Source organism: Salvelinus namaycush, chromosome 34 (genome assembly GCF_016432855.1).
Source record: "Salvelinus namaycush isolate Seneca chromosome 34, SaNama_1.0, whole genome shotgun sequence".
NCBI lineage: Eukaryota > Metazoa > Chordata > Actinopteri > Salmoniformes > Salmonidae > Salvelinus > Salvelinus namaycush.
The window spans coordinates 11,703,791-11,847,969 of NC_052340.1; the positions used below are offsets into that span (position 1 = coordinate 11,703,791).

The 144,179-nt window shown below is 45.0% G+C and overlaps 5 protein-coding genes across 5 annotated transcripts; 2 read left to right on the plus strand and 3 right to left on the minus strand.

Moving 5' to 3' along the window:
* Positions 1 to 1,419: 1,419 nt before the first annotated feature.
* zgc:162193 (TRPM8 channel-associated factor homolog) lies at positions 1,420 to 6,842 on the plus strand. The gene is made up of 7 exons (XM_038973445.1): positions 1,420 to 2,075; positions 2,344 to 3,335; positions 3,555 to 3,649; positions 3,804 to 4,017; positions 4,881 to 5,117; positions 5,576 to 5,913; positions 6,098 to 6,842. Exons 1-7 carry the CDS (start codon positions 1,444 to 1,446, stop codon positions 6,338 to 6,340), a joined length of 2,751 nt encoding a protein of 916 aa, XP_038829373.1. The 5' UTR covers positions 1,420 to 1,443; the 3' UTR covers positions 6,341 to 6,842.
* On the minus strand, positions 6,829 to 8,587 carry si:dkey-243k1.3 (endonuclease domain-containing 1 protein-like). The gene is made up of 3 exons (XM_038973446.1): positions 8,158 to 8,587; positions 7,753 to 7,909; positions 6,829 to 7,400 (listed from the first exon to the last, which is right to left on the minus strand). Exons 1-3 carry the CDS (start codon positions 8,452 to 8,454, stop codon positions 6,997 to 6,999), a joined length of 858 nt encoding a protein of 285 aa, XP_038829374.1. The 5' UTR covers positions 8,455 to 8,587; the 3' UTR covers positions 6,829 to 6,996.
* Positions 8,588 to 15,623: 7,036 nt separating this feature from the next.
* dpf1 (D4, zinc and double PHD fingers family 1) lies at positions 15,624 to 62,033 on the minus strand. The gene is made up of 12 exons (XM_038974270.1): positions 61,921 to 62,033; positions 48,330 to 48,359; positions 47,556 to 47,716; positions 46,582 to 46,689; positions 46,087 to 46,214; positions 42,725 to 42,820; positions 41,320 to 41,398; positions 40,740 to 40,871; positions 18,162 to 18,281; positions 17,788 to 17,900; positions 16,216 to 16,297; positions 15,624 to 15,694 (listed from the first exon to the last, which is right to left on the minus strand). Exons 1-12 carry the CDS (start codon positions 62,031 to 62,033, stop codon positions 15,624 to 15,626), a joined length of 1,233 nt encoding a protein of 410 aa, XP_038830198.1.
* A 6,596-nt stretch (positions 62,034 to 68,629) lies between these two features.
* Positions 68,630 to 93,760, plus strand: LOC120028315 (zinc finger FYVE domain-containing protein 1-like). Its single transcript, XM_038973520.1, has 11 exons — positions 68,630 to 68,822; positions 86,737 to 87,241; positions 87,622 to 87,842; positions 88,070 to 88,176; positions 88,758 to 88,866; positions 89,129 to 89,226; positions 89,532 to 89,649; positions 90,005 to 90,175; positions 90,494 to 90,683; positions 91,157 to 91,255; positions 91,511 to 93,760. Exons 1-11 carry the CDS (start codon positions 68,706 to 68,708, stop codon positions 91,741 to 91,743), a joined length of 1,968 nt encoding a protein of 655 aa, XP_038829448.1. The 5' UTR covers positions 68,630 to 68,705; the 3' UTR covers positions 91,744 to 93,760.
* Positions 93,761 to 108,667: 14,907 nt separating this feature from the next.
* Positions 108,668 to 130,967, minus strand: LOC120028316 (numb-like protein). The gene is made up of 8 exons (XM_038973521.1): positions 130,832 to 130,967; positions 122,262 to 122,336; positions 118,118 to 118,192; positions 116,070 to 116,210; positions 115,425 to 115,632; positions 114,396 to 114,659; positions 112,367 to 112,546; positions 108,668 to 111,919 (listed from the first exon to the last, which is right to left on the minus strand). Exons 1-8 carry the CDS (start codon positions 130,955 to 130,957, stop codon positions 111,030 to 111,032), a joined length of 1,959 nt encoding a protein of 652 aa, XP_038829449.1. The 5' UTR covers positions 130,958 to 130,967; the 3' UTR covers positions 108,668 to 111,029.
* Positions 130,968 to 144,179: the final 13,212 nt, after the last annotated feature.

Sequence of the window (144,179 nt, forward strand, 5' to 3'; positions counted from 1 at the left end):
GTTTGGAGGAATACAAGATATTATATTCGGAAATCTCAATTAGTGAAAGACTTAAGATCGTGGAGGTTTACAGGCTATTGATTTTTAGTCATTAGTGGGTACTTTTAGAATGAAATGGTTGAATTTATGTCTGTCTAATCCTATTTCTATGTGGTATCATATCCCTAACAGTCAGTTTAATAAACTTGGTGGACTTGAATTCCTAATGTATGTGATTTGTTAGGCAACACTGGGGAGTTTCTGGCGTTTGATGAGTTCATTGGTAAATTTCAGGTTAATACTACTCAGAGAGAATATATTTAAGGTTTGCAAAGTAATTCCACTTCCTTTACTTGGACTTATTAAGAACACTTTGTTATATTATGAGGTTGTTCTCTCTTTTCTAAGTTTACAAATGAATCACTTGAACCTTTTGGATAAAATATTCAACAATAAGTGGATACGATTGGGAGTTAATTAAGTAATTTTTGGTGATTACAATTCAATATATTGCTATGGAAGTGACCAACCCATGCTATGGTTAAAAACGACTACCTTTACCTTAATTTTCCAGTTATCCCAAAAGGTAAAGAAACCAAAACATTTTTTTCTTACATATTAATGATTTCTTGCACAAAATATTACATTTTGACAAAATGCCTTGTGTTTTTTGTTCCTCTGATTCAGAATCTATAGAGCATTTATTTGTTTCATGCAGCCATTCTAGTAAACTATGGATTGAAATTCATTAATGTTTGTGTATATAATCTCCAGAATTCCCTAAATTTACCTTTGATGATGTTAAATGGCATTATGCTTATTTCTGTAATTCCGATCATAACTATTTTTTTAAACATTATTGTTGTTATTCTTGCAATAAATAAAACAAATAAAAAATAAGCATTAGGCAACCCTTCTGGTATCTGAAGGACTCCACCCATGTGAGTACACTGTTAGCTATTCATACAGACTCACTGTTGACAGATGCCTCCCTTTCCCCTGCCCTGCCTTGTCTGCTCAGGTCACAGTTGCCAGTCATTGGCCACACACACACCCCTCCCTTCTCCTTTTGCTTGGTTTGCTGATATGATGATCTCTTTCTTCCCTTCATTCAGACTGTTCCAAGTATGCTAAGTGGAATGTAACACAGCTTGCTGCTCTGCTTGCTCTGAACTCCATTTTCCTCTTGATTCTGATCGTCGGCGGTTGGTTTTCCTTTGTATCTAGGTAGGTTTTACAGATGCCTTCTTTTGTTCTGAATTATTTATGATACTTTTGTTGTAGAGATTACCGCAACGTAAAATTCAGAAACTTGTTTTTGTCATAGCAACAGTTTAAAGAGTTAAATGCATGTACATGGACTTGTCAGCCTCCAGTACTTATACTGTTTAATACATATCTGTCTTTTAAAATCATTTTCTTTTTTTTCACCACCTACAGGATCGTCAGCCTACTGACTAAGCCATGACCCAAACCAGCATGTCCCGTGAGGAGGCCTACACTGCCCTGATGAGGGGGGTCAAGGAGCTGGACCTCAGCGGGCCAAACATACCCAGCAACTTAGTACTGATCGGGGACCAAGCCTTCCCGCTGGCCATGAACGCCTGTGGCCAGGTCCTGATGGCTGCCTCATTCTACGGCCGAGGCCGGGTGGTGGTGCTGGGCCACGAGGGCTACCTCACCGCCTTTCCTACCCTAGTGGAGAATGCCCTAACCTGGCTGACAGGCTCCTCCTGTGACAGCACTACCGTGGGCGTCCACCAGAGCTGTAAGGCCGTAGCCGACAACCTCAGCCACTCCAGCCTCCAACCCAAGGTGGGGGGCTTCTGCGAGGGCCTGGGAGTGTATGTCACAGATGCGTACTGCGTGGGCCCAGAGGTGAAGGAACTGGTGGGGTTCCTGAAGGTGGGGGGCGGGCTGCTGATTGCTGGTCAGGCGTGTAGCTGGGCGGAGGAACACCCCAAACAGAACACCCTGCTGGGTTTCCCTGGGAACAAGGTTTCCAGTGTGGCTGGCATCTACTTCTCGGAGCACCTTGGGGAGCTGGGTACTCTCCCTGTGCCTCCACAGATCCCTTCCAACTGGCTGGCTGTGGCGTAAGTATTGGGCAGTTCATAGAGAGAAGAGAAGGTGGCATATTACTATAGAGATACTGTAGTAAAACGGAAATGTGTACATGGTGGTATTTTGTGCCTCATCACCTCCTAGAACCAGGTGTGAAGAAAACAAAGAAGGGTTTTTATTTAACTCCAGAAATCACCTGGTTAAATAAATGTAATTTAAAAAAAAAAAAAATAGCTATTTTTATGTGTCTAAGTTATGTTGTCAAATCATACCTACACTTTCACTCTCTTCTTTCCCTAGGATAGGCAAGGACTTCAAGGATGACCTGGAGTTCCTGCTGGAGGGCGTGACTGAGTTTGATATCCAGGGCGGGGCTATTTGCTCAGAGGTGCTGGTACACGGCCCTCTCGCATTCCCCATCGGCACCACAAAGGACTGCAGGTCATTTCTGGCCGGGGCATACTACGGACAGGGCCGAGTCATCGTGATCACCCACGAGGGATATTTGGGCCGAGAGCAGATGTCCCCCTTCATGCTCAATGCCGTGCGCTGGTTAGACGAGGGCCGTAACGGCTTGGTAGGCGTCCTGCCCCAGCTCGGCGCCGCCCACACCCTGCTGAGCAAGTCTGGCCTGCGCTGTGAGAAGAGCGGCTTCAGGAAGGAGCTTAGCGTCTACGTCTGCACCTCCTACAGCGACGCCCAGGCCGATGAAATCCAGGACTTTGTGGCCGAGGGCGGGGGTCTGCTGATCGGGGGTCACGCCTGGTACTGGGCCCAGACAAATCCAGGCCACAACACCATGACAGGGTACGCAGGCAACCACATCCTCAACAAGATGGGCCTCAGCATGATGGGGAACACTCTGGACGCAGGCTGCTACAAGGCCCCAGTCCCGGGTCAGACCTGCTCTGAGGGCTTCCACTTCCGCCACCTGCTGCGCCGCTTTGCCGGCCACGTGACCCAGGGCGAGACGCTGACGGAGAATGAGGAGGCGGGTCTGAAGAAGCTTGGCAGCGACTGTGCCAATTACCTGCACATGCGGGCGCACGACTGTGCCTCGTACACCTCGGTGCTGGCCATGCTCACTGACGTGCTGAAGGAGACGGGCATCCCCCAGGTGTGCCACAGCTGCCCGGTGATAAGCGCCAAGGACCACCTGCTGCTCAATGTTGGCGCGCAGGTGTACAAGGTGTGCCAGGACCCAGATGCCCTACTGCCTTACCTGATCAAGGACCAGCCAATGATGCCCGCCTTGTCCAATGCCAGGGTTAGGATCAACTGTAATACAGCAGGTCAGTTAGCTCTCATTTGCACTCTAAAATAGTGGATCATGGTTAAGGAGATGGTTAAGTCTTGGGAAGCAATGGGTGCAAGAAAATACCTTTCGCCATAGCTACTCTGCTTATGTGCAAGTTCATTGGTTAGTTTGGGTATACATGTTTCTAACCATACACTCACTATTATTCTATACAGTTGTGTTTGAATATAACCACTGCTGAACATTGTCTTAGGAGGAGAGGAGTGGCTCAGCACTGGTCTGTTCCTTTCCCCTGGGATGAGGACGTACATGGCCATGCCACCACAAATCGTCAACCAGGGCTGGAAGGTATCCATTACTGCTTTTTGTTATGTCTTATCATTCTAAAGTCTATTGAATCAAATAATGTTTTATTTGTTTTGAGATCAAGCCCTTTACATGTTGATGCAAAAGCACTTTGTGGATTGATTGATTGACTGACTGATGCCCCTGTTACCATCAGGTCCAGATAGGCTGTCAGACTGACAACATTGGGAATTCGAACGAGCTGAGGCGAGCGCCAGTGGTTCATGAGCGCTTCCCCATAGACTCAGAGATGATGCAGGTGTGGAACCTGTGGGGCGGTCTCCTCTATCTCATCGCCCCTCCTAAGACCCAGGTGGAGGGGTTGGAGGTCATTATTCAGGGGGCTGTGCCGGCCCCCTACTACAAGACTGGTAAGTGGGTGGGTGGGAGAGGGAGGGAGGTGGGGCTCGATGATGCATTTTACACTTTGGTCTTATAATGCATCCAAGTGATGTATTACAAGGGTGTTACAACTATGAGTTGTTATAACTCATGACGGCTTATAGCAAGTGTTATAATGCGCCAAGTGTGCCATTATTATATGTGCGTGCCTCATAGAAAGTGTTACAGAGAGGGTATTTCAATGAGACTAACCTGGATAAATACCAGGTGAATAAAAGATAACACAAAGTACATACACCATAAAAGAACAAAGTACATTACTCCATCCAGCCCCCTCATTTACTCATTTACAATGTCTGTCTGGGACCCTTTTGACTTCATCCAGGCAAAATATATATTTTCACCTGTTTTTTTATTCATTTCCCAGAGTTGTATTCATGTATTCTGATCTGCTATTCATGTATTCCTAATACAATACTGTTGCCATTTTGAATGTACGATGATGACGGCTGATTAAAGAGGAAATGACAGAGCCTTTGTTCTGTGTGAAACATCTGTAGAATACAGAGATACACTAAGCTTAGAACAGCGATGCTCTCAGATACTGTGTAATTGCAGCTGTGTTACTAAAACTGAACTCCCTGCTGTTATGAGAATTGATTTTCAATGTGCTACTCATCATTGTGGTAGGAAATCACACTGTACCAAATGTTTGTCTGGTAATATTCATCTTGAAGGCTATTTAATGTATGTTGCTCACCAATGCTAGGCCGATTGATTTCATGATTGATTATGAAGATGTACACAGCCTAGTCATAACACCTTGTGAAAATAATAAATTCAGTGAAATGATCCAGGATTTTCCTCCAACCCTTGCCTCTTTCCTCTCTAGGCATGACCACACCTGCAGACTGGGCAGTTCTGCGGAACGCCCCTTCCCCCTGGGCAGAGATGGAGTTTGAGAACATCATCCTGACCGTCCACTCTGACGTGGTCCGAGGTCTGGATCGGCCTGACCTGGTGGCAGCTCTCTGGGATGACATCATGAGGGGGGTAGCTGACCTTGCCTCCGTCCCCGCCAAGTTCCCCCGCAAGGAGCGCTTTGTGGCCGACGTCCAGATTTCCCATGGTCAGCGTCTGTCCCTTTTATTTCTTAGCATGGACAAACTGTCTTGACTGGAATTGACTATGGTAGGGGACTAGGGATCGTGTAATTGCTGGATATGAACAGGAAAAAGAGAAATTATCTGAAAAGACATTGACCCAAATATTTCAAAAATGTATTTTGAGTCAGGTAGGACAGTCCCTAAATAGTTTCTAAGGGAGCAAGAGTGACCTACACTCTTAGAAAAAGAGCTTCTATCTAGAACCAAAAAGGGTTCTTCGGCTGTCCTCATAGGAGAAGACTTTTGGTTCCAGGTAGAACCATTTTTGCTTCAATATAGAACCCTAAAGGGTTCTACCTATCGGGACAGCCGTAGAACCCTTTTGGAACCATTTTTTAAAGAGTGTATTGGAGTGGACTGCACAACCTCTGCCCTGCAAGTATCCAGACATTGAGCTGACCCTCTCCCCCCCCACCCACAGGCTTCATGCATGCAGGCTACCCTATCATGATACAATCCTCCTCCGCCCCAGACCTGTTGAACCCTGTGGCAGCCCGCAGCTCGGGCCTGTGGGGAGTAATCCACGAGCTGGGCCACAACCAGCAGAGAAGAGTCTGGGAGTTCCCCTCACACACCACTGAGTGCACGTGTAACCTGTGGTCCGTGTACGTGCACGAGGAGGTGTTGGGGGTGAAACGGGATCAGGCCCACCCCAACATGGCGCTGGCCAACCGACAGAGCCGTGCCGAGGGGTACGCTAAAGGGGGCAGGAATCTGGCCAGCTGGGACATGTGGGTGGCACTGGAGACCTACATGCAGGTGACAGGAGATTCTAGTGATGTATACTGTGTAGTACGCCCTGCTGCAGAGTATGTTGTGTACAAACCCTACAGTTAGTGCTTGTGAAAGACCGATAGGAAAATATAGATGCTTAAAAAAAGTTACTTTATCTCGGGTTGAGTTTGTGTAAGCAGTTTCTCTTTGTCGTCCTCCTTCCCACCAGCTCCAGGACCAGTTTGGCTGGGACGCCTTCAAGAAGGTGTTTGCTGCCTACCACACCATGCAGAACGTGCCCAATGACAACCAGGGAAAGATGAACCTGTATGCTGAGACCTTCTCCCTGGCGGTCGAGAGGAACCTGGCTCCCTTCTTCAAGGCCTGGGGCTGGCCCATTGAGCCCGCTACAGAGGAAAAGCTCTCTAACATGCCAGTGTGGAGCGACCACCCTATGACCCAGTATGGCTGAACTATAGAGGAGGTCACCCCCTTATATTGGGGGTCACAGGTCAGGGATTGCTGGTGAAGGGTAGGTATCGTTTGGTGACGGGTGAAGGTGAAGGAGTGGTGACTAGGAGTGTGTTGGCCTGGTGTAGAAATGCTACTGCACGAATCATGGTTGCGTTTGTTGTGCAAAGAAATAAATAATTGTAACGGTTTTTGAAGTCGTCACAAAGGCCTGGCTGAGGAGATTGGGGGTCTATTGTTGACTATAAATGCAGTTGTATATTCTAGTGCACTTCAGACGAGTCCTTGCAAGTGCCTTATTTATAATAAGTTGGATGTTTTACAAGGTCTTTCATTCCAAATGTAGTTATGTGCACAGTAAGGCACCTTATTCTGAAGTCTCATGTGTTTTTGATACTGTATACAAAGCTAAAGAAATGTACCTCTTGTTATATAGTTTATATTATTCTTGCTTATTCCTAGAAAGCACATATAAAGAATAATAAAATATGTATCTCTCCAAACATAGTTCTTTATTTATCCACTGTAGTTCATGATGTCATTTTCACAGTAGGAAGCACTTGACTTGGCTGAAAGACTGGTGCTGATGTGTGAACTGAAGTTTTAGCTCACATTGCCACTGTCAAATAATGATTAGAAACCCATGATTGGGAGAAACTACTCTTCGGGCACTGCCTGGCAGTTGTTGTGAAACAGCTCCCCTACTGGTGCGTTGGAGTACTGCTGCAGGAAACCGTTCAGCTCCAGCAGTGAGCGCTGGTCCACTCGGTTCTGCTCGGTGTTGAGGGCGGTGGCGCCACCGCTACGGACCGGCTCACCGTTGTTGTCCACACAGCAGTAGGCGTTCCAGATGTACTCGGGGATATTGACGCGTCGGACGTTGTCCTTGACAATCCAGTTGTCTGTGGAGGGGATGGCGCCCACCAGCACGTAGGCCTGGGCGCACTGGGCCTTGAACAGGTCAGTGAGCTGGGACTCGTGGCGGGCCCAGGCGTTCTGGTTGAGCTTGGGGTTCTGGGGCACCACATTGGTCAGGGTGAAGGTGGCGTTACGACTGGGGACTTGGGGAGGAAAGGAAGGGGGGTGACCGTGTGAGATTAAGAAGGAGAGAGAAAGAGTTGGGATATACTCTAGGTTTAATAATTTGTCATGAGATTAATTAGTAAGTGTTACAAATTAGCAATGGCATGTTGAGGCCCACTTGGAGTCAACTTTGAGGCAACATTGTGTGTTTGCTAGTTTGTGTATATAAACTTGCGTTTACCTTGTACTTAACTTTCAGCTCAATAGTCGACCATCACAGTAGTCCACACTGAACTAAGAAACAATTCTAAGAATCCTAAGAACATTGGAATTTAAATGTTGTTGCATGAAATCTGTCCAAAGCAGAGCCGGTATTGTGGAGTAGACTACCTGCATGGTGTCCATTGGGGTTGAGATGGCCGCGGTCGAGGCCAGAGTGGGTGTAGTCCTCGTTGAGCGCCTGTCTCTCGCCCAGGTAAACCCCAGGGTGATCTTTCCCCAGCCAGTACCCATCCTTCATCTCTGCACCCCACGTAAGGTTCACAAGCTGGGAAGGAAAGTAAACTGCTGTTACAACCCCAAGCTTCAGATCAATTCAAACCTAAAATATCATTGATCTTTCTCAACTTTTTAGGCATCTAATAAAAAATGTTCCCCAATTTATTTTGGCAACAATCTGCCGTTTTTGAATTTGGGTCACCAACATAGAGTTATTGATGTGAGTTGTTGAGGAGACCGGCCTATGGCATGTCTGTTTCTAGCCACAGACACATCTGCCCTGTTCTCATGACCCACCTGTGGCTCCACAAACCAGCGCTTCTCCCTGCCTCCTCCGTTACTGGGCTGGAAGCGGTAGGCTGAATACACAGCAATGCGGTGGTTGTTGTCGTACAGTGTGGCAAAGTGGTACCTGTTGTAGAAGCGCTGGCACAGGCGGGCAGCGCCGGGGGTGGCAGCGCCCCAGCCCGGTACCTTCCCCTGGTAGAAATACTCAACACACTCCGGGATGTCCTCGAAGTTGGCCACCACGTCCCCCTCAACGAGGGACAGGGCTCCAGCCAGGAGAACACACAGGGCTACCGGGACCGACATTATTGGATGGGACGTTCCTACTTCCTAGCTGATTGCTTTCTCCTCGTGTTCTCTGGTCACGACTAGCTGTGTCTGTCCACTCACCTGTCCAGCACTAAGCTGTGCCTCTGAAGCAGAGCCCAATGGTTGAACCTGTATAGCCCGTTTAACCAGCACTGCCCCTTTTTAACCTGCTTTTCCACTTGTTACACTCTCATTTCCTCTATCTCTGCTCGCTTGACACTTGAAGGTTACAGCGACTGGATAGATCCAAATGTACATGGTTCTCTCAGGTGGTGTGTATGTGACATAGACCAGCTGTTATGCGTTTGCTGTGTGTACTCTGTTTATCTGCAACTTTTGTAATGCTGTATTTTCGCTGTATTTCATTGGTGGTGAGGAGAATGTTGATGTGAGGAGAACTTGACTTGCTCTGTCAGGTCGTCTCTCTCTCCAGAGTGAGATACAGGAGATATAGTTGGTTTGATATAATGATTGTCCGATCTTCAATAGGAAGCCCAGTACTCAGCACTTGGGCACTGAGATTTGTGTATACTGTTTTGTGATTGGAAGGTGTATACAGTACAGTACAGTACAGTGTGTGTTCATGTTAGTCATAAGTATGATGTCCGTGTGGTGTCATGCCTCCTGTACAGGAAGCAGCTGTCTTAATTAACACAAGCAGTCTGCCCTAGGAACAATAATAATCAATTCCTATAGCAACAAATCTAATTGTATTCATGACATGCGCCGATTACAACTGGTGTTGACTACAGTGAAATGCTTGCTTACGAACCTTTCCCAACAATGCAGATTTTTATATATTTTTTTTTTAAACTAACACAAGGAATAAAATCAAATACACAAGAATGGAGCTATATACAGGAAGTACCAGATCAATGTGCAGAGGACACAGGTATTTGATATAAATAAGTACATGAAGGCAGGGTTAAGTGACTAGGCATTCAGGATAGATAATAATAAGAATTAAATGAAGAGCAAGCTAGCAGCAGCAAATGAGTGTAAAAGTGTGTGTGTGAGAGAATGTGTCAGGGTTTTAGGTGTGCATATGGTGTGTATATAAAGTCTATTGAGTGTGTAGGGCCAGTGCAAGACAGTCAGTGCAGATAGTTTGGGTACCATTAATTTACTATTTAGCTGAGAAATGAAAATCAGAAATTAGATCGCAACGTACAGTACCGGTCAAACTTCTAAATGACAAATACATTTCTCCTTCTGGTCTCAATCTTACGGTAGAGCTTTGATGAAGTAGTCAAAGTCAATGGCTAAGTCTTGGTTGTGTAACGCTAGTCTCATATGTTGGTTTCCCAGGCAAGGGTCAACCTGGCTAGATTCCTGGTCTGGTCCCACCCACTTGGGTTCGCCCACGAACCCTAAGAGGCACGAGGGGAAAATACTGCAGATCAGATTAAAGAGATCAAAACCAGGGAGTTAACCAGGCATGGTTTTTCCACAACCTTATGAGGACACTTAAATCATTTGAATATAACCTTGTTAATTCAGATTTACGGTATACAGTACAGTCTAAGATTTCTCATGTATAGTAAGTACTTTGCTTTGGCCGTGCCATCACATCTTTCATGTAAATCATTCACACCATGTTGCATTCAAAGCGGTAACTGGCTGTCATATATTTTGTCTGGTTGCCCCATTCACACAGACACAGTACAGTACATTGTAATGGGGGTTGGTGCTGCTCTTAAAGTCTGCCACTAGATGTCAGGTTTGTATCAGATGTTTGGGGTGTAACGGGATGCCTGGCTATATGTCCCATGGTCATCATGGTACAACATTCCAGAATGCAGGCAGTACCAGTACCAATTTCTACCCACATATTTATCCACTAGGCATTGTTGTATTATTGAAATGTGCTACGTCTCAAAAGTGTAGATTTATTGTCTGGAGGATTCGGTTTTCCAGGAAAGCAAGCGCACGGAACACACGGGCTGATGTTTGCCAGGCATTCATTTGCCGCTATAAAGCATGAGTGACAAGTGAACGCGATTAAAGCTTAATAATGACAACTGTTTCTAACGACCCAGTCGTTAATTTGTCAAGACTGCCTTTCTGGATGTGGATAGGCTTTTCGTGACTCACAGGCCCACGTGCCGACATTGACATTGATCCTGGTCACTCAATTGATTGTCCCATTCCTTTTTAATTGCCTGTTGTCACTAATCACAAGGATTATGGGTAAATAATGCGTATGGATCAGACAGGTTATTACTTTAGTAGTTGTCTGTGTGGACGCCAATGCTTTGTTCAGAAGTACTGCTATCCTAGTAAGTTGCAAGCCATTGTTATGTATACTGTATCGTAAAATGTGTGTATAATTGTGTAGGACAGTACTGGCCACTGACTGTACCTTTTTTTTAACATTTTAGTCATTTAGCAGACGCTCTTATCCAGAGCAACTTACAATAGTGAGTGCATACATTTGAATACTTTTTTCATACTGGTCCCCCGTGGGAATCGAACCCACAACCCTGGGGCTGCAAGTGCCATGCTCTACCAACTGAGCTGCTTGAGTGTTCCAAATATTGAGCCCTTTCCACGAATTCCCATCTATCTACCTGTCTGCTGGGTTACTGCTGGACCTACAGTGGGCCATAGCTGGACTGAGTAAATCATTCAGAGCACTGTCTAAGTTCCTAATGTCCCAATGACTTGGAGACAAAAGGTGAGATGGCATTCCAGACTATTCTTTAAGCCGTATCAGCCTTTGACCAGACAGACAGAATAAAATAAGTAGCCTACATATTAAGCACCCCCATTGCACCACCTTCATTTCCCTCTTCTTTCCTAACGTCAATTCATTTAAGATGTATTCATACATTTCCAATATATTTATGGATGAGTCCCCCCTCCCTCCCTCCCCACACCCCATTACTGTAATCCATCACTGTTCCATCATCCACCATGCAAACAGCCCCAGAGTTACCATGGCAACCACCCTGGGCCCAGCTATGCGCAGCTCTTCTCTGATTGGCTGGCACAGAGGCAGTCTGAGCCTGTCTGGTAGATGTGGTAATTGGCTGGGAGTCTCAACCCCCCCCCACCCCCTTTCACATACAGATACACACAAAACATGCATACAGTACTATAAACACACACACACACACACACAAAAGCTTCACAGACATCCTTAGAGATGGAAGAGGGAGACAAGGGGTCAGAATAACGTGAGTAGGAAGAGAGGGGAATAGGCTAGTAGTAGTCTGTTTGTTGGATGGGTGGGGAGTTGGAGGGATTTACAGAATTTGGGATAAGGTGGAAGTGGGAATTTTGCCAAGGAACGGATGGAAGAATCAGTATCCAAGAATATATGTATTTTTTATCTACACATTTTCCCCAAGGAAAAGAGTGTGCACTAGTGATGATTCTGGCATCTGGAAGGTGAAGAATGGAATTCAGGATTTGTTTCACTTGCCAGGTCTCCAGGACTACAGTATGATAGATGCCTATTCTCCAATATATCACATACAAACATTGTAGCTCAAAGAGAACTTGTTTACTTTCAAGCTGTAAGAGGTTCAAGTAATGCAATCATACTTTGGTAGATCATTATATTTTGGGGAGAAAAGTGCCCACGTGGGTTTATGGATCCAAGCTCCAAACCATCTATTGTAAATAACATATTTATGACACTTAACACATAATGGGATGAATTTTCAGCTTCTCACATTTTCCTCAGAAATACACAAACATTGCTGAATTGGTGGGTGTTCAGAGGCTCCACACAGACGCACACCACAGCAGACGGTTTCAGGAGTTACAACTTTTATTTATGATTGTTTGTAAATGAAAAAAGAAGTCAGGAGAGAAAATTTTGGAAAAATTGGGTGCCTCGAGAAAGACAAGATGAATTTACAGTGAATGAATGACAGCTATGCAGTTGCAGTCAATATTTCAAAGCGTTCCCAGGTAGGTAGGAGAAAACAACCCACATGTCCAGGAAGATTTGATCTCCATCAGGGTAAATACTAACAAATTCATTTTATCCAGTGTTTCTTTTTTTCCAACAGACAGTTACAAGAAAGGAAAATGTGCACACACTCACACAGGAATTTCTTATTTGGGTAATAAAAAGTGCAAGCAAGATCACAGCACGATAATTTACAAGAGGGCCAAAATCTGCTTGCTTCGTTTGAGGACTGGCCAATAATCTTAAAGGTCATATCTGAGCTAGAGTCACCCCTCTTTCTGCAACTGCATCCTCTCAGAGAGTACAATCAAAGTAGTCTGACTCCACCACATCCTCATAAGTGCCAGGAATAAATTCAGAAGTAAAGGCTTATTATCAGTAAACACTTTGAAATCAGTTCACCTCACCCACACAGAATCACATGTCATCCCCTGGCTATTACCTCAGTACCGGCTCTGAACACAACTCTGATTGGATATTGGTGGGAAACTTAAATAAAAGGATGAAACAGTAATGTTGTGAAGGTTTTCACATTGTCTTTTGAGGAGTCTGTCCATTAAAAGGACAATCTATCATGACACATTCTACTGACAGTCAGTAGAATGACATTCTGTCACTCTGGCCGATCCTAGATCTGTGTGCTGTCTTGCCAACTCTAAGGGTCATTGTCATGCGACAGCACAAACAGATCTGGGATCAGGCTACTGTCATTCGGGGCCAACTACAGTAACAAGGACTGAGGCCTCAGCAGTACCCATTCTAACACAGTACACTAGTGTTAACTGTAGTCTTGGATGTATCGGCATGCAGCTTGTGTCATGGAGAGGAAGTTTGAAAAATAATAACCGTCGACTGACTGTTTGTTTGTTTTTCTATGACCTCATTATTAGATTAAAGAGACACTTGTGCATCCCAAATGGGACCCTATTCCCTATGTGGTGCACTATTTTTCCACCAGAGCCCTATGGCCACTGTTCAAAGTAGTGCACTACAAAGAGGAAAGGGTGTAATTTGGAACAGACCCACAGACAGACAGCGCCTTTAAGTCTGCCTGTGTCTCTCCCCCTCTCTCTCTCTCTCTCACACACACATAGACACACACACGTACACACACATGCCAAACAAACACACTGTGCAAAATGTTTGAAGTACAAAAACACCAACAAAAACAAATAAGAGAACAATTCTGAGAGAGAAGAGGTAAAAACATCCCTAGTTATTCGAGAAAAATAAATAAAGTAGATATCAAAATATGAAATTGAGATGATTTCTGGTATCACATGGCTAAAATGATGGTACATACATTTTGGGTAGCGAAGGTAGTAACCTTTTCCCCAACATGGCTGTGTGTGTTGGATCATACCATAGTAGAATATAAACACATACATTTGAAGAGTAGAGACATTCCAACTATGGAGGCAAATATGATAACCACTTTTAAGTGCATTAAAATAGACAGAAATTGTATTTTTGAGTTCATATTTCGATGTGCACTGAGAGACGGTGAATTATGAAATTGCAATTAGTCTTTTTGATAGACGGAGAGAGTGACAATCTATGTACAGCAAAATGCCTCCCAACTTAAAGCTCTAGGAAGAGGAATCATTGGACCAATCAAAGTTTCAGCGTGATGCAATAGTCCAGTCAGATAGGCCACTGGGGGAGGGGACTTTGGGTTGAAAAAAATACTTGTCTCAGTGCAAGCTCACAAACACATGCTGGCGTCCCAGTTAGTAGAAGTCCTCTGCTTTTAGCTTACTCTTTGAAAGCACATTATATTACAAGGTCCTAGCACGCAAAGCAGTCTTGCAGATAGTAAAGCGCTCATTCTACTAGTTTTGATGACTTTTCACAAAAATGAGTTATCCTTCGAGAAAAAACAAGGGCTCGGAAGAGAGAAACTGCGCAAGCTGGCTTGAATTCGTTTGGTCCAACGGAAAACATAATTCAGTAAGTCATGGTGGTGTTTCTAGGAATCAGAATCATCAGAAGCCCCTCCCCTTCCTGCTCCCCGACACTGCCATAGGTCCTGCCTAGCACCTGGTTGGCTACGGTTGGCTCTCACTTCCACACAGTTTTAGGAGGGCACATTTACCCTCACTCACACACACACACATACAGATGGACACACACACACACACACACACTCAACTTTACCCAAATGGGTCACAAACACATTATTGCGAATTAAGTGTGCTTTCTTCAATACATTTTATCCTTAAAATATCTTTAAAAACTATAATGTTAACACCATGCAAATAAAGTAAAAAAAAAAAATGAAGTTTGGGCCCTGTATTTTTGACAAGGCCAGACATTAAAATCTGCATTGTCCACACTTAAAACATACCTACATTCTTGCTACACACACAGCCAAAATACACCAAGCTCCACCAAAGTCATAGCAGTCTCATGTTGGCTTTTTCAGTTTTTTTTTTTTAAGGAAATGAAGGTAACAAGAAGTTCATAGTTGGGGAAAACGTTTGCTCTAATTCATTCTTTTTTTGGACACACAATTTGATCTAAGTGGCTGATGGCAGAGTGACAACCTCTTCACTCCCTCTCCTCTGTAAATGTCATCAAGCCACAATAGCTCTGGGCGATGGTATCAATCCCAGAGTACTTCACCATCAAAGGCTTTGAGTGGAGGCGCCATGTGGGAGGAAGGGGGCGGGGCTGCAGCTGCTTTAAACCTAACGAGGTGTCTAGGCGTCACTACGGCCTGCCTCTCCCTCTCCGTGTGTACTCCACTGCCAGGGCCACGGCCAAGCTATGGGAGTATAGGGCCACAGTGGCAGCTGATGCTCGTTAGGGCTCCTCTAAGGACCCTTCACAGGGGAGAAAGTGCCCTTGTGGGCTGCTGATAAACGGATCTTCGGAGACAGATGGTGAAGGGCCAGTTAGACTATTGATGATCAGATGCTCTCCCTGATGCTGCTGGGGTAGAAGGTGGTACGTCCTGGGCCAGAGGTGGAGGGGACTCCAGCGGCAGGTGGCTGGGACTCAGCAGGGACAGACTGGGGGAGACCTGGATGGAGCATGGTGCACCCTGGGAAGTAGGTGCTTCCATTGATGTTAAAACAGCTGGGGCGGGGAGACCTGACGACAGGAGAGATGGACGTCTGTTGTCGTTCATAGAGGAGGAAAAACTGCAGTGGGTTGGGGGGGGTCTTCTCACATTGTAGTTGGTCCGGTTGCCATGTTTGGAAGGGGGGGGCCATACGTGGGTGCGGGTGGGCTGTGTAGATTAGGTCAGGGTGATGTAGGCCGAGGCCTTCTCTTTAAGCTGCCGCAGACACAGATGGCAACTCCAGCTCCCTGGAAGATCAACAGTTCACAAGTTCACTGGTTACTTGAAAGCCCAAGGATTAATCCTAGCAGAATAAATGAACACTGTAAATTGAACACTGGCTGACTGTTGTGAGTGCAACACCACGTACTGTGGTCAAACAGCGTGGGAGATTTGCAATCTCTTTGCCATGTCAAGTGGACATGCTGATGACACAAGCATTCAGCACATGCACTTTCCCCTTATAATTCACCAACTGTATAAGTGACATTATGAACCCAGCCATTGCATGGTCATCAATTACCGACAATAGGTATACATTTTTACATTACATTTTAGTCATTTAGCTGACGCTCTTATCCAGAGCGACTTACAGTAGAGTACATACATTTTATTACATTTTACATACTGAGACGAGGATATCCCTACCGGCCAAACCCTCCCTAACCCGGACGACGCTATGCCAATTGTGCGTCGCCCCACGGACTATACAGTATTCTATAGGACTACGCTAGGCCTATATCCTCCACATATCCTGTAGTGTACCTACCCTCTGGGGGCTCCGCCATAGGGGGGCTCAGGCAGTACATATGGTAGCCTCTGTCACAATCATCACAGAATAGTAACTGATCCTGGAACAAGGAAACACACAAACACAAATAATGTTATGACATTATCAATCAAATATAGGAGCAAATATGTATCTGTAATGTTTAACCAGATTAACACACTACACCTACCACACATAGGCCCAGATTTGCTGCGCGTTTGCACCCATTTTTTTTCAGTGTGGTATTAACCTTTACTTTACCCTTTTGATCTGTCCCCAATATTGAATTCCCTGTTGTAAAAACAGGTGGCATTGGGTGTTACTCATACTGGAGGAGGAGAGTACAGGCGAGCGTGTGTTGGCGTAAATGGAGAGTGGGATATACACTAAACAAAAATGTAAAGTGTTGGTCCCATGTTTCATGAGCTGAAATAAAAGATTCCAGAAATGTTCCATACGCACAACAAGCTTATTTCTCTCAAATTCTGTGCACAAACTTGTTTACATCCCTGTTAGTGAGCATTTCTCCTTTGCCAAGATAATCCATCCACCTGACAGGTGTGGCATATCAAGAAGTTGATTAAACAGCATGATCACTACACAGGTGCACCTTGTGCTGGGGACAATAAAAAAGCCACTCTAAAATGTGCCGTTTTGTCACAACACAATGCCACAGCAATTGGTATGTTGAATGCAGGAATGTCGACCAGAGCTGTTGCCGGAGAATAACATTTTAATTTCTACCATAAGCCGCCTCCAACGTCGTTTTTTTGGGCAGTATGTCCAACCGGCCTCACATCCGCGGACCACGTGTATGGCGTCGTGTTGGTGAGCGGTTTGCTGATGTCAACGTTGTGAACAGAGTGCCCCATGGCGGCAGTGGGGTTATGGTATGGGCAGGCATAAGCTACAAACAGAATTGCATTTTATGGATGGCAATTTGAATGCACAGAGTTACCATGACAAGATCCTGAGGGCCATTATCGTGCCACTCATCCGCCGCCATCACCTCATGTTTCAGCATGATAATGCACAGCACCATGTCGCAAGGATCTGCACACAATTCCTGGAAAATGTCCCAGTTCTTCCATGGCCTGCATACTCACCAGACTTGTCACCCAACAAGCATGTTTGGGATGCTCTGGATCGTTGTGTACGACAGCGTGTTCCAGTTCCCGCCAACATCCAGCAACTTCACACAGCCAGTGAAGAGGAGTGGGACAACATTCCACAGGCCACAATCAACAGCCTGATCAACTCTATGCGAAGGAGAAGTGTCGCGCTGCATGAGACAAATGGTGATTTTCTGATCCACCTCCTTACCTTTTTTTACGGTGTCTGTGACCAACAGATGCATATCTGTATTCCCAGTCATGTGAAATCCATAGATTAGGGCCAAATGAATTCATTTCAATTGACTGATTTTCTTATATGAACTGTAACTCGGTAAAGGTTTGGAAATTGTTGCATGTTGAGTTTATATTTTTGTTCAGTATAGATGTTTTGGGAGTATGAAGGGGTGTGTTTGCGCGTGTGTGTGTGTGTGTGTGTGCGCATGCGTGTGGCGCTCACGTCATTCTCGGAGGTGCCACACAAGCTGCAGGACTTGCACTCGATACACTGCCAGCGGTAGGTCCGTACTGCTGCCGTCATGTTGACTGTGAACTGCAGGCAGGACGGGTGACCTGGGGACAGAGAACAACACACACACACAGACACACACACACACACACACACACACACACACACACACACACACACACACACACACACACACACACACACACACACACACACACACACACACACACACACACTTCATGTTACTCCTTATCATCATGTTAGGCTTGTTTCCATAACTCTAAAACATAATAACGGCTGTGTAATAATTACACATTTAAAACCAACTAAAACTGGAGTCCATAGGAGTGTCTGTCTGTCCGTACCTGAGCGTCCACAGTCGGCACAGGAGATGAGGTCCTCGGGACAGCCGGTCTTCTTGGAGCCGCCCAGGCAGAAGTCACAGTAGCCGTTAGGGATGACCGACCCGTCTGCAGCTTTCTTAGCTGAAATCACACAGGTGGACTGGTTACATACGATAGAGCTATTTCCATAACAAACACTCTTTTACAGAAAAGCTGCATATTACTCTTATTTTTATGCTCTATTTTGATCCAGCATTTGTATGAAGCTCCATTGAGCACAGACCTAGAGCACTGAGTCTATGGCTGTGGTCTGTGGTTACTGATGACCTGGGTTACTGAAGCTGGTGTAGAGCTGAGGACTCAACAGGCTTAGAACTAGACTGATGTAGGAGGAACATCGCTGGTTTGGAGAGGGAAAGAGGAAGATAGAGAGAGAGAGAAAGCAATAACGAGGGAAAGAGGCAGAGACAGGAAACATTGAGTGAGATGGCGAATATGAGACTTCCAGCCAGCAGAGCATCCCAGCTGGATAAGACTCTCCCTCCTCCATATGTTGGTTTTGGTAAAGCAAGCAGCAGGCCCGCTGAAGCCTGGGACTTGCCAGCTCGTGCTCAGCCAGGGAAGGGAGGAGGAAGATGGGGAGGGAAATCCATTGGGAGGCCCAGGGGTCTGTTTAATATTGTCAAAGGAGTGGTGGGGGGGCTGGTACAGACCTGCTGTGCATCAAGCGGCAGGTGCGCGGTGGGAAGCCATTTTAGAATAACCATTAAAGGAGAAGAAAGTCTCCCTGCATGCATCCTCTCGGTCTCACTGACTGCAGTCGATTGCATAATACCTTTAATAGATCTGATCACATAACCAGGACAGTCTATTTGTATATGTCCTTTTTTCCTGTATTAAGATGTAATGCAATGGACAGGAACATCACAATGACTCACCAGTGGCGCACATAAGACAGATGAAGACAAACCGACATACAGTATACTAGACAACACACACAGGAATTCATCTCGAATACATAAACCCACATGCACACACAGCAGTGTTCATGGTGGAGTAATCAGTGGCTGTGTGGTGTGTGATTTGGAGAGCCAGGGCCCTCATTAATCCAGCCCAGGGTGGATGGTGGCTGGGGGAGGGGTGGAGGGGAGATTGAGTTTTCTACTCCAGAGGGCTGGTCTATAATCCCTAGAGAAAAAAATAAAAAACTCTGATCAGGATGAGGGGGGGTAGCAGAAAAGAAGAGAGGAGCTGTCCATGGTACCAGCGCAGCAGCCAGCCAGGCAGCTCTGTACTGGATTGTATAATGATGAGCAGTAATGTACAGTGGAGTGGTACATTACGTACTATCAGGGGACTGTGGCAAACATACCACTATCCCCACGTTCATCTACAACACTTGCCACTTGGGCATAGAGGTATGTATGGACTACATACAATATGTACATATTTTATGCATGTAGGTTAATTAATTAAATATGTAACTTTGAGTAAAAAAAAAAAAAAAAAGCCTTTGGCTCTCTATGTCTTTTATTTCAACAGACTACCGCTGACTCTGCTTTACCACAGTCACTGATGGGCAAAACTGTATATACACACACAGTTACATAAAAATATATGCCAAACTGCACATACTACAAACAGTGCTGCACTCGGGCTCTGCAGACCGTGAGGCTGTTAGGACCCTTGAGAGTGAATCAGCAAGCCCTGACACATCTGTGAGTGAGCAGGCTGCCCGCTGGCCTGCCTGCTCAGAAAGGAAAGCCCATCGATGATTAAATGCCTGTGGCCATGCTTAAAGTCTGAGACGCTAACCTGAGGTAGTACATCCTTGAGACGGACAGAGAAAGAGAGCGAGGGATTGAAAAAGAGAGCGAGAGAGGGGAGGGAGACGGAGAAAGCGAGGGTGGGAGGGAGAGGCAAGACAGCGAAGCGAGAGGAAGAGCGAGACAGAGACATACAGACCAAACCAGACAGAGAGACAGAGACATACAGACCAAACCAGACAGAGAGACAGAGACATACAGACCAAACCAGACAGAGAGACAGACAGGCAGACAGACAAAGAACATGTGCGAGAGCGGTAGCACGTTCCTGAGGTTGTCAAGGGTGATACACACCTCCCTCCCTTCATCTCAACTCCAGCTCCACCTTTCCTGTAACACCCCTCCAATTACTGGGAGAATACAGGCAGAACAGCACACTTCACAGCTTTTAAGTGTGTCTCGGAACCCACTGGGAATTAGGGGAGAGAGATGAATCCTCAAACACCCCCCTCATATCTCTCCCCTCCCTTCCGTTCCCTTCTCTCACTTTCTCTCCCCCTATCTCTCTCCCCTCTCTTCGCCTACCTATCTCTCTCTCTAAGTATAAGTTTCTCTACCTCTCTCTATCCCCCCTGCCTCTCTCTCTATCCCCTCTCTCTTCCTCTTTTCCAATCTCTCACTCTCCCGATCTCTCTCCAACCCTCTCTCTCTCTCCGCGCTCTCCTTTTTCTCTCCAACTCACTCTCCCTTTCTCACTCCCTCATTCTCAATACAGGCTGCTCCTATAGTTTTCACAATCTCATTCTAGCACAATCTCTAGCCTAAGAGCCATACCGCACTGGCTGGTCGATAAAGTGGCCACAGCCTTATCGAATTAGCACTTCCGCAGGAATACCCACAAGCACCTGTTGCCTGCTCTCACTTTCTCTGTTTCTCACTCTCCTCCCCACTTTCATTCCTTCTTTTGCTCTCTCACCCATGTCTATTCACTCTGTTTTCTGAACATACAATGAACATAACCCTATTCACACAGGTCCAAACACACAGCACAATGAACATAACCCTATTCACACAGGTCCAAACACACAGCACAATGAACATAACCCTATTCACACAGGTCCAAACACACAGCACAATGAACATAACCCTATTCACACAGGTCCAAACACACAGCACAATGAACATAACCCTATTCACACAGGTCCAAACATACAGCACAATGAGCTGAAACTCATACACAGGGCCAACTATTAGATAGCTTAGCTTAGTTAGTGTGGTTTTGCACCTGACAATAAAACAGGGTTTTACTTAAGCAATCCTACTAGTCTAGGGTTAACCAGTGATGATGCTGGGACACAGATCAGCTCCTAGTCTCACCTACACACTGCCTTCCCCACAACACAAAACACATTCCAGCATGGCAGGGGAGCAAATAGAACAGAAGAGGAGAGAGGAGGAGGAGGAGAGGAAGAGGGGACAGGAATAGGAAGAGGGGAGAGGAAGATGAGGAGGATGGAGGAAAAGGAGGAGGAAGAGGGGAGAGAGGAAGATGAGGGGGAAGAGAGAGGAAGATGAGAGAGGAAGATGAGGAGGAAGAGGAGAGAGAAAGATGACGAGGAAGAGGAGAGAGGAAGAGGAGAGAGGAAGATGAAGAGGAGGAGGAAGAGGAAGATGATGAGGAAGATGAGAGGAAGATGAGGAGGAAGAGGAGAGAGGAAGGGCAGAACACGAAGAGGAGAGGGAAGTGAAGACGTGGGCTGCTGCTGTGTCAAAGCATCAGGTTGAAAACACACACTGCACTCCTGTCGCCAGGCTGCTTAATGAGGGGAGCACCACACCAGGACACACATACATACAGATACACACTAATATAATGTATACATACACTCACATTCATACACAATACACGCACAAGCACACACCGAGACAAACGCACGCACAAACACACAAGATTTATAGCCAGCATGTCTTTGCATAATAACTTTTAAAGGCTTGTTCCACTCCCAACCCCCACCCTCTCTCTTTAACGTGACGAATGAGAGTCCCTCTGCCCCCAATCCATCCTTCAGTATCAGCTCTCATCCAATGCATACACACACTAGGGCTGTGACGGTCATGGAATTTTGGATGACAGTTATAGTGTTTTTGTTTTCCATACATTTTCATTTTCCATACTGTTTTTGAATGGGCGTCAAGCTTATATCATCAAATTCATGAAAACGGGGTCATTTAAGATATGTACAATTATATTTGCATTCATCGATTAAGGTTTTCGAATATGAAAAAAATAAATAATAATGTAATCAAAAACCTTCATGAAAGACATCAGGTTAATTAATACACGAGTATGAATATAATTGTACATATACACTACCGTTCAAAAGTTTGTGGTCATGTTGGGGGACCAGTTGAGTATCTGGAGCATCAGCATTTGTGGGTTCGATTACAGGCTCAAAATGGCCAGAAACAAATAACTTTCTTCTGAAACTCGTCAGTCTATTCTTGTTCTGAGAAATGAAGGCTATTCCATGCGGGGAATTGCCAAGAAACTGAAGATCTCGTACAACGCTGTGTACTACTCCCTTCACAGAACAGTGCAAACTGGCTCTAACCAGAACAGAAAGAGGAGTGGGAGGCCCCGGTGCACAACTGAGCAAGAGGACAAGTACATTAGAGTGTCTAGTTTGAGAAACAGACGCCTCACAAGTCCTCAACTGGTAGCTGCATTAAATAGTACCCTCAAAACACCAGTCTCAACGTCCACAGTGAAGAGGCGACTCTGGGATGCTGGCCTTCTAGGCAGAATTGCAAAGAAAAAGCCATATCTTAGACTGGCCAATAAAAAGAAAAGATTAAGATGGGCAAAAGAACACAGACATTGGACAGAGGAACTCTGCCTAGAAGGCCAGCATCCCGGCGTCGCCTCTTCACTGTAGACGTTGAGACTGGTGTTTTGCGGGTACTATTTAATTTGCGCTATTCTGTGAAGGGAGTAATAAACAGCGTTGTACAAGATCTTCAGTTTCTTGGCAATTTCTCGCATGGAATAGCCTTCATTTTTCAGAACAAGAATAGACTGACGAGTTCTAGAAGAAAGTTATTTGTTTCGGGCCATTTTGAGCCTGTAATCGAACCCACAAATGCTGATGCTCCAGATACTCAACTAGTCTAAAGAAGGCCAGTTTTATTGCTTCTTTAAATCAGGACAACAGTGTTCAGCTGTGCTAACATAATTGCAAAAGGGTTTTCTAATGATCAATTAGCCTTTTAAAATGATCAACTTGGATTAGCTAACACAACGTGTCGTTGAAACACAGGAGTGATGGTTGCTGATAATGGACCTCTGTAACGCCTATGTAGATATTCCATAAAAAATCTGCCGTTTCCAGCTACAATAGTCTTTTACAACATTAACAATGTCTACACTGTATTTCTGATCAATTTGATGTTATTTTAATGGACAAAATATGTGCTTTTCTTTCAAAAACAAGGACATTTCTAAGTGACCCCAAACTTTTGAACGGTAGTGTACCTTAAATGGCTACGTTTTCATAAATTTGATGATATAAGCTTGAGCTGGGAGGGCGTTGCCTAGGCAACCCGAAGACTTGTTTGATACAACACCTCGCTTATTTCAGCAAGGAGCAACAAAGTTTCATCACGTTGTAGTCCATGTTACAGCAGAAATGTTGTAGTCCATGTTACAGCAGAAATGTTGTAGTCCATGTTACAGCAGAAATGTTGTAGTCCATGTTACAGCAGAAATGTTGTAGTCCATGTTACAGCAGAAATGTTGTAGTCCATGTTACAGCAGAAATGTTGTAGTCCATGTTACAGCAGAAATGCCCGGCCGTCCAGTCTTCAGTAAGCAGTTAAAAAAAAAGAAGTGATGATTATGATGGTTCCTTTATTTTCATGATGATCTTCATCCATAACTGTGGCGCTAACACACACACACACACACACACACACACACACACACACACACACACACACACACACACACACACACACACACACACACACACACACACACACACAGCACGAACACACAGAGAGACAATGGATCCAGTATTATGCAGGGAGAGAGACCGAGTCAGTCAGACGAAAAGTGTCAGTCACAGATGAGATATCTCATGAGGAACGTTTCCTCTTTCTCATCCTGTCTGTGCTTCTCTCTTTCACAGAGGAAATTAGACTTTTTTTTGTTGCTGCAATCATCTATTGTCACACAAATACCTACACCATCTGTCTCCACCTCCTTCTTCCATTCTCTATCTCTTCCTCGCTATTAAACACACATGCACGCGCACACAAACACACCAGCAAGACGCGATGCAATAACATGCTCGTTTCTCTTCCCTGTCCAGTCAGTAGGTTGCGTAAGTCCCAGTGCATTGTGGGTCTGAAACAGAATGACATTGTAAAGCGAGAGGACGGTGGAGATTTTGGTGCATAATAAAACTTGATCTTTGGCTGCACTGTAATCACACTGACCTGCACATGCTCTGGGGTGACATGTAGCCTAGTGGTTAGAGCGTTGGACTAGTAACTGAAAGGTTGCAAGATCGAATCCCTGAGATGACAAGGTAAAAATCTGTCGTTCTGCCCCTGCCATCATTGTAAATAAGAACTTGTTCTTAAAACTGACTTGCCAAGTTAAATAAAGGTTAACAATTTTAAAAATAAATCAATGGCAGCATAAGAGGCTCCCTCTGTCTGTAGCAAATACACAAACAGTACATACAACTGTATTTATTTATATATATATATACATATATATATATATATATACAGTACCAGTCAAAGGTTTGGACACACCTTCTCATTCAAGGGTTTTTCTTTATTTGACCTATTTTCTGCATGTGTGGTTCCCACCGTGAAGCATGGAGGAGGTGGTGTGATTTTATGGGGGTGCTTTGCTGGTGACACTATCAGTGATTTATTTAGAATTGAAGGCACACTTAACCAGCATGGCTACCACAGCATTCTACAGTGATACACCATCCCATCTGGTTTGCGCTTAGTGGGATTATCATTTGTTTTTCAACACACCTCCAGGCTGTGTAAGGGCTGTTTGACCAAGAAAGAGAGTGATAGAGTGCTGCATCAGATGACCTGGCCTCCACAAACCCCCGACCTCAACCCAATTGAGATGGTTTGGGATGAGTTGGACCACAGAGTGAAAGAAAAGCAGCCAACAAGTGCTCAGCATATGTGGGAACTCCTTCAAGACTGTTGGAAAAGCATGCCAGGTGAAGCTGGTTGAGAGAATGCCAAGAGTGTGCAAAGCTATCATCACGGCAAAGGGTGGCTACTTTGAAGAATCTCAAATATAAAATATATTTTGATTTGTTAAACACTTTTTTTGGTCATAGTTTTGATGTCTTCACTATTGTTCAACAATGTAAAATCCTGTTTAAAAAGCCCCTAAACTCAGACTCTTAGCCGCAGTTAGGTCCCATTGTCTGACCCGCCCAATCAATACTGAGGAAACGCTGGAATTTAGACAGCAACATAGATATACAGTACAGTACATATAAGATATCCTAGTAAGATATAGGGTGTTTGTGTGTGTGTATGTGTGTGTGTGTGTGTGTCTAGGCTCCGACAGACAGACATGTTTTCATGAGCAGGATGGGGGGGGTTATACTAAGATGGCCAAATGACTGAGGATCCAATCCTAACCCAGCAAGTCTCTCCTCTGTTAATACAGAATACCAAATGAAGCAGTGCAATATCAGCCTGCCTTCTCCCTGTCTGGGGTAATATATATGATAAATCATAAAGAGAATTCTTTACTCTCACTCTCCTTCTTTCACTCTCTCTCTCGCTTTCTTCTTTCTGTTGCATTTAATGAACTCCTCTGCCCCCTCCGTTTCAACCCCTCCAAAGCCAAATTTCACTCCCTCCCCTCTTCCCCTCCCTACTCAATGTACATAACAACATACTCTTTAGGAGGGAACCCAGCCTGTCACTATAGCAACCAGATTGCTAGGCAACAGCCGTTTTCCCTTCCTGCTTTGTTGCAGTAGAGGAGGCAGTGCAGTGGCGGGGCGGCAGGCAGCGTGAGCTGGTCTGGCTATGTAGGAAGCTACTGTACCGGCACTGGCACCAGCATGTGGAAAGTTCAGGAAGAAACCAGACCAGAATTACAGCTAAAGGTGATGGTCGAGGTTGAAGAATTAACTTGGTAAAGCCCAGAATGGTTTTCACTCTAATAAGAGACATTCCTTACCAAGGTGGGGCAATCTGGTAGGCAAAGTCCCAGCCCCGTTTACAGCAAGCAAAGGACTGAGCAACTGGGACTGACTATGCTGATCATGTAGTGTGTTCAGGTGGTGTGTTTTGTATGTTCCGGGTCTGTGTTGTCTTGACAGTACTGCCACGCCCCCACCACCCATGTCCTCTCTCGCTCTGAACCCAGCCTGTATCACTACTCAGTCTCCTCTATAGGCTACTCTGTTCTGTACCTGTCTGCTACAGTACGGACACAATGACTAGCCAGGACAAACTCATTTTTCAGTATTTCACTAATAGCATCAAAATCAATAAATCATAGCAAGTTTTTGGGGTCATTCAGTAGTTTTTACCTGATTCAGTTGATTCATGTCAAAAAATAATGTTAAAAGTACAATTATAGATTCCTCAAACATATGTTGAAAATTATACTGTTGCTGCTTCCTGTTTTTTATACAGTTGAAGTCGGAAGTTTACATACACTTAGGTAGGAGTCATTAAAACTTGTTTTTCAACCACTCCACACATTTCTTGTTGACAAACTATAGTTTTGGCAAGTCGGTTAGGACATCGACTTTGTGCATAACACAAGTCATTTTTCCAACAATTGTTTACAGACAGATTATTTCACTTATAATTCACTGTATCACAATTCCGGTGGGTCAGAAGTTTACATACACTAAGTTGACTGTGCCTTTAAACAGCTTGGAAAATGCCAGAAAAATATGTCATGGCTTTAGAAGCTTCTGAAACGCTAATTGACATCATTTGAGTCAATTGGAGGTGTACCTGTGGATGTATTTCAAGGCCTACCTTCAAACTCAGTGCCTCTTTGCTTGACATCATGGGAAAATCAAAAGAAATCAGCCAAGACCTCAGAAAAAAATTGTAGGCCTCCACAAGTCTGGTTCATCCTTGGGAGCAATTTCCAAATGCCTGGAGGTACCACGTTCATCTGTACAAACAATAGTACGCAAGTATAAACACCATGGGACCAGCCGTCATACCGCTCAGGAAGGAGACGCGTTCTGTCTCCTAGAGATGAAAGTACTTTCGTGCAAAAAGTGCAAATCAATCCCAGAACAACAGCAAATGTAATTAAAAAAAAATATTTTACCTTTATTTAACTAGGCAAGTCAGTTAAGAAAAAATTCCTATTTTCAATTATGGCCTAGGAACAGTGGGTTAACTGCCTTGTTAAGGGGCAGAAAGACAGATCTTTACCTTGTCAGCTCGGGGATTCGATCTAGCAACCTTTCGGTTTCTAGCCCAACGCTCTAACCACTAGGCTACCTGCCGGCTGCCTGCCACCCACATTGTGAAGATGCTGGAGAAAACAGGTACAAAAGTATCTATATCCACAGTAAAACGAGTCCTATATCGACATAACCTGAAAGGCCGCTCAGCAAGGAAGAAGCCACTGCTCCAAAACCGCCTTAAAAAAGCCAGACTACGGTTTGCATCTGCACAAGGGGACAAAGATCGTACTTTTTGGAAAAATGTCCTCTGGTCTGACGAAACAAAAATAGAACAGTTTGGCCATAATGACCATCGTTATGTTTGGAGGAAAAGGGGGAGGCTTGCAAGCCGAAGAACACCATCCCAACCGTGAAGCACAGGGGTGGCAGCATCATGTTGTGGGGGTGCTTTGCTGCAGGAGGGACTGGTGAACTTCACAAAATAGATGGCATCATATGTGGAAGGAATATCATGTGGATATATTGAAGCAACATCTCAAGACATCAGTCAGGAAGTTAAAGCTTGGTCGCAAATGGGTCTTCCAAATGGACAATGACCCCACCATACTTCCAAAGTTGTGGCAAAATGGCTTAAGGACAACAAAGTCACAGTATTGGAGTGGCCATCACAAAGCCTGACCTCAATCCTATAGAAAATTTGTGGGCAGAACTGAAATGCGTGTGTGAGCAAGGAAGCCTGCAAACCTGACTCAGTTACACCATCTCTGTCAGGAGGAATGGGCCAAAATTCACCCAACTGGGAAGCTGGTGAAAGGCTACCCGAAACATTTGACCCAAGTTAAACAATTTAAAGGCAATGCTACCAAATACTAATTAAGTGTATGTAAACTTCTGACCCACTGGGAATGTGATGAAAGAAATAAAAGATGAAATAAATCATTCTCTCTACTATTATTCTGACATTTCACATTCTTAAAATAAAGTGGTGATCTTAACTGACCTAAGACAGGGAATTTTTACTAGGATTAAATGTCAGGAATTGTGAAAAACTCAGTTCAAATGTATTTGGCTCAGGTTTATGTAAACTTCCGACTTCAACTGTATATAGCCGAGTGTCAAAACACCGGTTTTAAAAGTCAAAATAAATTCATAATCAATATGCTGAAAAAAGTTGTGATATGTTGAAGACTAATACATACAATTACTCCCCCCCCCCCCATACACACACACACACACACACACACACGTGTTCAGATAACTTGTATATTGCTAAATTAGTACCTTAACTTCATCAAATTTACCAAGCGGCCATTCCAGACTAAAATTGATTAGCTTGTTCTACTGTAATCAATAGCGTGCGCAGATGAATCACTCATGTCAATATTGTATGGAAATCAATGGTACTGGGACAATTCACTGCCACTACATGTGCCATTTGTGCTCTGTGTATACTAGATATACCTGTCGATGGATGAGAACCTGGTTTTATCAACTCACTTCCTTGTGGGACAATGTTTACAGTAGCTGGACAATAAGCAGAAGGAAATACAACACTTTTTTGACTGGATAATTTCACTGAATCACCTCTCCATGAAAAACTCAGTTCAAATGTATTTGGCTCTAAATAGATACAGGGCTCTTTGAGTGATAGCTTGAATGTCAAATCCACGTATTTGTTTGTGGCCGGCGGATTTTATAAAGAGAGCGCCCCCATTTTCCCTTGCCATTTGAGTTTGAATTTCACAACTGCGTTTTAAATAATGTGACGGACAGGTGCGTGTGAGTAAATCAATGGTACCAAATATACACTGATCAAAAACATAAAACGCAACATGCAACAATTTCAATGATTTTACTGAGTTATAGTTCATATGAGGAAATCAGTCAATTGGAATAAATAAATTAGGCCCTAATCTATGGATTTCACATGACTGGGCAGGAGTGCAGCCATGGGTGGGCCTGGGAGGGCATAGGCTCACCCACTTGGGAGCCAGGCCCAGCCAATCAAAATTAGTTTTTCCCTACAAAAGGGCTTTATTACAGACAGAAATACTCTTCAGTTTTATCAGCTGTTCAGGTGGCTGGTCTCAGATGATCCCGCAGGTGAAGAAGCCAGATATGGAGGTCCTGGGCTGGCGTGGTTACACATGGTCTGCGGTTGTCAGGCCGGTTGGATGTACTGCCAAATGTTCTAAAACGACATTGAATGCGGCTTATGGTAGAGAAATGAACGTTCAATTATCTGGCAACAGCTCTGGTGGACATTCCTGCAGTCAGCATGCGACATCTGTGGCATTGTGTTGTGTGACAAAACTGCACATTTTAGTGGCCTTCTATTGTCCCCAGCACAAGATGCACCTGGGTAATGATCATGCTGTTGAATCAGCTTCTTGATATGCCACACCTGTCAGGTGGATGGATTATCTTGGTAAAGGAGAAATGTTTACTAACAGGGATGTTAACAGATTTGTGCACAAAATTTGAGAGAAATAAGCTTTTTGTGCGTACGGGATCTTATTATTTCAGCTCATGAAACATGGGACCAACACTTTACATGTTGTGTTTATATTTTCGTTCAGTGTATTAATCTGTTTAAAGAAATTGATTTAGTTTTATCTTGATGACTATAAACTGTTATATTAACATCAACAATTTGAGGTAAAAATCACTCAATTGTAAATGCGAGTTTGTGTAAGGTAGTAACACAAACTGTCCACATTAGCGCATTATAAAGTCATTTCATATGGCAAAATAATTCAACTTGTCCATTTTGGATGATAGTATATGTTGCCCACTCACAAAATATTGCAACAATTACATACAATTGAACTGGGCACTCTAGACTGGAGCTTCTATAGTGTCTGTGCAGCTGCCTGAACGTTCGCCGTCCCTACAATGACACAGTGACACAGGCCCTCCACTGTCACTGTCACCAGACTCTCATTAAAAAGACCACTCGCGCTCTCTCTTACTGCAGGACTTTCATCAGATGTGAATACGCTGGAACAGAACCAACCACCAGACTCCATAGATCTCATTCCACATATAGTAGTCTACCCCACAGACAGACAGACAGAGAGAGCGAGAAAAAGAGAAAGAGAAAAGAGACGCCATTTTAGGTTTGATACATAATTAATTTTGTCCTTATAGCTGATCACAAGGATTCCTTCTCACAGTGGCGGCGCAAGGCGAGTGAAGCCATTTTGTGAGCGAGGTGAAACTGGGAAAGAATTTTAAATAAATAAATATATAAAAAGAAAAACAGGAACAAAAGGACGCTGACCTTCAAAGGGCTCAATTACATGTTACACCCCTCCATCCCTCCATCCCCCCTCCTGCTCTCACTCCTCCGACCGTCTGTCCGTCCAGATAAACCAGACTCGGAATCTCAATTCTGTTTTGGCGAGAGGACTTAACGAGAACTGGCTTGACTCTTTCTGCTCACAAAACCAATTTTCAGGTGCACACCAGAGGGCCGACCTCTAAAGTAAACACCCCACCCTCCTCCCCTTCCTCTCCCCCTCCTCAATCCCCCGTCACATCAATGCCCAAAACCAGCCCCCAGCCCCCACCCCCCCTGCCTCTGTCACTTTATGAAGAAAAAAAAAAAATCGAGAGGCAGCCATGAATTTTTATGCTGCAGTTCATTTGAACAATCGGCTTCAAATCCTGCAATGGAAATAAATATAGGAAAAAATGAAGGAAAAAAACAAGCAATGGATAAATCATAAGACAAAAGCAGAGAGAAAGAAATGGAGAGAGAGCGAGAGTCAGAGAGAAGAGGGAAAGGAAAGGAAAGAAAGCATGGTAAACTATGAGAGAGAGGAGAGGGAAAGAGAGAATCTCATCTCCTTGTGGAATAATCTGTCATTCATCAAACTGATGGGAAACGGAGAGAGGGAAAGAATGATGGGAGGTAAAATAACTAAATTTAAAAGAAGAAAGAGACTTTGAATTTCAGCAAATCTTCTACTCCATTCGGGTTTCTGCATTTTGAAAGTTCTGCATTTCAAAATATGTCTTGAAAACTTGATGGCGGACATGCAAAACATTCTGGGACTATATCAACAATGGACTAATGAAACAAATACTAAAAGATAGTTTTTTGGGTGGAGTTTTCCTTTAACTTTGCCTGGACCAGGCTTACAGACTCTAGTCTAGCCATCTTTTAGGGAGAATATTACATGAATAATGTATGGACCTGTTCCATTATAACCATTCATATTAATATGATTATATATGGTGTAATATAAAGGAGGGGGTGCATCTGCAACTTGACACTTAGCATATTGGGAAAACCATAAGATAGAAACACCCACACAAACAATAGGCTTCTATTTTCATTTCACAAGAGGATTGAGTTTTGTGCATGTATTGGTGTGTGTGTGTGTGTGTGTGTGTGTGTGTGTGTGTAGCAGGAGGAGAAGAGAGGATAATAAACCTCTCAAATGCAACCAATGTCTTCTCTTTCACCCTGCAGAGTCCTAAAACTGCAGCACACACACGACACAACACAGAACACACAAGCATCAGTACCCGGACCCAGTGACGGACAATCCACTAAGACAGGCCAATCTAAACCAGCACTCAGCCAATTAACTCCAGGAGGTAAATGGCTATTTTTCTACAAGGACATTGATGTGGGGACGACTACAGCTGTGTTTCTGTCTGCGTCCCAAATGACACCCTATTCCCTACAAAGTGCCATTTGGGATGCAACCTTGCTCAGTGTAAATGACCAGCCTCGGACATGGAACGGGCCGGGGTAGAGAGGGGAACTGTAACACATGGCATAGACAGAGAGAGAGCACACTGTAACACATGGCATAGTGCAGCAGTCAGCCTCAGGGTAGAGCGTGGACCACGCTGTAACACATGGCATAGTGCAGCAGTCAGCCTCAGGGTAGAGCGTAGACCACGCTGTAACACATGGCATAGTGCAGCAGTCAGCCTCAGGGTAGAGCGTGAACCACGCTGTAACACATGGCATAGTGCAGCAGTCAGCCTCAGGGTAGAGCGTGGAGGACGCTGTAACACATGGCATAGTGCAGCAGTCAGCCTCAGGGTAGAGCGTGAACCACGCTGTAACACATGGCATAGTGCAGCAGTCAGCCTCAGGGTAGAGCGTGAACCACGCTGTAACACATGGCATAGTGCAGCAGTCAGCCTCAGGGTAGAGCGTGGAGGACGCTGTAACACATGGCATAGTGCAGCAGCCAGCCTCAGGGTAGAGCGTGGACCACGCTGTAACACATGGCATAGTGCAGCAGTCAGCCTCAGGGTAGAGCGTGGACCACGCTGTAACACATGGCATAGTGCAGCAGTCAGCCTCAGGGTAGAGCGTGGAGGACGCTGTAACACATGGCATAGTGCAGCAGTCAGCCTCAGGGTAGAGCGTAGACCACACTGTAACACATGACATAGTGCAGCAGTCAGCCTCAGGTTAGAGCGTAGAGCACGCTGTAACACATGGCATAGTGCAGCAGTCAGCCTCAGGGTAGAGCGTGGAGCACGCTATAACACATGGCATAGTGCAGCAGCCAGCCTCAGGGTAGAGCGTGGAGCACGCTATAACACATGGCATAGTGCAGCAGCCAGCCTCAGGGTAGAGCGTAGACCACACTGTAACACATGGCATAGTGCAGCAGTCAGCCTCAGGGTAGAGCGTAGAGCACGCTATAACACATGGCATAGTGCAGCAGTCAGGCTCAGGGTAGAGCGTGGACCACGCTGTAACACATGGCATAGTGCAGCAGTCAGCCTCAGGGTAGAGCGTAGACCACGCTGTAACACATGACATAGTGCAGCAGCCAGCCTCAGGGTAGAGCGTGGACCACGCTGTAACACATGACATAGTGCAGCAGTCAGCCTCAGGGTAGAGCGTAGAGCACGCTATAACACATGGCATAGTGCAGCAGCCAGCCTCAGGGTAGAGCGTAGAGCACGCTATAACACATGGCATAGTGCAGCAGCCAGCCTCAGGGTAGAGCGTGGACCACGCTGTAACACATGACATAGTGCAGCAGTCAGCCTCAGGGTAGAGCACGCTGTAACACATGACATAGTGCAGCAGCCAACCTCAGGGTAGAGCATAGAGCACACTGTAACACATGGCATAGTGCAGCAGTCAGCCTCAGGGTAGAGCGTGAACCACGCTGTAACACATGGCATAGTGCAGCAGTCAGCCTCAGGGTAGAGCGTGGACCACGCTGTAACACATGACATAGTGCAGCAGCCAGCCTCAGGGTAGAGCGTGGAGGACGCTGTAACACATGACATAGTGCAGCAGTCAGCCTCAGGGTAGAGCGTGGACCACGCTGTAACACATGGCTTAGTGCAGCAGTCAGCCTCAGGGTAGAGCGTGGACCACGCTGTAACACATGGCTTAGTGCAGCAGTCAGCCTCAGGGTAGAGCATAGAGCACGCTGTAACACATGGCATAGTGCAGCAGTCAGCCTCAGGGTAGAGCGTGGACCACGCTGTAACACATGGCTTAGTGCAGCAGTCAGCCTCAGGGTAGAGCGTAGAGCGCGCTGTAACACATGGCATAGTGCAGCAGTCAGCCTCAGGGTAGAGCGTAGAGCACGCTGTAACACATGGCATAGTGCAGCAGTCAGCCTCAGGGTAGAGCGTGGACCACGCTGTAACACATGGCTTAGTGCAGCAGTCAGCCTCAGGGTAGAGCGTGGACCACGCTGTAACACATGGCTTAGTGCAGCAGTCAGCCTCAGGGTAGAGCGTAGAGCACGCTGTAACACATGGCATAGTGCAGCAGTCAGCCTCAGGGTAGAGCGTAGAGCACGCTGTAACACATGGCATAGTGCAGCAGTCAGCCTCAGGGTAGAGCGTAGACCACACTGTAACACATGACATAGTGCAGCAGTCAGCCTCAGGGTAGAGCGTAGAGCACGCTGTAACACATGGCATAGTGCAGCAGTCAGCCTCAGGGTAGAGCGTGGACCACGCTGTAACACATGGCATAGTGCAGCAGTCAGCCTCAGGGTAGAGCGTGGAGGACGCTGTAACACATGGCATAGTGCAGCAGTCAGCCTCAGGGTAGAGCGTGGACCACACTGTAACACATGGCATAGTGCAGCAGTCAGCCTCAGGGTAGAGCGTGGACCACACTGTAACACATGGCATAGTGCAGCAGTCAGCCTCAGGGTAGAGCGTAGACCACACTGTAACACATGACATAGTGCAGCAGTCAGCCTCAGGGTAGAGCGTGGACCACGCTGTAACACATGGCTTAGTGCAGCAGTCAGCCTCAGGGTAAAGCGTAGAGCACGCTGTAACACATGGCATAGTGCAGCAGTCAGCCTCAGGGTAGAGCGTGGACCACGCTGTAACACATGGCATAGTGCAGCAGCCAGCCTCAGGGTAGAGCGTGGACCACGCTGTAACACATGGCATAGTGCAGCAGTCAGCCTCAGGGTAGAGCGTAGAGGACGCTGTAACACATGGCATAGTGCAGCAGTCAGCCTCAGGGCAGAGCGTAGAGGACGCTGTAACACATGGCATAGTGCAGCAGTCAGCCTCAGGGTAGAGCGTAGACCACACTGTAACACATGGCATAGTGCAGCAGTCAGCCTCAGGGTAGAGCGTGGACCACGCTGTAACACATGGCATAGTGCAGCAGTCAGCCTCAGGGTAGAGCACGCTGTAACACATGGCATAGTGCATCAGCCAGCCTCAGGGTAGAGCGTAGACCACGCTGTAACACATGGCTTAGTGCAGCAGTCAGCCTCAGGGTAGAGCGTGGAGCACGCTGTAACACATGGCATAGTGCAGCAGTCAGCCTCAGGGTAGAGCGTAGACCACGCTGTAACACATGGCTTAGTGCAGCAGTCAGCCTCAGGGTAGAGCGTGGACCACGCTGTAACACATGGCATAGTGCAGCAGTCAGCCTCAGGGTAGAGCGTGGACCACGCTGTAACACATGGCATAGTGCAGCAGTCAGCCTCAGGGTAGAGCGTGGACCACGCTGTAACACATGGCATAGTGCAGCAGTCAGCCTCAGGGTAGAGCGTGGAGCACACTGTAACACATGGCATAGTGCAGCAGCCAGCCTCAGGGTAGAGCGTGGAGCACGCTATAACACATGGCATAGTGCAGCAGTCAGCCTCAGGGTAGAGCGTGGAGGACGCTATAACACATGGCATAGTGCAGCAGTCAGCCTCAAGGTAGAGCGTGGACCACGCTGTAACACATGGCTTAGTGCAGCAGTCAGCCTCAGGGTAGAGCGTAGACCACGCTATAACACATGGCATAGTGCAGCAGTCAGCCTCAGGGTAGAGCGTGGACCACGCTATAACACATGGCATAGTGCAGCAGTCAGCCTCAAGGTAGAGCGTAGAGCACGCTGTAACACATGGCATAGTGCAGCAGTCAGCCTCAGGGTAGAGCGTGGAGGACGCTGTAACACATGGCATAGTGCAGCAGTCAGCCTCAGGGTAGAGCGTAGAGCACGCTATAACACATGGCATAGTACAGCAGTCAGCCTCAGGGTAGAGCGTGGACCACGCTGTAACACATGGCTTAGTGCAGCAGTCAGCCTCAGGGTAGAGCGTAGAGCACGCTGTAACACATGGCATAGTGCAGCAGTCAGCCTCAGGGTAGAGCGTAGAGCACGCTGTAACACATGGCATAGTGCAGCAGTCAGCCTCAGGGTAGAGCGTAGACCACACTGTAACACATGACATAGTGCAGCAGTCAGCCTCAGGGTAGAGCGTGGACCACGCTGTAACACATGGCATAGTGCAGCAGTCAGCCTCAGGGTAGAGCGTAGAGCACGCTGTAACACATGGCATAGTGCAGCAGTCAGCCTCAGGGTAGAGCGTAGACCACACTGTAACACATGACATAGTGCAGCAGTCAGCCTCAGGGTAGAGCGTGGACCACGCTGTAACACATGGCATAGTGCAGCAGTCAGCCTCAGGGTAGAGCGTGGAGGACGCTGTAACACATGGCATAGTGCAGCAGTCAGCCTCAGGGTAGAGCGTGGACCACGCTGTAACACATGGCATAGTGCAGCAGTCAGCCTCAGGGTAGAGCGTAGAGCACGCTATAACACATGGCATAGTGCAGCAGTCAGCCTCAGGGTAGAGCGTGGACCACGCTGTAACACATGGCATAGTGCAGCAGCCAGCCTCAGGGTAGAGCGTGGACCACGCTGTAACACATGGCATAGTGCAGCAGTCAGCCTCAGGGTAGAGCGTGGAGCACACTGTAACACATGGCATAGTGCAGCAGCCAGCCTCAGGGTAGAGCGTGGAGCACGCTGTAACACATGGCATAGTGCAGCAGTCAGCCTCAGGGTAGAGCGTGGACCACGCTATAACACATGGCATAGTGCAGCAGTCAGCCTCAGGGTAGAGCGTGGAGGACGCTATAACACATGGCATAGTGCAGCAGTCAGCCTCAAGGTAGAGCGTGGACCACGCTGTAACACATGGCTTAGTGCAGCAGTCAGCCTCAGGGTAGAGCGTAGACTACGCTGTAACACATGGCATAGTGCAGCAGTCAGCCTCAGGGTAGAGCGTAGAGCACGCTGTAACACATGGCATAGTGCAGCAGTCAGCCTCAGGGTAGAGCGTAGAGCACGCTGTAACACATGGCATAGTGCAGCAGTCAGCCTCAGGGTAGAGCGTAGAGCACGCTGTAACACATGGCATAGTGCAGCAGTCAGCCTCAGGGTAGAACGTAGACCACACTGTAACACATGACATAGTGCAGCAGTCAGCCTCAGGGTAGAGCGTAGAGCACGCTGTAACACATGGCATAGTGCAGCAGTCAGCCTCAGGGTAGAGCGTAGACCACACTGTAACACATGACATAGTGCAGCAGTCAGCCTCAGGGTAGAGCGTGGACCACGCTGTAACACATGGCATAGTGCAGCAGTCAGCCTCAGGGTAGAGCGTGGAGGACGCTGTAACACATGGCATAGTGCAGCAGTCAGCCTCAGGGTAGAGCGTGGACCACGCTGTAACACATGGCATAGTGCAGCAGTCAGCCTCAGGGTAGAGCGTAGAGCACGCTGTAACACATGGCATAGTGCAGCAGTCAGCCTCAGGGTAGAGCGTGGACCACGCTGTAACACATGGCATAGTGCAGCAGCCAGCCTCAGGGTAGAGCGTAGAGCACGCTGTAACACATGGCATAGTGCAGCAGCCAGCCTCAGGGTAGAGCGTGGAGCACGCTGTAACACATGGCATAGTGCAGCAGTCAGCCTCAGGGTAGAGCGTAGAGCACGCTGTAACACATGGCATAGTGCAGCAGTCAGCCTCAGGGTAGAGCGTAGACCACGCTGTAACACATGGCATAGTGCAGCAGTCAGCCTCAGGGTAGAGCGTAGACCACGCTGTAACACATGGCATAGTGCAGCAGTCAGCCTCAAGGTAGAGCGTAGAGCACGCTGTAACACATGGCATAGTGCAGCAGTCAGCCTCAGGGTAGAGCGTGGACCACGCTATAACACATGGCATAGTGCAGCAGCCAGCCTCAGGGTAGAGCGTAGAGCACACTGTAACACATGGCATAGTGCAGCAGTCAGCCTCAGGGTAGAGCGTGGACCACACTGTAACACATGGCATAGTGCAGCAGTCAGCCTCAGGGTAGAGCGTGGACCACGCTGTAACACATGGCATAGTGCAGCAGTCAGCCTCAGGGTAGAGCGTGGACCACGCTGTAACACATGGCATAGTGCAGCAGTCAGCCTCAGGGTAGAGCGTGGAGGACGCTGTAACACATGGCATAGTGCAGCAGTCAGCCTCAGGGTAGAGCGTGGACCACGCTGTAACACATGGCATAGTGCAGCAGTCAGCCTCAGGGTAGAGCGTAGAGCACGCTGTAACACATGGCATAGTGCAGCAGTCAGCCTCAGGGTAGAGCGTGGACCACACTGTAACACATGGCATAGTGCAGCAGTCAGCCTCAGGGTAGAGCGTGGACCACGCTGTAACACATGGCATAGTGCAGCAGCCAGCCTCAGGGTAGAGCGTGGACCACGCTGTAACACATGGCATAGTGCAGCAGCCAGCCTCAGGGTAGAGCGTGGACCACGCTGTAACACATGGCATAGTGCAGCAGTCAGCCTCAGGGTAGAGCGTGGACCACGCTGTAACACATGGCATAGTGCAGCAGCCAGCCTCAGGGTAGAGCGTGGACCACGCTGTAACACATGGCATAGTGCAGCAGTCAGCCTCAGGGTAGAGCGTAGAGGGCGCTGTAACACATGGCATAGTGCAGCAGTCAGCCTCAGGGCAGAGCGTAGAGGACGCTGTAACACATGGCATAGTGCAGCAGTCAGCCTCAGGGTAGAGCGTAGACCACACTGTAACACATGGCATAGTGCAGCAGTCAGCCTCAGGGTAGAGCGTGGACCACGCTGTAACACATGGCATAGTGCAGCAGTCAGCCTCAGGGTAGAGCACGCTGTAACACATGGCATAGTGCAGCAGTCAGCCTCAGGGTAGAGCGTAGAGCACGCTGTAACACATGGCATAGTGCAGCAGTCAGCCTCAGGGTAGAGCGTAGACCACGCTGTAACACATGGCATAGTGCAGCAGTCAGCCTCAGGGTAGAGCGTAGACCACGCTGTAACACATGGCATAGTGCAGCAGTCAGCCTCAGGGTAGAGCGTAGACCACGCTGTAACACATGACATAGTGCAGCAGTCAGCCTCAGGGTAGAGCGTGGACCACGCTGTAACACATGGCATAGTGCAGCAGTCAGCCTCAGGGTAGAGCGTGGACCACGCTGTAACACATGGCATAGTGCAGCAGCCAGCCTCAGGGTAGAGCGTAGAGCACGCTGTAACACATGGCATAGTGCAGCAGTCAGCCTCAGGGTAGAGCGTGGACCACGCTGTAACACATGGCATAGTGCAGCAGTCAGCCTCAGGGTAGAGCGTAGAGCACGCTGTAACACATGGCATAGTGCAGCAGTCAGCCTCAGGGTAGAGCGTAGAGCACGCTGTAACACATGGCATAGTGCAGCAGTCAGCCTCAGGGTAGAGCGTGAACCACGCTGTAACACATGGCATAGTGCAGCAGTCAGCCTCAGGGTAGAGCGTGGACCACACTGTAACACATGGCATAGTGCAGCAGTCAGCCTCAGGGTAGAGCGTGGACCACGCTGTAACACATGGCATAGTGCAGCAGTCAGCCTCAGGGTAGAGCATAGACCACGCTGTAACACATGGCATAGTGCAGCAGTCAGCCTCAGGGTAGAGCGTGGACCACGCTGTAACACATGACATAGTGCAGCAGTCAGCTTCAGGGTAGAGCGTAGACTACGCTGTAACACATGGCATAGTACAGCAGTCAGCCTCAGGGTAGAGCGTGGACCACACTGTAACACATGGCATAGTGCAGCAGCCAGCCTCAGGGTAGAGCGTGGACCACGCTGTAACACATGGCATAGTGCAGCAGTCAGCCTCAGGGTAGAGCGTGGACCACACTGTAACACATGGCATAGTGCAGCAGTCAGCCTCAGGGTAGAGCGTGGACCACACTGTAACACATGGCATAGTGCAGCAGTCAGCCTCAGGGTAGAGCATAGAGCACACTAACACATGGCATAGTGCAGCAGTCAGCCTCAGGGTAGAGCGTGGACCACGCTGTAACACATGGCATAGTGCAGCAGTCAGCCTCAGGGTAGAGCGTGAACCACGCTGTAACACATGGCATAGTGCAGCAGTCAGCCTCAGGGTAGAGCGTGGAGGACGCTGTAACACATGGCATAGTGCAGCAGTCAGCCTCAGGGTAGAGCGTGGACCACACTGTAACACATGGCATAGTGCAGCAGCCAGCCTCAGGGTAGAGCGTGGACCACGCTGTAACACATGGCATAGTGCAGCAGTCAGCCTCAGGGTAGAGCGTGGACCACGCTGTAACACATGGCATAGTGCAGCAGTCAGCCTCAGGGTAGAGCATAGAGCACACTGTAACACATGGCATAGTGCAGCAGTCAGCCTCAGGGTAGAGCGTAGAGCACGCTGTAATTCATGGCATAGTGCAGCAGTCAGCCTCAGGGTAGAGCGTGGACCACACTGTAACACATGGCATAGTGCAGCAGTCAGCCTCAGGGTAGAGCGTGGACCACGCTGTAACACATGGCATAGTGCAGCAGTCAGCCTCAGGGTAGAGCGTGGAGGACGCTGTAACACATGGCATAGTGCAGCAGTCAGCCTCAGGGTAGAGCGTAGAGCACACTGTAACACATGGCATAGTGCAGCAGTCAGCCTCAGGGTAGAGCGTGGACCACGCTGTAACACATGACATAGTGCAGCAGTCAGCCTCAGGGTAGAGCGTGGACCACGCTGTAACACATGACATAGTGCAGCAGTCAGCCTCAGGGTAGAGCGTAGACCACACTGTAACACATGAACTCACGCTTGTGGTTGTTCTTGCGCTGGAAGGGCAGGGTGTGTCGCTCAGAGTCCTCCTCTCCCTCCTCGTCCGCTAGGTGTGTGTGAGTGTAGTGGTAGCTCAGGCCCGGACGGTTTTTATAGCGCTTCCCACAGACTGGAACACACACACACACACACGCGCACAAAATCAAGAGACATAACTAAATGTAGCCCAATACAATCAGCATAACATACTTATACCACATCTATCAGTAAAAGATTAGTGAATTCCATCGTGCGCCACTGAAAATAGATACACTCACAATGAATGCATGCTGTATCCATCACGAGCTAATGCCATGTCGCCGTTTCAGTTTGAATATTGCTCTATATATTGCTCTATAGTGTTCCCGTTAAATGCTTGTTGTTCTAGCAGCCTTAACAGCGCTCTCATTCCCACTAGAGCAGTTGTCCTCATAACATTGGCAGTGAGAGAATTGCTTGCTTTGTGTAGAGTCGAGACAGCAGCCATATGCTTGCCAGCGTAGTTTAGGCTACAGTAAGAATGTTGTCTATGGCTCTTAGACATGGTGTGTGTGTGTGTGTGCGTGCGTGATACTCACTGTCACAGACGTACGGCTTGTCCCTGTCCTCAATGGAGCTGAGTTCTTGTCTCTTCTTCATACCCCCTACACCACAGGCCTGCAGCGAGAACACAGACGGGTGAACGGAGTTCACACACACACACATACACTCACACAATACTCCTACACACCATAATCATCTGCTACTTTAACAGGTGCCCCCCCCCCCCTCACTCTAATCACTCTTTCCTCAGACAGGCGGGGTTGATGACACCTACCAGGGAACTTCAAGCTCCAATTAACAACATAGCTGTTTGGATGACAGATACAGTCTTACAGCCTGCAGCGAGGCTTCACACAGGACGGAGAGAGAGAGACGCCTTTCTCGTCTAATAAGAGTTATTTAGAATGCGTCCACGTACGTGATCTGATAACTCACTGCATGTCGAAATACTGTGCATACAATGTCCTGTATCTAATGCCCACACGACAATTCATACACTACTAATACACTTGCAATAATGACTTTTTCCCACCCTCCCTCCCAAAATGTACGAATTGAGTATAGGGAACTGCGATATGAATGCATATGTGTATTATCTTTACAGCTGAGAGGGGGGGGGGGGGGGGGGGGGGGGGGGGGGGGGGGAATGATGGCTTCTTGGTAGTTAGTGCACGGCTGCTACTGTACCGCTGACAGCCTGAGAGAAGAGGAGCGGGCAGGAGAGAGGAGCCGGAAGGAGAAGAGAACAGAAGAGGAGAGAAGAGAGCCAGCCAGAGCAGAGGAGAGGAGCTAGAATGGACTAAGGAGCTGCCGATGCTTCCCCTCACCATCTCAGTACAGCAGGAGGAGAGAGAGGGCTTCCATGAGGAATTGATAGCACCACTTGAGAGGCTGGAGTTTGCATAACTCGCAGTGGGTCCTACGTACTAGACAAGAGAGTCAGCTAGCTCTCTGAAATGTGAAGGGAACTGGATGGAGGGAGGAAGCCTGTAACTGTCTCATTCAGGGCGATGGATCAGCTGACCGGCTGTTTAACCTCCATTAAATGTTTTTTCTAAAAGTTACTTCTCTTGATAAATAGCAAAGTGTTAACGGGAAGTTGAAAGAGAAAAGAGAGGATGAGTGAAATTCAAGTAACAGTTCAAATACAGTAACATTTCAAATACAGTAACATTTCAAATAGACAGGAGGAGTGAAATTACAATATGAGCAAAATGTGAGAAGGAAGTTTAGTTGAATCAGGTTTGGTATACACATGGATACACACTACATGCAATGCAATTGGAAGCGGAAGTTTCAGATCTCCCATTTATGTCAAATGTTACGGTGCATTAACTCATAGCACTTGTGTATTTGCGAGAGGAACATGTTGCCCTATGCAGTGACAGCATACAGGTACAGTAGATGGCTGTATCTTCCTGTGTGTTTCACTTGTCTTACCCGTCCTTCGCGGTTCTTGCGGTTCTTGCGTTTGGGGACATCCTCTTCCATCTCCTCCGCTTCCAGTTCATGGGGGAAATCACCGACCAGCAGCTTCTGAAGCAGAAGACACACCAGAACATCAGAGGAGCAGCTCAGATGAGATATCAGCAGGGGGGAGCTCCGGGGAGGGGCTTGCCGGTGCTGAAGCACCCTCAAAATAAGTCTAGCACCTCCACCAGCCCCCCAGTAAAGAACGTGCAGCTACCGAAGTGAATTCCTGGTGCTGCAACTGGATAACAGTACAATAAAACAGGGACCACGTCATACATGGGACAAAAACAAATAGAGAGATACACAGAGAGAGAGCGATACACAGAGAGAGAGAGAGAGAGAGAGAGAGAGAGAGATACATAGAGAGAGAGAGAGAGAGAGAGAGAGAGAGGAGGACTTCTGTATGTGTAATGTTTACTGTTCATTTTTATTGTTCATTTCACTTTTGTATATTATCTACCTCACTTGCTTTGGCAATGTTAACACATGTTTCACATGCCAATAAAGCCCCTTGAATTGAATTGAATTGAGAGGGGAGAGAGAGAGAGAGAGAGAGAGAGAGAGAGAGAGAGAGAGAGAGAGAGAGAGAGAGAGAGAGATACACAGAGAGAGAGAGAAAGAGAGAGATACACAGAGCGAGAGAGATACACAGAGCGAGAGAGAGATACAGAAAGAGAGAGAGATACAGAGAGAGAGAGAGATACAGAGAGAGAGAGAGATACAGAGAGAGAGAGAGATACAGAGAGAGAGAGAGATACAGAGAGAGCGAGAGAGAGCAATACAGAGAGAGAGAGATAGAGATACAGAGAGATAGACTGAGAGAAAGACACTGAGACAGAGAGAGACACAGAGTCAGAAAGAGACACCGAGACAGAAAGAGACACAGAGTCAGAAAGAGACACAGAGTTAGAAAGAGACACAGAGTCAGAAAGAGACACATAGACAGAGAGAGACATATAGACAGAGAGAGACCCATAGACAGAGAGAGACCCATAGACAGAGAGAGACCCATAGACAGAGAGAGACACATAGACAGAGAGAGACACATAGACAGAGAGAGACCCATAGACAGAGAGAGACCCATATACAGAGAGAGACCCATAGACAGAGAGAGACACATAGACAGAGAGAGACACATAGACAGAGAGAGACCCATATACAGAGAGAGACACATAGACAGAGAGAGACCCATAGACAGAGAGAGACACATAGACAGAGAGAGACACATAGACAGAGAGAGACCCATATACAGAGAGAGACACATAGACAGAGAGAGACATATAGACAGAGAGAGACCCATAGACAGAGAGAGACCCATAGACAGAGAGAGACCCATAGACAGAGAGAGACACATAGACAGAGAGAGACACATAGACAGAGAGAGACACATAGACAGAGAGAGACACATAGACAGAGAGAGACACATAGACAGAGAGAGACCCATATACAGAGAGAGACACATAGACAGAGAGAGACACATAGACAGAGAGAGACACATAGACAGAGAGAGACACATAGACAGAGAGAGACCCATAGACAGAGAGAGACATAGACAGAGAGAGACCCATAGACAGAGAGACCCATAGACAGAGAGAGACCCATAGACAGAGAGAGACACATAGACAGAGAGAGACACATAGACAGAGAGAGACATAGACAGAGAGAGACCCATAGACAGAGAGAGACCCATAGACAGAGAGAGACCCATAGACAGAGAGAGACCCATAGACAGAGAGAGACACATAGACAGAGAGAGACACATAGACAGAGAGAGACACATAGACAGAGAGAGACACATAGACAGAGAGACCCATAGACAGAGAGAGACACATAGACAGAGAGAGACACATAGACAGAGACACATAGACAGAGAGAGACACATAGACAGAGAGAGACCCATAGACAGAGAGAGACCCATAGACAGAGAGAGACCCATAGACAGAGAGAGACACATAGACAGAGAGACCCATAGACAGAGAGAGACCCATAGACAGAGAGAGACACCGAGACACAGAGAAAGTAAGTGCACAGGACAATCAATAAATTAGGTAAGGGTGGCCTCCCCTCCTTTAAACATAACCCCCCCCCCACCCCCCCCCCCCCCCTCCATTTCAACTACTAGTGACCAGGAGAACACTATGCTGTTATTCATTCACTCCTAAAATGTAGGAGTGAAAGAAACACTTCCTCTCATCGGCAAAAGGTATCAACATATTCTGCAAATAGAAAGTACAACACATGGGCCTGTGAAAGTATCCTTGACAAATAACAAAGAGAGGTGACAAAAAAACAAGTGTCACGAGTGACAAAAGAACAAACTCTAAAAGGAGCATATGGAAAGAAGCTGTAATGGAGGAGGAAACCAAAGCCCTCCTCTGTTAGCTTCCTGCTGGGTACAGGAGCTAGGCGAGGCCCAGGGTCAGAGGCCTACCCCCAACGGAGCCCCGGGCTTGCTGTGTGGGCCATTTATTGAAGCGCTAATTGGCTAATTGTCGACCTTAGGGAAGGAAGACTGTCTCGTCTGGAGCAGGTGGGGTAGGGACTGGAGACACAGAGCTCACAGAGGAGATGACAGCTCATCCGGAAGAGGAAACAGGCACACACACACACAGATTCAGAAACACACACATCAGCGCTCTCTCTCTCTCCCTCCTAAACACACACTCACACAGTCTCTGTACAAAACACACACTTTATCTGGGGAGGAGGAGAGGAACTGTGCCAGTGGGGGGGTGTCATGGATGCAGGGGATGTGTCACTGCCAACCAGAGTCACTGATACTACAGACGGAGCCATGAGAGGGAGAGAGAGAGAGAGAGAGAGAGAGAGAGAGAGAGAGAGAGAGAGAGAGAGAGAGAGAGAGAGGGGGGAGATAGGAGAGAGGAAAGAGAGAGAGGAGAGAGAGAGGAGAGAGGAGAGAGGAGAAAGGAGAGGAAAGAGAGAGAGAGGAAAGAGAGAGAGAGAGAGAGGAGATAGGAGAGAGGAGAAAGGAGAGAGAAAAGAGAGAGGAGAGAGAGAGGAGAGAGGAGAAAGGAGAGAGGAAAGAGAGAGAGAGGAAAGAGAGAGAGAGAGAGAGGAGAGAAAAGAGAGGAGAGAGGAGAAAGGAGAGAGAGGAGAGAGAGAGGAGAGGGAGAGGGAGAAAGGGAGCAAGAGAGGCAGAAAGAGTGAGAGAGGGAGGAGAAGAAAGAAACTACACAGCAACTCCAAGGTGAAGATGTAGAGGAACACGTCAGCGGGCTCGGAGAGAGCATGAGAGATGGAAACTAGAACTTGCGTGTGTGTGTGTGTGTGTGTGCGGGCCACCATGAGTGATTCTAAGCTCCTCTTACCTGGCACTCGCTCATAGGTTCCTCTTCCTTGGTCTCCACCTTCTTGTCCAGAGTCTCTCCACTGAGCAGTGATTCCAACACCGGCCCCTCTGGCAAGCCCCCCTCTTTCTTCAGAGACGCTTCGTAGTCTGAACACACACACACACACCATACCGTACGTTAGTATCCCCCCACCAATACACACATAACAGTAACACTCCCCCTGCTAATACATGTTAGAATTCATCCCCAGTTATCACTTTGACCTGACAGACTAACACAACAGCTCATAACAGTGTCTGGAACGGAGCGGATGGAATGGCATCAAACACCTGGAAACCACGTGTCTGACGTATTTCATACCGTTCCACATATTCCACTCCAGCCATTACCATGAGGCAGTCCTCCCCAATTAAGGTGCCACCAGCCTCCTGTGCTGTACAAAGGCTTTTCTCTGTCCTTCTACGACCCCCCCCCCCTCATCCTCCTTTCCCAGTTTTCCTGTCTGTCTCGTACCGATCTTAAACTCGATGGGTCCTAGGCGCGGGTCCTCCAGAATGTTTAGCCGTCTCTTCTTGCGCCAGCAGCGGGCAGGGTAAGTATACAACTGTCCTGGGGCCAAACCTGGGGGCCAAACAACGCCAAAGGAATGAAGTCATGTGAAAAGCTGCTAATGCAGACTCAGCTATGATGAAGGAGTTAAGGATATGATGTTGTCTAATTGCAATGATTCTGTGGGTGAATATAATTTTATATCCACTTCAAAAAAAATGTTTTTGTGGAAACATAATTCTTTGGTTGAGGTTAATTTGCTTGACAAAGCAATGCCTCTATTGGTCTTTTATGTCAGTAAAAAGAACACAGTCTCACTCATCCACACTCAAAACTCTGAGGCATACTGTACACACACACACACACACACACACACACACACACACACACACACACACACACACACACACACACACACACACACACACACACACACACACACACACACACACACACACAAGTGGAGGCTGCTGAGGGGAGGACGGCTCATAATAATGGCTGGAACGGAGCAAATGGAATGGTATCAAACAAACCACGTCTTTAATGTATTTTGATACCATTCCACTGATTAGGGCTCCGTCCATTACCACGAACCCGTCCTCCCCAAATAAGGTGCCACCAACCTCCTGTGAAACACACTGACACACTGACACTATACAGGGGTGTGAGAGAGGGGGAGGGAGAAAGAAAGAGAGAGGGAGGAGAGAACAACAAAGAGACCAAAGGGCTACTGAGAGCAGAGGCAAACCAAAGATGTGTTCCAGACCTCCCTACCCCAGGCCTCATACCTCTTCATGTTGCCTCTTACCCTGTGTTTTATTACAGGCCTGCATGCATTGGAACACACACTAACATGTTTTCCATGAACACACACACGCAGCCTAGAACTGACACACAAGCACAAGCACACAGACACACAGACACAGACACACACACACCTGGGCCGCGGTGGTTCTTCTCCATCCAGATGTAGCAGTTGCTCTGTGCCACGCCGGTCTGGGAGTCCAGGAAGGGCAGGCGCATGGAGCGCTCAGCACACAGGCGGGCATTGTAGCTGCGGCAGTGCTCGATGGCCTCTCTGTAGAACTCCTCGCCCAGACTGGCACACAGCGGGCACAAGGAGGCCAGAGAGAGACACAGAGCCCTGTTAACCTAGGTCATTTGAGGACCCACAGATCAACATTGCATAATGCCCACTCTACAGTGAGAAAAGACATGTTTTGCCAAAGTACAGCATCATTCCTCTGTCTCTCTCTGTGTGTCTGGCCGTGGTTTTCTCAGAGGGCCTGGGATGTGTTGTGCCAGGGCATGTAGAGACTCATCAGTAGTGACGCACACACGCACGCAGGCACGCACACACACGCACACACAGTGGATGTAGCGACAGATGAAATGTGAGACACAGTGCTCTGAATGTGTGAACAGAGAGGCTATCAGCATCGCCAGATGAGGTAGAATAGACTGTTCCCTCCCAGACATCACATAATGTCTGTGTGTGTGTATAGTTATACGTGTGGGTACTTAATGCTAGAGTAATGTGTGTATATCTGTACTGTACATGAATGCAAGTCTATGTAGTAGATGTGAACGAGTGTATCCTGTAAAGTTTCTTTAGTCTGTTATCTTGTGCACCCACCTCCCACTCTACTCCCTCCTCCCTCCTCCCACCCTACTCCCTCCTCCCCTCCCTCCCTCCTCCCCTCCCTCCCTACCTGTTCTTAATGACTGTTCCTCCAGATTGCCTGTGAACAGAGAGATAGAGGGACACTGTGAGTCACTGCCTTCCTCCTCTTCCTCTCCACTCCTCATCATCCTATTTTATTCCTGGTGCTTCTCTAACACAGTCACAACACCAAGTTGCCAGCCATGGCAGACATAAAGCATATTGTTCCTACAGTACACAGTATATAGGATCACAACCATACATTTTACAGTAGAAAGCATATAAGATCACAGTATATGTACTGTAGTACATAGGATCATTATCCATACAGTATACTATACAGATGTAGGATCTTAATTTGACCTATATTGTCGCAGCAAAATAATCCTTCAACAACAGGATTTGAACGTGTAATCCAGAATGTTGCTTGATTGGTGGTTAGGCTATTAACCGGTCAAAATGAGGCTACATGAAAAGTGCAATACTGTTAATATAACCGTGTGTACGTGCGGGTTTTCAGTGAATGTATGTAAATCACGAAGCTCATCTATAATTCTCAGCAACAAAAGAGTGATCAAATTAAGATGCTACACCTGTACAATATATAAAATTGCAACTATAGAGTGTTAACACATACAGTTGAAGTCGGAAGTTTACATACACTTAGGTTGGAGTCATTAAAACTTGTTTTTCAACCACTCCACACATTTCTTGTTAACACACTATAGTTTTGGCAAGTCGGTTAGGACATCGACTTTGTGCATAACACAAGTCATTTTTCCAACAATTGTTTACAGACAGATTATTTCACTTATAATTCACTGTATCACAATTCCGGTGGGTCAGAAGTTTACATACACTAAGTTGACTGTGCCTTTAAACAGCTTGGAAAATTCCAGAAAATCATGTCATGGCTTTAGAAGCTTCTGATAGGATAATTTACATCCTTTGAGTAAATTGGAGGTTTACCTGTGGATGTATTTCAAGGACTACCTTCAAACTCAGTGCCTCTTTGCTTGACATCATGGGAAAATCTAAAGAAATCAGCCAAGACTTCAGAAAAAAAATTGTAGACCTCCACAAGTCTGGTTCATCCTTGGGAGCAATTTCCAAATGCCTGAAGGTACCACATTCATCTGTACAAACAATAGTACGCAAGAATGAACACCATGGGACCACACAGCCGTCATACCGCTCAGGAAGGAGACGCGTTCTGTGTCCTAGAGGTGAACGTACTTTGGTGCGAAAAGTGCAAATCAATCCCAGAACAACAGCAAAGGACCTTGTGAAGATGCTGGAGGAAACAGGTACAAAAGTATCTATATTCACATTAAAACGAGTCTTATATCGTCATAACTAAAAGGCCGCTCAGCAAGGAAGAAGCCACTGCTCCAAAACTGCCATAAAAAAGCCAGACTACGGTTTGCAACTGCACATGGGGACAAATATCGTACTTTTTGGAGAAATGTCCTCTGGTCTGACGAAACAAAAATAGAACTGTTTGGCCATAATGACCATCGTTATGTTTGGAGGAAAAAGGGGGAGGCTTGCAAGCCGAAGAACACCATCCCAACCATGAAGCACAGGGGTGGCAGCATCATGTTGTGGGGGTCCTTTGCTGCAGGAGGGACTGGTTCACTTCATAAAATAGATGGTATCATGAGGGAGGATAATTATGTGGATATATTGAAGCAACATCTCAAGACATCAGTCAGGAAGTTAAAGCTTGGTCGCAAATGGGTCTTCCAAATGGACAATGACTCCAAGCATACTTCCAAAGTTGTGGCAAAATGACTTAAGGACAACAAAGTCAAGGTATTGGAGTGGCCATCACAAAACCCTGACCTCAATCCCATAGAAAATTTGTGGGCAGAACTGAAAAAGGGTGTGAGAGCAAGGAGGCCTACAAACCTGACTCAGTTACACCAGCTCTGTCAGGAGGAATGGGCCAAAATTCACCCAACTTATAGTGGGAAGCTTGTGGAAGGCTACCCGAAACGTTTGACCCAAGTTAAACAATTTAAAGGCAATGCTACCAAATACTAATTGAGTGTATGTAAACTTCTGACCCACTGGGAATGTGATGAAAGAAATAAAAGCTGAAATAAATCATTCGCTCTACTATTATTCTGACATTTCACATTCTTAAAATAAAGTGGTGATCCTAACTGACCTAAGACAGGGAATTTTTACTGGGATTAAATGTCAGGAATTGTGAAAAACTGAGTTTAAATGTATTTGGCTAAGGTGTATGTAAACTTCCGACTTCAACTATAGATTCGCAACCATACAGTATACTATATACAGTACATCCAATTCTAACCATACAGTATACTGCTATAATATACATACATTTGCCATCCATACAGTAGTAAATATAGCAAAAATGTCAGTGTAACAGACAAGACAGAATATTGGGACTGGCTACACCTCACACTCCATACTATACCATCAGACCCGACCTCTGCACTGGGGATTAGAGATTTTCTGGCTGGGCATTAAAAGGGATATGTTGTGACCCTCTTCCCTCCCTGGCAGTCCAACCTATAGTCACCCACCAGTGCTTTCTATGGGATGAGAGGAGGCCTGGATACCAGAGAACCGAATGTGACACACAGCAGGGGGGAACTGGAACAAGGCTGAGGGACTTAGACTATATCCCAATCCCCTATTGCATAATAGTGCACTGCCTTCGACCAGAGCCAAGTAGTACACTATACAGTATAGGGAATAGTGTGACATTTAGGACGAAGGTTAGCTATGGTGGTGGTAGCAGGGAAATCAGTTCCACTGAGGCGGAGTGGTGTTGGACGGGTGGGGTCGTGGCTGTGGCTGTGTATGGAAGTATTATACTCTTGACATACTGGGAGTTCTACTGTACTGTTGGCATTCTACAGCATAGCTGTGATGACGGTGGAAAGTGGGGTGGAAGTTTCGGTGTCATCACTAGATACGTGTCAATCTTGAAGATAACAACACAGACAATGTTTCCCATCAATCTTCACCTTTAGACAAACCTCGTGGATAAGCTGGCTGGGGAGAATAATAAATACTCCTAAATGCAGAGAGGCAGAAGGACCGGCACACGCACGCAAACCTATACACGCAGCTTTTAAAATATTAAGTGTGTGATTTGGAAATAGGCTTGGGCTGAAAGGCTGCACTAGTACTAGTTGCAGAGGGAGGGTGATGCAATGGGGTAAGAGGAGAAAAACACATTCAAAATGCAAAGCAGCTATAACCCCGGAGGTTCCACCCTCTCCCCTCCCCCTTACGTCCCTCCCTCCACTGCACTCATGCCCATCCGTCTCGACCCCCCCCCCCACTCCCAAATTCAGCCCCTCCCCCACCAGTCACCCTGGCGCTGCCATTCGAGCTATCGGAATAAGTCGCCCCCTTTCAATAAGAAGTTGACAGCTGTAGAAAATGGCTGCTTTCAGTTTGGTCGCTTCTGCCTGAAATCTCATTACATTACGCCGCGGCTGTTTGCCCTTGAAGGCTTAAAAAAGAACAATTTTGGGTTAGTGGATGCTAGGCTGGGAGAGCTGAGTATATACCACATCACCAGGGAAACCAGACAGAGACAGACATGACCAAGCTTCTCTATCCTGACCACCGTCAGCATCCAGAGAATCCCTCTACTAGTGGCCTATTACAACATGGAGGAGCTGAGGGCCTCGACTAGTGGCCTACTACAACCTGGAGGAGCTGAGGGCCTCTACTAGTGACCTACTAAATCTGGAGGAGCTGAGGGCCTCTACTAGTGGCCTACTACAACCTGGAGGAGCTGAGGGCCTCTACTGGTGCCCTACTACAACCTGGAGGAGCTGAGGGCCTCTACTAGTGGCCTACTACAACCTGGAGGAGCTGAGGGCCTCTACTAGTGGCCTACTACAACCTGGAGGAGCTGAGGGCCTCTACTGGTGCCCTATTACAACCTGGAGGAGCTGAGGGCCTCTACTAGTGGCCTACTACAACCTGGAGAAGCTGAGGGCCTCTACGAGTGGCCTACTACAACCTGGAGGAGCTGAGGGCCTCTACTAGTGGCCTACTACCACCTGGATGAGCTGAGGGCCTCTACTAGTGGCCTACTACAACATGGAGGAGCTGAGGGCCTCTACTAGTGGTCTGGCCTGCTTTCAGCTCCAGGGTCTTAGCAGGGACTCTATGAGGCAGTCAGAGGTGGACAGGGAAGGCCAGGCTATGTTTCAGATTGTGGGGGAGAGGGAACCTATTTCAGCAGCATAACTCTGCGGCCAGTGTGATTATAAACAGCTGGAGTACAGCACCGCTAGATAAGGTGGACAGTGTGATTCTAAACAGGTGGAGTACAGCACCGCTAGATAAGGTGGACAATGTGATTCTAAACAGGTGGAGTGCAGCACCACTAGATAAGGTGGACAGTGTGAGATGACCATACAGCAGCAGCCCGTCACAATCAGAGCCCCAGATAAAGCCAGAAATAAAAAACAGACACAAAAACACACAAAGGAGTAGAAAATAGGAAAAAGCCTGGAGCATCAAGTGCCTTTTTAACAGTCTTAAATCCACAGAGCGTCTCGACACCAGGCAAACAGAGGGGAGTGATTGGTCCAAACAAAAGCAGAGCAAAGAGAGAAGCATATGGCTGGGAGCGCACCCACTAAAACACACACACACACACACACACACACACACACACACACACACACACACACACACACACACACACACACACACACACACACACACACACACACACACACACAGGCAAACATACAACCCTCCAAGATAGCACAACCCCCACCATAACCCCCTCTATAACCCACTATCTAAGGCATTGGAAGCAAGCGCAATAAACTGCAGTCCACAGAATGACACATCTACACACGGTACATGCTACGACCGCAATTTCCTAACTACAGTACCAAAAACTCCAGCCCCTGACCACTCTCTAATTAGCCTCAATTAGCAGTGGCTTGAATGAAAGAGAAACAGAGGGCTCCACCTAGAGGGAAAGTCGGGTCATTGGAAAATGAATCCTCACCATAAAAAACTAAGCTACAATGCTACAAAATGCAATTAGGAAAAGGGATTACTTTCTAATGGTGATTTCTAACTTGGTTAATAAGGGGATGTATACATAATGACCCTGCAAGAGAAATTATATGGCATTTAACTAATGGATTATCAAGGAGTAGGCCTTCAGGAGACCGCTACGTACACTAAATCATATTTTCATAAAAGCACTATATCTATCATGAGGTTTGAACCTGGTATCATTCAGTATAGTAGTCCCAATATATCCTACACACACACATATGGGGAAGTGGGTTGTGTGCAGGGTCGGTCTGCTCTTTATGCATATTCTATGACTGAGACATATTGTATTACTCTGGTGTGTGTGTGTGTGTGTGTGTGTAGATGGCCTACGCTGAGTTGGCCAGGTGTGCCAGGCAGGTGTGTAGACCTGTGTGTAGACCTGTGTGTGTGTGAAGTCAGCAGTGTGGGGAAGAGCCTCTGTAGACTAGCCATCTGACCATGGCCATAGGCCTTCAGTACTGATGCTTTACTGCTCTGGTCCACACAGCATAGCAGTATGAGGCAGGCTCTGCCTCGCTTGGTGGAGGAAAGGCAATCTGTGTACCCATCCCCCCACACACTATGCAATAATACCCTTAACCATTCAACCCCCTCCTCCTCTCCCCCTCCATCACTCCCCCCCCCCCCCCCCCTCCATCTCTCTTCCACCCCCCCTCTCTTTCTCAGTACCCAGAGAAATGATTTATCTTTTTCGTTTTTTTCCCCCCTCTACAGATGTGACTGCCTTTTCTTGGTCTCTCAGTACTCTCAGTAGATTGCCGTGCAGCTGAAGACTAGGAGATGTAAAGCTATAAGGCCTGGCATAGTGAGCAGAACAGCTCAGAACTGAACAGCACAGAGACCAAACCCAGCCACTGCCTCACACGCCCAACCAGACCCTGAAAATGAGGGCAGACATGTACACACTCTAGAAAATACATACTTAGCAGTATTATCAAACCAGGTGAGGGCAAAGAAATGTAATGCGTGGTACAGGAAAGATAATAATTTCATCCAAACATAATCTATTATAGCCTGTATGTACTGCATCCACCCAAATTCCCAAACATTTTTTAATTTTTAATTTTACACTCTCCAACTGTTGACAGTGAACATACATTGTGCATAATAAAGAACCGTACACAGACAAGTACACCAAGTTCTTGTCACTTTGGGAGACGGCTTTGACATAGCCATGTAGCATGGAACATAAGTGTATTCATGGCTAGGATGCCCGTGAGTGACTAGGCTGTGATGACAGGGGTGTGTATGTGTGTTTGTGTGGGTGTTCGTGTGGTAGTGCATGTAGGCTTGTGTGTGTGTGTGTATGTAGGCATGTGTGTGTGTGTGTGTACAGTAAAAAGTGTGGCAGCTAGCATCTGCCAGTCTAACAGCTGGAACACATTGGGCTGTTGAGGGGGCTGTGGCGTTGTTCACCAGGAGTGGTCATACACACACACACACACACACACACACACACACACACACACACACACACACACACACACACACACACACACACACACACACACACACACACACACACACACACACACACACACACACACACACACACACACACACACACACAGTGCTGATGTTGAGCTGATGCTGACACATCAACAGACAGCAACACAGACAGCTGCACCACTGTAGGACTATCGACCAGCTCATCTGTTAAAGTACCATGTCCCTGAGACAAATACAGCTTGGCATAGTGTGTGTGTGTGTGTGTGTGTGTGTGTGTGTGTGTGTGTGTGTGTGTGTGTGTGTGTGTGTGTGTAGAGCTGGGAATCCCCAGGGACCTCACAATACAATATTATCACCATACTTAGGTGCCGATAACATATGCATTGCGATTCTCACCATTCTAAATATATTGCGATTCGATACTGTGATGTTATTGCGATTTGATGTTCCAAACATATTGCTCACATGTCTGCTGCAGAGGGACAAGAGCGAGCTATGAGAAAATGAGTTTTGATCAGTCATGGAAATAAAAGTGCTGAAATTGGCTCCATATTTATAAAGAAGATGGAGAACATGCTATGAAGGAAACATACTGGAGTTTTGGTGCAGGTACAGCTAACTAACACACCAAAAAATGATTATGAAATGTAACTGTATCGATTTTTTCCCCCTTCACTATGTGTGCGTGTGTGTGTGTGTATGTGCGTGCGTGCATGCGTGCGTGCGTGTGTGGGTGTATGTGAATGAAGTGGAGAGAGAGAATGCATCTGTACAGTAGGTGTCTCAAGGTATCTATAGGTCTGTGTTACGTATGTTTGCATTCATCTAAACTCAGCAAAAAAAGAAATGTCCTCTCACTGTCAACTGCGATTATTTTCAGCAAACTTAACATGTGTAAATATTTGTATGAACATAACAAGATTCAACAACTGAGACATAAACTGAACAGGTTCCACAGACATGTGACTAACAGAAATTGAATAATGTGTCCCTGAACAAAGGAGGGGTCAAAAGTAACAGTCAGTATCTGGTGTGGCCACCAGCTGCATTAAGTACTGCAGTGCATCTCCTCCTCATGGACTGCACCAGATTTGCCAGTTCTTGCTGTGAGATGTTACCCCACTCTTCCACCAAGGCACCTGCAAGTTCCCGGACATTTCTGGGGGGGAATGGCCCTAGCCCTCACCCTCCAATCCAACAGGTCCCAGACGTGCTCAATGGGATTGAGATCCGGGCTTTTGGCTGGCCATGGCAGAACACTGACATTCCTGTCTTGCAGGAAATCAGGCACAGAACGAGCAGTATGGCTGGTGGCATTTGTCATGCTGTATGGTCATGTCAGAATGAGCCTGCAGGAAGGGTACCACATGAGGGAGGAGGATGTTTTCTGTGTAATGCACAGTGTTGAGATTGCCTGCAATGACAACAAGCTCAGTCCGATGATGCTGTGACACACCGCCCCAGACCATGACGGACCCTCCACCTCCAAATCCATCCCACTCCAGAGTACAGGCCTCGGTGTAACGCTCATTCCTTTGACGATAAACGCGAATCCGACCATCACCCCTGGTGAGACAAAACCGCGACTCGTCAGTGAAAAGCACTTTTTGCCAGTCCTGTCTGGTCCAGCGACGGTGGGTTTGTGCCCATAGGCGATGTTGTTGCCGGTGATGTCTGGTGAGGACCTGCCTTACAACAGGCCTTCAAACCCTCAGTCCAGCCTCTCTCAGCCTATTGCGGACAGTCTGAGCACTGATGAAGGGATTGTGCGTTCCTGGTGTAACTCGGACAGTTGTTGTTGCCATCCTGTACCTGTCCCGCAGGTGTGATGTTCGGATGTACCGATCCTGTTGTTACACGTGGTCTGCCACTGCGAGGACGATCAGCTGTCCGTCCTGTCTCCCTGTAGTGCTGTCTTAGGCGTCTCACAGTACGGACATTGCAATTTATTGCCCTGGCCACATCTGCAGTCCTCATGCCTCCTTGCAGCATGCCTAAGGCACGTTCACGCAGATGAGCAGGGACCCTGGGCATCTTTCTTTTGGTGTTTTTCAGAGTCAGTACAAAGGCCTCTTTAGTGTCCTAAGTTTTCATAATTGTGACCTTAATTGCCTAAGCTGTTAGTGTCTTAACGACCGTTCCACAGGTGCATGTTCATTAATTGTTTATGGTTCATTGAACAAGCATGGGAAACAGTGTTTAAACCCTTTACAATGAAGATCTGTGAAGTTATTTGGATTTTTATGAATATTCTTTGAAAGAGAGGGTCCTGAAAAAGGGACGTACACCGGGCCTCCCACTCCTCTTTCTATTCTGGTTAGAGCCAGTTTGCGCTGTTCTGTGAAGGGAGTAGTACACAGCGTTGTACGAGATCTTCAGTTTCTTGGCAATTTCTCGCATGGAATAGCCTGCATTTCTCAGAACAAGAATAGACTGACATGTTTCAAAAGAAAGTTCTTTGTTTCTGGCCATTTTGAGCCTGTAATCGAACCCACAAATGCTGATGCTCCAGATACTCAACTAGTCTAAAGAAGGCCAGTTTTATTGCTTCTTTAAATCAGAACAACAGTTTTCAGCTGTGCTAACATAATTGCAAAATGGTTTTCTAATGATCTATTAGTCTTTAAAATTTATAAACTTGGATTAGCTAACAACATGCCATTGGAATACAGGAGTGATGGTTGCTGATAATGAGCCTCTGTACGCCTATGTAGTTATTCCATTACAAATCAGCCGTTTCCAGCTACAATAGTCATTTACAACATTAACAATGTCTACACTGTATTTCTGATCAATTTTAAGTTCTTTTAATGGACAATTTTTTTTGCTTTTCTTTCAAAAATAAGGAAGTTTCTAAATCACCCCAAACTTTTGAACGGTAGTGTATGTGTTTGTATATTCTGTGTATGTGTTCCACGAGTCTGAGTGCGCATTTCGGGCAGTACATCAGTGCATGGCAATCCAACTGGCGTGGCTGAACACTGGTCCTTCAGGTAAGATTATTGACTCTGCACTTTTGCTGTTATTACGTGGATGAATCCTTCCTCCCTTCTCTCTCTCTCTCTCTCTCCCCATCTTTCTCTCTAACGTTATTAACTTGCTGCACGAGGAAATACTCATTTGCTTTACATGACTCCACCCACCAATTTCTAGCAGAAATCCATACCATTGGCCCGAGACAATGGAACTAAAGGAATTACCTCAGAGGGAATAGTGTACTGTAGAATGGGATTACTGCAGAATGTATAGAATTGTGTGTGTATGTTTGTGTGTGTGTGTTTGTGTCTGTGTATGCGCGCGTGTCGGTGTGGGCGCGTGTCTATGTGTGCGTGTGTGTGTGCACATGGCACGTGTGTCTGCCAGAGAATAGGATTGTAGTAATGTCCAGAGAGTGGGATTAGAGGAATGTTTCTGGAGAGGACGAGCAGGAATATTTGGAGATTATTATAGATTATTACAGAGTAGGACTGTTAAAGATGCCGGTAGAAGTAGATTGTTATGTCATGTGGATGTACACAACACTCGCTTTACCACTGACTCAAATGTCTACAAACTGTATGTGACATTGTTTCTTCCAATGGATTTTCTTTCCCTGTGATGTATAATGAATGTGAGCTGGGACCTTCTGTCTGTGCCATGCAACTGTGCAATGCAATTCAAGCATGTTTATTGCTGCAGCCTATTCTGTGCAGTCAGTTGCATTGCATGCACTGCACCAAGCCCATCTTCTGTCAGCGGACCTTGCATCACCCTGTTCGTTCTATCCCTACCTGCCATTGTCACAGTCACAGGCAATAACATTAAAAGCAAAGGTACCACGTTCATAACCCCAAAGCATTTTATGCATACAAAACAAAAGCTGCCCATAGGCATCCATCCAACTACGTGCATGTTTGGAATTACGTCCTCACTCTCCTCTCTTCTTCATTCAATCCTTTCATTACCCTTATTATTACACGTCTGTCTTCCTTTCAGTCAGCCTGAATCAGATTCTTTAAGGGGCTCTTCTGAATGTTCCCAGTCACACAGCTAGATCCATGTCCCAACCGTCCCCCACGGTCATATGCCCTATGCCCTATCCAAATGGCCCTACTACTCCAGCACCAGTCAAACTATGTTGGAACACATGGCTGATGAATCATAGCCCCCTCATTGCTGTGCATGCATACTAGGACTACTTCCTGTGTCTTTCTTGCACATTTGATGGAGGTTTCCTAAGTGAATTATTCGAATAGCCTACTTGGCTATTGGGTTGTTGTAGTTCCTATTCTCCATGTCCTGAACTACAACTCGAGACTACAGCTGGCGACCATATAGGATCCCAAAGCACAGGGAAGTGACTGACAGTTGGTTAGGTAGCAATGGAGAAATAGGTCATAGAGCTAAAAATACGTATGTGTCTCTCTCTCTCGTCTTCGCATGAAGACAAAGAGAAGAAGGTCTATGTGGAAAAAGGGGGGAATGATGGCAATAAACCAGAAAAGAAATGCCCTCACAAAAAGACAGCGAGAGAGAGAGAAGGGAGCGCGAGCTAGAGAGAGGATGCTCAGGCTTCAGTGAACTCGGTAGGCCTGGCTGTTCGTTTAAACAGTGCCTGAACACAGGATTATGTGGAATTAATATCCATCAGATCAGTCAGGCATGGCAAAATAACTATCACAACAGTCAGTCAGCCTATGGCCTCTTCCTCCAAGTAGAGTGACAGAAGGAAAGGATGGGGGGAAAGAAGGAAAAAGGTAGTCAGTGGAGGAAGAGAGAAAGAGTTAAAAAACCAAGAGACATGATAAGGGCAAGGGGTAGGGGTAGGTTTGAGGATGAATGGAAGGATAATTAACAGAGAGAGAGACCCCTAAAGATCTGAGAATTGAGTTGTGAGTCAGCAGTGGCAATATGAGGGCAGCAGGGGGTGGGTGAGCTAGAGAGAGAGAGAGAGAGAAAAGGAGTAGCAGAGAGATTAAAGGAGGACTAGCGGAGAGGTTAGGGGAATGTCCAGTAGTGTTGGTTCTCGGAGGATTTGCCTCCACACACTGAACTCTTTGAACCTCTGAGATACATGGGACAACAGTTGAGTGGTGAGCTCCGAATACTCCAAATCAGTAGGCTAGATGACATTATATAAGCAGCGGGAGCAGTGGTAGAGGATATTAAGTAGACTAGACCCTTACTGAGAAACATTCAAGTCAGTATTAATCAGTTCACAATCCAGTGATGGCTCCTATCCTATGCAATTCCCTTTGTTCCCTGCATTCGTAATTTTCATGCAAATAAGTCAAACGAATCTCCTTGACATGGCCTTGCAAAGGCCTCTGGGAGCATCTATGTCCCCACTTGTTCCCAGTAATTGAGGAACCAGAGACAAGGCAGACAGCAGAAAGGCACTCGGCCGCTCCCATCACTGGGAGCACAGAATATGTAGAGGGTTGCTAAATCCCAATTAACAACTGATAAATGACAAAAATGGGTGGTAGGCTACTGCTGGTTGGCCTAAACAGTTTGTGACTGTGTATTCTATCTGCTTTCTAGAACAAGATGAAATTGGACATCTTAAAATGTATTTAAAAACAGCAACACAAAAGCAACAAATTCATATAAAAACGTTCTAGCTACTCTCCTATAACAACGGGGTAGCCTAAACAGAGAATATTATAATGAGAAAATGAGCGGCATAGGTGATGCCTCCAGCGCCACGGTTCACCTCACAGGTCTCTGTGCTGTACACGATCACTATCGGTAGGCAATAGGCTGATTTAATGACATTTTAAGAGGTGCAGTTTTGCCTTACTAAAACTCACACACGATTTGCCATTTTATTTATGCATACTTTAGGCTAGTTGGCCATATCCTATGGCAACAAATAGCCTAACTTGTGTTAGTTTCCCCAATAAGTAGAATGCCATCACTGCCGCGCATCGACTGAGTCAAATAAATTGTGTTATAGACAAATACATTAATTAAAGCAGTTCACTGTTTCTTATAATAGGCTATTCGTATACTTAGGGTAGTTCGTTATGAATTACATGAAATGTCGCCTGTCTGGATTTCAGATAGCGCTGACAGCACAGCATTGTAACTACATTCCCGCTCAGGTAACATCCGATGTGTTCTGCGCTACAGTAAGCTACCACGTTCTTTGTTAGACAGGCTGCAAATGCCTAAATTTAACCTAAGAACACTCCAAAAATACATTTTCGAGAGTCGAGTTATTATGTTTTCCATTATTTCTAATCGAAAAGGTCTCTCGGGTGCATTTTACCAAGCTGACAGACGCACAGCCACCTTTTGGACACGAGCACAGGCTGCATTCTGCACGTTGAAATGTTCTTGTGTAAATTCTGCACAAAGGAATCGAATGGAAACTTGATGGAATGTTCAACGCGACTGGCAGAAATAACACTAGTCTAATAAAAGCAACCAGTCCCGGCACATAAGTTAACCATTTTATATGATGCTAGGCTGCACAATATTTTATCAGGTGTCGGAGCGAAAATGCGCTGCCTGTAAACACTGCTGCCATTATAATCGAAAGCACGTAGGCTATTTTGCCAAGAGGTCTGTCTACAAGAAAAGGATATCCAAAAGGTATTAGGTTTCAGCCGTTGCAGGCTACCACCGGCTTGGTTTTGCCAACCACAATAATGTGAACAGGTATCAAGCACAAACTTTTCAAAAAACCGCTGCCACTCGCTATTATTTGCTATTATTGGGGAGTCTGTTCGATAGAAAACCGCTACCCGATCTGCCATGCAAGTTGGCTGCGATCTTGTCTATTGACTAAGGATACCGGGTAATAGATTGTACCTCAACATTCCACCATAGCGTCCTCATGCAATTGATGGCTCAGTGAAATTGTTTCTAGGCATGCATAGGCAGCTCTGCATTTTGGAACATAACCCGGCAAAAAATGAAGCTGTTTCAAATACACCTTTCCATCGCTACTACACTACCATTGAAATATATGTAGCTTGCTATATATATGCTTGCGATGTAGCCTATAGGCAGGATACTTATTTACGATGCATAACATTGTCAACGATTAGCTAGGCTACATGGACTGACAGCATCCACAAATGTATCCCTAAAAATGTAAAAGATAAAATGTATGCACTTACGATTTCAGGGGGTTCTGTACCACTGTGGCCATTTTGATATAGTATGATAGATACAATGTAACACTGCAGATCCCCGTATTGCACATGTAATATACCAGCAATTTCAATTTCATTCATTCTCTGGGGCTGCGGCTGGGGCTGCCAGCCAATAGGAGCGGGAACGTTCTGTGACAGGTCTGGGGAAATGTAGTTTTTGCACATGTCAATATGTAACATGCTGAGAGTCAATGCACTACAACTACCAGGATGTATCGCGGTCAACTGTATAACGGTCCCGCCTTGGACTTCTATGGGTAAACCAAACCGTCTACTGTAATGTCAAGGTTGGTGTGCTACTGGACTGTCAGTCTGTAGGTGCCATTCCAACTGATGCATTGTTTGCTTGTCTTGCAGATATAGAAATACATTTTAAGGGCGAGGCTGTACGCGCACTATCTCTCAGTGAGGATGCTACGCAGAGTTCTGTTCTGTGTTTCAATGTAACAATAGCAACTTTTTTGATACACTGTTTCAAATATAGGATGTTAAATTGTAGATTTATGTTTCACCAAAATCAGAATTGCATCCTGTCTTGGACAGTGCCCAGGTTGGAATGTAAGTGAATGACCTATTTGTGTATTCACTTTTTTTTCTTCTCTTAAATCGATTGTGCAAGGTTATACTAGCTGGGCTCATTCCCACAATAACATCAGTGATAATCTTCACTCCCCAAATGTTCCAAGAATTTGAATCCAAGATCAGATGTACTTTTTGGATGACTTTCGAATACACTAAAGGGTCCTTTACTTCATCTTGTTAGATTTAATATAGACAGAGAGGGGAGGGGGGGGGGGGGGGGCTTCTGGAAGAGGGATAACAAAGATGTGTTGATAGGCCAATTGATAATGATATAATCTATTCTAGGTGAGCCGATGCTGAAGAGGTTGAATAATTTATCATTTTGGGGGACAGTGGAGTAGGGAGGATAATTGATTATTTTAGGAGTTGCCTCTTCATCTGTTGAACCAAGACAGTGGGCACAGCAGTGATGGAATTTCTCTCCATGTCATTTTTGCAGCAGTGGTGCCACTGAAGCCACTCTCTATAAATCTCTGCTCACAAATATTTAATGAACATTAGCAAGCTCATTCTATGGAAGGATTATTCCAATAGAATATACCCAGGCAGAAAATGTTCAGAATTTACTGTGGAGTGCATGTCATAACAAGCAAAAGTGCAGTAACTGCACATTTGGTCAAAAATATGTTACTGACATTTTTCACACATTTAATACATGCTTTATCATGTGGACAAATATCCTGCCTCCATTGTGTTGTGTTATGGAGAAAATGTGGGGTCATGTTTGCACTAAAAATAGTTACAGTGAAACCAAGGAAAAAAGCATCAACAGCCAGTTACTGCCTTTCACCTTGGTTTCCCCGATCTTTGGGCTGCAGTGTCTATGCTTTAACTTGGTATTATTGATTGTTCTTTGCTGATACAAGTATCAAACTACACTACATTACCAAAAGTATGTGGACACCTGCTCGTCGAACATCTCAATCCAAAATCATGACCATTAATATGGAGTTGGTCCCCCCTTTGTTGCTATAACATCCTCCACTCTTCTGGGAAGGCTTTCCACTAGATGTTGGAACATTGCTGCGATGACTCGCTTCCATTCAGCCACAAGAGCATTAGTGAGGTCGGGCACTGATGTTGAGCGATTACGCCTTGCTCACAGTCGGCATTCCAATTCATCCCAAATGTGTTCGATGGGGTTGAGGTCAGGGCTCTGTGCATGCTAGTCAAGTTTTTCCACACCGATTTAGACAAACCATTTCTGTATGGACCTCGCTTTGTGCATTGGGGCATTGTCATGCTAAAACAGGAAAGGGCCTCCCCCAAACTGTTGCCACAAAGTTGGAAGCACAGAATCGTCCAGAATGTATGAATGTATGCTGTAGCATTAAGATTTCCCTTCACTGGAACTAATGGGCCTAGCCCGAACTATGAAAGACAACCCCAGACCATTATTCATCCTCCACCAAATTTTATAGTTGGCACTATGCATTGGGGCAGGTAGCGTTCTCCTGGCCTCCGCCAAACCCAGATTCATCCGTCGGACTGCCAGATGGTGAAGCGGACTATCAGCTCCAGAGTCCAATGGCAGTGAGCTGTACACCACTCCAGGTAACGTTTGGCTTTGCGCATTGGTGATCTTAGGCTTGTGTGCGGCTGCTTTTTATTTTATGAAGCTCCTGATGAACAGTTCTTGTGCTGGATGTTGCTTCCAGAGGCAGTTTGGTACTCGGTAGTGAGTATTGCAACTGAGGAGAGACAATTTGTATGCGCTTCAGCACACGGTGGTCACGTTCTGTGAGCTTGTGTGGCCTACCACTTCGCAGCTGAGCCGTTGTTGCTCCTAGACGTTTCCACTTCACGATAACAGCATTTACAGTTGACCGGGGCAGCTTTAGCAGGGCAGAAACTTGTCAGCAACAGGTGTGGCTGAATTAGCCGAATCTACTCATTTGAAGGGGTGTCCACATACTTTTGTATATATAGTGTATATGAAACTGACAGCCACGTACAAATAAATCTATGAACACAAGTTTGTGGTGTTAAAAAAAAATTGTCATGGAAACATATTCCTGTGGGAGTACCAAGCAAGAAGGCAGTAACTACCATTTTGGCTCAAAGGTCAGGGTCAATATGAATAAAGAATTACAGAAGATAACAGATGCCTACAACTTATTTGGCTGGACAATAAAAATGATCCCTCAGTTCTACTCAATTAGCAGTTACTATTATTTTGCTTGGTAGGGCATTGTCTGGAAACCCGATGTTGAATTACATTGAATTCTAGGCCAGGCAAAAATGAAGGTTTGAATCAGGAAAGTTTCCTCTCACGACCTCAACAAGCCAGAATGTTGAATAAAATTATATTTTAAGGTTCTTTACCGGTTGTTTGTGCGGTTGGTCCTTTTGGAGGTATGATTGTGAAACGATATATCCACAGGAAAGTATAGTTACGTCAACTTTTCAAATCACTGGTAGTTTGTTCAGATTTCTATCACCTAAAACATGCGCACAAGATACAAATATATGCACGAGATGCATGCATACAGTGCATTTGGAAAGTATTCAGACACCTTGACTTTTTCCACATTTTGCCTTATTCTAAAATTGTGTCACGTCTACTCCTGCTCCCTCCCTCCGGCACTCGACGTCGCCGGTCTACTAACCACCAGTCCTGGCAACCCACATTTGTACACCTGGCAACCATTGGTTCTGATTTCATGTCCAGACGCTTCTCTTGTTTTCTAACTCTCTATGTTCATTATTATTAAACCCACCATCTGCACCTGCTTCCTGACTCCATGCGTCTTCGTTACAGAATACTGCCCAAGTAATTATGGAAGTAGCCGATGATAAAACCATCTTCCAGAACGTCGAGGAACAGGGTCATCTACTCCACCAACACCACGACCAGCTGGCTCTACTGGGTACGACCATGAAGGAGGTTCTCCGCGTTCTCCACCGCCTCGACACCACCAGCGAGCTTCTCCATACCTCTGACGGAGGGCCTCCTACCACGGGTGGTCACAGTGAGCCAGTCCCCCAGCATACCCAGCCGTCCTCCCAGGTCAGCGATGCCCGACTGTACCGTATGACGGCACTCCATCAAAATGCCATGGCTTCCTACTCCAGTGCTCCCTCTATTTTGCCTATCAGACGGGAACCCCCTACACGAGAAGTCCAAGGTTGCCACGGTAATTTCTTGTTGACTGGATGGGCATTGGAGTGGGCTACGGCCGTCTGGGAGAGGAGGAGCTGGGTTCCTACGAGAGGTTCATTCATGGCTCTGTTCAGGGCGGTCTTCGACCATCCTCCAGAGGGCAGAGAGGGAGGCAAACAACTTTCACAGCCCCGGCAGGGTACCTGACCGCTGCGGAGTACGCCCTCACCTTTCGGACTGTGGCAGCCTCCAGCAGATGGAATGAGCCGGCACTCCTCACTCTATTCCGCAGTGGACTGCGCGAAGAGGTCCAAACGGAGTTGGCATGTCGGGATGGCAACATATCCTTGGACGCTCTCATCGCGATGACCATCCGTCTGGATAACCTTCTTCAGAGCGTCAGCGTGCACCTCGCCACTCACCTCCCTCCTTTGGCTGTCCTGAGGCAGAGCCTGAAGCCATGGAGGTATGACAGTTTTAAATGCTTTTAGGGGGCATCCAGACTTCCATGCCCGCTATGGGAGCACTATACTACGGCCCCAAATCAATGGGGGCTGGCCTGAGTGATTTATGGAGGTTTTAAAAAAAAGTCAAAAAATATTCTAAGTCCAAACTTCTCAGAAATTAGGCTATGTTTTTCATGCACCTGGTTTTATTTTTGGGTTACCAAGCACGATTTTCAATACGGTTTTAAATGCTTTTAGGGGGCATTCAAGACTTCCATGCCTGCTATGGGAGCACTATACTACGGCCCCAAATCAATGGGGGCCGGCTTGAGTGATTTATGGAGGTTTAAAAAAAAATGGATGTCTGTACTCAATATGATTCAACAGTGAAAAAACCTCACCAAATGGACATGATGAAATCAACACAACGAGCGATGGAGAGGAACCACTATCACTGGCCGGCCATCCCGAGTTCATCGGGTCAGTCACTTTTGCATTTCTGCAGTATTTTTGAGCATGTCAAATTCGTGATGGTAAATGCCCATTGAAAAATATTGCAAATGCACAGTACATTTGCAATATGATTCAACAGTGAAAAAACATCACCAAATGGACATGATGAAATCAACACAACGAGCGATGGAGAGGAACCACTATCACTGCCCGGTCATCCTGAGTTCATCGGGCCAGTCAATTTTGCATTTCTGCAGTATTTTTGAGCATGTCAAATTCATGATGGTAAATGCCCATTGAAACATATTGCAAATGGACAGCCGTGCACCTGGTGATTGGAATGTGTTACCAGAAGCACATTTTTAAAATGGTTTTTAATGCCTTTAGGGGGGAGCAAGGGGTCTACGGTTGGGTAGAGAGCACCCTCCACCCGTGCCCATCCAATAGGCCCCTTGTCATTTTGGACGTTTTTCAAATAATCTTTATTTTCGACTTTTGACTTCCTATGAAATCATATTGCAAATGAACAAAACATATGCCTTATGGACAAGTAAAAAAATATATACACTGCTCAAAAAAATAAAGGGAACACTTAAACAACGCAATGTAACTCCAAGTCAATCACACTTCTGTGAAATCAAACTGTCCACTTAGGAAGCAACACTGATTGACAATAAATTTCACATGCTGTTGTGCAAATGGAATAGACAAAAGGTGGAAATTATAGGCAATTAGCAAGACACCCCCAATAAAGGAGTGGTTCTGCAGGTGGTGACCACAGACCACTTCTCAGTTCCTATGCTTCCTGGCTGATGTTTTGATCACTTTTGAATGCTGGCGGTGCTTTCACTCTAGTGGTAGCATGAGACGGAGTCTACAACCCACACAAGTGGCTCAGGTAGTGCAGCTCATCCAGGATGGCACATCAATGCGAGCTGTGGCAAGAAGGTTTGCTGTGTCTGTCAGCGTAGTGTCCAGAGCATGGAGGCGCTACCAGGAGACAGGCCAGTACATCAGGAGACATGGAGGAGGCCGTAGGAGGGCAACAACCCAGCAGCAGGACCGCTACCTCCGCCTTTGTGCAAGGAGGAGCAGGAGGAGCACTGCCAGAGCCCTGCAAAATGACCTCCAGCAGGCCACAAATGTGCATGTGTCTGCTCAAACGGTCAGAAACAGACTCCATGAGGGTGGTATGAGGGCCCGACGTCCACGGGTGGGGGTTGAAAATCTAAAGAATTTCGAAAAACGGTCCAGAAAGCACTTTTTTAAGGGGGTGATAAGTTTTCAATTTTTTTTTCAAATTTTCAAAATTTTACTGTTGGGTCTTGACTTGTTTTACATTTGCAATATGAAAAATTACGGTGGAGCGCACTCCCCATCTATTGGATTTTTGCAGTGTTACACTTGGCATTTGCCATATGGCATTTGCAATCAGTTTTGAATGAAACGACGTCCAACTGAGTGGTATTGTACATCGTGTATATGTTTCGTACGGTGCCAATAACATCCCATTCATTTGTGTCCATTTCAGGGGGGTGTTCCCTTACATATATACAGTACTTCCATTCATTTTTTAAAACTGGTACCAGGCTACCTTCAGATGAGTCTTTTGTGGCTTGTGGGCATCCTAGAGCAAATCCGACATGTAGGTTACATGTTTGTGAGATTCTCACCTTTGCATAGAGGGGTCATAATAGTTAGTGGTTATAACAGTTCCGACGCTACAGATGTTTTCGTGAGAAGACCGATTTTCGGGAAGTCTCATGGTCTGACAAAGCTCAGTCACCTTTCACTGCAGATGCGGGAGGCTGACATCGGCGGATGCAGTAAATTGAGCCACAGGCCATGCAAAAAAACATATCTCTGGATGTTTTATTTTTTATTATGCTAATCCGACTCTAGGCGGTCCAACATCTAATTTTCTGCTCTCTACCCTTTCGTTCAGTGGTTTTCACAAATTATGCAGTGTTCATTGAGTTCGTGTCAATTTGCATATTCACCACAAGATGGTGCTGCTGCTGAGCATACGACAGAACACTCCTCACGTAACTACGTTGTCTTTTGCGTGCTCCATTGCTGATGGCTCCTACGTCACCAATCCATGTGTTGTATTGTTGTTTTCGGCAGTAGGGCAAGTTTTTATTACCAGGGATGGTTTAATAACAATGTCCGAAGTACTGATGAAAGAAATGGAAGAGGTATCGCTTTGTCACATAAAAACAGAAGATCACCCGGAAAATGGTCGGAGTTTTCTTTTGGTTGGTGAACAAGAAAGTCTGCAGGTAACGACGTCGGTTTGCTAGCACGCAACTAACGTTAACTAGCTAGGAAAAATGAAAACAAAGTCCACACTGGTTGGCCAAAGGGTAACATTAGCCAGCTTTCATGTTTGTGTTAACAAAATGAAATATGTCACGTTGCCATCCCGTCTTGCACAAGTAACAGCCAACTACGGTGTTAGTTAGCTATCGTTAACGTTACTCGTTATGTTGACATGGGCCTCGTCGAACCTAACCTTGGTACGGTAGCCAATGAACATTTATTTATTGTTAAAATAATATTTATTAACCTTTATTTAACTCGGCAAGTCAGTTAAGAACAAATTCTTATTTTACAATGCCGGCCAAACCTTTTAACACAGACGACGCTGGGCCAATTGTGCGCCGCACTATGTTGTGATATAGCTCGGGATCGAACCAGGGTCTATAGTGACGCCTCTAGCACTGAGATGCTGCGCCACTTGGGAGCCCTGGCTATTATTTTGTAGACATTTTGTCGAAATGGTCGACACGCAGCTAACTTGATAAGAATGCTCTAACTTAGCCATGTAACTTTGACTAGCTAGTCATACTTAACGTTAAAGATATGTTTTCAAAAGGGCAGGAGTATTATCCCTTGATGTCTGTCACATAGAGAATTATAGAGGCCTCTAGTGACCAAAAAGCAGTTTTGGCATGGGCAGCGCCATTGAGGGCTTCTGCCATTTTAAAGTAGTCAAAGTAGTCAACTGGGTGGGGATTCCTATGGGTTGTAGCCTCAATGGCGCTGCCCATGCTGTCACAGACGCTATAATGGCACAGGTATAAATATTAGTCCTCTATCTATCTCTATGGTCTGTCATGACTGGCCTTGTTTCAGTTTCCTTTCAGGAAAGTCCCTAATGAATCAGGCTGTGCAAACACCACACTCTAGCTGCTTTTAGCAACCCGGGTGTATTTACATACACGTTGCTCCCAGTCTTTTTGGGTTGCACAAAAACAGTCCACGGGAAGCCAGAAGTTAAGTACAATTACACATTAATTTACTGTACCGGTGGGCATGATGGTTGGTCATGATGACTGGGGGGTATTTGAGACAAAATATTTCAATGATCATATTATTAAAGACTTTCCAAACGTGGGTCTGTTGCAGACTCACTTTTTCTCTGCTTACCTCGTGTCAAAATAAAGTGGGTCTACGTAGACCCACGTTTGGAAAGTCTGTTTAATAATACGATTATTCAGATATTCTGTCTCAAATTCCCCCATTATAATGACCAACCATCCTGCCCACCGGCACTGTAAGTTGAAAGGGAATTGTTTTTAACTTCTGGCTTCCCGTGTACTGTTTTTGTGCAACCCAATACAATTGGGAGCAACACCCAATACAATTGGGAGCTCCAGAAAGCAGCTAGCCACACAAGTCTTGACTGAAGCTAATTAACTCCCTTGTAGGGTTGAGTCTAGCTCTCGAGAGCCCAAGGGGCTATGGCTAGCTACCCAGCCCTTGAGTTCTCAATTGAACATCAGGACCACAGCTGGATCAATGAACTACAATCCCAACGCTTTGTTTTAACATTTAGAAACATTACATTTCCAGTGTGCAATACCGTTTTGGAAACCTATGGAACTTAACTTTCACATGTAGGAGAAAGAGTCTTTCGATTACAAAAGATGCACCTACTGTATGCAGTTTAGCAAAGTTGCATTATGAAACGCACAGCCATCAGCCCCCATCCGAGGTCCTAAACTTCCTTCCCAGTTATGCTCCATTGGGGTCGTTTGAAGCGGAAATTGGAGGGGAGGAAGTGTAGTCTTGGTTGTTTGAAGTGGAAATTGGAGGGGAGGAAGTGTAGTCTCGTTTGGAGGCAGTGTTTTTACAAATACATCTTCATGTTTTTTGTACATAGTATAGATTGATTTTATTAGGATCTCTTTTAGTCTTCATTTGGACTAATTTTCCAAGAGTCCTTAAACATTAAAATACAATTTATAATACGATCACATTTTCACGTAACACACAGTTACAAACAGACATAATACACTGACATATTGACCAGATAAATACCTTAACAGTCTGAAAAGATAGATTGATTTCTTCATCTACCATACCTTCCAATGTATTATATTATATTTAAATGGTTCTAAAGTATTGTTTGAATTTATATTTTGAAAGGTTTCTGGTTTGCTCAGATAAATGATTCCATTTCTTTATTGCTCTAAATCAAAATGTTATTTTGCCGATTTCTCTTTTCTGTCTGGATAACACAGATGGGGGATAATCTATTCCTAGTATTTACTGAATGTCTGCCTCTTACCAACTGAATACTGGTGTGAATAGTTTGGCCGTTTTAAGTGGTGTACATTGTGAAATAAAATAAGCATGTTTTTTTCAATTATCTTGTTGATTTATGACCAACCAAGAGCATTGAGCATGACTACAACAGAATAACCATATCTCCACCTTAAATCAAGCCTTGCTGCTTTGTTCTGAGCAATCTGCAGCCTCCTAATTTAACTTGCTGATGCATTTCCCTAGACCACAGGACAGTAGTTCACCTGACTCTCAATTAATGCTTGGGTTGTTTGACCACAGGACAGTAGTTCACCTGACTCCCAATTAATGCTTGGGTTGTTTGACCACAGGACAGTAGTTCACCTGACTCCCAATTATTGCTTGGGTTGTTTGCTTAACCTGTCTAGGACTGGGGTTCCGCTAGCAGAACCCCTCGCCAACAGCAAATGAAATTGCAGGGCGCCAAATTCAATCAACAGAAACTCATAATTCAATTTTCTCAAGCATACAAGTATTAGACACCATTTTAAAGATACATTTCTCGTTAATCCAACCACAGTGTCCGATTTCAAAAAATCTTTTCGGCGAAAGCAGAACATATTATGTTAGGTCAGCAACTAGTCACAGAAAGCATACAGCGATTTTCCAACCAAAGAGAGGAGTCACATATTGATCAAATGAATCACTAACCTTTGATATTCTTGAACAGATGACACTCCCGGGACAACATGTTACACAATACATGTATGTTTTGTTCGATCAAGTTCATATTTATATCCAAAAACCTCAGTTTACATTTGGCTTTGTTTCCAAAACATCCCGTGAATTTGCACAGAGCCACATCAAATCACAGAAATACTCATAAGAAACATTGATAAAAGATACAAGTGTTATTCACAGATTGAAAGATATACTTCTCCTTAATGCAACCGCTGTGTCATATTTCAAAAAAACTTTACGTAAAAAGCGAACCATGCAATAATCTGAGTACGGCGCTCAGAGACCAACACAACCCAAGAAGATATCCGCCATGTTGGAGTCAACATAAGTCAGAAATAGCATTATAAACATTCACTTACCTTTGATGATCTTCGTCAGAATGCACTCCCAGGAATCCCCGTTCCACAATAAATGTTTGATTTGTTCCATAAAGTCCATAATTTATGTCCAAATTCCTCCTTGTTGTTCGCGCGTTGAGTACACAATCTAAACTCACGACGCGCGGGCAGGTCCAGGCAAAAGTTCAGACGAAAAGTCATATTACAGTCCGTAGAAACATGTCAAACGAAGTATAGAATCAATCTTTAGGATGTTTTTGACATAAATCTTCAATAATGTTCCAACCGGAGAATTCCTTTGTCTTCAGAAAAGCAATGGAACAGAGCTCGCTCTCACGTGAACGAGCGTCACGAGCTCAAGGCATTCTGGCAGACCTCTGACTCATTCCCCTCTCATTCTGCCCCACTTCACAGTAGAAGCATCAAACTAGGTTCTAAAGACTGTTGACATCTAGTGGAAGCCTTAGGAAATGCAGCATGACCCATATCCCACTGTATCTTCAATAGGGAATGAGTTGAAAAACGACCAACCTCAGATTTCCCACTTCCTGGTTGGATTTTGTCTCAGGTTTTTGTCTGCCATATGAGTTATGTTATACTCACAGACATCATTCAAACAGTTTTAGAAACTTCAGAGTGTTTTCTATCCAAATCTACTAATAATATGCATATATTAGCAACTGGGACTGAGTAGCAGGCAGTTTACTCTGGGCACGCTTTTCATCCAAATGTGAAAATGCTGCCCCCTATCCATAAGTTAAGAATCTTTCCCGGTAATTATTTAGCTATGGTTCCGATCTTGCATGCAGTTTTAATTTGTTTTATTACATAGATGAGTTATTTGAAACGACCATGATAATAAGCAGTTGTTTAGCTGCACCCCTAGTAGTTTGGTTTTTGCCACTTCCTCAATTTGTACTCCCCCATACTTAATTGTATCCCATACTGTGTTGGCCTTTTCCTGGTGGAACAGACCAATATAACCTTGGTTTTCTTGGTGTTCAAAACAAGTTTGTTCCGGCAAATCCACTCCCTGATATTTCCCTGAACTACTGATAGAGCTTGCTGTACTGATTTGTCTTGCAGTATAAATTGTTGTATCTGCAAATATAGTAACTTGAGTTTCAGATAAGGCATAAGGAAGGTCTTTGGTATATATTAAGTAAAAAAGTGGCCCAAGGCAGCTGCCCTGCGGTATTCCACAGTTTAAAGCATGAGGGGAAGAAAACGACCCATTGATATAGGTGGACTGTTTCCTGTTAGTGAGATTTGACTGTACTCAATTCAATGCTGCCTCCTTAAACCCATAATGCAATAATTTTGCCAAAATTATTTAATGATCCACTAAATCAAATGCTGCACTGAAATCTAAAAATAGTACACCCACAAACCTGCCATTATCCATAGCAAGGAGCCACTTGTCAGTCATGTCAACCAATGCAGTGGTAGTGGAATGGTTTTTGCGATAAGCATGCTGATTGGCTGTAATCAGATCATTATTTTTCATGTACTCCCATATGTCTACTCACAATACCCTCCAATATCTTACTGAGTGAAGGAGTAGACTAATTGGTCGACTATTAGCAGGAGTAATGGGTTCTTTGCTTTCTTTCGGGATTGTACACAGTTTAGCATGCTTCCATGCATTTTCCAGTGACCAATTAAATATCTATTTCAGTGGAGCTGCAATCTGGGGAGCAGCATAGCAGTTTTCTTTTCTCCATAAAATCATAACCTGTAGATTTTCCATCGGTTAATGACTTCAATAGGTTTAACACCTCCTCTACTGACACCATTTGTAGGCTAAAAGAGCAGTTTTTGGTCATAATATGATCATCAATCCATTGGACAATAGCTTGTTTGGAAGAATGAGTGTTTACGTTATCACTCAGTAAATTCATTTTCTTTGTAAAAGAAAATCTGCAAAATGATTGGTAATATCAGCTGGTTTTGTTATTGTTCTCCCGTCAACCTACACACTAGATGAGCATGATTAACCTTTTGTCAATAGGGGGAGCAGTTAGCATTTTTTTTCTTCTGGGTGTTGCCAAATTAAACTGCCTCGTACTCAATTCTTGCTCGTACAATATGCATATTATTAATTCTATTGGATAGAAAACACTCTCTAGTTTCATAAACCGTTGGAATTATGTCTGTGGGTGACCCAGAACTCTTTCTACAGCGAAATCCATGACAGGTACTGCGAAGGTCTGAGAGCGAAGCTCTGGTCTCAGATCAGTTTTAAAGGTCTGTGTGTATCCTATGGAACGACATGAACTGCACCCGCCTTCCCCTGGATGTCAGTAACCAATGAGAAGTGGAATGGGCTTTCTACGTAGCTCTCAGAGTTTATAAAAGGCCAAGGAGTGAGGTGCGCCTTCTTTTCGACGCTGACCATTACGCAGAGAAGGACCTCAGGATGCCATTTTCAAACGCTCAGTTATCAACCTTAGATGTATCCGTCTGTAATTTAATTCGATATAGGTGTTAGAAACATCATAACGAAGCTATTTTAAACCGAGTTATATCAGATTATGCGAGTATATTGCGATTTTTCGGAATTTCCTCAGTATTGCGTCTTGAGGATTTGGACACGTTGGGGCAAAATAGCTATTGTTAGCTATTGTTAGCTGCTATATCAGAAGTTGAATGCAACGTTTTACAACCAAGCAACGATTCTTTTGGACAAAGGACCACTTGGCCAAGATTCTGATGGAAGCTCGTCGAAAAGTAAGAGCTATTTATGATGTTATTCCGTTTTTATGTGGAAAAATGTAAACTCAATAATGGCGACTAGTGACGCCATTATTGCGGCACTAGTCTGGCTGTAACGCACACTGTATGTCTAGTAACGTTAATTTTAAAAATCTAACTCAGCGGTTGCATTAATAACTAATGCATCTTTCATTTCATGTCCAACCTGTATTTTTTTAGTCAAGTTTATGAATAGTTTTCGATAAAAATAGTTGTATTTTCAAGATGGCGCCGGGCAGATTGCTTGAGTAGTTGGACACTATTTCCATTGTGTAAGCACGATTTGTGCCGCTAAATATGCACATTTTCGATCAAACTCTATATGGATTGTGTAATATGATGTTACAGGAGTGTCATCGGAAGAATTCTGAGAAGGTTAGTGAAAAAATTAATGTATTTTGGTGATGATAACGCTATAGCTCATTTTGCCTTGAATCAATGCTCGGGTAACGTTTGCAAATGTGGTATGCTAATATAACGATTTATTGTGTTTTCGCTGTAAGACACTTCGAAAATCTGAAATATTGTCTGAATTCACAAGATCTGTGTCTTTCCATTGCTGTGAGCTGTGTATTTTTAAGAAATGTTTTATGATGAGTAAATTGGTAATACACGTTGCTCTATGTAGTAATTCTAGTCGCTTTGGGGAGATTTGTGATGGTGGCTGCAATTGCAAACTATGATTTATACCTGAAATATGCACATTTTTCTAACAAAAGACTGTCATCTGATGAGGTTTTTTCTTGGTTAGTGGCTATTTATTTCTTTATTTGGTCGAATTGGTGATAGCTGGTGATGGAGTGGAAAAATAGTGGAGTAAAAAAAATGGTGTCTTTTGCTAACGTGGTTAGCTAATAGATTTACATATTGTGTCTTCCCTGTAAAACATTTTAAAAATCAGAAATGGTGGCTAGATTCACAAGAAGTGTATCTTTCATCTGGTGTCTTGGACTTGTGATTTAATGATATTTAGAAGCTACAATTTACTTGTGACGCTATGCTAGCTATGCTAGTCAGTGGGGGGGGTGGGGGGTGCTCCCGGATCCGGGTTTCTGAGGCGGTAAAAGTTAAAAAGCACATACACTGAGTGTTCAAAATATTAGGAACACTTACTCTTTCCATGACATCGACTGAGACCAGATTAATCCAGTTGAAAGCTATGATCCCTTATTGATGTCACTTATTAAATCCACTAATTAAAGAAGGATTTTTAAGCCTTGAGACAATTGAGACATGGTGTGCCGTTCAGAGTGTGAATTGGCAAGACACAATATTGAAGTGCCTTTGAACGGGGTATGGACGTAGGTGCCAGGCGCACCGGTTTGAGTGTGTCAAGGAATGCAACGCTCCTGGGTTTTTCACGCTCAACGGTTTCCCATGTGTATCAAGAATGGTCCACCACCCGAAGGACATCCAGCCAACTTGACACACCTTGTAGAGTCCAGGAAGGGGTGAATTTGAAATTCCTAAACGGTTCTATTAAACATTCTGGGTGTCTTGATATCCTATCAAAAAACCATGTAGATATAGCAATGCTCCAAGAAACACACCTGCTCCAAAAGGACTCATAGAATAAAGAACCATTTGTACAAACTGGCTGCTTTTTCATCAACCCCAAACAAAACTAAAGGTGTAATCATAATGATACATAAGAAACTCAAAATTACCATCTTGTGTAAAGGGGAAGACCAAGAAGGCAGAATCACTTTCCTTAAATGTATCCATAATGGAAAGAAAATGCCCTTTTATTAATGTGTACGCTCCAAATTCATATGATCCTACGTTTTTTTATTCTCATTTTCTGATCAGCATATTGTTAGAATTAGCTGAATTCCATCTGGTTATTGGGACAGACATGATTGACATGTGGGACAAATCTAATATGAATAACTACAATCCAGACGCAACCAAGGCTCTCCAGCATATAGTCTCTGATTACAACTTCATTGATTCCTGATGAGCACATATTCCTAAGGCAAAAGAGTACACTTTTTAGTCAAACAGGCATAAATCATTCTCACAAATCTATTTCATACTACTATCTACAACCCTAGTTTCTTTAAGAAAATAGAAATTTGACATAAGAGCTTGTCTGACCACTACACTTTCTACTGCCAACTTCAAATGTCAGTTTCTCATAAAAGAGCTGATGGCTTTTTCAATGTTTCATTACTACAAAATCCTACATTCTGTGATCAATTTGTGATCCCCTGGACATCGAGGGGACTTCCACCTATGCTGTTAGGTCCCCCAATGTCGTGGGGGTCGGCTCCAGTATCCCTTCCATGCATCTAGATACCATCTGTGGTCACCTTCGCCATAACCTCGAGAGAGGACAGACCAGAACAACAGTTTTAGTTTAGGGCATTTCTGATTCATGAAATCCAGACAAACTATTCACTGTATGACAAATTATTACTGCTTCCAATATTCTTAATACAAATGTCTAAGACAAATATCAAAGAGAATAACAACACACAGGGGAAACCATTTTTCCCCCTCCCAAATTGGCTTACACTTCCCTATCATCTTGGCGGAGTTACAGGGTCAGGGAGTTAGAGGGCTAATGCTTAGGGAGAAATCCCCACCATCCAGCAGACCCAATCTGGTGACATTTGTTATTGACACAAGACAAAAGCAAAGAAAACAAAACAACAACAGCGATACACTTCTTCATATATCACTCGATACACTTCTTCATATATCACTCGATACACTTCTTCATATATCACTCGATACACTTCTTCATATATCACTCGAGGGGGGAAAACTTAAGTCCATTTGGAGTAACTGTCAACCATTAACAACATATCTTTTTTATTTTAGTGGCAGGCATGTGAAGAAAATCTATTTGCATATTTACAAAAGGGCCCCAGGGGGACTAGTTATTCCCCATTTAAACACATGACTCACATCGTGATTCATGTGTCCCAAAAAAACAAGGAAATAATTGTGTCCCATAAGGTAATGGTAAAATAGACTAGAGACAAGTGTCCCTCATTCAGGGGCAGCGCTCTCTCTCTGTCCTTCTCGTGGTCTGAATCACACACAGGACCATTGCTAAATTATAAACTTCTTCCTAGTTATTAGTGTTTACATATCCCATTTAAATGTCTCTAGTCTTTCTAGTGAGGGTGCTCAGGCCTCATCAGAAAGTCAGAACAGAGGTCATTCAACCCCACTAAGTGAGTGTTTCTTTCCCTTTTCTTTCCCTGTACTTCAGATGTTATTTAACGTTCCAAACATTTTGTTTACATTGGGTTTTTCAGTACATTTCTTATCAAGATAATTTACATGTGTGCAGCCAAAACTGACAATAGATACTTCAGAAAATGGCCTTTGTTTAAGGTGCATCCTTTCTAACCTGTGAAAAATCCACTAAAAATAAAAAGACCCCACACAACAAATCAGTATTAACACCACTAATAAATATTAATTAACAGGTAGGTTGTGTGTGGGTGCTAAAAACAAACAAAATTGCCAGGCCTTACTTATTTTGGAAGCTCCCTTAACAGCCAGATTCGGGTACCTTTTATACTAACTGTTCTCCTAAGGCACCTGCCTCAGAAAGCATTTCAAAGGGAGAGATACAGAATAATTGGTCAACTCATCAGAACTTGGTAGTGGACATTCCATAAATCCTGGAAGAAAATAAACATGTACTTAGTTTGCACATCTTAATCAGTCCTAAAAATTCTTAACTTCTTATGGCTGCAGCCCGAGGCCGCCCACAATATGACAACAGCCAGCTCAAGTGCAGGGCGCGAAATTCAAAATATATATTTTTTTTAATATTTAACTTTCACACATTAACAAGTCCAATACAGCAAATGAAAGGTACACATCTTGTGAATCCAGCCAACATGTCCGATTTTTAAAATGTTTTACAGCGAAAACAGCACGTATATTTATGTTAGCTCACCACCAAATACAAAAAAGGACAGACATTTTTCACAGCACAGGTAGCATGCACAAAGCCAACCTAACTAACCAAGAACCAACCAAACTAACCAACAAACAACTTCATCAGATGACAGTCTTATAAGATGTTATTCAATAAATCTATGTTTTGTTCGAAAAATGTGCATATTTCAGGTATAAATCAGAGTTTACATTGCAGCTACAATCAGAAATTGCACCGAAAGCAGACATAATAATTACAGACACCAACGCCAAATACCTAAATACTCATCATAAAACATTTCTGAAAAATACATAGTGTACAGCAAATGAAAGACAGGCATCTTGTGATTCCAGCCAATATTTCCGATTTATTAAGTGTTTTACAGCGAAAACACAATATAGCGTTATATTAGCTTACCACAATAGCCAAAAACACAAGCCATTTCCCAGCAGTAAAAGTTAGCGATCGTAACAAACCAGTAAAAGATATATAATTTTTGACTAACCTTGATATTCTTCATCAGATGACAGTCCTATAACATCAGGTTATACATACACTTATGTTTTGTTCGAAAATGTGCATATTTAGAGCTGAAATCAATGGTTATACATTGTGCTAACTTAGCTACTTTTTCCCACAACGTCCGGATTTTTTTCTGACACACATATTCTGACCAAATAGCTATTCATAAACATAACTAAAAAATACATGTTGTATAGGAAATGATAGATCCACTAGTTCTTAATGCAATCGCCGTGTTAGAATTCTAAAAAATAACTTAATTTCGACATACAGCTTCGGTATAGCTAGAGTACCCAAAAGCTGGGCGCCGACGACTAGTTCACATGTACGACAGATATATGAAATAGCATCATAAAATGTTTCCTACTTTTGCTGATCTTTCATCAGAATGTTGGACAAGGGGTCCTTTGTCCAGAACAATCGTTGTTTGGATTTAAACGGCCACTTTCCCTCTCGATTTAGCAAGCACACTAGCCAAGTGGCACGAATCTCTCCATGTCAACAAACGGAAGAGAACGGAACACGGCAAAACTCCCGGAAAAATTTCAATAATCTGATTAAACTATATTGAAAAAACATACTTTACGATGATATGGTCACATGTATCAAATAAAATCAAAGCCGGAGATAGTAGTCGCCTATAACGACAGCTTTTCAAAAGGCAATTCCACTGTCCTCCTCGCGCCTTCCTGAAAACAGGAAATCGGTGACACGTCATTCCAAGAGGACGTATTCCATCTCAGACCAAGATAAACACCCCATTTCTTCTCTCACTGCCTCTTGACAACCAGGGGAAGGTGTATGACGTGCATGTATACTAATAGGTATCCTGCCCATTTATAGGCAGGACTTAGAAGAGAGCCTCGATTTCAGACTTTCCACTTCCTGGTCAGGAAGTTTGTGCCAAATGAGTTCTGTTTTACTCACAGACATAATTCAAACGGTTTTAGAAACTAGAGAGTGTTTTCTATCCAATAGTAATAATAATATGCATATTGTACGAGCAAGAATTGAGTACGAGGCCGTTTGAAATGGGCACCTTTTATCAGAGCTACTCAATACTGCCCCTGCAGCCAAAACAGGTTAATCTTATTTGAGTTTACTGCGTCTTTGTCATGAAGTCTTGATAAAACCATGTATATACAGAATGTATACTTCAGACACGTCAGATGACAGTGTCCTGTTAAGCGGAATAGGCTTAGGAATCTTATCTTTTTAAAAATGTTATATTTTTGCATTTTCCAATTTTCCAACATTCAAAACAAAAGTGAAAAGATATTAGACAACAATAGGACAAAGTGACAGTAACAGACGAGCGTAACTTAAAAAATTATTATATATACAAACATAAATAAGTCATAATAAAGAGTCAAATAAAAAATAATAATAATGAGACATTGGATTATATGGTCACCTGCCGTAAGCTACATATTATACATTACGTGTGAAACATTATATAAGGATTATATAGAGATTCAGTCAATGTGATGTGGGGGGAGATTCTCCATATAGTCAATAAAAGGTTGCCAAATTCTGTAAAATGTCTTTAACTTATTCCTCAAGCAGTAAGTTATTTTCTCCAGTGGGATACAAGTTTTAACTTCCGATAGCCACATTGCAACTGGCAGGGAGGAATCCGATTTCCATTTCAAGGCATTACATTTCTTGGCAATCGCTAGCAATATTTCTGTTAGCTTTATAGTATGGCTTTGCCTAAGATTGGAGTTAGTAAAGTTACCCAGTAGACAAACCTCCGGGTCTAAAGGGAATGCAACCCCGTGAATTGAGGATATGGTATCGCATACCCCCTGCCAGAAACCGTGTAGTTTTGAACACTGCCAAGTGGAATGGAGGAATGTTCCTTCATCTGAGCCACATCTAAAACATAGGGAGGATATATCAGGGTTGAACTTGTGCAGTCTAGATGGGGTGATATAGAGCTGATGGAGGAAATTAAACTGGATCAGTCTGTATCTGGAGTTCAATGTGGATGTAATCTTATCTTTTTGGCCTGTTGCATTGACATATGTCCCTGTAAACTCAACTAGTCAAAATATGAAACCTGTTTAACAAATCTGCTAGGACCTTCAAAAAGTTGGTGCTCAATATTCAGTACTAAAAACATTTGCTTGGATCTACTTCAATTCTGGACACAGATCCACATAATGGAAACAGAATATTTTTTTAGATGACATTACCTTCTTGCTTAAATCATTTGTGTTACCCAAACTGTAGAATTGAGTTATAATACTTTGAAATTGTCAAAAATGTCTCTTATTCAATTATTCATACCTCTGTCCCAAATGTCCCACTGAGTCCCTTACAGCCTGTTTGAATTCAGTGAGTACTGACGGCTATCTGTTTCACAGGAAACGTATCGCTAACCCAAACACCAGATGGTGGCCTCTAATTTAATATCAGTCCCAATGCTCAATCCCTCTGTTCGTCATGTGACCTTGTATTGAAACATTATTTCTTCAAATTACTAAGACATTGCATTATTAGAGTGATATCTGAAAGCCAATTATCATTCACTTTGTTACTTTCGCTAGTCTCCATATCTGTTTCCCTCGACTAGGACTCCCTTCTTCCCAATAGGAAGACCTTCTCAATCTCTACTGCTAATACACTCGGATCACTCTCAATGTTCTACTTTTCCCCATATTGCAAGATTTAAAACAAAACAGACATGATAACTATCTCTGTATTGGAAGGCATTGTTTTAATTTTAGTCTACCCTAACAATGTTACCTCTTAATATTTATTACCAATTTCTGTTGGATATTAAATTTTTGCTTCACACTTATTAAATATCTATTATTTTAAGATTAACATGTAATGCGCTGAATTTATAAAATACATCTGCCAATTCAGAAGGGAAGAGATACATTTTGGAGGGAGCTTTCTTTTTTAAGGTAGATTTCGAGACTAGAGTCTCTTTCTGGGATCAACTTTCACAGTAACTGGGCTGGCACTGTCTATCAGTCCCCTATAGATGGTATGCTCTGTCCATACTAAGTCTCTACCTAGCAAGTTAAACTCTAGTAACCCATGATGCATTGATACATTGTTACTTTATCAAATCTAGTAACCCATTATACTATTAAGTTCTCTTAATACTTTTTAGACCACATACGTACATCTCCGGGAAGTAATCTATTGTTACTTCATCAAATCACTAGTAACCCATTATACTCTTCATATGTTACTTTATCTCTAGTAACCCATTATACTCTTTATATGTTATCCCTAGTAAAAGCATATTCGGGAATAGTACTTTCTCCTTTCATATCCACATACATAATAACGTTATGCCATCAAACTCCACTGAGACATGTTATCCTCGTTACTAATGAGACTTGTTATCCTCGATTGAGATCCTGAGATGTTATCCTCTACCTGTAGATCCGAAGGGCGGTGGTGGACTTAGGTATTTACATCCACACCACCCCATGTGCATCTTCAACGATTCCTAAATGCCTACAATAACACCTCGTGCTATTATCAGTGGTTCAGACCACATAGAAAAGTATATCGTTGCACCCTATGCACCACAGTTATCTTGCCGCTACTTCCTATATATATATAAAACACCCCTTGCTCAATAACACCTCGTGCTAGTAGTCCCAGACTACGATGGGTGGTGGTGGACGAAACCCCTAGATAACAGAACTGTAGATAATGTTATAGATCGAAAAACTCAGCTCACACAGAACTGGTTGGGGTATTCATTCAGACCTCTTTCACACCGGAGCTAGTCCCCCGACAGCTCTCATTCACTCAGTACTTAGTAGCTACATTTTAATCCTCTTATTATCCATGTTTCATCAGCTTTATCCAAATTTCAATCAATCAGTTTAACACGTCCTTTACACACTCACACAACTTTAACATTCACTTAGCACTATTCCCAAACACACTCGGTAATCTCCCTTATTACCCCATCTGCATCTTCAATGATTCTCTGTCGTTACTTCTTATGCACCACATGTATCTTTCACATACATATATAATAACACCACATGCTATTAGTAGTGGCTGCAGACCACGTAGACACTTCTCTAATAAATGCCTACAGACAGCTGTCAGTGGGGATTTCCATGGTACCGTTACGTCCTCGCTCTAGTCTTCTCATGACTAGTGAATAGCCTTCTCCTATAAGACTATGGGTACCTTTTTATGTGTTACTCGCCTTAATTTAGTTTATCATTTATTTGAATTTTTATTAAAAAACATTTTTAAATTGACTTACTGAAATTCAGTAGACATGTCCCTCAATTGTTCACAGATGATGTCTCCCCCTGTGCAGTTCACAGTAAGGGTCTGGTCTGGCTGGGTCCTTGTCCTCTTTTGGTCAGACAGGAATTTCCCTCACGCTTCATAAAATGTGCCACTGGTTTTCCTCGCAGACCCCCACTGGAAAGCTCCACAGGCAAAATCAATCATCCAGTTTGTGACGCCAAATTGAAGGCTATTTCATGCAAGAAATTGCCAAGAAACTGAAGATCTCGTACAGTGCAAACTGGCCCTAACCAGAATAGAAAGAGGAGTGGGAGGCCCCGGTGCACAACTGGGCAAGAGGACAAGTACATTAGTGTCTAGTTTGAGAAACAGACGCCTCACAAGTTCTCAACTGGCAGCTTCATTAAATAGTACCAGCAAAACACCAGTCTTAACGTCAACAGTGAAGAGGCGACTCTGAGATGCTGGCTTTCTAGGCAGTTCTGTGAAGGGAGTAGTACACAGCGTTGTATGAGATCTTCAGTTTCTTGGCAGTTTCATAAGAAAGTTCTTTGTTTTTGGCCATTTTGAGCTTGTAATCGAACCCACAAATGCTGATGCTCCAGATACTCAACTAGTCTAAAGAAGGCCAGTTTTATTGCTTCTTTAATCAGAACAATGGTTTTCAGCTGTGCTAACATAATTGCAAAAGGGATTTCTAATGATCAATTAGCCTTTTTAAATGATAAACTTGGATTAGCTAACACAACGTGGAACACAGGACTGATGGTTGCTGATAATGGGCCTCTGTACGCCTATGTAGATATTTCATTAAAAAATCTGCCATTTCCAGCTACAATGGTCATTTAAAACATTAACAATGTCTACACTGTATTTCTGATCAATTTTATGTTATTTTAATGGACAAAAAATGTGCTTTTCTTTCAAAAACAAGGAAATTTCTAAGTGACCCCAAACTTTTGAACATTAGTGTATATGGCAATGTAAACGACTCAGGATAAAATAAAACATTTTACAAAAAGGAAAAGACGTAGGAAGACTATCCGAGCCAAACTTTAAATTGTATTTCCGCCCCATCCTAAATTGGTTTAGGCATAATTCTTCTGCCCCCCTGGCTGAGTATAGAGAGAAATATGGTGTCTCCTATTACCCTGGAAGAAGTGGTCTTCACTGATATACAGTATCCCTTAAATAATTAAAACTACCCTCAAGGCTTATTATTATTTGGCGCAAAATTGAAAAGCAATGTAACTGGGAATCAAAATGGCATGCCCATACTCCAATATTTCACAATAATGTCTTGTTATCTGGAAGGTGGCCTTTTGCACCCCCCCAATGGTCCAAATGTGTAATCCCCATACTGATATCATGGACAGCAAGGGTTTGAGAACATTCCAAAATTTGAAAGATACTTACACATTACCAGGCAACTTCTTTTTTCTATATTTACTATTTCTTTTTTTCATATGGAATCCCTTAGGAAATCCAACTACCAAACCATCCAATGATTGGATTTATAAATAAATGATCTGGGCTCCTGAAAGGACTGATCTCTAAAATATATAGAAACAACTTTTGGAAAGGTCATTCTGGGATAGCCATTAAAGTATGGTCCACAGATCTAATTGAATCTGGACAACCGTTTAACTGGAATAGAATATGGATAAATATGACCTTGGCATCCCGTAAACCGAACCATCAACTTATACATTTTCAGTTTGTTCACAGACTGTATTTAACACCAAGGAAATGTTTAACGTTGAAATTGTCCCCAACTGTTCACTGTGTCCCCTACATCAGGTAAGCACATTCCTTCATATGATATCGGAGTGCCCCGCAGTTATATGCTTCTGGGGCAAAGTTAAAAAATAAAAAAATGATTTTAATTTTTTAATTTTTTAGAAGTGCATGAATTTAAATATTCAATGCTTTGAATCAGTTATGTTACTTAATGATAATAGCCCCTTGAATCATAGAAGATTACCGCTAGCAGGCAGCACTGCTGGTGTGGAAGGCATGGTTTCTGGTTGGGGAGGGAAGATACGGAAGGAGGGCTGGGGGACTGAGGGATGGAACAGGTTGGGGTGATCATTATATGCATTTCTTTGATTGTTTTTTGTACCTGTAACCCTTTAAAAAAAAAAGACAACTAAATAAAAGGGGGTCAATTTTTTTTATAACCTTTCCTCAACCAGGGCTCTACGCTGACCTTTTATTTACAGGGAGCACGTGTGTGCCTAAGTTGAAAAATGCAGGAGCACACAAAGAAATTAGGCAAAGACGCAAAGACAAATATCTTAAGTAACAAGCCGCTTTCTTCGTAGTAATGGTGCAGGTATGACGGGCATGGCACCTGGGCTGCTGTACAGTGAAGTAATCATTGCAACAATTATCATCTGGGTGATGTTTTTTCTAGGTGCACTGATGCTCCTAAATTCAAATTCCAGGTCGCACAGCAAAAATATTGTTTTTGTTACACCTGTAGAGCCCTGTAAACTGCATACAGTAAGTATCTTTTGGATAAGGAAAATTATTGCTCGCTTATATGAATGTTAAGTTCCAATTACAAATGTTACAAAAACTGCAACGCGTGTAAGGCGTATTTGCATTTAGACAGAGGATTTGAGTATCATCGGAGCATCGGGACATTTTTCCTCACAAGGCTAAAGGGGATGTCCAATGGCTCATTGTAATGAAATGCAATTTGAGTCATGAATAAGGGTAAGGTTGAGCCTTGTGACTACTTGTCAGTGTAAAGTTACCTTTGATAACATAATTGTTAGGCCAAATGCTAATGTAGGAGCCATTTTGTCCTGTTTATGTGGTTGTTCTTACCCTGCTCGCCATTAACACATTGGAACTAAAATATGCGCCTACGGTAATTACATCTACATGTATTCTCTACATAGCTATCTGCTTCCATACTTCCTGGTCGCCTGTTTGCTGATACATGTAACCCATGACCCAAATCGATATAGTGCCCTCTAGTGTACACATTATGTGGAATAAAGATAGATAAACTATATCCACAACACAACAACTACATAAGTAAGCCTAAATTGCTCCTACAGGAAAAGTAATTTGACATGTATTTGACAACACAACATCCTACAGCTAACTATAACATAACTTGATCTCCCATCCTCTCCAACATTAACCCAGGTCCATGATGAGGCTCAGTTCCTGGAGAGGCTGGGCTGCGGGGACATGCAGGGCATCAAGGTCCTCTCCATCTTTGGCAACACGGGCGACGGCAAGTCCCACACCCTCAACCATATCCTGTTTGGCGGGGATACCATATTCTACACCTCCAAGTCCCCCAGCTCCTGCACAGTGGGCGTGTGGGCCGCCTTTGACCCCGGGCTGGGCCTGGTGGCTCTGGACACAGAGGGCCTGCTGGGGGCGGCGGCCAACCAGAACCAGCGCATGCGTCTGCTGCTGAAGGTGCTGGCCGTATCGGACGTGGTGGTGTACCGCACGCGGGCCGAGAGGCTGCACAACGACATGTTCCAGTTCCTAAGCAGCGCATCAGGGGCCTACCTGAAGCACTTCACCCCCGAGCTGCGCGCCCTCTCCAGCCGCTGTGGCATGGACGTTCCCCTCTCCTCCCTGGGGCCGGCGGTCATCGTGTTCCAGGAGACCACCCACACCCAGCTACTGGGCCATGGTATGTACAGGAGAGGCCCAGTCACTAACATGCACCATATGCAATCATATGTTTCTATACATGCGTTACACAACAATTTGCTCATGAGTTGTGTTAGACAACACATTGTGGAATGGTTAGATTATGCTGTCATGTTGTTGTTTCAGACTCATTTGCCCAAAGTAATTGCACCTTGGGGATAAATAACATAACTTTTTTTATTGAATTGAACAACAACACGCTAACATATTATTTAAATTCAGAATCGCACCCAGCCATTACACTGGGTGAGACACACCCACAGATACAACTACTAAAGTCACACATACTACACTATTTACTCAACAGTCAGTTGGGTGTGTGAACTCTATCCATGACGTTGTTCTACTTTGTCCCCAAAGAGCGAATAGATGTCCCTGGCTATGCAGACACTCAGCTCCAGAGGCGCTTCCATGACCTGGGCCTGGGTACAGAGGCCTTCAGCTCAGTGCAGTACGTGGGCACACAGACCATCACTCCACCGACCAACTACTCTCTGCTCCTGGAGGCTGTACGCCAGCAAGTCAGGAACACTGCCACCCGATCGCCCCGTCAACCTGCCATCGTCTTCAGCGCTCTGCAGGTTTGTGTGTGTTTATCTCTTTGCATTGTTGCACAATTCATTTGTTTGATAGACAGGTAATGCCGGTACTAGCTAATGTTCATGGGAATTATGTGCTTGTCTGGGTAAATAGGCCTTTCCAAAAACCAACCAATGAATGAATTTTTTATTTTTTGACCTCATGACCCTGCTTGGCTCCTCCCCTTCCATCCCCTGGGCGTCACCTCTCCTTCTCCCCTCCGCTCCAGGCCCTGAGTGACAGGTTCTGTGGGGAGATCTTAGACGACAAAATCCCCCTCTACTCCTTCTTCCCTGACGAATACTTCACCTGCTCTTCAGTCTGCCTCAGCTGCAAGTAAGTGACTTCCCTGCGTCTGCTGCATGTATCTGAGTAACTCTATAACATGAATCAAAACTAAATGGGGAAGGACTAACCTGCATTTGTCCAATTGAAGCTCTCGTTTTCATTGCAAACCATTTTCCATGCTTTGCTACAGTGTGCGCTGATGAATGGTGTATTCACCTGCTGCACGTGAGCAGGTAGTGCTAGGATATGTGTCCCTCCCAGATGGGTTGCCACAAAGGAAGCATAAAAGTCTGTTTGTCCTATGTAACTCATACATCTCTATGGGTTTTCATTATGTACAGCGTCTTCTTTAACTTGGGAAATTTGAGCTAGATCAGAAACCGAATTTTCCCTAAACGTACTGATTGGTGTTCATATCCAGAATTAGACATTGGTTTAACAGGCTCTCACTGCTTGAGTATGAAGCCTTGTTTGTCACCGTTATAAATGTGTTATGATGCACGTCTAACATCTTATGCCGCTAGGAGAAAAGGAGCGACGCCTTTTGGCCATCCACCAACATGGCAGATGATCAGAGATGTTAAGTATGTGATGGATGGATTAATTGTCCTTGTTTTCTTTCCCCTCAGTATCCGCTGTAAGAACGGGATGAACCATCTAAGAGACAGGGTCCCTCACCTGGCAGACGGACTGTGTCAGTACGCTCACCAGTACAACAACAAGGTCCTCATCTGCAAGGTAAGACATTTCACATACGGTTTGTGATGGGACTTAAGAGAGAAAGATACATTAAGTTAGGTTGAAAGCAATATAGACTTATTAATGTGATCTGAAAAGAAAATGGACAAGAAAGTATTCTTCTATGTATGATATAGGCTTGAATCCTGTGGAGATGGTGTTGAACAATTTGTAGTACTAGCAAATGCATGAACCAAGGGTATGAAGCTAGCATTAATCATACGTTGTGTGCTCTCTCCCTGATCTGATCCTACCCACGCAGAGGTGCTATGAGGGTGGCAGGGAGGTTATTGTCATTCCTAAAACCTCAGCCTCCACAGACAACCCCTGGTTTGGGTTGGCAAAGTTCGCCTGGTCTGGGTGAGTTGTTGATGTAATCTGAAGTCTTTGCAGACACTGACACTGACAATGACACTGACACTGACACACACACACACACACACACACACACACACACACTCACTCACTCACTCACTCACTCACTCACTCACTCACTCACTCACTCACTCACTCACTCACTTTTTGATGGTATTAAAGATGTCCCTTTCAACCATCCAGTCAATGAAATACCACTCATTCACAGATACATAGAATCCACTCTGCCATCTAAGCCAATGCACTATATATTTCCTTCCACTCTCTCCACGGTGCACCTGTCCTGCCAGGTATGTCCTGGAGTGTGGCAGCTGTGGTATCATCTACCGCAGCCGGCAGTACTGGCTAGGCAACCAGGACCCAGAGAGCGGCGTGGTGCGGCCCGAGGTCAAACACGTCTGGGAGGGGGTGAGCTGAGCCGCCTAGTCCTACACACCCCTCATTGTACTGGCAGGAACTACAGACAAACAGTCACTCAAGCTCAATTGAAGTGCCAGTGAGAATATTTAGATGCATTTGCGACTGAACAGGTTGGAATTTATATGCAAACTGTCTGGCATATATTTAACTTTCAAAGTATGTCCGTTATCAAATGTAATGTTACTCTCACTGGCAACATCAACACTGCACACTGTACTTTAATGTGTCATGGTCATCATCAATTATGAATGGATGAATACACACTGCCAACATATATCAAATGCATTCAAAGATGACCTCCCTCTCCTTCTGACCGTTGCTCTCTCTCTGTCTCTATGTCCAGTCTGAGGCCTTCCTGACAGACCACCAGAATGCGGCGCAGAGGGTGCTGGATGGGATGAACTTTGTGATCCAGTCTGTGTCGGAGTACAGCACGGGCCCCACCAAGGCTGTCACGTCCTGGCTCACTGACCAGGTGGCCCCGCTCTATTGGAGACCCAACACGGACATCACCGTGAGTCATCGCTCTCACAGCATCATCGAACCAGCAACACGGCATCTAGACCAGCAACACACTCACAGGCTTTTTGAACAGATAGCGAGCCCTAAGAATAGCTCTTTTTATTAAGGTGATAGACCCAGTGCCCAAATACCAAAAGAAACAGCATTAATTCTAAACCCAATATATTATCATTATAGTGAGTAAAACCAACAATTGGCTGTTTTAATTCTCAAATGTGGCACTGAACAGTTTGGTATGGTTGTGAGTGTATAGTTTTACTACTGGCTCTTGACATTCTAATCATTATTGTGCTCTGTCCCTGTCCCCCAGATGTGTCACTGCTGTAAGAAGCCCTTTGAGGAGGCAGAGAGGAAGCACCACTGTCGTTGGTGTGGCGAGGGCTTCTGCCAGGCCTGCTCCACCCACAGGATGCCCGTACCCGAGAGGGGCTGGGGAAGCACCCCCGTCCGGGTCTGTGACACCTGCCACCGCCAGGGAGGGACCGACACCACCAACCAGGGTCAGGATGCCAGCTAATGTTTTAGGATCAGTGTTGGGCCGTGGATGTTAATGTAAAACCTGATGTTACCTCCTACTTAGTCTGATTCAGGATCAGTTTAGTCAAATGTATTATTATTATTTTGTAATGAATGAGGGACATGTCCTAAATGGTACCCAGTTCCTTTTACACTGAACTATTGACCGAGGTGGGCCATTCTGGCTCGAACAACGCTTACTTGCCGAAGACTTACCATCTTACTTTACTTTACTTACTTGGAACCATTGGGCTCTGGCCAAAAGTAGTACACTAACAAAGAGAATAGGGTTCAGTTTGGGAGACAACCAAGGTGTTTGATGTGAATAGTGAGTGTTCATTCATGTCTCCCTCGAAAGACGACTCCTCTCAAGGGACTTCCTAGTTATATAGAGGTTAAAAGAACATGTTTTCCAGTGATCCTGATGGCTTTGTTGGTCCCTCTCTGTGTCCTGTAGTGTCTGTGGTGGAGCCGCGGGGGCTGATGGCCCGCAGGGTGACAGAGGTGGCCCAGTCTACTCTAGACATGGTCACCACTGCAGTGGACTACCCTCTGTGTGAGTACTGCTAGCGTCGTATTTGAGAAACGCATCACAAATAAAGCTAGCTAGTATAAATGTCTCTGTGTATTCACAAAAACACTTGGAAAAAACTTCACACCAGGAACCATAGACATTTTACCGCATATGCAGACAGAAATCCACAAGATACAACATTTAATATTATATTCACAAAGATTACACAGTCTTTATCTTCTGCTCTGACTGTCAATAAACAGCTATTTATTTATCTCGCTCTCCTCCATGTTCCAGGCTTTGTGAAGGGAGTGGCCCGGCCTGACTACTGGATCCCCGACCAGCAGATCGTGCAGTGCCACAAGTGCAGCAAAGCCTTCACCCCCAGTATGTCCAAGCACCACTGCCGGGCATGTGGCCAGGGTGTCTGCAGCGGTTGCTCCTCAAAGAGCCGCCCAGTGCCCTCCCGTGGCTGGGACCACCCTGTCCGCGTCTGTGACGACTGCGCCCGCCTCAAGGGCAGCCTGTGAGGTCGGGGCAGAGACCAGGGATACTGTGCTACTAGGTATCTGAAATCTAGTGAGATGCCACGGCACACCACATTTTGCTTATCTCTGTCTCTCTATGCACTATGAGCCACTGACCTTTTTAAGAGAAAAATACCCAATCCAGGTGACCCCTGCCCTATGGGGAAGGCACTCGAGTGTAATGTGCTGAAGTAGCACTCTAAACATGGGACTGCCTCATCTGATATCGACTGCCTAAAAACCAAGAACTAAACTAGCGGGACAAGAACTGGACTTCTGACAACTGGACAGCTGCAACAGTTGTAAATGACTGAGTGTAGAAAATGTGCAATCCTACCAGACTGAGAGAACCTCCTCCAAACAGCCCACTGTTTGCACTGAAAGACATTAGCCCGACAACTTTTCTGTTTGCACACAGATCTCTCTACTTGCGACCGGGAAGAATCTTAATATTATTCTTACCTGTTGGGAATGGCTGAACATTGATGAGTTAGATCAGATTTTAATTCAGCTGTGGGCTGTAGTGGCCAGCCAAGCCTTTGCCTCAGACCACACCAAGAAGTAACAGCCCTGTAACCTGACAGAGGAGACACATGAAGTGACATCACAACATGCTCTTCCTCCCTGAATGTGATCTCGGGCAGTGTGCCATGGTTTTGAGTTGATGCACAAGACAGGAAAATGAATAAAGATGTCACATGCAGACATTCCAGTTGACATTAGTACCCTTTTTCACACTGTCTTGCTGACCCCATCCATACTGTGCTGGCTCATGTATTTTCCTTTAACATTGTCCTTTCCAGCATGGTTCCAGCAACTAGGGTGGATTATTAACCAGTGCTGTACTGCTGGGCTCGGCTCACTCGTGTGAAAGGGGTATAGTATCTGAACAGGTAGGCACTTTTGGGATCCATTGATGTTTTGAAACAAGCACATTATTTTTTATGAATACTGAGGGTTTAGTTAGTGAAAAGGCACAAGAGGCAGTGCTGTATCATGAATACAGTCAAAGGTAAATGGCGTTGTTCGGCCCGACGCTAGAGCGGAGTCGACCCATTTGCCTGTGACTGTATTCATGATACAGCACTGCCTTTGCGTGCCTTATTGTTTTTAGAAATCTGTTACCAACATATTAAAATAACAATGAATTACATATTTTCATTAACATTATTTTAATAAGTAAATTCATAAAATGTCATTATTCTACCAGGAGATATAGTGCGGACAAAAATCTGGTTGTTCTTTTGGTCATGTTGCTACAGATGCGACCTAGTCGTTAAAGATTTTCATAGTTGCTATGCAACAGGATGGTCGTCAGTTCTACTAAACAAAATGGTTGCTATGCAAGCAGGATAACTTTCGTGTCACTAGCTAGCCAACTTCAGCTCAGTCAAGTCAAACATTGAACCTGGAATGACCGTACATTAGCTACATTTTCGTTTGAGCTGTTTTCTATTGGCATTTACTTGGATTTGTTCATGATAATGGCTTTGATGCGTGATTTCGCCTAGCTCAGAAAAGGTTGTCTCGTCTGGTCACAGAGAAATTGAAGAGTTAAACATTGTTTCCGAGGTTGGACAGGCAGACAGCGAGGTTTATATTAACCCCGCTATACCAAAATATATGCTAGTCTGGAAGCAAGGGGAAATAATGTGCGAGTTGAGATGATTCGGACAGCAACATGAACATGTCATGATGGAACTGTTATCAGGCATCCAGGATCCAAACAACCAGTTTTATTATTAGAATTATTAGCTAGTGTTATTATTGGAAGAAATCTCAAATTGAATCGCGTGCTTATGTAAAGCACATATTATTTGCATTTGCAGTAATATCATCTATCCAGTATCCATTGATGTGACTGACATGACATGTTAGCCGAATGAAAAAGGCAATTTCATTTCTCCATCAGATTTTATTCTCTTTACAAAGTACTGGATCCTATAATACTGGCCTTCTGTATCGTCATAACCAATTGTTGTTTTATTCAATGTGTATATACTATGAGATTCTGGGTATATGACAATCTTGATTTTTTTTTAAATCAGTCTTGTCTGAATATTAATTAACTGAAGCCATCCCACTGGGCACACACTGGTTGAATCAACGTCATTTGTCAACCTATTCTGACGTGGAATGTATGTGGCAAACACATTTGGATTTCCAGAAAGTCATCAACCAGTACTGTTCATCTCATTTCAACCAGCATAGTAAACATTGAAATTAGGATAAAACTTAAATACAATGACTTAACCTGACTAACAGGTTGTTACATCAATCGAATTTCAACATAATCATCAGAACTATGTTTATGTTGAAAGTGCGTTGAAAATTCCACATCCTATATTCCATATACAGTATATTGGTGTGGTTGAAATTAAGTTGAACGTCATTTAGTCAATGTCATCCCATTAACCTAAATAAAGAGGTATGTTGAAATACAGTTCAACCAGTGTGTGACCAGGTTTCTTCTCACAATAACGTACAGTGCCTTGCTAAAGTATTCACACCCCTTGGCGTTTTTCCTATTTTGTTGCATTCCAACCCGTAATTTAAATAGATTTTTATTTGGATTTGATGTAATGGACAGACACAAAATAGTCCAAATTGTTGAAGTGAAATGAAAAAAATAACTTGTTTCAAAAAAAAAAAAAACGGAAAAGTGATGCATGCATATGTATTCACCCCTTTGCTAAGAAGCCCCTAAATAAGATCTGGTGCAACCAATTACCTTCAGAAGTCGCGTAATTAGTTGAAGTCCACATGATCTGTCACATGATCTCAGTATATATAAACCTGTTCTGAAATGCCCAAGAGTCTGCAACACCACTAAGCAAGGGGCACCACCAAGCAAGCGGCACTATGAAGACCAAGGAGCTCTCCAAACAGGTCAGGGTTGGGTTATAAAGAAATATCAGAAACTTTGAACATCCCACGGAGCACCATTAAATCCATTTGCTAACCTTACTTTGCTACCTGACAACTTTAAGGTTTTAACTTTTTAATTACCGTTTATAATTTGTTTTTCCCTCGCTCAACTTTTTTTCATTCAACTTTTTCACTCCGGACGCTTTATCTGGACGTGGTTCGTCAGGACCTCCACTAGCCGAAGCTAAGTAGTAACATTAACATGATGCCTTCTAATTGCAGTCGCTGTACTCATAATATACAGGAAAACGCTCGCCTTACGGCGAGGATAGCTTACCCTTGCCTAACGATTGCGTCTGAAGCTGCTGCAAGCCTAGCTTCAGACGCAATCGTTAGGCAAAGGTAATTTCAGTGTAGGAAAGGATAAAACAGCGTCTGTGCCACCAGTAAGTACAGATAGTAGTATAAATCCCATCGCACAGTCCCCGCAGCCGGACAACTTTCTCATGGTTTCTGGAGGGAATTGCTGTAGGGATGCTCAACCGGTGTCGCTCATTCAGCCGACAAACTTTCAACCGGTTCTCCCCATTAAGCAGCGAGTCAGAGGCCGAGCCTTCTCTGGTCTCTACTCCTCCCGTTACGGGGTCTAAGACGCTGAAGCCTCCCACCATTAGCTCTGACAAATTGAAAACCCTAGTCATTGGTGACTCAAATACCCGCAGTATTAGACTTAGAACGAATCATCTAGCGATCATACACTGTTTTCCAGAGGGCAGGGCTACCGACGTTAAGGCTAATCTGAAGATGGTGCTGGCTAAAGCTAAAACTGGCGAGTGTAGAGAGTATAGGGATATTGTTATCCACGTCGGCACCAACGATGTTAGGATGAAACATTCAGAGGTCACCAAGCGCAACATAGTGCAACAGCGTGTAAATCAGCTAGAAAGATGTCGCATCGAGTAATTGTCTCTGGCCCCCTCCCAGTTAGGGGGAGTGATGAGCTCTACAGCAATCTCACAACTCAATCGCTGGTTGAAAACTGTTTTCTGCCCCTCCCAAAAGATAGAATTTGTAGATAATTGGCCCTCTTTCTGGGACTCACCCACAAGCCGGGCCTGTTGAGGAGTGACGGACTCCATCCTAGCTGGAGAGGTGCTCTCATCTTATCTACGAACATTGACAGGGCTTTAACTCCCCTAGCTCCACAATGAGGTAGCCTGCCAGCTTAGTGGAGTCTGCCACTAGAACAGTCAGTGTAGTCAGCTCAGCTATCCCCATTGAGACCGTGTCTGTGCCTCGACCTAGGTTGGGCAAAACTAAATATGGCGGTGTTCGCCTTAGCAATCTCACTGGAATAAAGACGACCTCCATTCCTGCCATTATTGAAAGAGATTGTGATACCTCACAGCTCAAAATAGGGCTACTTAATGTTAGATCCCTCACTTCCAAGGCAGTTATAGTCAATGAACTAATCACTGATCATAATCTTTATGTGATTGGCCTGACTGAAACATGGCTTAAGCCTGATGAATTTACTGTGTTAATGAGGCCTCACCTCCTGGTTACACTAGTGACCATATCCCCGCGCATCCTGCAAATTCGGAGGTGTTGCTAACATTTATGATAGCAAATTTCAATTTACAAAAAAAACAACAATTTTCATCTTGAGCTTCTAGTCATGAAATCTATGCAGCCTACTCAATCACTTTTTATAGCTACTGTTTACAGGCGTCCTGGGCCATATACAGCATTCCTCACAGAGTTCCCTGAATTCCTATCGGACCTTGTAGCCATGGCAGATAATATTCAAATTTTTGGTGACTTTAATATTCACATGGAAAAGTCCACAGACCCACTCCAAAAGGCTTTTGGAGCCATCATCGACTCAGTGGGTTTTGTCCAACATGTCTCCGGACCTACTCACTGCCACAGTCATACTCTGGACCTAGTTTTGTCCCGTGGAATAAATGTTGTGCATCTTAATGTTTTTTCTCATAATCCTGGAAAATCGGACCACCATTTTATTACGTTTGCATTCGCAACAAATAATCTGCTCAGACCCCAAACAAGAATCATCAAAAGTCGTGCTATAAATTCTCGGACAACCCAAAGATTCCTAGATGCCCTTCCAGACTCCCTCTGCCTACCCAAGGACGTCAGAGTACAAAAATCAGTTAACCACCCTAACAGAGGAACTCAATTTAACCTTGCGCAATACCCTAGATGCAGTCGCACCACTAAAAACAAAAAACATTTGTCATAAGAAACTAGCTCCCTGGTATACAGAAAATACCCGAGCTCTGAAGCAAGCTTCCAGAAAATTGGAACGGAAATGGCTCCACACCAAACTGGAAGTTTTCTGACTAGCTTGGAAGACAGTACCGTGCAGTATCGAAGATCCCTCACTGCTGCTCGATCATCCTATTTTTCCAACTTAATTGAGGAAAATAAGAACAATCCAAAATGTATTTTTTATACTGTCGCAAAGCTAACTAAAAAGCAGCATTCCCCAAGAGAGGATGGCTTTCACTTCAGCAGTGATAAATTGATGAACTTCTTTGAGGAAAAGATCATGATCATTAGAAAGCAAATTACGGACTCCTCTTTAAGTCTGCGTATACCTCCAAAGCTCAGTTGTCCTGAGTCTGTACAACTCTGCCAGGACTTAGGATCAAGAGAGACACAAGTGTTTTAGTACTATATCTCTTGACACAACGATGAAAATAATCATGGCCTCTAAACCTTCAAGCTGCATACTGGACCCTATTCCAACTAAACTACTGAAAGAGCTGCTTCCTGTGCTTGGCCCTCCTATGTTGAACATAATAAACGGCTCTCTATCCACCGGATGTGTACCAAACTCACTAAAAGTGGCAGTAATAAAGCCTCGCTTGAAAAAGCCAAACCTTGACCCAGAAAATATTTTAAAAACTATCGACCTATATCAAATCTCCCATTCCTCAAAAATGTTAGAAAAAGCTGTTGCGCAGCAACTCACTGCCTTCCTGAAGACAAACAATGTATACGAAATGCTTCAGTCTGGTTTTAGACCCCATCATAGCACTGAGACTGCACTTGTGAAGGTGGTAAATTACCTTTTAATAGCATCAGATCGAGGCTCTGCATCTGTCCTCGTGCTGCTTTGATACCATCGATCACCACATCCTTTTGGAGAGATTGGAAACCCAAATTGGTCTACACTGACAAGTTCTGGCCTGGTTTAGATCTTATCTGTCGGAAAGATATCAGTTTGTGTCTGTGGATGGTTTGTCCTCTGACAAATCAACTGTAAATTTCAGTGTTCCTCAAGGTTCCGTTTTAGGACCACTATTGTTTTCACTATATATTTTACCTCTTGGTGATGTCATTCGGAAACATAATGTTAACTTTCACTGCTATGCGGATGACACACAGCTGTACATTTTGATGAAACATGGTGAAGCCCCAAATTTTCCCTCGCTGGAAGCCTGTGTTTCAGACAGAAGGAAGTGGATGGCTGCAAATGTTCTGCTTTTAAACTCGGAGTTGCTTGTTCTAGGTTCCAAGAAACAGAGATCTTCTGTTGAATCTGACAATTAATCTTGATGGTTGTAGAGTCGTCTAAAATAAAACTATGAAGGACCTCGGCGTTACTCTGGACCCTGATCTCTCTTTTGACGAACATATGAAGACTGTTTCAAGGACAGATTTTTACCATCTACATAACATTGCAAAAATCTGAAACTTTCTGTCCAAAAATTATGCAAAAAAATGTATCCATGCTTTTGTCACTTCTAGGTTGGACTACTGCAATGCTCTACTTTCCGGCTACCCGGATAAAGCACGAAATAAACTTCAGTTAGTGCTAAACACGGCTGCTAGAATCTTGACTAGAACTTGACTAGAAATGTGATCATATTACTCCAGTACTAGTCTCTCTACACTGGCTTCCTGTTAAGGCAAGGGCTGATTTCAAGGTTTTACTGCTAACCTACAAAGCATTACATGGGCTTGCTCCTACCCATCTTTCCGATTTGGTCCTGCCGTACATACCTACACGTACGCTACAATCACAAGACGCAGGCCTCCTTACTGTCCCTAGAATTTCTAAGCAAACAGCTGGAGGCAGGGCTTTCTCCTATAGAGCTCTTTTTTTTAATGGAATTGTCTGCCTACCCATGTGAGAGACGCAGACTCGGTTCTCAACCTTTAAGTCTTTATTGAAGACTCATCTCTTCAGTAGGTCCTATGATTGAGTGTAGTCTGGCCCAGGAGTGTGAAGGTGAACGGAAAGGCACTGTTTAAACCCATTACATTGAAGATCTGTGAAATTGGATTTTTACTAATTATCTTTGAAAGATAGGGTCCTGAAAAAGGGACGTTTCTTTTTCTTCTGAGTTTATATTTTAGATTATTCAAAGGAGCCACTTTGCCTTGATGACAGCTTTGCACACTGTTGGCATTCTCTCAACCAGCTTACATTTACATTTACATTTAAGTCATTTAGCAGACGCTCTTATCCAGAGCGACTTACAAGTTGGTGCATTCACCTTATGATATCCAGTGGAACAACCACTTTACAATAGTGCATCTAACTCTTTTAAGGGGGGGGGGGGGGGGGGGGGGGTTAGAAGGATTACTTTATCCTATCCTAGGTATTCCTTAAAGAGGTGGTGTTTCAGTTGTTTCCGGAAGGTGGTGATTGACTCCGCTGACCTGGCGTCGTGGGGGAGTTTGTTCCACCATTGGGGTGCCAGAGCAGCGAACAGTTTTGACTGGGCTGAGCGGGAGCTGTACTTCCTCAGAGGTAGGGAGGCGAGCAGGCCAGAGGTGGATGAACGCAGTGCCCTTGTTTGGGTGTAGGGCCTGATCAGAGCCTGAAGGTACGGAGGTGCCGTTCCCCTCACAGCTCCGTAGGCAAGCACCATGGTCTTGTAGCGGATGCGAGCTTCAACTGGAAGCCAGTGGAGAGAGCGGAGGAGCGGGGTGACGTGAGAGAACTTGGGAAGGTTGAACACCAGACGGGCTGCGGCGTTCTGGATGAGTTGTAGGGGTTTAATGGCACAGGCAGGGAGCCCAGCCAACAGCGAGTTGCAGTAGTCCAGACGGGAGATGACAAGTGCCTGGATTAGGACCTGCGCCGCTTCCTGTGTGAGGCAGGGTCGTACTCTGCGAATGTTGTAGAGCATGAACCTACAGGAACGGGTCACCGCCTTGATGTTAGTTGAGAACGACAGCGTGTTGTCCAGGATCACGCCAAGGTTCTTAGCACTCTGGGAGGAGGACACAATGGAGTTGTCAACCGTGATGGCGAGATCATGGAACGGGCAGTCCTTCCCCGGGAGGAAGAGCAGCTCCGTCTTGCCGAGGTTCAGCTTGAGGTGGTGATCCGTCATCCACACTGATATGTCTGCCAGACATGCAGAGATGCGATTCGCCACCTGGTTATCAGAAGGGGGAAAGGAGAAGATTAATTGTGTGTCGTCTGCATAGCAATGATAGGAGAGACCATGTGAGGATATGACAGAGCCAAGTGACTTGGTGTATAGCGAGAATAGGAGAGGGCCTAGAACAGAGCCCTGGGGGACACCAGTGGTGAGAGCACGTGGTGCGGAGACAGATTCTCGCCACGCCACCTGGTAGGAGCGACCTGTCAGGTAGGACGCAATCCAAGCGTGGGCCGCGCCGGAGATGCCCAACTCGGAGAGGGTGGAGAGGAGGATCTGATGGTTCACTGTATCAAAGGCAGCCGATAGGTCTAGAAGGATGAGAGCAGAGGAGAGAGAGTTAGCTTTAGCAGTGCGGAGCGCCTCCGTGACACAGAGAAGAGCAGTCTCAGTTGAATGACTAGTCTTGAAACCTGACTGATTTGGATCAAGAAGGTCATTCTGAGAGAGATAGCAGGAGAGCTGGCCAAGGACGGCACGTTCAAGAGTTTTGGAGAGAAAAGAAAGAAGGGATACTGGTCTGTAGTTGTTGACATCGGAGGGATCGAGTGTAGGTTTTTTCAGCAGGGGTGCAACTCTCGCTCTCTTGAAGGCGGAAGGGACGTAGCCAGCGGTCAAGGATGAGTTGATGAGCGAGGTGAGGTAAGGGAGAAGGTCTCCGGAAATGGCCTGGAGAAGAGAGGAGGGGATAGGGTCAAGCGGGCAGGTTGTTGGGCGGCCGGCCGTCACAAGACGCGAGATTTCATCTGGAGAGAGAGGGGAGAAAGAGGTCAAAGCACAGGGTAGGGCAGTGTGAGCAGAACCAGCGGTGTCGTTTGACTTAGCAAACGAGGATCGGATGTCGTCGACCTTCTTTTCAAAATGGTTGACGAAGTCATCCGCAGAGAGGGAGGAGGAGGGGGGGAGGGGGAGGAGGATTCAGGAGGGAGGAGAAGGTGGCAAAGAGCTTCCTAGGGTTAGAGGCAGATGCTTGGAATTTAGAGTGGTAGAAAGTGGCTTTAGCAGCAGAGACAGAAGAGGAGAATGTAGAGAGGAGGGAGTGAAAGGATGCCAGGTCCGCAGGGAGGCGAGTTTTCCTCCATTTCCGCTCGGCTGCCCGGAGCCCTGTTCTGTGAGCTCGCAATGAGTCGTCGAGCCACGGAGCAGGAGGGGAGGACCGAGCCGGCCTGGAGGATAGGGGACATAGAGAGTTAAAGGATGCAGAAAGGGAGGAGAGGAGGGTTGAGGAGGCAGAATCAGGAGATAGGTTGGAGAAGGTTTGAGCAGAGGGAAGAGATGATAGGATGGAAGAGGAGAGAGTAGCGGGGGAGAGAGAGCGAAGGTTGGGACGGCGCGATACCATCCGAGTAGGGGCAGTGTGGGAAGTGTTGGATGAGAGCGAGAGGGAAAAGGATACAAGGTAGTGGTCGGAGACTTGGAGGGGAGTTGCAATGAGATTAGTGGAAGAACAGCATCTAGTAAAGATGAGGTCAAGCGTATTGCCTGCCTTGTGAGTAGGGGGGGAAGGTGAGAGGGTGAGGTCAAAAGAGGAGAGGAGTGGAAAGAAGGAGGCAGAGAGGAATGAGTCAAAGGTAGACGTGGGGAGGTTAAAGTCACCCAGTACTGTGAGAGGTGAGCCATCCTCAGGAAAGGAACTTATCAAGGCGTCAAGCTCATTGATGAACTCTCCAAGGGAACCTGGGGGGCGATAAATGATAAGGATGTTAAGCTTGAAAGGGCTGGTAACTGTGACAGCATGGAATTCAAAGGAGGCGATAGACAGATGGGTCAGGGGAGAAAGAGAGAATGTCCACTTGGGAGAGATGAGGATCCCAGTGCCACCACCCCGCTGACCAGAGGCTCTCGGGGTGTGCGAGAACACGTGGGCAGACGAGGAGAGAGCAGTAGGAGTAGCAGTGTTATCTGTGGTAATCCATGTTTCCGTCAGTGCCAAGAAGTCGATGGACTGGAGGGAAGCATAGGCTGAGATGAACTCTGCCTTGTTGGCCGCAGATCGGCAGTTCCAGAGGCTGCCGGAGATCTGGAACTCCACGTGGGTCGTGCGCGCTGGGACCACCAGGTTAGAGTGGCGGCGGCCACGCGGTGTGAAGCGTTTGTATGGTCTGTGCAGAGAGGAGAGAAGAGGGATAGACAGACACATAGTTGACAGGCTACAGAAGAGGCTACGCTAATGCAAAGGAGATTGGAATGACAAGTGGACTACACGTCTCAAATGTTCAGAAAGTTAAGCTTACGTTGCAAAAAATCTTATTGACTAAAATGATAGTGCTGCTGGCTGGTGGAGTAGGCTAGCTAGCAGTGGCTGCGTTGTTGACTTAGTTTGAAAGTGTAGCTGGCTAGGTAGCCTCGGTAACTGGCTAGGTAACCTTGACAATTACTCTAACTACACAATTATCTTGGATACAAAGACAGCAAAGACAACTATGTAGCCAGCTAACACTACACTAATCAAGTCGTTCCGTTGTAATGTAATAGTTTCTACAGTGCTGCAATTCGGTAGACGGTAGACGTTGGCTAGCTGCTAGCTGCTGGCTAGCTAGCAGTGTTGACTAGGACGAAAATAGCTGACTAGCTAACCTCGGTAATTACGATAATACTCTAAACTACACAATTATCTTTGATACAAAGACGGCTATGTAGCTAGCTAAGATCAGACAAGTCAAACCGTTGTACTGTAATGAAATGTAATACTACCTGCGGAGCGAAATGCAACCACTCGCTCCACCAGTGCTGCTATTCGGTAGACGGTAGACGTTGGCTAGCTGCTAGCTGCTGGCTAGCTAGCAGTGTTGACTAGGACGAAAATAGCTGACTAGCTAACCTCGGTAATTACGATAATACTCCAAACTACACAATTATCTTTGATACAAAGACGGCTATGTAGCTAGCTAAGATCAGACAAGTCAAACCGTTGTACTGTAATGAATTGTAATACTACCTGCGGAGCGAAATGCCTACCTGCGGAGCGAAATGCGAAAGAGCATCCCCCCATCCACATCGACGGGACAGCTTCACCTGGAATGCTTTTCCAACAGTCTTGAAGGAGTTCCCACATGCTGAGCACTTGTTGGCTGCTTTTCCTTCACTCTTTGGCCCGACTCATTCCAAAACCATCTCAATTGAGTTGAGGTCGGGCGATTGTGGAGACCAGGTCATCTGATGCAGCACTCCATCACTCTCCCTCTTGGTCAAGTAGCCCTTACACAGCCTGGAGGTGTCCTGTTGAAAAACACATGATAGTCCCACTAAGCGCAAACCAGATGGGATGGTGTATCGCTGCAGAATGCTGTGGTAGCCGTGCTGGTTAAGTGTGCCTTGAATTCTAAATAAATCACTGACAGTGTCACCATCAAAGCACCCCACACCATCACACCTCCTCCATGCTTCACGGGGGGAACCACACATGCGGATATCATCCGTTCACTTACTCTGCGTTTCTCAAAGACACGGTGGTTGGAACCAAAAATCTCAAATTTGGACTCATCAGACCAAAGGACAGATTTCCACCGGTCTAATGTCCATTGCTTGTGTTTCTTGGTCCAAGCAAGTCTCCTATTATTGGTGTCCTTTAGTAGTGGTTTATTTGCAGCAATTTGACCATGAAGTCTCCTCTTAACAGTTGATGTTGAGATGTGTCTGTTACTTCAACTCCGTGAAGAATTTATTTGGGCTGCAATCTGAGGTGCAGTTAACTCTAATGAACTTATCCTCTGCAGCAGAGGTACCTCTTGGTCTTCCTTTCCGGTGGCGGTCCTCATGAGATCCAGTTTCATCATAGCACTTGATGGTTTTTGCGACTGCACTTGAAGAAACTTTCCGTCTTAACTGACCTTCGTGTCTTAAAGTAATAATGGACTGTTGTTTCTCTTTGCTTATTTGAGCTGTTCTTGTCATAATAGGAACTCTTCTGTATACCACCCCTACCTTTTCATAACACAACTAATTGACTCAAATGCATTAAGAAGGAAAGAAATTCCACAAATTAACTTTTAACAAGGCACACCTGTTAAATGAAATGCATTCCAGGTAACTACCTCATGAAGCTGGTTGAGAGAATGCCAAGAGTGTGCAAAGCTGTCATCAAGGTAATGGGTGGCACTTTGAAGAATTTCAAATATAAAATCTATTTTGATTTGTTCAACACTTTTTTGTTTACTACATGTTTCCATATGTGTTATTTGATAGTTTTGATGTCTTCACTATTATTCTACAATGTAGAAAATTGTAAAAAAATATATTAAAAAAACCTTGAATGAGTAGTTGTGTCCAAACTTTTGACTGGTACTGTGTGTGTGTGTGTGTGTGTGTGTGTGTGTGTGTATATATATATATATATATATATATATATACTCCTTTCTCTGACTAAGGGCACTGCTAATGTACTTTCAGATGACACCACAAGTAGCACAGCCAATCAGTAGGAGGATAGGCAAGCAGACAGACCAACAGTACTGGCTCTAGAAAGCAGTGTTACAGTGAGGTTGTCTCCATTATGTACATATAGGCCATTAGCTCTGCAATTTCTCTAGATCATTCCACCCTCAACCTTCTTCTTCATAAATGTCAGGTCAAGCTAGAAAGAATTTAATTGCATAAGAACTGATGTGATGTCCGGTCCAGCTGTAGAAAACCAGCCACAGTGGAGTGAAGGTATAAAATCTGACACGGGAACATAGGTGGAGGTTCTGTTGACGGAGCGCCCTGGGCCATCGCTCTATTTCTTCCTCTGATTGGCTAGTTCCTGAAAGACCAAGGCCATGTGAAGGTGATTGGTCTGTTTTTCTGTGTAGGTTTCTCTCAGGGATAACAGAGGGTGGTAATCAGACTAAGAGCCATGAAATGACAACCATTTCCTTGGATCAGACCAATTGCAGTATATACATGGATTTGGCCATGATGCGTTTCATGCCCCTCGTGGAAAACATGCCTCCTTTACGGAAGGAACACATTCTTACCCTCTATTCCCATGTAAAGACGAGACATAAACAGGAAATGTGCTATAGATTGATTAGGAATATGAAGTAGCTTACAACTAGGTATATTATTACAACAACTGTCTCATTGGTTTAGCATTGTAGCAGGGTTGGGGTCAATTGGAATCGAAGTCAGCCAATTCAGAAAGTAAATTACAATTCCAATTCAATAATTGAATAAAGGGCTAATATTTCCAATGACTTCTCAATAAACTAAAATGGAGAACCTACTGTATATCAAAAGTTGTTTACATTTTAGAAATGTAAATTGAAATCACTTCCTGAATTGACTGACTGTAGCATAATGTAGGCAGAGGAAGGTCAGAAGTACAGCACCTGATCACCTACTGTATATCCATTATGGTCTAAAAGAGTCTGGATTAAGATAAAATACTGGATTAAATTAACCTGAGCCAGCATGAAGGTTACATTGATCTTGATGTATGGTTCTGTTCTACTAATCCATTAGTGGCATTGTGATTAGTAGGAGGGTTCAGTGAGCAGGATAGCAGGGATCTAAGGCTGCGTTTACACAGGCAGCTGAATTCTGATATTTTTTTCACTAATCACATCAGATCTTTTCACATGCACCCAGAGCACCAACCGACCCTTAATGTATGACGTAGCACATTGCAGGTGCGGCCCAGTGTGATGTGTGAGTTCTGGAGCATAATGGAGAGGTGATGGGGCCTATATTATATTATGACGGGAGAAATGAAATACGTAGTGTGGTCATGCACACAACCAAACACACACCGCAACGATTCCTACTCCAACTACTTAATTTTATCAATGTGACTATAAGTGTGGACATAAGACAGAGTTAACCTGCTGAAGGATATGGGACAAAAGAGATTCCTATGTTAGATGATGCTCTTACAATGACTAATGCAAAATGGATCAGTTGTGTAATGCGCAATAATCCTTTCTCGCCACTAGGTGGAGGTACATCAACAGCAATGTCATTCTCTGCCTGTAGCGTCATAACGCAGTGGCTGACAAAGTGACAGTGATTGGACAGTGATTTCTTGAAGTAGGCAGCCGAGCCACTATGGCCTAGATATCTACTGATATCATTGAACCATGGTACGTTTTGAAAGCAATGGTTAACTCAATTTAATCTTGTCTGTTTTGAATGATGACTGAATGATGATGTACATGCCAACTGTTTATCCATGTTGGCTTACTGTAATACATGAATCCCAAGTAGAAGCAGGCAGCATGAGATCAGGATGGCAGACTGCAGATTAAACACACTAGTGATGACCCTTACTGCATCACATAATGTACAGGAGCTTTGAACAATTGCATAACGTCTTGCATCTGTTGTGTACTCAGATTCAGACAGCAATGAAGGTGGCGGAAAAATCTAAGCATTACGTTCAAATGTAGTCGGCATCTGTTCCAACTATGGAAGTCTATTTTATTCCCAATGATGGTCATAAACGATAATCCCCTGTTGGAACAAGTACACATAGGTTAGTTGTATGCATATTGTCAGTTCCACATACTGTAGACTACCCATATTGGTCTATGGGTAGTCTACGTGGACATCATGTCCTCCCTGGGACACCCTAACAGCTATCAGGCTTGGTATTTATGAATGACAGCTGCTGGCAGGGGTCGGTAGGAGCTGGCAAGGGATGAAATGGCGCCAGTGCGGTTGGGCAGTGCCAAGGCTCCAGTCAGAACTCCAGGTTTGGGCACAATGGTGGGGAAAAGAGTGGGAGGGGGTGAGGAAAAAGCACTGAGTATCCAACCAGTCAGGCCTCATAGGCAACAATATCAACCAACCTTCTAGGATGGTGGAGTGTGTGTCTCTGTCTCTGTGTGTCTCTGTGTGTCTCTGTGTGTCTGTGTGTGTCTCTGTGTGTCTGTGTGTGTGTTTTGAGGTTGCTTGGGGCCAACTGACTTCAAACCACCACTTTTACACTGAAGATAAAGGATTCTTTAAGCAACATAATAAATGTTAAAATACATTATTCATATGTTCAAATGACCTTGTTGAATGACTGTACGTGCGAGAACAATGGACTCTGAACTGATCAATGTCTCAACGTATGTAATGAATCTACTTAATCACCCCTCTCTACCTCAAGGACTTTAAAGGTCACGTGCGAGCGCTTACATTTCACATCCATAGCAATTACCAACATTATTCTAACGGTGGTAAAGCAACTTTTAACAGATGTGATCTGGAAACAGACGTGCCACAGTATCCATGCACCAATCCTAAAAACACTAGAAACAATAGCAGTGAACGTATTATCTGCTCATTCCACTATCTGGGTAAGAGCTATTACACAAACACGATTACTGATTCTGATTCTTCTATCACATACTGCCATCACACACTCACTGCACTGTGTGACGCACCAGATGGAAAGCAGATAAAACCGATTGCATAAAATTGCACTGGTTTTTATTGTTTAGGGGTTTGTTTTAATGAATGACTTTAGGGGATTATGCACCCATCTCATTAAATGCAGGAATTCATTTTCAAACACCTGGGCCCGTAGTCATAAAGCATCTCCGGGTCGGAGTGCTGATCTAGGATCGGGTCCCCCCTGTCAATGTAATCTGATTCATAATGATCTAAAAGGCAAAACTGATGCTAGATCAGCGCTCCTACTCTGAGACGCTTTATGAATATGGGCCCTGCAGTACAGCATGTCCATAATAGAAACAGTGAGGAGTCTTAGATGACAGCTTCTCCCCAGGCCAGACAGACACCACTAGGATTTGGCCTACATGTGAACACATTAGTCTGCTTTATTATTTCTAGCAACATTCTTTCCTTATGGCAGTTTAATTTATATATGTAGCACGCTTTTTCTGCCTACTCTGGCAGTTTTGGGGTGTTTATAAATTACCCTTTCACTGCTGTGTCCATGGCAACCCATTTCCCTTGCACTGTTCTGTAGTAGTGGGGCCTGTCCTCGTTCTGTCTCTCTCTGACTGTGTCTTTGTTGTGTTTCTTGTTGTCCAGATTCTTCCTCAGCACTGCAGTGAGCAGTTGGGGAAAGACAATGACGAGAGAGTTAGTACTAAAATGACTCAAGTGTTCCGTGGCTGTCCTCTTTTTCATGGCCCTTGGGGAAGAAAAGGGGCCTTGTCTGGTCGCATTAGTGGCCTGAGCTTTTGTCAAGACACTGGAGAAGGCTGCTCTACGAGTCCTGTGAACAGTGGTAGAGTTGGCAAGCGTAGTCAATGCGTTCAATAAGAGAGAATTCTTCAACGCTTAACTCCATGACTTTCAGGGCATACAGTAGGTTTGAGATAGAAAATACAGCTATGGAGATAATTTACTGCATTTAATGACTGATGCTGTTCAACTGTTGACCATCTTTAGAAGTAGACAGTTTACATGAGTGTTTTTTATGCCAGTGGTACATGCATTACCGTTGGCACAGGGTGCAGATACATTTGATCTATTAGTACTGGTGAAGACAAAGTTCTTATGAATTGGTGTGGATAAGACAGGTACCTGACCTGCATTGGGAGAAAGGGAGGGCGAGCATGATACAGAATGCAAAAACACAGACACCAACACAAGTTTAATATTATATTATTTATTTATCTTTGTACAATGTAATTACAATACAAATATGTAGGTTTAAATACAAAATTCTGTAAATAAAGAATAAAAATAAACTCCACTGGTTTGTTATCACTACACTATGGTTTACAATCAAGTTTATGAGGTAATTTAGTTTCTTATTCTGAACGTCATTAACCTACATTTTAATTTAGAGGGCGTGTAAATAACGGGAATTTAACGAAATAAAAACAGCAATTTCATGAATGACTACGTTTTTTCTCTTAAAAGACGGGGAGAGAATTAATTTAGAAAATCGATTTGTCTAAATGAGCAAAAACATGGGCCCCTCACTGGTGATTTATATCTTTGCGAAAGCGAATGGATGTCAGCCAGTATTGTGCCGCATGTAAAAATGACAAAGCCTGATTGGCCGAGTCCTAAGGAGTTAATGACCAGGAGAGCGGGATGGATGGAGCCTGTTTGTCTAGTTGTGATGTCCATTCAATAACACTGGTCCCATGGGTCCCACTCCGTCTCACTCCTAGACACTCCTGTTGTCTGGGGCAGGATCGTACATAAAGCAGTATAATGGCAAATAGCATAAACCATCTCATCTAAGCACATGCGTTTGCCCCGTCTTGACCTGCCAATGGAAGTCCTGCCAAGTGGGCTAAAATTCCAATATGGGGTTGTAGCTATAGTATACTGTATATTTATTGTCTTTGTGTGTTTTAAACTAAAGTCACGGAAGGAAATGCTTGCCTCTTTTGAGATTACGATCAAACAGTAAAGTATTGTTTCTATGGAGCTCTAAATGCATGGTGACTATAATTCTAACAGAAGTGCCTTTGTTTGGGAGCAGTGAAAGGAGTTTAAAGGAATGAAACAACCAGTCTGTTTAACGTACCGTTTGCCTGTATGGTATTTGATTAATCCACCCCTTTCTTCTTTCATCTTTTCTCAGTTCATCACAGCCTTTCAATAGTCCACATCCTCAAACTCATTCTCACATGCCCTCGTTCTCTCCGTCTATCTTTCACCTTCTCCTTTTCTTTCTCTCTCCCCCCCCCGACTATCCGTGTCACTTTCATGTCTTTGTTTGCCCTCTACAAAGATGGATGCCTTCCTCTGTCTGTTTAAAGTGGTAAATGACTCATCACTTCCTCTAGGCATCTTTACTCAGCCTGGTAGACCACACACAGCAGGTGCCATAACTTCTGCCCGTCACAATGGCCTCAGGACAAGAGCCTGGATCCAGAAGCCTCTACAAACTGACTGTAGTCCATTTGTCAGAAGTGCAGCTTGACCCAGCCCACTGGGCACACACCGATTGAATCAACGTTGTATATATGTCATTTCTATGAAATTGCGTTGAACCATCGTGGAATTGACGTCTGTGCCTATTGGGAGGCACTACTTTTGCCCAAGGCCCTATACAGGAATAAGGTGCCATTTCAAACACAGCCCCAGTGACAAAACAACATCATAACTCAGCCCAAACTTACCCTCTTTATCTTACGAAGTGCTGAAGCTCTCCCATCCCATAGCTCTTAAATCTTAGGCTCAACACTTCCAAATAGACTCTTATAGTGTTGACTGACTACACTCGTACGGGGGTGACCATGTTTTAGAATATAATGCAAATCAACCAACCAACTTGGAATGTGCCGCACTATTTGGACCCTTTCCAGAATGTTCTAGGGTTCTAGTGTGTCTGCCCTGCAGGTGGAGTGGCACTGGGACAGAGGGGTGAGATCACCATGGTGATTTAGCTAACAGTGACTCATTTGGGTTGAATAGCAAATTGACGGTTATACATGGATTGGTAATAAATAGAGGGTGAAAAAAGCATGCTATTTACACTCGTTTCCAACCTCTCGTTTCATGACTCACTCCCTCTCTTTGCTCTCTCCGCTGACACAGTTACAGCTGCTAGTTATTTTCCTTCTCTTTCAGGTTCCACAAAAATAAATACAGGGAGAAAGAACAATGTAAAACTATAACGGTTAAAAGCTAAGTAAAAATCATAAATATAACCATTTTGGCAATCAAACTGTCTGTCACTCTTATTGGTCGACGCCTCCTTTGGGGTCTCCACCATCGAGTCGTGTCATTGGCTAGTCAACCAGGGCCTTTGCTGTGCTTGGGTAACATCAACATAATCTCTCTCAGTGTCTCATCTCAGTGTCATGTGATGTATCCATATTCTCTGGCTCCTCCACAGATCCCCACGCAGAACATGATTGCTAGAAATCCCAGGGAATGCATCGTGAGGAACCCCATACACAGTCATCATGTCCCCCCTGCATTCAGACCCAATTTACATCCTGGGGTCTCAACAGAGGAGGAGAAAATCAAGAAGAGGGGGAGCGACAGCATTTAGGGGCAGGGGGCTGCAGGGGGGGAGTGGAGTGGTTCATTGTTGTTGGGTGTCTGCATCATCATAGTCTATGCAGTGGCCCGACCTGGGTTAATACAGAGTTAAAGCTCGATCTCAAAGGTCTTTTGCAAGTCATTGGAGAAAGGGTTGGGCGCCGCCTTGGGTTGCAATTTGGTCTCCAGCGCGGCCCACTTTGCCTCGAAGCGATCAACCTCCTGGGCATTGGCTGGGGGCGGGTTGGCCTGCTGTGCGCCCTCCGGTGGCCAGCTGCTGCTGGTGCCGTTCTGTATGATGGTGGCGGGGGAGGTGGGAATGTTGTGGGGGAGGCCGTTGACGGTGGGATGAGCTCCGAAGGGTGGCATAGGGAACCCGCCCGGCTGGCCGGAGAAAGAGTGGCGGTGCCCGCCGGTGAGCGTGCCCATTTTGGGCCCTGTGCCCATGCCCATGGAAGGCCTGCCGGTAGAGCCGCCTGCCGTGCAGAACACATTAGCCACCATCTGGGAAGGCGTGATGCCCACCACAGGCACACTGGCGTTGGAGTACACCATGCTGTTGGCTAGGGCGGGCATGTAGGCCTGCATGGGTACAAAGGCTGGCTGCGGGGGTGGTTGGTTATACAGGCTCACGGCCGCAGGAGTGGCATCAAACGCCAAGGGAAAGGGCTGCATGGAAGTGGGCAGGGAGCCAGGTACCCCTGGCATGGTTGCCCCCGGTATGGATGCCCCCATTATGGGCACACCTGACATAGGTGGGCCAGACATAAGTGGGTTAGACATAGGTGGCCCAGACATAGCTGCGTTTGACATGGGTGGCCCTGGAATGGCAGGGGTGGGCTGGATGGGTGGTGGGGGCAGGTTGGGGGTCTGTTGCTGGGCCTTGACGGCCTGGGCCACCTCCTCCAGCCAGCGCTCAGCCTCGGAGGGCGTCCTCCTGTGTCCACTGTGGACAGGGGACTGAACCGGGGGCTCCGCCTGCATCCAGGAGGATGTGGCTGTGGGAGAGAAGCAGAGAGCAACACGTCAATCACATGTTACATCAACCCTGCTGCTGGATCTCTCTACCGCTTTACCATGACAAGCACAGAGGACACACACACACACACACATCCTATTCGGCAGACTTTTCTGATTAGGGCCGGGATTCAATGCAAGGATTGAGCCGACATGCGCAGCATTTACCATGAACGGGATCTCTACAAACATCAGGGAGAGGGACTTTGAAAAGCTGCATTGCCGGCTGTATAGTGACCTACGCTATAGCATACCACAAAGATACACATAAATAACTGACACTTTTCAGGCAAATCAGCCTTACAAGCATTAGAAACATTACAGATAAAAACACATTCCGAATGCAAAGTTGGAGTTGAGCTGTACAATACATGTTAAGCCAGACTAGAGCTCATAGAGAGAGACTGATAAGGTAGTCAATGAGTTACCTTGCAGGGGGGCGGGTGGAGGGGGGATGGCTGGGGGCACAGTGCAGGCTGGCAGGCCGTTGGGGGTGGGGTTTGAGAAGAGTTCCTCAGAGGGCCTGGTGAAGGAATGGTTGATCTGGCTGCACAGAGCGTTGATGCTGCTGTCTGCCTCGCCACACACAGACAGATCCATCTCTGGGACTACAGAGGGGGAGAAGGATTTTGAGGATTGGCTATCTTTTGGATGATTTGATGGCAAGATTAAAGTCTTGGGCCAAACATACACTTATATAATGATATAGGATTAAAGTACATGACACCGGATGTAAACATTTATAAGCCCTTTATTGAAATGTAATCTGTTCCCTTGGTCCTATGAGGTCTACATCATCTTTTGTACTTCAAAGTAAGAAAATAAAAGTTATTCTGTAACCCACCTGACCAGTCTGTTATTCATGCATGAGATTCTCTATAGCCTAAATCCTTAGTGTAGAAAACAGAGGGAAAACCTCTTGACCTATAGCCAGTAGATTAAAAAAATAGCACATCATTTGTGTAATTCTCCTAACAACTCTCTCTGTCCCTGACAGAGAGAGTGAGCTAAGCCTGTGGAGAGCAGAGAGAGTTGTGGGGCCAATCAGAACCAGAGGGGTCAGTGGTGGATGTAATTCCTATGAAGCGCCCGCTGGACTGTCTCTCTGTTGGGTCCTATTCATTAGGGCACACCATAGCAAAACCTTTTGCAACGGAAAATGAAAATGTCAATATATTATTGGACAGGTTTAAGTAGTCACTCCCTGTTTCAGTCCGTTTTCTTCTGTTTGGTGCCTAATGAATGACCCTGCTTAGAAGAACTACTCCGAGTGCAGATGTAGTGTTTTTCTGTCTGGAGACAGCAGTGTGAACTGCTTTGTTCATGACAGGCCTGCCTTGTAAGGTCTCTCTTTCTGAACATTTGATTGGCCCATAGGATTCAAAGAGGACGGGAGAAGCTGTGGGGTTTCTCTGTGTAGTAGTGTAGTGTGTGTGTGTATGCCTGTGTGCATCCTTGTGTGTGTGTGTTTGTGTGTGTACATCATTGTGTGTGGATGTGTGTGTGTGTTTGTGTGTACTACAATCCCTGGATCTATGGCTGTAGAGGGACTGGTCTAGTGGAGACTATTTATAGACACATTGTTCACTGAGAGAGCTGGCGGACTACTGGGGAGGGGGGAGGTAGTGAAATTAGCTGCCACTGTGTGTGTGGGTGTGTGTACATGTGTCCTGTGCTTGTTGTGTGTTCATGCTTGTGTGGCTTCTATTGCTAGCTAAGTGTGTGCGTGGGTGCGTGTCTTCTATGCATGCGTGGGATTCAAATAGGTACAGATCCTATACGAAAGAGAGAATCTCTGGACACAACGCTAATACTGATACTGCTGCATACATGAATGTAAATAGATGTCAGGTACAATTGTGCTGCAACCATCAGAGGTGAAATGTGTGTTTATTAATGATTAAAAGCTGAGGTCTGCTCATAATAACTATAATCAACGTAACTGAGAGGTTTAATCTACCTCACTACAGCAGGAACAAAGCTGTGCTGGGAATCCTAATGATTATACTTGTTAAAAAGAACCATTACATGGACTCAGCAATCGGACTCAGCAATCGGACTCAGCAATCAGCCACAGCTTTAATAACACACTGATGATCAACTTCAGTGCTATTATGACCCCAATCAATGAATCTCTGGCTTCACTTGTTCCTGATCAAATACTAATAATTATAAACACCACCATACTTTGTCATAAGGGTTCAGAGTTGTTCCTGGCCCATGATCTGACCAGGAAAAAGTCCTGAATTATCCTTGGTCAGGTCATGAAGACAGGAAAACTCCAGACTCTGATTGACATTAGCCTTGATTTCCAGGCTTCCTCCGAGTGATGAACACGACATGGAAGGGTGGCATTGCAGGACTATGTTGTCCTAGACTGGTGAGGCTAACCACTCTTTGTCCTAGATCGTAGAATGCAGAGACTTAGCTAAGCTAACATAAAGAGGTGAAGCTAACCTGGGTTCTTGCTCTGGAAGTCGGCGGTCTTGCGCTGCAGATTGGAAGGCAGGTCGTTGAGGCGCAGCGAGAGCTGCCTCTTGAACGGCGAGTTCTTCCCGCTGAGGGCCGGGAAGCCCCGGAAGGAGCCCTGCCGCACCAGCTGCTCAATGGGCGCGTGGCGCCGCGGGATTGCGTGCTCCACCCCCTGCCCCACAGGCGAGGCCGCTCCCTCAGGGGGTGAGGAGGTGCCAGGGGGGATGGCTGGGATGGTACACGGGGGCTCTGGAGAGTACAATTTGCTATGGTTAATGTTGGACTACCATGACCTGGGTTAATGTTGGACTATAATGACCAGGGTTAATGTTGGACTATAATGACCTGGGTTAATGTTGGACTACCATGACCTGGGTTAATGTTGGACTATAATGACCAGGGTTAATGTTGGACTATAATGACCTGGGTTAATGTTGGACTATAATGACCTGGGTTAATGTTGGACTATAATGACCAGGGTTAATGTTGGACTATAATGACCTGGGTTAATGTTGGACTATAATGACCAGGGTTAATGTTGGACTATAATGACCAGGGTTAATGTTGGACTATAATGACCTGGGTTAATGTTGGACTATAATGACCTGGGTTAATGTTGGACTATAATGACCAGGGTTAATGTTGGACTATAATGACCTGGGTTAATGTTGGACTATAATGACCTGGGTTAATGTTGGACTACCATGACCTGGGTTAATGTTGGACTATAATGACCTGGGTTAATGTTGGACTACAACTAGTAACCACTACAGCCAATAACACTGATAAAGGTTACTACCTGCCAACATACAGTATATGTGTTGTTACACTTCAGAGTGATTGAGGTGAACAACAACAACGATCAACAGTGAGTGAATCCTCCTGTTCCTGTTAGCTCCATAACACAGGACACATTTGACTTTCCAGTAACTTTCCAGTGATACATTAGAATGTGAGTGACAGATGTTTCTGTCTGTGTGTCTGTGCTGCTCTTCATCTCCTGATGAGACATACCTTTCTTCTTGTCCTGCAGCTGCTTCATGATGTCATCGCGCTCGCCACCCTGCTGGCTGGACGACGTCACGCGGAACGAGCCCTCGCGCACAAAGGAGGTGCGGCTGGCGTCGAACGAGGCTGTGACGCCGCACTCCTTCTCGCGCCGCTGCTTCCTCTCCAGACAGGCGGCGAAGGCACAGCCCACGGCGTGGCTCATACGCTCGCCCTGGTGACCACAACACACCCGGTCAACACCCCTCCTCAATTCCCTTTTGGTGTGTCTGTGTACGTGGGCGTGTTTGGGTGTCTGTAAAACTCTGTTATGTGTGAATGGGCACTAATACAAAAAAATACACAATTGACAAGTCTGAACAGCCTAAAGCCAGTCAATTTCCCTACTGGAAAATGCTTTATCAAACCAGAACCATGTCTGTGAGGGATGACTTGGCACTCCGTTTTCATTCCATTATGCTATAAAAGTGGTTATCACCCTGGAGGAAATGTGGCTCAGAATGCCAGGAGGTCACAGTCGATAGCGCTCCAAGAAGCAATTGAGATAGAGATAACCCTAGAGTAATCCTAATCTTAATCTCTGGGCGAGCGATGCGGGGATTGGATTAATCTAGTCGCTGGGCCTGGGCCCACTCACACACACACCCTCACCGAGTCCTTCAGGGCCATGAAGCAGTGACAGATCCAGCGGCGTGTGGTGCCGTCACGGCAGATGTAGGAGAAAGCCTTGTCATAATTGCGGTCGGGCGCGCAGAAGGACACCTTCTCAATGGTCTGGTCTACGATGAGGTCCTAAAATCAAAGAGATGACGTGTTAGAGAAGGCTGATTTGACCACGTCATAAATGAAACATATCACACATAACATGGTAGCCTATAGAGAATGCATGTGATTAAAACACTCCTACTAAAATGTCATGTCAAATGTAATTACTTGGCGAGGAAAGATAATCTCCCGAGAATCAACCTTTGTTACTCTCAAGTACTAAATCTGGTTTACAGCTCTACAAAACATATTGTAAAACATGGAGAACCACTTTTTCTCTTGTTCCAGAATCTGTATCAAGCTCATTCAGGAGTCTTGGCTAGTGACTATAGGGTGAGGAAGGGGCCCCTTCTCTTACCCCCCCCCCCCCCCCCCCATGCCCGACGCCCTTTGAGTGAGAGTGGAAAACAAAAAGATGAAATGGGGCTCACACACTCATCCAAGGACTTCCTTCCACTCTTCTATCGGGGAATAGGAAGAGGGGAATGAATGAAGTGGGCAAGGAATAAATAACAGTATTTTCATTCAGAGCCAATTAGTAGATGAAGAGAGGCTGGTGGGGGAAGTGAACGTCTGGTTATGTGTGTGTGTGTGTGTGTGTGTGTGTGTGTGTGTGTGTGTGTGTGTGTGTGTGTGTGTGTGTGTGTGTGTGTGTGTGTGTGTGTGTGTGTGTGTATACGTGCGTGCGTGCGTGCTGGGTTGCCTAGGGGTGGATAGAGGTGAGGGGTGTGGGTTTGTGGGGGGTGGAGGATCACTCAGAGGCATGTCACTGAAAAACTGAAAGGGGGCACAGTGCTGAGTCATGTCACATGGGTCAGATACGGAGGTGGAGGGAAATGGGGCTTTCTTCTCTGTGGCGGTGGTGTTCTTTGACATTGACTTTGACAGGACCAGGAGATGGGATTACAAGAAAGGGGGGAGGTGGAGGGATGCTGAGGGAGGATGGGGGGGTCCATTTGTCTACTGCCACAGGAAACAAAAAAGACTGCTTAGTGGGACTGTTTCTCCCCCCCCCCTTCTTTTCTCTGGCCTGAAAAGAAAGGTGGGTAATTGCACTCGCAATAGGGGCCCCTAGCGGCCAGACAGTCCTGTCCTGAGGTGTGTGCGTGTGTTTCTGTTTGTCAAATAAAAATAAAACACTATGTGTGTGTGTACTGTCTCCCTCCCCTACCCAAAGCCCCCTTTGACATCCATCAGTAACACATGTCAAGTGTGAAAATTCAGCAGTCCGGTCTAAAGTAAGTCTAATCTGGCCTGCGAGGATAAACACAGTCATCGGGACATGCACGCGTTGCGGCCCTTTTGCACTGAGCCTGAAGGGTGACATCATCAATCTCAGGCCAGACTGAGAATGGCAGGTGACCTGGGAAAGGGCTGGGGTAGAGAGAGACCTGCGGGGTGGGTAAGGAGAGGCGGGAGAGCAGCAGCCGAAGGGGGGAGAAGGTGGAGGGTAGAGGGGGAGTGACTGGGGAGTGACTGCCAGCTTCTCGCCTGCTGAGTAGTTTTCTCTCTTTGTCTTTCCAACATACTTTTCCCACTACTGACGTAGGATCTTAATTTGAGGCAGTTTGCTACAGCAGAATAATTATCCTGCAGCAACAGGAAATGGTAATTATTATGTGGATTATAATTAATGGAAATGTTTGTAGGGGTTGATACATTTTTCGTAAGGGAACATCAAGTCTGACATTTTAAGGTGGAAATTGAAAACTTCAGAAGCCTTTTTAAACCTCAAATATACTACAAAGTTCTGTACACTTGCTCTGTCATACGAAATCTGGATTTACAGAGCTAGAGACCACGAGCAGGGGTATCTATGGTTCCAGGCTACTGTTTCATGTTTAGCCACTGTTTACATCTGGAAGCAGACTGTTTGTTTGTATGTATGATTAGCACACACGTTTATGCTACCAGCCCTGCAGGCACACTCTTACCTTGGTTTTGTCATCCACCACTCTAAGACCGTCTGCGGACACCCACAGAACTGCTTTCACTGTCTTCTTCCCACTCTGTAGAGAGACAGAGAGAGAGAGAGAGAGAGAGAGAGAGGGAGGGGGAGAGAGAGAGAGGGAGAGAGAGAGAGAGCGGGAGAGAGAGAGGGTGGGAGAGAGAGAGTTTTCTGTAGTATTATAAATACAAGCTTCCTTAATAAGCACACTGTCTTGAGTAAAAACCAAATTGGATTTATACCAAAACATTGCATGACTGATCATATTTCCACCCATACAAGACTGTTCTACAAAGTTAATGAAAGTGGTGTAGGGGGTAAAATATATGACACAACTAAATCTGACTGGCAATACGTGCAGCATCAAAATTAGCAAGAAAATAAGAGAATTCTTTAACCATGGGCGAGGCCTTTGCCAGGGTTGCAATCTCAGCCCTGCATTCTTCAATATTTACATCAAAGAATTGGCCACTATTCTAGACAAATCCTCAGCTCCTGGTCTAATTCTCCACAATTCAGAGGTTAAATGCCTGCTCTTCGCAGATGACCTGTGCCTGCTGTCACCCACAGCACATGGCCTACAGCTGAGCCTGGACTTGTTAGAGCAGTACTGCCAGACCTGGGCCCTGGCAGTAAACCCCCAAAATACTAAAATATTGATTTTCCAGAGAAGATCCAGATCTCAGGGAATTAGACCAAAGTTCCCAATTGGTACAAAATACAGAGTACTGCACACACTACAATTACTTAGGTTTAAATAAGCTCAGCTGGACACCTAAATGAGGCAGTGAATGAACTAAGAGAGAAAGGCAGGGCATTATATGCCATTAAAAAACGAATTCAAATTGAAATACCTATTCAAATTTGGCTAAAACTATTTGACTGTGTCATTGAACCAATTGCACTTTATGGCAGCGAGGTGTGGGGTCCACAAGATTTCACCCAATGGGACAAACACCCCATTGAAACCCTGCATGCTGAGTTCTGATTCTCCTACATGTCCAGAGGAAAACTACAAACAATGCATGCAGGGCAGAATTAGGCTAATATCCACTAATAATACAATAAAAAAAAATAAAAAAAGAGCAATTAAGTTTTAGAAAATACAGCTACCCCCTCTCATATAATTACCAAGCAATGCCAAGAGCTGAGAAGATAAAAAGTCCCCTCATCCAGCCGGTCCTGGGGCTGAGTTCACAGACCTGTTCTACTAACACACTGGAGCCTCAGGACCCTCATCCAGCCGGTCCTGGGGCTGAGTTCACAGACCTGTTCTACTAACACACTGGAGACTCAGGACCAGAACATCCAATCAATCAGAATAAACCAAATTACAATACAGTCTAAACAAATCTACATGACCTATTGGGAAACACAGCACAAAGCAAAATACAGTGCTATCTGGCCCTAAATCGACAGTACACCGTGGCTAACTATTTGGCCATGGTTACTGATCAAAACCTTGACAAAGTACAGGCTCAGTGATCACTGCCTTGCCATTGAGAAGGGTAGACAGGAAAACCTGGCTCCCTGTAGAGGAAAGGCTGTGCAACCACTGCACCACAGCAGAACCCGAGACAGAGCTGCATTTCCTGACAAAACATGAAAAATATAAAACAATGAGTCATTTCCACAAATTTGAAACTCTTATTAAAGGTTTCAAAGACCTCCCTGATGAAAATAGGCTACCTGTCAAGTTGGGGGAGGACGCAGAGAGCTGTGGGTTGGCAGTGCACTACACTGCTGCCTGCCATAAGATGAGGGACAGTGTCTGACAGACCAACCAACCTGCACATGTCCACTATGCCATTGCTATCGTTATTGTTGTTACTGATTGTCACATTGACAATCTTGATTATTATTATTTTAATTATGTTAATATTGTAAATGAATCACTTAATTTCCAAAGTACGATTTGACAATATGTACATTGTTACGTCATACCAATAAAGCAATTTGAACTGAATTGAATTGAGAGGGAGAGACAGAGAGAGAGCGAGAGAGAAGGAGAGAGAAAGGACAGGTGTAAGGCAGTGTAATCCTCACACTAGGTCTATTATTAGTGGTCCCTGGTCTTGGGGCTGGGATTTAGCCCTGCTGCAACACTAGGGGCACTGGCAGCACCAAGGGGCTTCCAGTCACACCACAGAGCCATTCTGTCACTCTGGCCCGGCATCCGCAGTTGTGAACTTATGTGACTGATGCTGCAGGGCTGGTGCAGTCAGATCACCAGAGGCCTAAAACATATGGCTGTATAGTAGATCTAAGGGTTTTCATTGTCCTCAAGTGGCAATAGTGGAATGCATGTCCCAGTTGTTCTGTTTCTCTGTAGGAAGCAGTAGATAAAGAGAAATAGAGGAGGGTATCCTACTGAGGGGAGCCAGCTGGCTGTCTCACTTCACAAGCCTCTTTATCTATTCAGCAGGGGGCACCAGAACAAGGCCAGGTTAAAAATACCATCAACATGAGAGGGTAGCTGGGAGAGCAGTGCTCCTGCACTCCAACTGAGGGGTGTGTGTGTGTGTGTGTGTGTGTGTGTGTGTGTGTGTGTGTGTGTGTGTGTGTGTGTGTGTGTGTGTGTGTGTGTGTGTGTGTGTGTGTGTGTGTGTGTGTGTGTGTGTGTGTGTGTGTGTGTGTGTGTGTGTGTGTGTGTGTGTGTGAGAGAGAGAGGAAGAGTGAGAGACGAGGGAGACTGAGTGCTGCAGGAAATGACTTTGGAAAAAAAAAGCGTGGCAAACCGATAAAGCGTAAGTATTTTGCATAATCCTGAAGAGACAGAGCGAGGGGAGAGTAAAGGAGAGGGGAAGGAAGAGAGTTGAGGCAGTGAGAGAGATGAACCAGAAGAGAGGAGGAGTAGGAGGATGTAAAAGATAGAGAAGCGTGTGAAAAACAAGGTAACGCGATGGAGAGAAGGTAGGGGGAGAGGAAGAGGAGAGCCTCTGTGAGAAGCTAAGCGTTCCTCCCTGACTACCAGCCAAAGGACAGACATTACAGACAATCGCTATACTGCAGAATGAAGAGAAAGAGAGGGAGAGAGAGAGGGAGGGGAATAAGTGTATGGACAGGTTAAAAAAAAGTGACCAAGGAAACGACAAGGGTGCAGCAGACTTCCTGATGAAGGGAAAAAGGCTAAAGGACAGAAGAAACACACACACGCTAGACACGCACACACACACACACACACACACACACATAACTACCCTGCTGAGCAGTGGACAAAGCCCATGGAAGACGATGGGAAAAAGGAGTCAGGCTGGGAAAACAAACAAGACAGTGAAACACTGGAGCCGTCTCTGGGCTTCTCCATGGGTCTAGGCCTGCTGTCCCGACTCCTTCCCTAAAGACAGAGCCCAGAGGGCGGGAGAGCCTGGGAGCTGACAGGGGGGTGTCACCTCCTTCCTGACCCCACTCTGACTGCATGCCACCCTATCCCCAAGACCCTGTCTAGTATACCAGGCTTCTCAGCAGCACTGGCCCGGGCAGCAGCACATGCTATGGTCGCTTTTTCACTCTTTGTAGCTTGTGCTTGTGTGACCCGGCCTGTTCTGTGTCACACTGTTCGCACGGCCTGGGCGAGCCTGCCTTCCCAGGGGGCCAAGCGGAAGGCGTCTGTTCTAAAGCTGTGGTACGGGGATGGTCAGGTCTGAGTAGCTGAGCTCATTACTGATTCTAAGGAGGGCTCAGCCCCGACAGGAGAAGCAAGGGGCTTAGATTAGGAATTTACTGCAGATGATTGGGGTGGGATTGGGCTGAGCTTCAAGACAAAATAGAGGTAGAGGTCTGAAGAGGAGAGGAGATATGGATCTGGAGATAAGAGGTAAGAGGTGAATAAGGGAACGGTGGGAATTGGAAGGGGGAAAAAATGAAAAAGGTGAAATGAAAAAAGCAGACAAAATCTAAGACAGGGAGCAAGAGACTGCAGTGGTATCGGTGTGTGTGTGTGTGTGCGTGTGCGTGTGCATGTGTGAGTGCTTGTGTGCATGTGTGTGTTGGACTACTGTATAAGGTGCAGGATATCTTATAACTCCACCAGGATAAGAATACCAGCCTATACAACAAAACATGGCAGCTTACATAAACATACATAAAAGAGAGGTATCAGCAGGGGGTTAGAGTGGAGCGATACTTACAATTTTGAGCTTTTTCACAGCCTCCTCGCACACATGCATCCCTCTGGATTCCTCCACCTCCACCAGACCCAGGTACTACAGATAGAGATGGAGAGAGAGCGAGAGAGAGAGAAACAACGAGAGAGAGATGGAGACAGAAAGAGAGAGAATGAGAGATACATTAAAACTCAGAGATGCAAAGGCTGTTATGAAGATTTCTACAAACTGCATGAACACACAAATATGCCCAAATACCCAATGCAATGTAGTTAATCGCCTCTGCATTCACATGATCACAAAACAGTATAAGTCAATCCATTCCAAAGTGAGCCACCAGACTGTGTCAGCTGCTAATAATGAGGATGAATGAGGGAGGATAGAGTCCTTTTACAGGATTAGATTTCCAGTCCCCCAGAGTTCCCTGTGGTGCGTCGGAGGCCCTTGGAGAGACAATTAGGTTGCCAGAATGTTTTTTGTCAAATACAAACCCATTCCTCTGAGCCAAGCCAGCAGAGTGGAAAACATACCGAAAAGATGCCTCAAATAGATTGTATACTATCTTTCCGTATACCGGTAGGCCTTTTGAAAGCATGAGTCACTTTATTTACCCCATTTAGAGTTATGTGTGGCTTAGTGAGTGTGTGACAGAGAAAATGAGAGATAGAGAGAGAGAGGATGGGGGAGAGAGAGGGGGAGGAGAGAGAGAGAGAGGGGGAAAAAGAGAGAGAGGGGCAATGTTCCATCAAAAAGATTTCATCACTGAGCAAATTTCAGGTCTTCTGAGCACAAACTTTAACAGTTGTGAAAATTCTGTGCAACTTTCGGTGCACGATTACTGGGAACACAAAGGCTGTACTCGCTTTAAGTTAGTTTTAACAGTGATCAAGTGGCTATTGTGGCTATTTGATCATAACGTAGGCCTAACAGAGTGGCTAAACATCAAAACAATGGAGAAAATGTCATTCAGACTGAAACTGTTTGATGCAAGAAACCACTTTACAAAATATAAAATGCATCATTATTCCCATACCATTATTACAGAGAATTAGACAAAAGATGCTACCCTCTGCCTATTGGCTACTGCCTATTGGCTACTTTTATTGGCTAGTTTATTCAAGCCTGTCTCAAAATACAACACTGCCCCTTTAAGACAAAAAAAGCTCTTTACCTGACTTGCTTTTCAAAGATGTCTAGAAATGCACACCTTTCGTGCTCTTGTAGGAAGCATTGCTGACTACAAATGATCTATATCTGGGCTATTAACTCACTAACTAGCAAAGGACATTAACAAAATGTGCACACGTGGCTACATGTAGCTCTCACCTTGATCTCAAAACAAGTGCATCTACTCATGGCTGCTCATGCTGTAAAAACAGTCCAGTTCAAAGTGAATGGCACAGATCCATATATGGCAATGGTCTATTTGTATATAGGCCTACTGCAGCTCTGATTGGTTATGCTGCACCGGTCTGTGTAGAGTATGTGCTTGTCAATGCAGTAGAATCCTACTCCAATGCGATCTGCCTACAACAAAATCTCTTGTATAGTTAGTTTTGCATACAGTCTTTTAATTTTGTTTCGGTATGTGGCATTGAAAGTGGCTAATATTGGGTTGATTTCATCACAATTCCCACAGTAAATGGGCATGCTACTCCACGCGTGCTGATATTTATTCTGTGCAACCTGGGGAACTCTGTGCCTACGTGCAGTTTAGAGGGAACATTGGAGAGAGGGAGATAAAGAGAGAAAGAAAGAGAGGGAGAAAGAGAGAGAGACAGAGAAAGTGAGAGAGAGAGGCCGATACACGCTAATGATCAAAATCCAGAAAAGAGACATTAAATTCTACAACCACCTAAAAGGAAGCGATTCCCAAACCTTCCATAACAAAGCCATCACCTACAGAGAGATGAACCTGGAGAAGAGTCCCCTAAGCAAGACTATAATGTTTACTGTTCATTTGTATTGTTTATTTCACTTTTGTATATTATCTACTTCACTTGCTTTGGCAATGTTAACATATGTTTCCCATGCCAATAAAGCCCCTTGAATTTAATTGAGAGAGAGACACCTTGTGTAGCCTTTGGCCATCCTCCAAACACTACTACTAGGTGCTCCAAACAACTGCTACTATGCTCTTGTAGCAAGACGGCACCGAAAGACACGCTCGCCTTGTTTCTAGCTCTATAAGCATTTCGCTGCACCTGCTATAACACCTGGAAATCTGTGTAAGCGACCAATAAACTTAAGAATTTTATAGACCTTTTTAACAGCTTTCTGACGAGGACCCCAAAGAACTTGCGGTGCGTTTGTAAACAACAGCTGTTCGGTTGCGGCTGTAAGTGAGCTATGCCAGCTAACTTAGTCTAGTTCAGGGGTAGATCGCGAGCTACCAGTAGCTACCAGCCCAGCTATGAGTAGCTCGCCAAGCAATTATGAAAGTACATGCATTTGTTCCATTACTAACAGTCATAAACATAAAACTGTCATGTTTTGTCATTGATTATCATGTCTTGTCCCTGTGCTTCCCTTCTATTCGTTTCCCTCTGCTGGTCTTATTAGGTTCTTTCCCTCTTTCTATCCCTCTCTCTCCCCCTCCCTCTCTCCCTCTCTCGCTCTCTCTCTCTATCGTTCCGTTCCTGCTCCCAGCTGTTCCTCATTCTCCTAACTACCTCATTTACTCTTTCACACCTGTCCCCTATTTTGCCCTCTGATTAGAGTCCCTATTTCTCCCTCTGTTTTCCGCTTCTGTCCTTGTCGGATCCTTGTTTGATGTTTGCTGTTCTGTGTCCTTGTTCCGCCCTGTCGTGTTTTTGCCTTCTTCAGATGCTGCGTGTGAGCAGGTGTCTATGTCAGCTACGGCCTGTGCCTTCCCGAAGCGACCTGCAGTCTGTGGTCGCGTCTCCAGTCGTTCCTCTCTACTGACGAGAGGATTTCAGTTTTCCTGTTTTGTATTTACCTAAGATAATATCCAGGAGTATCGTTTTTGTTTAAGACTGGAATAAAGACTCTGTTTCTGTTAAGTCGCTTTTGGGTCCTCATTCACCAGCATAACAAAAACTCCCAGCTATTATCCAATCATACCCACATTTACATTATCCCACCCCAGGTTTGCCACTATTGGCTTAAAAATCCAAACATAAAATAATATCTGCCAATTAATATCCAGCAATATTGCCCGACTGTCTGTATTGTGTGAGCGTTTGATTATCACTCCATGAAGCCAGACAGCGATGCTAATGATAACCGTTTTGTGGGTAGACAGAAAGACTTTCCCCAATAACTGCAAAGTAGGCTTGCCTCACAGAACTATATCATGATTCGTTATATCAATTGAGTGGGCATTGTTTTTTTAACTCTGCCATGACATGTGCTGCAGCAGTAGGCCTAGCAACATAAACATTGCTAGACCGACACCAAAGACAGTCCAATATGAAGATAAGCTAAATCTGCTTCTCCGATAAGACTCCCCGAACACACTTGTAGGTGATGTCATGGCGACATTGGGTAGCTAAGATCATGCGTAGAAATACGTAATCGGTTCTAACGGTCATCGCACACCGAACTGCACATGTGCAGGCCATCAAATTAAAGGCACTATTTCGATGTAAAGTAGTTTTTGGACCAAAATGAAAACGTGTCAGTTTGTCACTCACGAGGTTGGAGTAATAACATGTTCAACTACTTAAGACATTGGGTCGAATCTAGGATGTGCCTTTAGATTTCAAGACAATTAACAACTCTAAGGAAGAGTTTTTCACTTCTCTCATTTCCTTCTCAAACCACAAACCCTGGCCTGGTCTGTTTGGTCTATTTCACAAGTGTTCCCGCAAGTCTTGCGATGTTGCGCCTCTGTGTTTAGAAACCCTATGCCAACACATTCCTCTCTTGCTAGATGCACAATTAAAGGGGAATTACACTCAAAAATCCAATCTCCTGATTGTGATTTACGCATTGACGTGGACTCAAAAGATCCATTTTCGTTTAATTTCTCTATGGATAATTAAACTGTTGAGAGGAACAAAAATAAAAACAATTCTAAACCAGGTAAAATAATACAGCGAAAACAGAATTTGGGAATATACAAAAGCTAATTTCATGGGGCCTGTCATGCCAGATACTGTTTATTAACCATTATTTTACCAGTTATAACGACATATTTTGTACACCAAGGACCCGGGGATAAGTTGCAGGGTAAAGTAGAAGAGAAGAATGTGCCTATTTAAAAGCTATGAAAAATGAGTAGCTAGCTTCATTTTTTAAAAGTATCTCTCATGCTGGAAAAAGGTTGGAGTCCCCTGGTCTAGTTGTTTTCCCAAGGTTAAAGTTAGAATTACCATAGTATTTGCAAGTGGGAAGGTCCTGACGACCAGGGTTTAATCTATTTTTTTAAATGAATGTTTATAGATTTCCCAAAGAAGCATCGCAGCGGGCTGCATTGCATGCATGGATAGTAAAGCTAGCAACAGGAGGATGTGGCGCCGGGATGATGTGTAGCACACTGGCAAGGTGTTTATCAAGTTAACTATCTATTTTGGTAACGTCAGCTGGCTAGCTTCATGAGGAATGCTTTTCCAACAGTCTTGAAGGAGTTCCCACATATGCTGAGCACTTGTTGGCTGCTTTTCCTTCACTCTGCGGTCCAACTCATCCCAAACCATTTCAATTGGGTTGAGGTTGGGTGATTGTGGAGGCCAGGTCATCTGATGCAGCACTACATCACTCTCCTTCTTGGTCAAATAGCCCTTACACAGTCTGGAGGTGTGTTGGGTCATTGTCCTGTTGAAAAACAAATGATAGTCCTTTCGTGGAAATTCTTATGATGCGTCTCCTCCTGGGCAGCTCACAGTAAGGGTCTGGTCTGGGCGGGTCCCCGTCCTCTGTTGGTCAGACAGGAATTTCCCTCACGATTCATAAAACACCACCGGTTTTCCTCGCAGACAGACCCCCACTGGAAAGCTCTGCAGGCAGAAGTAATCATCCGGTTTGTGACGTCAAATGTCGTGACGTCAAATGTCGTGGAAATTCTTACGGAGGCACACTCAAAGTCAACCTTAAATGAATTATTGTTTATTGTCAGCACGCTGGAGAGGTTCCAACAAATTCAATGCACCATAGTACACATGTCAATCAGGAGCTCTGCCGGGGCAGTCCCAGCAGTTGTCTTATATACGGCTATTCACAGACAAGTTATATTTGTATGATTTAGCATAATTAATCATTCATCCAGGTGACAGACCAATACTGGTTCATAACATGTGACAGACCAATACCTCACAAGGCTTGTTCTCTCTAAGCTGAGACCTTAAAACTGAGATATCTTTCATTCATTCACAAAACAAGGTCTGGGCGTACTGCCAAATTGCAGCTACTGATAGTGAGGATTTGTACAGTCAGCCACTTGCATGAACACAGAAATTGGTTTATAGAACAGCATATGAATAGAACACAGAAATTAGTTATAAGAAAAGCACAAACATTAAAATTCCATTACAGTCCCACTAAGCGCAAACCAGATGGGATGGCATATCGCTGCAGAATGCAGTGGTAGCCATGCTGGTTAAGGGTGCCTTGAATTCTAAATAAATCACCGACAGTATCACCAGCAAAGAACCCGCACACCCTCGCACCTCCTCCTCCATGCCTCATGGAGAGAACCACACATGCGGAGATCATCCATTCACCTACTCTGCGTCTCACAAAGACAAGGCAGTTGGAACCAATAATCTCACATTTGGACAGATTTCCACCAGTCTAATGTCCATTGCTCGTGTTTCTTGGCCCAAGCAAGTCCCTTCTTCTGATTGGGTTCCTTCAGTTGTGGTTTCTTTGCAGCAATTTGACCATGAAGGCCTGATACACACAGTCTCCTCTGAACAGTTGATGTTGAGATGTGTCTGTTACTTGAACTCTGTGAAGCCTTTATTTGGGCTGCAATTTCTGAGGCTGGTAACTCTAATGAACTTATCCTCTGCAGCAGAGGTAACTCTGGGTCTTCCTTTCCTGTGGCGGCCCTCATGAGAGCCAGTTTCAACATGTCGCTTGATGGTTTTTGCGACTGCACTTGAAGAAACTTTAAAAGTTCTTGAAATCTTCTGTATTGACTGACCTTCATGTCTTAAAGTAATGATTGACTGTTGTTTCTCTTTGCTTATTTGAGCTTTTCTTGCCATAATATGTACTTGGTCTTTTACCAAATAGGGCTATCTTCTGTATACCACCCCTACCTTGTCACAACACAACTGATTGGCTGAAATGCAATAAGAAAGAAAGAAATTCCACAAATTAACTTTTAACAAGGCATTTCTGTTAATTGAAATGCATTCCAGGTGACTACCTCATGAAGCTAGTTGAGATAATGCCAAGAGTGTTCAAAGCTGTCATCAAGGCAAAGGGTGGCTACACTGAAGAATCCCAAATATAAAATACATTTTGATTTGTTTAACCCTTTTTTTGGTTACTATCTGATTCCATATGTGTTATTTCATAGTTTTGATGTCTTCACTATTATTCTACAATGTAGAAAATAGTAAAAATAAAGAAAAACCCTGGAATGAGTAGGTGTGTCCAAACTTTTGACTGGTACTGTATACTATTGGTTTACTGTTAGAATTGGTTGTAAGACTACAAAAATACTGTTAAAAATAACAATGCATAAACCTAGAACATGCATGGCCAACCTTGCTGCTAGAGATCTAGCTACTGGGTGTGCAGGTTTCGGTTCCAGCTCAGCCCTGACATTCTGCTGATTATTTGTATTAGACACTATTCATTTAACTTTCTTCTTTGTATGATATGAAATAAAGTGTTGATTCTTTGAATTAAGTATAGTGTGTTTTTTTTTGTCATTGAACATTCCCTGTTTGTCTGTTTCATTTGGTTGTCACTCATTTTGTCTGATGATATTGCACTGAAGCTGATGTCCTTGATCATTGGTGTGGGTGTAACAATCCCTTTATGGCTGACCTAGGATGCAAACCCTGTCCACAACAGCACTTCATACCCACAAAGCAGGGTCCATTATCCTACCAAAACCATGTGACAACCAAATAAAACAGACAAACAGGAAAAGTTCAATGACCAAAAAAATACACTGTACATAATTCAAAGAATCAGCACTTTATTTCATATCATACAAAGAACGCCTATGTACAGTAGATGGTTAGTGGGTTTAGACGTCAATCTTACTCCAAAACAAGAGCTGATTGAATAGTTAAATGAATAGCGTCTAACACAAATGATACTCAGAATGTCAGGCCTGTAATGAAGGTAGGCCTTAAGGATGACATGCACAGGTCAGAGACATTACTAGCAAATATCACTATCATCAGGTAGTGCAGAAAGGAATATATTAACGTTCATTTGATGTCACTTCAAAATACATGTTGCTTGAAATAAAGTTGCAATTTGTTTGCTTCATGTTATGTGTCATCCTGGTGTAATTAAATGCAGTTCAAAATGATCCCCACAAAGTGTCACCAGTAGCGTTTGTATTATAGTCTAGCAGCTAGCTTTACTACAAACCACTAGCTAGATCTCACAACATGAGGGCGATAATATGTGCCTTGCACAAGCTAGCGGTTCGTTAAAACTACACTATGTTAATTAATTGAAACCTAGTGGGCCATACAATTGGGTAAACTATAGTCTTGTTTTGAAGGAAGCAGCTGAAGAGCTAGGAGAGACAGATTGGTGAGGGGGAGAGAGGCGTTGATAGTGGGGTAATGACTGCTGCTAGCTTTTCCTGCTGGGGATCTGAAGCATGCCATCAAGGGTTTTTTCCATTAGAAATGTTCCCTCCTCTCTATCCCCCCCCCCCCCCCCCCCCCCCCACCTTTCAATCTCACTCACCCTCTCTATCGCTGCCCTCGTCCTTCACTTCCCCTGTGTCCCTCTTTCTCTGTCTCTTATGTCTTACTGTTCCCCTCTCTACCACCCTAGAGCAGCACTCTGATAGTAGGAATCTACTCCTCTACTATTCTGTTCTTTACAGTTGCATATAAGGATCCATCCATCCTACGCATAGACTACAGCTGATTTTGGGGAACCAGAGTGGAATTACTAAGAGCGTGCTTATATACCACAATGCAGTTGGGCTGTCGTATAAGGCAAATCACCTCAGACAAAGGAGTGGAAGAGAATCACGCAGCAGTTTCACCAGGGAGGACGTAGAATTTATCTCTCCCAATCCACCCTTAGGCACTATTCACTATTGATCTCTCCCCATCCACCCTTAGGCACTATTCACTATTGATCTCTCCCCATTCACTGGGCCTCCAGAAAGACTTAGAGACAGCTAAGTCTCATCACTAGAACTAGGATCATCATTACTGTCAGGTTCTGTTCTGTTCCACTGATCACACTGCCACGGGACTTAGGATAAGTGTAAAAGTAAAAGTCAGAACTAAGTTAGATCTAAGGCTAGAGTCAGGTGTGATTTTGTAAGACGAAATACAACTTCCTTCCCTGCTGTCCCAGATAGTAAACCAATTGAATCTTATACCTCAACATTTTGAACCAAAAGATTAATAATAGTTAGGTTGAGTTAAGAGTCAGTTTAAGACCAGGTCCCAGGACAGGGGTCTCAGTCTTACCCTTACGGGGAAGTTGCATTTGCCCTTGCGTACGGCCTCCTCGTCGGCCTGCCACTGGTGGGGTCTGCTGGCCTCCGGCACGTAGGTGGGCTTCTTCCTGCGCAGGCTCTGACGTAGCTTATTCATCTCCGGGGTCTGGGGCTCCCTGTTGCTATGGAGACCAAGACAGACAGGGGGGCGAGGTAAGTATGTGTTAAGTGTGTGCTCGTGACAGCCATGGGGGCGAAACGACAGTGACAAGAAATGACACCTCTGCTCTGAAAGCGGGAGAGACAACTATGGTAGCCCAGAGGGGCAAACCCTTTTTTAAAGAAAGAAAGCGTTTGCCCCTATGGGCCACCGTAGACAACGCTGTAACTGAGATAAATGAATGATAGGTGTGTGAAAACGCTACTATCCTTTACAACCTAGTAATTTAATCCATATTATCATCATTAAATATCTATACAGAGCTATATCTGTTAAATTTGTTTAATCACATTTCCATCAATGTTTAGGGTTACAGGTAGAGCTAACCCACAAAGCCCAGACAGTCCTTTCATCCTGTGGGCTTTGAACATCGGAATTATTGCCGGATGTAAACACACACACACACACACACACACACACACACTTAATTAGGCCATTCAGCCTGAATACCTCATTTGCATTGGTAATTTCAACGTCTTCATAATGAAACATGATGACACTATCAAAACAAGTCCTGTTTAAAAATGCTAATGAGTCTTTTTTTGTGGGAGTCAGTTTCTCGCTGTACAAGTATAAACACTGAACCAGAGAAAGAGAAACATCTCAGAATATCGCATGGCCCAGTTTAAAGCGGAACAGACATCCTCTCAAATGATCTTACCATCTTGGGCATCTCGGCGGTCTTGCCCCAAGCTTCGGCATTCTTTTCTCCTGGCTTTCACTAAGTATTTGTCTGGTGGGTGTATTGAAGTCTTTCCAACAGTATGATCAGAAAGTATAATCAGCTGATCTAGACAAAGCTCTTCCAAAGCAATCTGTCAGACCTGTAGAACTGTTCTCCTCCCGTAAACACACGGGCCAAGCTTTATATACTGACTCAAACACACTGCTATTAGATAAGCCTATGACACACACATTCACACACTCACCGCTTCCCATAAGCTCTGTCATCTTACGGGATGGGTAGCAGGTGTGAGGCATGGCACGGCGGAAGTGAAAGTGTGGGTAAGGTTGGGTGTGTGTACACGCACATTGGGATCTGTTTACGTGGTGCGTTGAAATGAGCCTGGTGTCGCTGGCATTGCTGGCATGTGGCCTCTGCCAATAGCGGCAGGTCCCTCAGAGGCCAGGCGGGAGGGGTGTTTATGGGCAGCATGCTGGCAGCGCGGCACCTGGCCGGCGGCCCCCACTGGAGCAGGTGCAGGGAGGGGGGGGGCGAGGGGCAGCTGGCGTCAGATGTCTCCCCAGGGAAGGAGCAGGGGAGTGGGCTTAGAGACATAGGGGGACCAGCCCAGGCAGGGGCCAGGGCTCTGGGTCTTCTGCTCCAGTTTCAGGGCTGATCTAATCGACTTGCTATGAGGTCATGTGATCTAACGGCTGAGCTCCTGCCAAGGAGGCTGCAGAGGGACAGAGGGGAGGAGAACGAGAAGTATAGACGGAGAGAGTGAGAGCGGGAGAGGAGTGTAAGAGAGGGTAACAGAGAAGGAATGAGAACGAGAGAGCGGGAGGTAAAGTGTCGGAAAAGGAGAGGGGAAGATGGGGGTGAGAGGGGTGGGGGGAGGGGGGAGGGGGGAGGGAGGGGACTTTGAAATCTCAATCTCATCTGATTGAGGTCCCAGTGTTGCTGCGTGCCTCTCTCTGCCAGGGTGTCAACCCCCTGTACCCAGCGCCCTGCCACTCACCCCAGTCAGCACAGACCCAGCATTCAGAGGATGGCACACTGGCACTGCCAGACCAAACTGCAGCCAGAGGGCAGTGAAGGAAACCTTGACAACATCCCCCATCCCCCTTTACACCCCAACCTCTCACGTCTAACTTCTTATAGGCCTAGACCCCTGTAGCTTTACAAAACATGCATCTCCAAGGCTGAGTACAGACAGACCGACACACAGACAGACCGACACACAGACACACGTTTGTTTAACTATCCTTGTGGGGACCAAACAATTGATTCCCATTCCTAACCCCTAACCCTTAACCTAACTCTAACTAGGCAAGCCAGTTAAGAACAAATTCTTATTTTCTATGACAGCCTAGGAACAGTGGGTTAACTGCATTGTTCAGGGGCAGAACGACAGATGTTTACCTTGTCAGCTCTGGGATTCGATCTTGCAACCTTTCGGTTACTAGTCCAACGCTCTAACCACTAGGCTATCTGCCGCCCTACATCTGGACACATCTGGAGTACATTGTAACGGGAAAGTGCGATTGGTCGGGGAATGACTTATGGCTTTTTGTCTTTCTTTTGTTTACCGTAGACTGAAGTCATCCTCCCGTTTTTCCCCCTCCCTCGTCCCGGTTCTCACTTCATGTCTCTCTCTTTGCCTTTCTCTCTCTGTCTATCTCTCCCACTCTCTCTATGCCTCTCTCTCTCAGCCTCTCTCTCTCTCTCTCGGTCTCTCTGAGATTCACATTCACAACACTAATCAGGCAGGAAACATGTTTTTTAAACACTACTAAAATATTGCACAGCACTGTTTAAGAGACCAATGTAAACATTCCGCACAGCACTCCATGTTTGGCAACGGAGACCTTTGAATGAAACAGCAACAATATAAGAGTTATTACATTGGCGGGAGGAGTGTGTGTGTGTGTGTGTGTGTGTGTGTGTGTGTGTGTGTGTGTGTGTGTGTGTGTGTGTGTGTGTGTGTGTGTGTGTGTGTGTGTGTGTGTGTGTGTGTGTGTGAGATGAGTGCACCCTTCAGCCAGAGCAGCACCATTAGAACAGTGTACAGCTGGAGCCTGAGGACAGACTATCATTGCACCAATCACAGCCAATCAAAATAACCAGGAGGAGCCGCCACACAGCTGGCCAATAAACACAGAGCCAGCCCAGCTCGGCACACAAGAGTTAATGGAGACACACACACACACCTAACACACACTTGACACACACACACACCCGCATCTTAATGTGTATTGTCTTGTACAGTGTGAGGCACTATGGGCTTCCGATATACATTCAAAGCCAATAAATAGTATTACTGTTATTCATTGTCATCCTTATCAACACAAAACAGCAGCTATAAATGTCCATTTACCAGCCGCAGGGACGCAGGGACTATCCTCTCTCCCCCTCTCTCTCCATCTCCTCTATCTCTCCCTCTTTCTCTCTCTCCTCTCTCGATTATCCATGTCCTCGCTCTCCTCCTCCTTTCTCCTGTGTCTGTGTCTGAGGCTGCAGGAGGGAGATGCAGCAGTGGCCTGTCCCTTTAAGAGTGTCTCCCTGAGAGCTGATCCTGCTCCATGGGAGGGAGGGAGGGAGAGAGAGAGAGAGAGAGAGAGAGAGAGAGAGAGAGGAGAGAGAGGGGAGAGAGGGGAGAGAGAGAGAGAGAGACAGAGAGAGAGAGAGAGGGGAGAGAGAGAGAGAGACAGAGAGAGAGAGAGAGAGAGAGAGAGAATCAAGCTGCAGCTGTGAAACTGACAGTCCTCTCCCACTGTGTTTACCTTACCAGCATTATCTTGAGCTGTCCAGACACACAGCTAGTAGGGCAACATACCACCTCATATGACAGTCTCCACATGCAACATGGGACTGGGCTGGCTTAGGGGGTGGGTATTAGTGTGTGACGGTGTGCATAAACAACCTGTTTCTCTCTCTCTCTCTCCCTCTCTCTGAATGTCTCCCTTTCTCTCTGTGCATCTGTCATACAAACCATGGCGTGTTGAATACCTCTGTTTTTATACCCTTTTCTAAGGTTTTCTCTCCTTTGTGATTTAACCAACCTTCTTCCTCCCTCTATCTCTGTCAGTGACCTATATTCCTCCACTGCATCTCTCCATCCCCTCCTCGTCGCTTCACCTTGCTCTAGCCACAGATATACAAGCCTGGAATCAGAGCACTAGATTACAGCTACATGGGCTTTCTTTTCTCTCTCAGTCACAGTGCACATAAACCCCTGAGATATTAACAACAGGAATCAGAGAAGTAGAGCAGGCAGGAGTGTGTGTGTGTGTGTGTGTGTGTGTGTGTGTGTGTGTGTGTGTGTGTGTGTGTGTGTGTGTGTGTGTGTGTGTGTGTGTGTGTGTGTGTGTGTGTGTGTGTGTGTGTGTGTGTGTGTGTGTGTGTGTGTGTGTGTGTGTATTAGTGGGTGGAGGTAAACGATGGGAAACATATGGAGAAAGAGAGAAAGAGAATTGTGAGAGAGAGAGGAGGAGTGGGAGGATAGGGAACAGAAACAAAGAGAGACAGATAGTGGTGAAACACAGCCAAATAAAACTAGGATGGACTATAGCAGAGTAAAACATCAGTAAAACGGAGTTGGGCCACCACACATACACACACAGCATTGAGGCCACTCAATAGTGGAACATCAGAGTACACACACACACAGACAGTGAATTTAGGATAAACTATTCTAAATTAAATTGAGAGGGCCCCTACTTTCAATTTGACTATGGAAAAAATGTATGTCTGTTCTAGCCTGTGGAAACAATTTGAGACAAAACCACTCCACATGCTTACTAGGTTTGCAGAACATTGGACTAGTTCGTTCAGTAATGGTAGTACTATAGATGCACAACAGAGTTTCACATTCACACAGCCTTCAGAGAGAGAAATATAGTTCTCTCTTAATATAAGTAGTATGGTCTCCCACAGTTAGAAAAGCCTGACCACGGGGCAGGGAGCAGGGAAAACGTTTAGCAAAGCTAATGGGAAATAGACCAACTAGCCGTCGTCAGGGGTAAGCCGCTGCCGCACTGTGACAGACAGCTAATGATTAGATTCTACCGGAGGTCGGGGAGCGTTGCGGGAACGTTCCCCGGCCATGTCAAAAAGAGAGTGGTGAGGAATGGTGAGTAGTGAGGAAAGAAACTTCTAATGTAGAAAAACAGGAAGCATCTTTATGATGATACCTCCATTCTATTTTCTCGGCTCATCTGCCTTTCTCTGTGTATTTGATGTGGAGAAAGACATTTTATTAAAAGACACGCACACAAATGCACCTTCACATACACACACACACACACACACACACACACACACACACACACACACACACACACACACACACACACACACACACACACACACACACACACACATACACACACACACACACACACACACACACACACACACACACACACACACACACACAGAACAAACCTGACTACACACACACACTTACGCACACTTTCGTTGTCACACACACACACACACACACACACACACACACACACACACAGAACAAACCTGACTACACACACACACTTACGCACACTTTCGTTGTCACACACACACACACACACACACACACACACACACACACACACACACACACACACACACACACACACACACACACACACACACACACACACACACACACACACACACACAGGATGCAGCCTCAGGATGACCCAATTTTCGGGACCTCTCAGACACCAAATGTAAATACTGAGTGATATTTATATAATGAATATGAAGTTGGAGGGCAAAAATGATTAAACATTAAATCATTGAACCTCTCACGAAAGGCTTCAATCATACAAAAACTATAGTTAAATCTGAACTGGTTCTCCAGCAGATTAGTAAGAATGGCTCACTCCGTGTTCAAGAATGGCCTTTTTCCCTTTATTCAGATTACAGCCTCTCACTTTCGGTTATTTGCAAATGAAATCATCTCCAAAATATCTCTATTTTTAAAACAAACAATACAGAGCTGGCTGCAGTTACAGTTTCATCCACCAGAAAAGACAGAACAAATATTACAACAAATATTATGGTTAAACTCAAATATATTAACTGATAAAAAAACATTATCTTAGATTTTTTTTGTTTTATAATATCATAAATAGGACTGGTGGAGTTATGTCACACATGCAGTTAACAAAAATATATGGAAATGTCTGCTCTATCCAAAATTACAACCAACTGACTGCAGCATTACTGCAAATATGTAGGAGGCAAGAGGAAAGGGGAGAAGGTAAGGAACTTGTCTGTCGGACCTGCATTAAAGACCAAAATTGGCTTAAGAAAATTGTGATAAATAAAAAAGTATACCAGTTTCATTTAAGGACCTAATTGACAGCTGCGTCATACAGGTTGCGAATTAGTTTGGAGTAGATTTCCGATGTACCGATTCCATGACACATGGTTTATGAACTGATATACAAAACGACGCCGGATTCAAAACTTAGAGTTATTTTTTACATTTTGCAACCAATAGAATGTTCTATATGTGGGGGATACAACCATCCCAGCTCTGCAGATTTTGCAGCGAAGAGACAGAATCATTAGATCACTTGCTTTGGTACTGCCCATATGTAGGAATGGCTGAAAAATTGCAACATGTATTTAGAGCTAACTCTGCAAATAGCACTGCTGGGTGATCTGAAAAGTCATAGTCAATTGATCAATAATATAATAATACTCTTAGCAAAGATGTTTATCTTTAATTTACAATCTCTAGAAACTATGAGAATAGAAAGGTTCAGAACTTTTGTAAAACATCACAGCACAGCAGAAAAATATGTGGCAGATAGAAATCAAAACTGGATGGCCTTCAGAGATCGGTGGGAGGGGTTGAGGGCAATGTTTCGCAATGTTCCCTCTCATTTTTTTTGTCACTGAGAAAATGTCAGGTCTGCTGAGTACAAACTTGAACGTTGTGAACATTTGTTTACTGTGAATACTGAGTCTGTACCTGCTTTAAGTGACAGTTTTAACAGTGGCCAAGTAGGCTACTGTGGCTATTTGATCATAATGTAGGCCTACCAGAGTGGCCTACCATCAAAAACAATGGAGAAAATTCATCCCATAACATTTTAACATGGAAATAGCTGTTCTATCGTTCAGCCTATAGTAGCAGCCAATGTGTGGTGTTCTAAGTAGGCCTAGATTCCATGAGACGTTTGAAAAGAAACATGCAGGGCTTGACATTAACCTTTTTATCCACTTGTCCTTCAGACAAGGAGGTGACTGGACATGTTGTTGTTGTTTGATGCAAGATACCACTTTACAAAATAAAATTGATTATTATTCTCATACCATTATTACAGAGAATCAGACAAATTATGCTACCCTTTGCCTATTGGCTATTTAGCTTATTGGCGTCGGCTAATGGGGATCCTAATAAATCAGATCAAATCAAAATTATTCAAGCCTGTCTCAAAATACAACACTGCCTCTTTAAGACAACAAAAGCTCTTTACCTGACTCACTTTTCAAAGATGTCTAGAAATGTACACGTTTTGTGCTCTTGTAGGATGCAATCACTCCCCTATTGCTGCCTACAAATGATCTATAACTGGGCTAATAACTCACTAACTAGCAAAGGATATGAACAAAATGTGCACACGTGGCTACATGCAGCTCTCACCTTGATCTCAAAACAAGCGCATCTACTCACCCGCTCATGCTGTAAACACAGTCCAGTTCAAAGGGAATGGCACAGATCCATATATGACAATGGTCTATTTGCATATAGGCCTCCTGCAGCTCTGATTGATTATGCCGCACCGGTCTGTGTAGAGTATGGGCTGAGTCGTGCGTGTCAATGCGATAGAATCGTATTCCGATGCGTTCTGCCTACAACAATATCGCTTGCATAGTTTGTTTTGTTTTGGTATGTTGCATTGAAAGTGGCTAACATTGCGTTGATTCAATCACAATTGCCACAGTAAAGGGAAACGTTGATAGTGTTAACAGGGAAAACTCTAGAACAGTGGTCACCAAACTTTTCTGAGTCAAGATCTCTTTCTGAGTCAAAATGCAAGCCGAGATCTCGCGCTCAGATTCTTTTTAACATCACTTAAAAAAACATAAGCCTATGCAACATTAACCAATTAAAAACAGTAATGTTTTTGCAGTAAGCTATACATTATCACCGCATATTGGCTTTGCTTGAATTGCCCTGCCAATGCATTGATGATCGGGCCATTTTTGTAAATTTAAAAGAAAAAATTTGAGGTAGGGTTATGATCACACCGGTAATAGATGCGTTGTTGTATTACTTGTGAGGCACAGCTGTGTGAGAATACATTTAAATCATTTGTTTTTGTTTTTATTTTACTGAGCAGACGGTGCCTGCATCTGTTGGTCAGTCTCAGCGGAGGGAGAGAGCAGCAGACTGAGGGTCAGTCTCAGCGGAGGGAGAGAGCAGTAGACTGAAGGTCATTCTCAGCGGAGGGAGAGAGCAGCAGACTGAGGGTCTGTCTCAGCGGAGGGAGAGAGCAGTAGACTGAAGGTCATTCTCAGCGGAGGGAGAGAGCAGCAGACTGAGGGTCTGTCTCAGCGGAGGGAGAGCGCAGCAGACTGAGGGTCTGTCTCAGCGGAGGGAGAGAGCAGCAGACTGAGGGTCTGTCTCAGCGGAGGGAGAGAGCAGCAGACTGAGGGTCTGTCTCAGCGGAGGGAGAGAGCAGTAGACTGAGGGTCTGTCTCAGCGGAGGGAGAGAGCAGTAGACTGAGGGTCTGTCTCAGCGGAGGGAGAGAGCAGTAGACTGAGGGTCTGTCTCAGCGGAGGGAGAGAGCAGCAGACTGAAGGTCTGTCTCAGCGGAGGGAGAGAGCAGTAGACTGAGGGTCTGTCTCAGCGGAGGGAGAGAGCAGCAGACTGAGGGTCAGTCTCAGCGGAGGGAGAGAGCAGTAGACTGAAGGTCTGTCTCAGCGGAGGGAGAGAGCAGCAGACTGAGGGTCAGTCTCAGCGGAGGGAGAGAGCAGTAGACTGAGGGTCTGTCTCAGCGGAGGGAGAGAGCAGCAGACTGAAGGTCTGTCTCAGCGGAGGGAGAGAGCAGTAGACTGAAGGTCTGTCTCAGCGGAGGGAGAGAGCAGTAGACTGAAGGTCTGTCTCAGCGGAGGGAGAGAGCAGTAGACTGAAGGTCTGTCTCAGCGGAGGGAGAGAGCAGTAGACTGAAGGTCTGTCTCAGCGGAGGGAGAGAGCAGTAGACTGAGGGTCTGTCTCAGCGGAGGGAGAGAGCAGCAGACTGAGGGTCTGTCTCAGCGGAGGGAGAGAGCAGCAGACTGAGGGTCAGTCTCAGCGGAGGGAGAGAGCAGTAGACTGAAGGTCTGCCTCTCAACATCCCTCCACTCTCCCTTTCATCAAATGGACACCGTCTTCCAGCCTCATGCACAAATTCATGTTGTTACTCCTATGAACAGAGAAAGTGAAATAATCCTCGATATTAAAAAAGACACAAGCCGCTAATAATAACAACAATGCAAGCCTATAGATACACTTTCCTTCCCCCTATATACAGTATAGCCTCCTTATTGTTATTTTATTGTGTTCTTTTTTGATATTTTTTTAACTTTAGTTTATTTAGTCAATATTTTCTTTACACTTATTTTTCTTAAAACTGCATTGTTGGTTTAAGGGCTTGTAAGTATGCATTTCACAGTAAGGTCTACTACACCTGTTGTATTCAGCATTTCACTGTAAAGTCTACACCTGTTGTAATTCGGTGCATGTGACAAATAAGATTTGATTTGAATAATGCCAACAGCCTGAGATGAATAAAAACAAATAGGAACATCAGGCTTTATCGTATAATTTTTTACAGAAATGTTTGGCGATCGACTAGGAATGCCTTGGAGATCGACCAGTAGATCGCTATCGACTGCTCTAGAAAGTTGAGTGAAGTTCAATCTCGTGGTTCTCTCTGTGGGCTAAGATTTCTTCTGCGAGGCAGTCCCGGGGGAGGTGCGTGGTAGTCCCACGCAGTTTAGAGGGAACATTGGTTGAGAGTAGCTGAAAGCTGGGACTAAAAACAAACAAAAGATAAATAATGTAAATCATACTGTCCGTGAAATGTATGTAGTATGTATAAGCTGGAAGTGGAAGCATTGAGGTATTGTTGTCCATTAGTTTACTCCAATTAGGGGAGGGGTGGTAGGGTAAGGGGAAAATGATAAAGAAGGGTAGGGGTGGAATACAGAAGATAGCCCTATTTGGTAAAAGACCAAGTCAATATTATGGCCAAAACAGCTCAAATAAGCAAAAAGAAACGCCAGTCCATCATTACTTTACAACATGAAGGTCAGTCACAATGGAACATTTCATGAACTTTTAAAGTTTCTTCAAGTTCAGTCGCAAAAACCATCAAGCGCTATGATGAAACTGGCTCTCATGACACCCACCACAGGAAAGGAAGACCCAGAGTTACCTCTGCTGCAGAGGATAAGTTCGTTAGAGTTACCAGCCTCAGAAATTGCAGCCCAAATAAATGCTTCACAGAGTTCAAGTAAAGGACACATCTCAACATCAACTGTTCAGAGGAGACTGCTGTGAATCAGGCCTTCGTGGTCGAATTGTTGCAAAGAAACCACTACTGAAGGACACCAATAAGAAGAGACTTGCTTGGGTCAAGAAACACGAGCAATGGACATTAGACCGGTGGAAATCTGTCCTTTGGTCCAAATTTGAGATTTTTGGTTACAAAGTAGGTGAACAGATGATATCCGCATGTGTGGTTCCCCCCGTGAAGCATGGAGGAGGTGTGCTGGTGTGGGGGTGATTTGCTGGTGACACTGTCAGTGATTTATTTAGAATTCAATGCACACTTTACCAGCCTGGCTACCACATCATTCTGCAGCGATACGCCATCCCATCTGGTTTGCACTTAGTGGGACAATCATTTGTTTTTCAACAGGACAATGACACAACACACCTCCAGGCTGTGTAAGGGCTATTTGACCAAGAAGGAGAGTGATGGAGTGCTGCATCAGATGACCTGGCCTCTACAATCACCCAACGCCAACCCAATTGAGATGGTTTTGGATGAGTTCGACCGCAGAGTGAAGGAAAAGCATCGGACAAGTGCTCAGCATATGTGGGAACTCCTTCAAGACTGTTGGAAAAGCATTCCAGGTGAAGCTGGTTGAGAAAATGCCAAGAGTGTGCAAAGCTGTCATCAAGGCAAAGGTTGGCTACTTTGAAGAATCTAAAATATATTTGATTTGTTTAAAAACAATGTGGTTACTGCATGATTCCACATGTGTTATTTTATAGTTTTGATGTCTTCACTATTATTCTACAATGTAGAAAATAGTAAATTATAAAAGACAAACCCTTGAATGAGTAGGTGTGCCCAAACTTTTGACTGGTACTGTATATTTACAACAACAAAAAAAAAATATATATATATATACAGTATATACACTGCTCAAAAAAATAAAGGGAACACTTAAACAACACAATGTAACTCCAAGTCAATCAAACTTCTGTGAAATCAAACTGTCCACTTAGGAAGCAACACTGATTGACAATAAATTTCACATGCTGTTGTGCAAATGGAATAGACAACAGGTGGAAATTATAGGCAATTAGCAAGACACCCCCAATAAAGGAGTGGTTCTGCAGGTGGTGACCACAGACCACTTCTCAGTTCCTATGCTTCCTGGCTGATGTTTTGGTCACTTTTGAATGCTGGCGGTGCTTTCACTCTAGTGGTAGCATGAGACGGAGTCTACAACCCACACAAGTGGCTCAGGTAGTGCAGCTCATCCAGGATGGCACATCAATGCGAGCTGTGGCAAGAAGGTTTGCTGTGTCTGTCAGCGTAGTGTCCAGAGCATGGAGGCGCTACCAGGAGACAGGCCAGTACATCAGGAGACGTGGAGGAGGCCGTAGGAGGGCAACAACCCAGCAGCAGGACCGCTACCTCCGCCTTTGTGCAAGGAGGAGCAGGAGGAGAACTGCCAGAGCCCTGCAAAATGACCTCCAGCAGGCCACAAATGTGCATGTGTCTGCTCAAACGGTCAGAAACAGACTCCATGAGGGTGGTATGAGGGCCTGACGTCCACAGGTGGGGGTTGTGCTTACAGCCCAACACCGTGCAGGACGTTTGGCATTTGCCAGAGAACACCAAGATTGGCAAATTCGCCACTGGCACCCTGTGCTCTTCACAGATGAAAGCAGGTTCACACTGAGCACATGTGACAGACGTGACAGAGTCTGGAGACGCCGTGGAGAATGTTCTGCTGCCTGCAACATCCTCCAGCATGACCGGTTTGGCGGTGGGTCAGTCATGGTGTGGGGTGGCATTTCTACCTCGCCAGAGGTAGCCTGACTGCCATTAGGTACCGAGATGAGATCCTCAGACCCCTTGTGAGACCATATGCTGGTGCGGTTGGCCCTGGGTTCCTCCTAATGCAAGACAATGCTAGACCTCATGTGGCTGGAGTGTGTCAGCAGTTCCTGCAAGAGGAAGGCATTGATGCTATGGACTGGCCCGCCCGTTCCCCAGACCTGAATCCAATTGAGCACATCTGGGACATCATGTCTCGCTCCATCCACACGTTGCACCACAGACTGTCCAGGAGTTTGCGGATGCTTTAGTCCAGGTCTGGGAGGAGATCCCTCAGGAGACCATCCGCCACCTCATCAGGAGCATGCCCAGGCGTTGTAGGGAGGTCATACAGGCACGTGGAGGCCACACACACTACTGAGCCTCATTTTGACTTGTTTTAAGGACATTACATCAAAGTTGGATCAGCCTGTAGTGTGGTTTTCCACTTTAATTTTGAGTGTGACTCCAGATCCAGACCTCCATGGGTTGATAAATTTGATTTCCATTGATAATTTTTGTGTGATTTTGTTGTCAGCACATTCAACTATGTAAAGAAAAAAGTATTTAATAAGAATATTTCATTCATTCAGATCTAGGATGTGTTATTTTAGTGTTCCCTTTATTTTTTTGAGCAGTGTATATACACACACACTACCATTCAAAAGTTTAGGGTCACTTAGAAATGTCCTTGTTTTTTAAAGACAATGGCATTTTTTGTCCAGCTTAACCATAAGAAGTGCCCATCAAGCCAATCCAATTTGTGGGAGGTGTTTCAGGAAGCAATGGGTGAAATCTCTTCAGATTACCTCAACAAATTGACAACTAGAATGCCAAAGGTCTGCATGGCTGTAATTGCTGCAGACAATGCAGACAAAAACATGTAATACTGAGAGACTCAGAGCAAGAAAAGTCAGCTCGTCCCCACGGCAACCCGGCTGTTTCCACTCCCCCTCTCTCCATCCCTTCTCTGTGTGTGTCTGGTTGTGGAATGAGGGAGCGGAACCAAGCCCACATAAACGGGGGCAGCAGTGTTTTGACTGCTGTCTGACCCTGGGAGAAGAGGTCGGCCCCACTTCATTCCTGTGATACGCAACTCTGGGGTCAGCAGCCCTTTCTGCTGATGTCACATTAGCCATAGTTCATTTGATA

Bases quoted from the DNA above. Each gene is read 5' to 3' on its own strand.
- zgc:162193 (XM_038973445.1), top strand. From the start codon at position 1,444: ATGACCCAAACCAGCATGTCCCGTGAGGAGGCCTACACTGCCCTGATG. The intron at 4,018-4,880 runs GTAAGTGGGTGG...TTTCCTCTCTAG, and splicing joins GGCCCCCTACTACAAGACTG to GCATGACCACACCTGCAGAC. The intron at 5,118-5,575 runs GTCAGCGTCTGT...CCCCACCCACAG, and splicing joins CGACGTCCAGATTTCCCATG to GCTTCATGCATGCAGGCTAC.
- si:dkey-243k1.3 (XM_038973446.1), bottom strand. From the start codon at position 8,454: ATGTCGGTCCCGGTAGCCCTGTGTGTTCTCCTGGCTGGAGCCCTGTCC. The intron at 7,910-8,157 runs GTGGGTCATGAG...TTTCCTTCCCAG, and splicing joins GCTGGTTTGTGGAGCCACAG to CTTGTGAACCTTACGTGGGG. The intron at 7,401-7,752 runs GTAGTCTACTCC...TTCCTCCCCAAG, and splicing joins CCCCAATGGACACCATGCAG to TCCCCAGTCGTAACGCCACC.
- dpf1 (XM_038974270.1), bottom strand. From the start codon at position 62,033: ATGAAATTGAAATTGCTGGTATATTACATGTGCAATACGGGGATCTGC. The intron at 48,360-61,920 runs GTAAGTGCATAC...CTCTGTTCACAG, and splicing joins GTACAGAACCCCCTGAAATC to GCAATCTGGAGGAACAGTCA. The intron at 40,872-41,319 runs GTGAGTATCACG...TGTGTGTTCCAG, and splicing joins CAAGCCGTACGTCTGTGACA to TCTGTGGGAAGCGCTATAAA.
- LOC120028315 (XM_038973520.1), top strand. From the start codon at position 68,706: ATGTCCGAAGTACTGATGAAAGAAATGGAAGAGGTATCGCTTTGTCAC. The intron at 87,242-87,621 runs GTATGTACAGGA...TTGTCCCCAAAG, and splicing joins CACCCAGCTACTGGGCCATG to AGCGAATAGATGTCCCTGGC. The intron at 88,177-88,757 runs GTAAGTGACTTC...CTTTCCCCTCAG, and splicing joins TCAGTCTGCCTCAGCTGCAA to TATCCGCTGTAAGAACGGGA.
- LOC120028316 (XM_038973521.1), bottom strand. From the start codon at position 130,957: ATGAATAAGCTACGTCAGAGCCTGCGCAGGAAGAAGCCCACCTACGTG. The intron at 122,337-130,831 runs GTAAGACTGAGA...CTCTATCTGTAG, and splicing joins AATGCAACTTCCCCGTAAGG to TACCTGGGTCTGGTGGAGGT. The intron at 115,633-116,069 runs GTGAGGGTGTGT...TGTGGTCACCAG, and splicing joins TCATGGCCCTGAAGGACTCG to GGCGAGCGTATGAGCCACGC.